The sequence below is a fragment of the Leptodactylus fuscus genome, chromosome 4 (assembly GCF_031893055.1).
Source record: "Leptodactylus fuscus isolate aLepFus1 chromosome 4, aLepFus1.hap2, whole genome shotgun sequence".
Lineage (NCBI taxonomy): Eukaryota > Metazoa > Chordata > Amphibia > Anura > Leptodactylidae > Leptodactylus > Leptodactylus fuscus.
The window spans coordinates 19,214,122-19,328,345 of record NC_134268.1 but is presented as its reverse complement, the minus strand read 5'-3'; the positions used below and the strand labels follow the sequence as shown (position 1 = coordinate 19,328,345).

The following is a 114,224-nucleotide window of genomic DNA, read 5'->3' as shown; positions in this document are numbered from 1 at the left end:
TAGATAGATAGATAGATAGATAGATAGATAGGAGATAGATAGGAGATAGATAGATAGATAGATAGATAGATAGATAGATAGGAGATAGATAGATAGGAGATAGATAGATAGATAGATAGATAGATAGATAGATAGATAGATAGATAGATAGATAGATAGATAGATAGATAGGAGATAGATAGATAGATAGATAGATAGATAGATAGGAGATAGATAGATAGATAGATAGATAGATAGATAGATAGATAGATAGATAGATAGATAGATAGGAGATAGATAGATAGATAGATAGATAGATAGGAGATAGATAGATAGATAGATAGATAGATAGATAGGAGATAGATAGATAGATAGGAGATAGATAGATAGATAGATAGATAGATAGATAGGAGATAGATAGATAGATAGATAGATAGATAGATAGGAGATAGATAGATAGATAGATAGATAGATAGGAGATAGATAGATAGATAGATAGATAGAAAGATAGATAATAGATAGATAGGAGATAGATAGATAGATAGATAGATAGATAGATAGGAGATAGATAGATAGATAGATAGATAGATAGATAGATAGGAGATAGATAGATAGATAGATAGATAGATAGATAGATAGATAGGAGATAGATAGATAGATAGATAGATAGATAGGAGATAGATAGATAGATAGATAGATAGATAGATAGATAGATAGATAGAGATAGATAGATAGATAGATAGGAGATAGATAGATAGATAGATAGATAGGAGATAGATAGATAGATAGATAGATAGATAGATAGATAGATAGGAGATAGATAGATAGATAGATAGATAGATAGATAGATAGATAGGAGATAGATAGATAGATAGATAGATAGATAGATAGATAGATAGATAGAGATAGATAGATATATAGATAGATAGATAGATAGATAGATAGATAGATAGATAGGAGATAGATAGATAGATAGATAGATAGATAGATAGATAGATAGGAGATAGATAGATAGATAGATAGGAGATAGATAGATAGATAGATAGATAGGAGATAGATAGATAGATAGATAGATAGATAGATAGATAGGAGATAGATAGATAGATAGATAGATAGATAGATAGATAGGAGATAGATAGATAGATAGATAGATAGATAGAAAGATAGATAATAGATAGATAGGAGATAGATAGATAGATAGATAGATAGATAGAAGATAGATAGATAGATAGATAGATAGATAGATAGATAGATAGATAGGAGATAGATAGATAGATAGATAGATAGATAGATAGGAGATAGATAGATAGATAGATAGATAGGAGATAGATAGATAGATAGATAGATAGATAGATAGATAGAAAGATAGATAATAGATAGATAGGAGATAGATAGATAGATAGATAGATAGATAGGAGATAGATAGATAGATAGATAGATAGATAGATAGATAGATAGGAGATAGATAGATAGATAGATAGATAGATAGATAGATAGATAGGAGATAGATAGATAGATAGATGATAGATAGATAGATAGATAGATAGATAGATAGATAGGAGATAGATAGATAGATAGATAGATAGATAGGAGATAGATAGATAGATAGATAGATGATAGATAGATAGATAGATAGATAGGAGATAGATAGATAGATAGGAGATAGATAGATAGATAGATAGATAGATAGATAGATAGATAGGAGATAGATAGATAGATAGATAGATAGATAGGAGATAGATAGATAGATAGATAGATAGATAGATAGAAGATAGATAATAGATAGATAGGAGATAGATAGATAGATAGATAGATAGGAGATAGATAGATAGATGATAGATAGGAGATAGATAGATAGATAGATAGATAGATAGGAGATAGATAGATAGATAGATAGATAGATAGGAGATAGATAGATAGAAAGATAGATAATAGATAGATAGGAGATAGATAGATAGATAGATAGATAGATAGATAGATAGATAGGAGATAGATAGATAGATAGATAGATAGATAGATAGATAGATAGGAGATAGATAGATGATAGATAGATAGATAGATAGATAGATAGATAGATAGGAGATAGATAGATAGATAGATGATAGATAGATAGATAGATAGATAGATAGATAGATAGGAGATAGATAGATAGATAGATAGATAGATAGATAGAAAGATAGATAATAGATAGATAGGAGATAGATAGATAGATAGATAGATAGATAGATAGATAGATAGATAGATAGGAGATAGATAGATAGATAGATAGATAGATAGATGATAGATAGATAGATAGATAGATAGATGATAGATAGATAGATAGATAGATAGATAGATAGATAGATAGAAGATAGATAGATAGATGATAGATAGATAGATAGATAGATAGATAGATAGATAGATAGATAGGAGATAGATAGATAGATAGATAGATAGATAGATAGGAGATAGATGATAGATAGATAGATAGATAGATAGATAGATAGGAGATAGATAGATAGATAGATAGATAGATAGATAGATAGATAGAAAGATAGATAATAGATAGATAGGAGATAGATAGATAGATAGGAGATAGATAGATAGATAGATAGATAGATAGATAGATGATAGATAGATAGATAGATAGATGATAGATAGATAGATAGATAGATAGATAGAAGATAGATAGATAGATGATAGATAGATAGATAGATAGATAGATAGATAGGAGATAGATAGATAGATAGATAGATAGATAGGAGATAGATGATAGATAGATAGATAGATAGATAGATAGATAGGAGATAGATAGATAGATAGATAGAAGATAGATGATAGATAGATAGATAGATAGATAGATAGATAGATAGGAGATAGATGATAGATAGATAGATAGATAGATAGATAGATAGATAGATAGGAGATAGATAGATAGATAGATAGATAGATAGATAGGAGATAGATAGATAGATAGATAGATAGATAGATAGATAGAAAGATAGATAATAGATAGATAGGAGATAGATAGATAGATAGATAGATAGATAGATAGGAGATAGATAGATAGATAGATAGATAGATAGATAGATAGGAGATAGATAGATAGATAGATAGATAGGAGATAGATAGATAGATAGATAGATAGATAGGATAGATAGATAGAAGATAGATAATAGATAGATAGGAGATAGATAGATAGATAGATAGATAGATAGATAGATAGATAGGAGATAGATAGATAGATAGATAGATAGATAGATAGGAGATAGATAGATGATAGATAGATAGATAAATAGATAGATAGATAGATAGGAGATAGATAGATAGATAGATAGATAGATAGATAGATAGATAGATAGGAGATAGATAGATAGATAGATAGATAGATAGATAGATAGATAGAAAGATAGATAATAGATAGATAGGAGATAGATAGATAGATAGATAGATAGGAGATAGATAGATAGATAGATAGATGATAGATAGATAGATAGATAGATAGATAGATAGATAGATAGATAGATAGATAGAGATAGATAGATAGATGATAGATAGATAGATAGATAGATAGATAGGAGATAGATAGATAGATAGATAGATAGATAGATAGATAGATAGGAGATAGATGATAGATAGATAGATAGATAGATAGATAGATAGATAGATAGGAGATAGATAGATAGATGATAGATAGATAGATAGATAGATAGATAGATAGATAGATAGGAGATAGATAGATAGATAGATAGATAGGAGATAGATAGATAGATAGATAGATAGATGATAGATAGATAGATAGATAGATAGGAGATAGATAGATAGATAGATAGGAGATAGATAGATAGATAGATAGATAGATAGATAGATAGGAGATAGATAGATAGATAGATAGATAGGAGATAGATAGATAGATAGATAGATAGATAGATAGATAGATAGATAGATAGGAGATAGATAGATAGATAGATAGATAGATAGATAGATAGGAGATAGATAGATAGATAGATAGATAGATAGGAGATAGATAGATAGATAGATAGATAGATAGATAGATAGGAGATAGATAGATAGATAGATAGATAGATAGGAGATAGATAGATAGATAGATAGATAGATAGATAGATAGGAGATAGATAGATAGATAGATAGATAGATAGGAGATAGATAGATAGATAGATAGATAGATAGATAGATAGGAGATAGATAGATGATAGATAGATAGATAGATAGATAGATAGATAGATAGGAGATAGATAGATAGATAGATAGATAGATAGATAGATAGATAGATAGATAGATAGATAGGAGATAGATAGATAGATAGATAGATAGATAGAAAGATAGATAGATAGATAGATAGGAGATAGATAGATAGATAGATAGATAGATAGGAGATAGATAGATAGATAGATAGATAGATAGATAGATAGATAGATAGATAGATAGATAGATAGATAGATAGATAGATAGATAGATAGATAGATAGATAGATAGATAGATAGATAGATAGATAGATAGATAGATAGATAGATAGATAGATAGATAGGAGATAGATAGATAGATAGATAGATAGATAGATAGATAGATAGATAGGAGATAGATAGATAGATAGATAGATAGATAGATAGATAGGAGATAGATAGATAGATAGATAGATAGATAGATAGATAGATAGATAGATAGATAGAAGATAGATAGATAGATAGATAGATAGATAGATAGATAGATAGATAGGAGATAGATGATAGATAGATAGATAGATAGATAGATAGATAGATAGATAGATAGGAGATAGATAGATAGATAGATAGATAGATAGATAGATAGATAGATAGATAGGAGATAGATGATAGATAGATAGATAGATAGATAGATAGGAGATAGATAGATAGATAGATAGATAGATAGATAGGAGATAGATAGATAGATAGATAGATAGATAGGAGATAGATAGATAGATAGATAGATAGATAGATAGATAGGAGATAGATAGATAGATAGATAGATAGATAGATAGATAGATAGATAGATAGGAGATAGATGATAGATAGATAGATAGATAGATAGATAGATAGGAGATAGATAATAGATAGATAGATAGATAGATAGATAGATAGATAGGAGATAGATAGATAGATAGATAGATAGATAGATAGATAGGAGATAGATAGATAGATAGATAGAGATAGATAGGAGATAGATAGATAGATAGATAGATAGATAGATAGGAGATAGATAGATAGATAGATAGATAGATAGATAGATAGGAGATAGATAGGAGATAGATAGATAGATAGATAGATAGATAGATAGATAGATAGATAGGAGATAGATAGATAGAGTAGATAGATAGATAGATAGATAGATAGATAGATAGATAGGAGATAGATAGATAGATAGATAGATAGATAGGAGATAGATAGATAGATAGATAGATAGGAGATAGATAGATAGATAGATAGATAGATAGGAGATAGATAGATAGATAGATAGATAGATAGGAGATAGATAGATAGATAGATAGATAGATAGATAGGAGATAGATAGATAGATAGATAGATAGATAGGAGATAGATAGATAGATAGGAGATAGATAGATAGATAGATAGATAGATAGATAGATAGATAGATAGATAGATAGATAGGAGATAGATAGATAGATAGATAGATAGATAGATAGGAGATAGATAGATAGATAGATAGATAGATAGGAGATAGATAGATAGATAGATAGATAGATAGAAAGATAGATAATAGATAGATAGGAGATAGATAGATAGATAGATAGATAGGAGATAGATAGATAGATAGATAGATAGATAGATAGATAGGAGATAGATAGATAGATAGATAGATAGATAGATAGGAGATAGATAGATAGATAGATAGATAGATAGATAGGAGATAGATAGATAGATAGATAGATAGATAGATAGATAGAAAGATAGATAATAGATAGATAGGAGATAGATAGATAGATAGATAGATAGATAGGAGATAGATAGATAGATAGATAGATAGATAGATAGATAGATAGATAGGAGATAGATAGATGATAGATAGATAGATAGATAGATAGATAGATAGGAGATAGATAGATAGATGATAGATAGATAGATAGATAGATAGATAGGAGATAGATAGATAGATATATAGATAGATAGATAGATAGATAGATAGGAGATAGATAGATAGATAGATAGATAGATGATAGATAGATAGATAGGAGATAGATAGATAGATAGATAGATAGATAGATAGATAGATAGATAGGAGATAGATAGATAGATAGATAGATAGATAGATAGATAGATAGGAGATAGATAGATAGATAGATAGATAGATAGATAGATAGATAGGAGATAGATAGATAGATAGATAGATAGATAGATAGATAGGAGATAGATAGATAGATAGATAGATAGATAGATAGAAAGATAGATAATAGATAGATAGGAGATAGATAGATAGATAGATAGATAGATAGGAGATAGATAGATAGATAGATAGATAGATAGATAGATAGATAGGAGATAGATAGATAGATAGATAGATAGATAGGAGATAGATAGATAGATAGATAGATAGGAGATAGATAGATAGATAGATAGATAGATAGATAGATAGATAGAAGATAGATAATAGATAGATAGGAGATAGATAGATAGATAGATAGATAGATAGATAGATAGGAGATAGATAGATAGATAGATAGATAGATAGATAGATAGATAGGAGATAGATAGATGATAGATAGATAGATAGATAGATAGATAGATAGGAGATAGATAGATAGATAGATGATAGATAGATAGATAGATAGATAGATAGATAGATAGGAGATAGATAGATAGATAGATAGATAGATAGATAGGAGATAGATAGATAGATAGATAGATAGATGATAGATAGATAGATAGATAGATAGATAGATAGGAGATAGATAGATAGATAGGAGATAGATAGATAGATAGATAGGAGATAGATAGATAGATAGATAGATAGATAGATAGATAGATAGATAGGAGATAGATAGATAGATAGATAGATAGATAGATAGATAGAAAGATAGATAATAGATAGATAGGAGATAGATAGATAGATAGATAGATAGATAGATAGATAGGAGATAGATAGATAGATAGATAGATAGATAGGAGATAGATAGATAGATAGATAGATAGATAGGAGATAGATAGATAGATAGATAGATAGGAGATAGATAGATAGAAAGATAGATAATAGATAGATAGGAGATAGATAGATAGATAGATAGATAGATAGATAGATAGGAGATAGATAGATAGATAGATAGATAGATAGATAGGAGATAGATAGATGATAGATAGATAGATAGATAGATAGATAGATAGATAGATAGGAGATAGATAGATAGATAGATGATAGATAGATAGATAGATAGATAGATAGATAGGAGATAGATAGATAGATAGATAGATAGATAGATAGATAGATAGAAAGATAGATAATAGATAGATAGGAGATAGATAGATAGATAGATAGATAGATAGGAGATAGATAGATAGATAGATAGATAGATAGATGATAGATAGATAGATAGATAGATGATAGATAGATAGATAGATAGATAGATAGATAGATAGAAGATAGATAGATAGATGATAGATAGATAGATAGATAGATAGATAGGAGATAGATAGATAGATAGATAGATAGATAGATAGATAGGAGATAGATGATAGATAGATAGATAGATAGATAGATAGATAGATAGGAGATAGATAGATAGATAGATAGATAGATAGAAAGATAGATAATAGATAGATAGGAGATAGATAGATAGATAGATAGATAGATAGGAGATAGATAGATAGATAGATAGATAGATGATAGATAGATAGATAGATAGATAGATAGATGATAGATAGATAGATAGATAGATAGATAGATAGAAGATAGATAGATAGATGATAGATAGATAGATAGATAGATAGATAGATAGATAGATAGATAGGAGATAGATAGATAGATAGATAGATAGATAGATAGGAGATAGATGATAGATAGATAGATAGATAGATAGATAGGAGATAGATAGATAGATAGATAGATAGATAGATAGAAGATAGATGATAGATAGATAGATAGATAGATAGATAGATAGATAGATAGATAGATAGATAGGAGATAGATGATAGATAGATAGATAGATAGATAGATAGATAGATAGGAGATAGATGATAGATAGATAGATAGATAGATAGATAGATAGGAGATAGATAGATAGATAGATAGATAGATAGATAGAAAGATAGATAATAGATAGATAGGAGATAGATAGATAGATAGATAGATAGATAGATAGATAGATAGGAGATAGATAGATAGATAGATAGATAGATAGGAGATAGATAGATAGATAGATAGATAGATAGATAGGAGATAGATAGATAGATAGATAGATAGATAGATAGATAGGAGATAGATAGATAGAAAGATAGATAATAGATAGATAGGAGATAGATAGATAGATAGATAGATAGATAGGAGATAGATAGATAGATAGATAGATAGATAGATAGATAGATAGATAGGAGATAGATAGATGATAGATAGATAGATAAATAGATAGATAGATAGATAGGAGATAGATAGATAGATAGATGATAGATAGATAGATAGATAGATAGATAGATAGATAGATAGGAGATAGATAGATAGATAGATAGATAGATAGAAAGATAGATAATAGATAGATAGGAGATAGATAGATAGATAGATAGATAGATAGGAGATAGATAGATAGATAGATAGATAGATAGATAGATGATAGATAGATAGATAGATAGATGATAGATAGATAGATAGATAGAAGATAGATAGATAGATGATAGATAGATAGATAGATAGATAGATAGATAGATAGATAGATAGGAGATAGATAGATAGATAGATAGATAGATAGGAGATAGATGATAGATAGATAGATAGATAGATAGATAGATAGATAGGAGATAGATAGATAGATAGATAGATAGATAGATAGATAGAAAGATAGATAATAGATAGATAGGAGATAGTAGATAGATAGATAGATAGATAGATAGATAGATAGGAGATAGATAGATAGATAGATAGATAGATAGATAGATGATAGATAGATAGATAGATAGATAGATAGATAGATAGATAGATGATAGATAGATAGATAGATAGATAGATAGATAGATAGGAGATAGATAGATAGATAGATAGATAGATAGATAGATAGGAGATAGATGATAGATAGATAGATAGATAGATAGATAGATAGGAGATAGATAGATAGATAGATAGATAGATAGATAGATAGATAGATAGATAGAAGATAGATGATAGATAGATAGATAGATAGATAGATAGATAGGAGATAGATGATAGATAGATAGATAGATAGATAGATAGATAGATAGGAGATAGATGATAGATAGATAGATAGATAGATAGATAGATAGATAGATAGATAGGAGATAGATGATAGATAGATAGATAGATAGATAGATAGATAGATAGATAGGAGATAGATAGATAGATAGATAGATAGATAGATAGATAGATAGGAGATAGATGATAGATAGATAGATAGATAGATAGATAGATAGGAGATAGATAGATAGATAGATAGATAGATAGATAGATAGATAGATAGATAGGAGATAGATGATAGATAGATAGATAGATAGATAGATAGATAGATAGGAGATAGATGATAGATAGATAGATAGATAGATAGATAGATAGATAGATAGATAGATAGATAGGAGATAGATAATAGAAAGATAGATAGATAGATAGATAGATAGGAGATAGATAGATAGATAGATAGATAGATAGATAGATAGATAGGAGATAGATAGATAGATAGATAGATAGGAGATAGATAGATTTCATATGTAATAGTAAATCCTTTTCCTTTATGTCCTATATACAATTCGCTGTCAATCACACATTTGTTTTGTCACTTATCAGATATTTCAGAATCTTTTTTTAGCGTCTCCATACTTTCGGTGCAGTCTCAGCTCCCGGTTTCTGTCATTCAATGATACAGAGAACAACCTCAAAGTTTCTGGTTTCTAAATATAGCTGTAGATATAGACATTGTGCAGGTTGCTGGAGCGCTCTGCATTGTCTGCTCTTACAAAGAAGTCTCCGGTGTACAGGCATTGTGCAGAAGATAGAACGGATAAATCCAAAACCAGGCAATTCTATGTTAAAGATGGAATTATTTTGGACAGATAGATAAACAGAGATCATAGGAGTCAGGGGCATGTTCTGTCTGTATACACAACAGCAGTGCATTCTGGGGGGGTTATATACAGTCTGACTGGCAGTCACTCTTTCAGTGCCAAATAAATTTTTTATATATTCCCTGTCCTTCTTGTGCCAGTACTTTCTAACCCTCATTCATAATTACCGTATATTTACCATCCCGTTCAGTAATGTCTTTGCTGTGTATTACATATATTCTGACCGACAGTCACATTACCCTTTCAGTGCCAAATCACTTTTTGTTGAGCATTATTCTGCATTATTTTCTGCGGTTCCAGACCTATTATTTGTAGCTGCAGTTACCGCAAAATGTTTCATCCCATCCACTGTATTACAGCAAATAATCTCTTGCAGTTAACGCTGGGTTCACACCAGCGCCTGAACTCTGCATGCAGAAGACGGAACCCTGTCATGCCGAGTCTGGCCGTGAGCGCCGGTGAGCGTTTTGAGCTCACTGCCTGTCCGCTTAACTCGATCCACACGCATCTTAGCCCCAATCTTACCATTGTGTTTATCCCAGCCCTATATCACTTCTTCAATCTGTTGGTAACAAGTGATATTTTTCCTTTTTTCAAACTTAAACTCTCTAGGGAACCCATTTATTCTGTCCGGCTATTGCCCCATCTCAATACTACCATTTGTTTATAAACGCCTGAAACAACATGTCCACCTTGGGCTATCCTCCCATCTCTCATCCATCTCATTCTTTGACTGGATACGAACCCAATCACTTCACTAAAATCCACACTAACCAAAGCCACCAATGACTGACTAACTGCCAAAACCAAACACCAAGACTTTGTCCTCCTCATTCTAGATCTTTCGTCGGCCAACTGACCATTCCCTCCTGTTACAATTTTTCCAGTCGCTTGGCATCACAGACTTTGTCCTTTTCTGGATCTCTTCCTACCTCACCAACTGCGCATTTCGAGTCTCCCACTTACACTCTATCTCCAAAGAAGACCAAAGAACTGTCTGAGGACTTGAGAAGCAAAATTGTGAGGAAGCATGAGCAATCTCAAGGCTACAAGTCCATCTCCAAAGACCTGAATGTTCCTGTGTCTACCGTGCGCAGTGTCATCAAGAAGTGTAAAGCCCATGGCACTGTGGCTAACCTCCCTAGATGTGGACGCAAAAGAAAAATTGACTAAAGATTTTGACGCAAGATTGTGCGGATGGTGGATAAAGAACCTCGACTAACATCCAAACAAGTTCAAGCTATCTCCATACTGGGCCATCTCTTTATAAGTGTCCATTAAGGCTCCATCCTGGGATCCCTATTAATCTTCACCTTCAGCCTACGCCAATTTATAGAGTCCCATGGATTTCAATACCATTATTTGCTGATGATATCTCTCTTTGGCCCAGACATTGTCTCTTGGCTACCAACAGTTCCATAATGGCTAGTGGCTATAACTTCTTTTCCTTTCCTTCTTTTCCTCTCACCTTTTCATACTCAATATGGAAAAAAACAGCGGTTATAATCTTTCTCCATCACACTCAGCCCTCTACCTGACCTATCTGTTAAAACCAATGGTGCCACACTTACTCCAGTCCCAAAAAGTAACCTTAGATTCTGTCCTGTCCTTCGAACTTCCCATCCAAGTCCTCAACACCTCCTTCTATAGTCAGCTCACAAACATTCATCGAATCGGCCCTTTCCTCAAACCAAGTCTCCATAATTCTAGTCCATGCCCTCATCCTCTCCTGCTTAGACTACTGCAACCCCTTTCTCTGAGGCCTCCCACCTAACACTCTCCCTCACCTCCTATCCACCCCCGAGAGCCTTTATCTCAATACCATCTAGTCTATCTGGGAGGCCATGAGGAGAGACGAATTGGAGCAAGCAACATCCACAGAAGATCGGCGCTTAGTTCTCCAATATGGTGGCAGGAACCTCCCTGCCCAAATCTGCCAAAAGCTGACTGCAAGTACCGAGAAGAACTGATGAAAGGCAAAGTGTTTTCTTGTGTTTTTCTTTTCTACCTTGCAGATTCTGAAGACACCATATAAGATGGACCACACATGGAAGCGAGTAGTGAACAATGGTTAAACAACCCAGAATCTGTTTTAGTCTTTAGTCGCCCCCTGTATGTTGCACACTTGGCCTTCTCTCACTCATGTACTTGAAGGGACAATGGCAGGAATACATCAAATCCCCACAAAGCGCCCGTCACAAGTAGTTCCAGTCACCGCTCCGTCCACGCTGCGTATGACAAGTCTGTAGCGCTGTCCTGACACATCCATACATCAGGCTGACAACTCTATGTGCGCGTCACCCGGCTGCTGTCTATTAAAATAAATGAAGTGAAGACATTGTGAGAAACAAGGAACGTTCTTTCTTATCATTGTCTTGAGAAAGTTATTTTAGTATCTCGCCTAAAGGCAGTTCCGACTTCTTATAATGAGTCTGTCTACTGGGTTTTAGGAGAAGCCAAGATCCAATCCACAACATATAGTGACACTGATCCTAAAGGAAGATATGTATAAAAAACAACAACAAAAAAAAAACTAGTACAAGGTTTGAGGACTCAGAAGCAGATAAAACGTCCTCGCCCTAGATAGATATTGGTCCCTGCATCGGGGCCTTCATTATAAGGGGTAGAAGTCGCACCTGCTACTATGGCGTCTACCATGGGCCAATGTCACTTAAGCAAATGGTAGTATTATAAGTGACATGAGGAAGACGGGTACCCTGTTAGGCCGTTACCGATTTGGGATTGGGGTCTGAGAGTTACATCTCCAGCCTAAATTCCACCTGGGTTGTGTCTGGCACCCATTTACTGCCTCCCACTGTTGGGCTATAGTTGGACCAATAGGAGTCAAACTACTAGCAATCCTCACCATTCACATGAACGGAGGCCCCGCGTGCCATATATATCCAGAGGGCAGGATGTGCACCCGCACTACCACCCCATTCATCTCATTCATTCACGTCCTGGTCCCCTATTCATGGAGAGGGTCACGAGACTGCTGAGAACAATCACTGGAGAGGATTTGGTGATGTCACCTACATATGTCCCCGATACGTTACCAGCGACCATTGAGGATTCTGATAGGTCTCAGTGGTCACATAAACCCGACAAGTCCAGGCATCGGAAAGACTGTATAATGGAGCATTGGGGATAGGGGAGTGACTTTTGTTGTTGGCTGCCCCTTTGGACAAATTCTATGTAATCCCCTTTAATAGCCTCTTGTCTGAAGTAACATGCTATCCTATTGCATTAGGTGATGTGACTCGGCCATGTTATTAATCCTACTGTATATTTTTGATGCTTCTGTTTTTGAAGAAAAGTCTCTCCTGATGTTTTCAAATCTCAAAGTATCCATCACATGTTCCCTGCCAGGCTGATGACCTGTTCTTATATACCGCCATATTCTCAGCACTGTATACAATACATTACAGGGGTGTAACAATATGGAGTGCAAAGTAATGGGGTTAAGATATGTATCGCTTAAGGGGCAACATGGTGGCTCAGTGGTTAGCACTACAGAGCTGGAGTCCTGGGTTCGAATCCCGCCAGGAACAACATCTGCAAGGAGTTTGTATGTTCTCCCCGTGTTTGCATGGATTTCCTCCCATTCTACAAAGACATACTGATAGGGGGAAAAAAATGTACATTGTGGTCTCTATATATATCGCTATATGGGGCTCACAATCTACACTAACAAAAGACATGTATCACTGAGACTTTACCTTCTACAAGTCTCCTCTTCAGACTGTACGAGATTTGACGACTTCTTTCTTTCTATTTCTGTATTACAAAAATATCGGAGCAGAACGGTTTTTCGCTTTCCCCCCATGTCCCCAGCTCGGAGCGCAGGGCGGTAAGTAACTGCTGTCTTGTAACTCTCTGCACATTTACAGGGTAATTTCCTCTTCTAATGACTCTCCGTTCTCCAGAGAGAAAGTCTTCCCATTAACCGTGATCGTCTTCGGAGATTCTCAGATTGGTTTCTGGCACCCCTTGGACATGGCTAAGTGTGAGACTGACTGCAGAACGTGATATCTGGAGATGCCGAGCTCACGCCGAGACTCATCCAAAGAGGCGTTTAATGAACAAATAGCAATTATTATCTTTCAGCAGGTTCCCCCTCGGGCCGTGGCAAATCCTATTATAATGTCGTCTTGTAGTGAGTTGGGTTATTACCTGACTATTCACCCACAGATCAGCGGAGTCGGGGGTTTAACCATTGACACTGTTATATAACCGCCTTAGCCCCTGATCATTGCTCACCCAGACTACTGTAACCCCCCGAACCAGACTTTATAGGGGTCTATATATGGGAAGTTATCCTGACATACTCAGTTTAAATGGGATTTATGTGTATTGTATTGTTGCATTTGTTATGTGCACAGTATGACAGCACAATGTCTATTATATGGTGGCACTGGATGGTAACATTTATGTCCATTGTATGGCGGCATTTATGGACATTGTATGGCAACATCATTTATGTCTATGGTATGGTGGAATTTAATGACATTGTATGGCAATATTATTCATGCCTATTGTAAGGTGGCATTTGTTTTGTGCACTGTATGGCAACATTATTTATGTCTATGGTATGGTAGGATTTATAGGCACTGTATTGCCAACATTATTTATCTATGGTATGGTGGAACGTATGGGCACTGTATAGCAACATTTTTATGTCTATTGTATGGTGGCATTTGTTTTATGCACTGTATGGCAACATTATTTATGTCTATGGTATGGTGGAACTTATGGACACTGTATAGCAATATTATTTATGCCTATTGTAAGGTGGCATTTGTTTTGTGCACTGTATGGCAACATTATTTATGTCTATGGTATGGTGGGATTGATGGGCAGTGTATGGCAACATTATTTATCTATGGTATGGTGGAAGGTATGGGCACTGTATAGCAACATTTTTATATGGTGGCATTTGTTATGTGCATTGTATGGTGACATTATTTACGTGTAATGTATGATGGAATGAGTTACGCACCATGTGTGGCAGAATTATTTATGTGTATTGTATGGCGGCATGTATTATGTCTAAGCTTCTGCCAATGATACTGATCTCAATCTGTTTATTCCATTTTATTCACAAGATCAGGATATTTTTGAGTTTTTTGTCTGTATATACGGTACTAGTATCATTTATCAAAGTAAAAGCTTACTGAGCCGACATACACAGGGTGCCAAACTACAGTATTCATGGCGGAAACAAGCGCATATGTCTTTATCCTGAGAACAATATGCCTTCCTCGATAACTTCTCCATAAGCTGTGACTAATATTCTGCATCTCGGCTGCAAACAGTCAGCAACAGATTTCACAAGAGCAAAAACAAAGTTAAATTGGAAATTGTACCGCCTACTCGTATAACTAAAAATGATAAGTCTACGTGTGTAAATAAGACAGCTTTACGGGAGGCATTTATAAACAGGAGATTGCTGAAATGAAGGCTCCTTGTCTGCTCCTTGGTGCCATTGGGGTACCGGGGCCAAGATAATGATACTATAGATACCATACGTGTCTACCATGGCCTCATGTATTCCCTGTACTAGTTACTTACAAGTCCCCTGCAAAATAAAGAAAAAATAAATAAAGTTCAGTATAAAAAAATGTAAATGTTAAAAAAAATTGGGTAAAAATTCACAATAAAACCCCCCAAATATAATAAGTTAATAAACACAGACGACAGGAGGTTGCTTGCCCTCGGTTAAACCTAATAATGAAATCTAATACTAAAATTACTGTAATATTTATTAGGAGATGAGCGCGCCACGTACCCCTGACCCCCTGGTGTCCGCAACGGTCAGAAGCAATAACTGTAAGAGGGAAAAAACTATCTCTCAAGATGTCTTACCAAATAATAAGTATTATAATAAGGTCAACTGAATACCGATGTCCAAACCACATATTAAAGGGATCCTTTCATTTAAACACATTGTATTCTGGTTGACACGTAGGACAAAGTCAACTGCCCATGCCCGCCGTCCATAATAAAATGGCTGCTTACACAGTATTGTAAGCGGCCATTTTCTTGTAGTCGATGGGCATGCGCAATCGGCTTTACCCCAGGCCCGAGGCCTAGAAGCTGCATCAAGACCTCGTTCCTGAAGAAGATGGAGGCGGAGCTGGAGCGTTCTCTCGCAGCATTGGGAATGTCCTCAGTGCTATTTGAGCGCTGGGGACCGCCGCCCAGTGCTGTGAGAGAACTCATTTACATACCGGCGAAAATCGAGATTACAAGCGAACGGTGGCCTGGAGAAGACATCTAAAGGTAGGAGAAGAATAGCCTTTCTTAAGGTTATTCCTACGTGTCAACCAGAAAAAATGTGTTTAAATGATAGGATCCCTTTAAGACAGTGGTTCTCAACCTTTCTAATGCAGTGACCCCGCAATACAGTTCCTCATGTTGCGGTGACCCCATTCAGTTTGGAATGTGCGTCCATAACAGCGTGCGTTCCAGTTGAATAGCGTTGTTGCAGACAGTAGCGCGACTTCTCAGCAGCTAAAGCCATCGTAAATATGTATTTTCTGATGGCTTTAGGCATACCTCCCAACTTTTGAAGATCAGAGAGAGGGACAAAATGTGCAGCGCGTGCAGTGCACCGTGGTGAATTTAGCTCTGCCCACTTTTATGTTGACTCCGCCCATTCCCATTCATTTTTCATGTGCTCCCACACAGTATAATCCTCCTACAGTCACCCGTACATTATATGTCCCCCCCGCCATCTCTCCCCCAGTTTCATGTCCCTCCATCTCTGCCCCCAGTGTCATTCTACCCCCGCCCTTCATCTGCCCCCATTTTCATGAGCCCCTTCATTATGTTCCACCTTACAGGGGCTCTATCAGCAAAATTATACTGATAGAGCCCCACATATGCGTGAATAGCCTTTAAAAAGGCTATTCAGGCACCGCTAATCTAATTTTAACCCCCCCGCCAGTTTAAAAATAAAACTATAAAAACATATATGTAAATGATACCTGAACGTGCACGCTGGGCGGTTGTCCCTCCTTCCTCTGGGCGCCGATGAGTTGAAACCAGGACATACCTCCCACCGACCGGGACGGTTGGAAGGTATGCTTTGGGCGACCCCTGTGTTTTGGTCATTCGACCCCCGCCGGGGTCACGACCCACAGGTTAAGAACCGCTGCTTTAAGAGGCGAATTAACAAAACCGCAAAATCTTCAATGTCCTGAATTTACAACTGACTTCTCTCTGGCTAAGGGGACGGCTATTTATTACTTTAGCTCCACCCAATTAGGCCACACCCATTTACAGATATTAAATCAGTCTGATTGGTACGATCCTCTCTTAAAGGCACAGTGTACATTACATTACTGTATACCTGTCCCGGGCCTGTCAGTCTTGTTTGCAATGACGTTGCGGTGGATGTTGTTGTTTTTTTTACATCCGTCCACCATTTATTTTTTTTAAGAAATGTCAATTCATTGTATGTACAACTACAAGCCCCCCAAAAACAAGGCCTCACAGACCTCCACCTGCCCATAAGGATCATTGGCTGTCAGAAAATGATGAAATCCGCCATAGAAATCTTTGTACGGTTAGATTCAGGTTAAGACTTTATTATGCAAATCTATCCTAAGTATTTCCTGGAAGTAATTAGCGATCCGCTGTAACCATGGTAGCCCACACTAATGTCTATTAAGTGCGAATGTAACGCTTTGCTGTATGGAACGTATAGGTGATAATGAGTTAAAAGGTTTTGTCTCCTTCGCCGCGGTCTTCATATTAACTGGCGGAGCCGGCAGATGCCTCGAAACGATTTCACAAAACTTGCCAGCTCAGAAGAGCCTCGCAGTATGAGACGCCGCGATGATAGCCCGTTACCACAGCAACGCCCGATTAAGGCGCCGTGGAAAGTACTGAAGGCTTCTGCAGCCAATTGCCATTTGCTTAATGCACATTCCTTAATGCAAAGCCAGCAACGCAGCAGCGGGTACCGTAATATCAAAAATGGGGCAATGAAGATAAAAATATATAAAAGTTGAAACTCTAACATAGAAATAAAGGGGTGTAGTTAGTGTCCCCGAAAATAAACTGATCACGGGTTGTGATCTTCAACGATCAGCTGCGGAACAAGTGCTTGATTCCCCAGCGTCGCCCCCACAGGAGAAACAAAGTATTACATGATACCCTTTCAAATGAATGGTCTGCCCATATAATGCACGGACATGCTTAGTCCTCCGGAGACAGCAGGAGACGTTTTATAGCTCGACAGAGAACTTGCTTCTATTAACTTGGAATTTTCCAAAAATGTATTTAAAATTGACTTTTTAACCCATAAAAACCCATATATAATGTAGACTCCACTTTTGGTATTCAGAAAAAGGGAGATATAGGGTCAAAATAAGATATTTCCCCTGGTTGAAACCTATGTCAGTAAGCATGTCAACTGTCTTCAATAAGAACCAGCAGAATTGTGAATGCTGCTCTGGAGCACAAAACAGAACGTAGCTTAACTTAACTGCAAATTTACAACTTCCACCCCTTGAATGGTCCAGTTCACAAGGCAGTTCCACAAGAATCGTGTTATGTTATGGAATTGCTACGTAAGGTAATGGGATTGTTAGTCAAGCAATTTCCTAATAAGCAGCAGGATCAACAGTCAGCGTGCAAAATAAGTACCCATAATCCAACAACACTCTGTTTTGTAGATTCTTAGACTACCTTGAGGCAGGGGTGTACTGGGGCCCAGGATCCTTAGGGGGCCCATAAGCACTGGCATCAGTATTAAGATTGCAACTTCCGCAGATTACCCTGACCACACTAAAGTGGATTAAACTCCTTAGCACCCGTAACCATCACTAAAAAGAATATACTGTAGGGATGAGGGGAAATGGACAAAAGATTGCACCGGAGCCCACAAGACTTTAGTTAGGACACTGCCTTGAGCCCACTGTAAGGCATGATGGACTTGGCTGCTCGGGACTGAGGTTGCAGCACAGAACAATGGGGGAATTTATCAATCCCTCTAGCCCAGTTTTCTGACTGAGTGGTTCCCTATATATTGGGACCATGGGAAGAATATGGAAATCTGTCTTCCATGATGTAATTAGGAAGTCAGCTGCTGCCTCAGTGTTGCAAACCAATAGAGGGCGCTAACTGGAATGTGCAAGCCTGTCTTCCCTGATGTAGTTAGGAAGACAGAACTCCAGTGAAGTAACCCAATAAAGGTTTGCTCCCTTTCGCATCATGCACGACCTTCCAAGAGGCCTTTGTTTTGCAATGATGCTGAGATTATTACCAGGTATAGTCTCTCAATTGAGAACGGCCGTTTCAATGTACTTGCATCTCGTCAGCTTGATGTAGAGAGGACTATAACCTGGTAGAGGTGAGAGGCTTAGACATGGTTAAGGGGATATTGTCACTCCTTGGGGAGAGACCACCATATAGGTGTGTGGAGACTTATTAAGCCTTTAGCACTCCACTTCGCAAGGAACCATGGGAAGAATATGCAAATCTGTCTTCCATGATGTAATTAGGAAGGTCGAGCATGATGCGAAAGGGAGCAAACCTTTATTGGGTTATTTCACTGAAATTCTGTCTTCCTAACTACATCAGGGAAGACAGGCTTGCACATTTCAGTGAGCGCCCTCTATTGGTTTGCAACACTGAGGCAGCAGCTGACTTCCTAATTACATCATGGAAGACAGATTTGCATATTCTTCCCATGGTCCCTTGCGAAGTGGAGTGCAAAAGGCTTAATAAGTCTCCACACACCTATATGGTGGACTCTCCCCAAGGAGTCCCTATATATTGTAATACTGTCATATAACACAATAAGATGACGTTCACTTTAAATATTGGATTGTACAAGGTCTAAGAAATCTCAGACGGATGAAACCAGATGATTTACTTTCCTCAACCCAAGTCAGCTGTTACCCAATAAAACCTCAAATCATCCGAATCACTGACTCTATCCGGAATCTGACAACAAAGCGGAGAAGACTCAATTTAAGTTGCTTTATAGCAGAATTCCTGACGTCCTCAATCTGTAATAAACCAACATAGTCACTGCCTGAACATCTGCTCAGTGAATCCTGAAACACCGAGAAACTTCTCAAACTTACAAAGTACAATAATATACTGGAAGTGGCGAAAACAAGAAAAAATGGTAACTAAGTCTGTGCCTGGTACCGCTGTCCAGCCAAAGTCAATCCCAGTATTGCTCCAACGTATAAGAGAATGGTCAGTGACTAGTCAAGGGAAGCAAAAAAAAAAACCCATATAATTTCTTTCTGCAGCGTTTTTCATTGTGATTTTGCAGGTTCTCCTCTGTAGAATTTCTACACCTATTGTACCTATATGGGTAACCTCAGCTTTTCTGCTGTGGATGTTTTCTGCAATGTGTGGATGGGATTAACCAGAATTTCATTCACTTTGCAGGAATTGTAAAATGCAGCGTTTTCACAATGTGGGGTCTTGGTCTGACTGTTAAATAAAAAAAGAGGGGCCCATGTATGATTAAGAGCATCACTACTATAATACTACTCCTATGTACAAGAATATAACTACTATAATACTACTCCTATGTACAAGAATATAACTACTATAATACTGCACCTATGTACAAGTATATAACAACTATAATACTGCTCCTATGTACAAGAATATAACTACTATAATATTGCTCCTATGTACAAGAATATAACTACTATAATATTGCTCCTATGTGCAAGAATATAACTACTATAATACTGCTCCTATGTACAAGAATTAATATAACTACTATAATACCACTCCTATGTACAAGAATATAACTAATCTAATACTGCTCCTATGTACAAGAATATAACTACTATAATACTACCTCCTATGTACAAGAATAGAACTACTATAATACTGCTCCTATGTACAAGAATATAACTACTATAATACTACTCCTATGTACAAGAATATAACTACTATAATACTGCTCCTATGTACAAGAATATAATTACTATAATACTGCTCCTATGTACAAGAATATAACTACTATAATACTGCTCCTATGTACAAGAATATAACTACTATAATACTACCTCCTATGTAAAAGAATAGAACTACTATAATACTACTCCTATGTACAAGAATATAACTACTATAATACTGCTCCTACATACAAGAATATAACTACTATAATATTACTCCTATGTACAAGAATATAACTACTATAATACTACCTCCTATGTACAAGAATATAACTACTATAATACTACCCCTATGTACAAGAATATAACTACTATAATACTACTCCTATGTACAAGAATAGATTACTATAATACTACTCCTATGTACAAGAATAGAACTACTATAATACTGCTCCTATGTACAAGAATATAACTACTATAATACTACCTCCTATGTACAAGAATATAACTACTATAATACTGCTCCTATGTACAAGAATAGAACTACTATAATACTGCTCCTATGTACAAGAATATAACTACTATAATACTGCTCCTATGTAGAAGAATATAACTACTATAATACTGCACCTATGTACAAGTATATAACTACTATAATACTACTCCTATGTACAAGAATAGAACTACTATAATACTGCTCCTATGTACAAGAATATAACTACTATAATACTACCTCCTATGTAAAAGAATAGAACTACTATAATACTACCTCCTATGTAAAAGAATAGAACTACTATAATACTACTCCTATGTACAAGAATATAACTACTATAATACTGCTCCTACATACAAGAATATAACTACTATAATATTACTCCTATGTACAAGAATATAACTACTATAATACTACCTCCTATGTACAAGAATATAACTACTATAATACTACTCCTATGTACAAGAATATAACTACTATAATACTACTCCTATGTACAAGAATATAACTACTATAATACTACTCCTATGTACAAGAATATAACTACTATAATACTATCTCCTATGTATAAGAATATAACTACTATAATACTACTCCTATGTACAAGAATATAACTACTATAATACTATCTCCTATGTACAAGAATATAACTACTATAATACTGCTCCTATGTACAAGAATATAACTACTATAATACTGCTCCTATGTACAAGAATATAACTACTATAATACTGCTCCTGTGTACAAGAATATAACTACTATAATATTGCTCCTATGTGCAAGAATATAACTACTATAATACTACCTCCTATGTACAAGAATATAACTACTATAATACTGCTCCTATGTACAAGAATTAATATAACTACATATAATACTGCTCCTATGTACAAGAATATAACTACTATAATACTACCTCCAATGTACAAGAATATAACTAATCTAATACTGCTCCTATGTACAAGAATATAACTACTATAATACTACTCCTATGTACAAGAATATAACTACTATAATACTACTCCTATGTACAAGAATATAACTACTATAATACTACTCCTATGTACAAGAATATAACTACTATAATACTACTCCTATGTACAAGAATATAACTACTATAATACTACTCCTATGTACAAGAATATAACTAGTATAATACTGCTCCTATGTACAAGAATATAACTACTATAATACTGCTCCTATATACAAGAATATAACTACTATAATACTGCTCCTATGTACAAGAATATAACTACTATAATACTACTCCTATGCACAAGAATATAACTACTATAATACTACTCCTATGTACAAGAATATAACTACTATAATACTGCTCCTATGTACAAGAATATAACTACTATAATACTACTCCTATGTACAAGAATATAACTACTATAATACTGCTCCTATGTACAAGAATATAACTACTATAATACTACCTCCTATGTACAAGAATATAACTACTATAATACTACTCCTATGTACAAGAATAAAACTACATATAATACTGCTCCTATGTACAAGAATATAACTACTATAATACTACCTCCAATGTACAAGAATATAACTAATCTAATACTGCTCCTATGTACAAGAATATAACTACTATAATACTACTCCTATGTACAAGAATATAACTACTATAATACTACTCCTATGTACAAGAATATAACTACTATAATACTACTCCTATGTACAAGAATATAACTACTATAATACTACTCCTATGTACAAGAATATAACTACTATAATACTACTCCTATATACAAGAATATAACTAGTATAATACTGCTCCTATGTACAAGAATATAACTACTATAATACTGCTCCTATATACAAGAATATAACTACTATAATACTGCTCCTATGTACAAGAATATAACTACTATAATACTACTCCTATGTACAAGAATATAACTACTATAATACTACTCCTATGTACAAGAATATAACTACTATAATACTGCTCCTATGTACAAGAATATAACTACTATAATACTACTCCTATGTACAAGAATATAACTACTATAATACTGCTCCTATGTACAAGAATATAACTACTATAATACTACCTCCTATGTACAAGAATATAACTACTATAATACTACTCCTATGTACAAGAATAAAACTACATATAATACTGCTCCTATGTACAAGAATATAACTACTCTAATACTACTCCTATGTACAAGAATAAAACTACATATAATACTGCTCCTATGTACAAGAATATAACTACTATAATACTGCTCCTATGTACAAGAATATAACTACTATAATACTACCTCCTATGTACAAGAATATAACTACTATAATACTGCTCCTATGTACAAGAATATAACTACTATAATACTACTCCTATGTACAAGAATATAACTACTATAATACTGCTCCTATGTATAAGAATATAACTACTATAATACTGCTCCTATGTACAAGAATATAACTACTATAATACTGCTCCTATGTACAAGAATATAACTACTATAATACTGCTCCTATGTATAAGAATATAACTACTATAATACTGCTCCTATGTACAAGAATATAACTACTATAATACTACTCCTATGTACAAGAATATAACTACTATAATACTACTCCTATGTACAAGAATAAAACTACATATAATACTGCTCCTATGTACAAGAATATAACTACTATAATACTACTCCTATGTACAAGAATAAAACTACATATAATACTGCTCCTATGTACAAGAATATAACTACTATAATACTGCTCCTATGTATAAGAATATAACTACTATAATACTGCTCCTATGTACAAGAATATAACTACTATAATACTACCTCCTATGTATAAGAATATAACTACTATAATACTGCTCCTATGTACAAGAATATAACTACTATAATACTGCTCCTATGTACAAGAATATAACTACTATAATACTACCTCCTATGTATAAGAATATAACTACTATAATACTGCTCCTATGTACAAGAATATAACTACTATAATACTACTCCTATGTACAAGAATATAACTACTATAATACTGCTCCCTATTATGTAGACCAGTTTGTGTGCTTTGTTATTTTCGGCTTTTTTTTGGTGTAGAATTTTTATAGCCATAAAACAATAATTAATCATCTGAAGGATTATAAAACAATATTCTTATCTAATAGAAAACATAAATAAGACCTGGATTCATTAAACTATGATCATAAATTTTAAAAATTAAAAAGTAATTTTACGGTAAAAGTTTATTTTCATATTTCAAACAGGCAATAAATTAATGAAAACCTTTTATAATAAATTACAGCAAAGACTTAATTATGAATAAATTTGCCCCCAGACGCCGCCATCCGTACTGTCTATAAAGCACCGCCATATGGGGGGAGATGGGACTATGTATCTTAATTTGCAATTTCTACATTAGTAAAACTAAAAAGTTCTTCCCAGAAAGTCATTCTGGCCTCGCGGTTGGCGCAGGTGGATTGGGTCACGTATTGCAATTGCATTCCATTATAGTGAATGGGGGTTGAGGTGCAATACCACTTACAACCTGTAGACAGTTGTGGCGCTGTTTTTGGAAGAAAGCAGCCAAGTTTTTGAATCTTTCACAACTCCTTTAATTTGACACATCAGTAATCCCCACATGTACTTGCAGCCCCAATTTTCATATCCGGAGCCGCGCTTGAGAATTGTCAGGACGTTGTTCTCGCTCATTACTTTAATTGTTTGAGACATTACGGAATCATTAGTAGAATTTCTACGTTTTTTCTTATTTTCAGCATCTTTGGAGTTATTTTTCCAAACAAAAGAAGACACATGCTGTGTTGTTTCCCGCGGAGCCTTAAAACCCGCGAAAAACGTTATTACCCCCCGGCCGTACACAGCAAATGAGCACCAAGATTTATTGGACGGCTTGTGCAGCCAGTACTATGACTGCGCCTGCCGACGGCTGTGACCTACTTTAATAGAGAAATAGTGGATGTGGCAGGTGGTGGCGTCGCCAGATCTGTGCCCCCTGCCGTCTATGTACAATATACCCATCAGGTAAGTCCACCAGGGGGCAGCGCGGCCCCAGCTGCAGATTTACAGATCACGTCTCACAAACTTCAAATGGAGTTTACGGGAGATTAAAAATCAAGACAACATCTGTCGCGTCTCCGAGACCTCGCCAGTCGCTTCTAATTCATTTTGTGCTTCATAAATAAACAAATTATCATCTTCAGGATGATTTAAGCTCCGGAATGTAAAATTAAAGAAGTGGCGCAATAAGAATTAATGAAGGCGGAAAAATATTTAACGGTTTAAGGGCCTGTGAAGATTTCTAACTCATGGAAATGTGAATGAGAAGGTTCAGAATTAGAAAAACAGCACCGAATATGTCCAGAGGTTATGTGTGGTACAATTCAGTCTAAGCTGCAATACCAGATTCATCCTGAGAACATGGGGGGCGCTATTTTTGTTAGACAGGAGCCATGTTTCTCCTGTTCTGTTTAACAGTTATAAGTTTTGTCTAGAGGCTTCAATAACATGGATGATATCTAGATTGTAGCGGGATAGTAGGACGTCTGGAGTAGGAAACTCACCAAGAAAGCCAAAAAACAAAAGGATCTGTATGAAGCAAGAGTGAGTATCGGGTAAGCTATGGATTCTGTGGCACTTCTTTTCCAACAGAAAAATATTCTTTCTAAACATGGACTAATGCAGAGATCCAGATTTTGTATACATTATATAGATGTGTGAACTGTATTCAAGTATAAAGTACTTGGGCTGAAGAAGAAGCTTCCTAGTAATTAATCTCCTGCAGCTTCTCTCTCTCCCCTCTCCATAGACTTCTACTCTGAGCTACAATCCCTTCTTGCTACAATGAAATGAAAGGGTTTTCCAGGACTAAAAATATTGATGATCTATCTTTGCACTTCACTCTTCGTTGGTCACATCGCCCTTTGCAGCTCAGTCCCATTGAATTAAAAGGGACTGAGCTGCAACATGAAATACAGCTATTATACAATGTACAATGTCGTGCTTGATAAGTAATGAAGAGGCCACAGCGTTCAAACAGGCTGATTGTGGGACTTACCCTAAGGATTACAGATGAGTGAGTAGTATCCGATCGAATACCTCGCTTCCATAGGAATGCGTGTAAGTGGCCGAACACCGCATCAAATATTCACTGCGCTTCACCCCTCGGTGTTCGCCGCTTACACGTATTCCTATGGGAGCGAGGGATTTGATCGGATACTACTCACTCATCTATACTAAGGATACATCATCCAATATTTTGTTCTCAGTTTACGCAGAGATTTCAGAGTGAGTGTCAGTGTAGGAGGGAAAGGAGAACATGAGTCTATTAAGTGGTGAGAAAAACATTTTTTCTCTGATAAGATATATTAGAAAGTTTCTTCTGTTTGCCGATACTATTGATTTTTGCAAAGTTTGTCGAAAAAAGGAGTAACCATTTAAGGTTCTGTGATAGAGAACGCTAACCACAATAAAGATATAATAAGAAATTAATCATCACATAAAGCTATAATATATAGCAACATATTGATAAATGAACCCCTGAGCCTCATAGCGCCTACTATGGCCGATACTACTCTTGTACTTATAAAGGCCCCCTGCACGACCCTGAGATAAATCCTCTTTACACAGAGATTTCAGAGTGAGTATCAGTTTGGTAGGGGGAGGAGATTAAGAGTCTATTAAGTGGAGAAAGAAGCATTTTTCTCTGAAATGATATATTAAAAAGTCTCTTATATTGGCTTGTACTATTGACTTGTGCAGAGTTTGTCAAAAGATTATTAACCATTTAATGCTCTGTGATTGAATAAAGGGTATATTAAGAATGTAATCATCACATAGTGCTATAATATATAGGATGGTTCACTTTAAGAGTGAAGTTGAACCCCTGCGCCTCATAGCGCCTACTACGCCCGATACTACTCTTGTGCTTATAATGGCCTCATGCACGGCCCTGAGACAAATCCTCTTTAAGCAGAGATTTCAGAGTGAGTGTCAGTTTGGGAGGGGGCAGAGATTAAGAATCTATTAAGTGGAGAAAGAAGCATTTTTCTATGATAAGATGTATTAAAAAGTCTGTTATATTGGCTTGTACTATTGACTCGCCAAAAAATTATTAACCATTTAATGCTCTGTGATTGAATTACGAATGTAATGATCACATAGTGCTATAATATATAGGATGGTTCACTTTACGGGTGGAGATGCACCCTTGCGCCTCATGGCGCCTACTATGCCCGCTACTACTCTTGTGCTGGTAATGGCCCCATTCACTGCCCCGAGATGCCATATTGCCAATGACTGAGACACTTCATTAATATAGATAGAGAGCAGAGAAGAATCATAGTCAGGAAAGGGCATCTGTGTAATGAACGCCAATCCCTTCTGCCCGGGGAGCGGAGCCTTGTAATTTAGTGCCGGACAGGATGCCACTCTGATTTTAATGGGTCAATTACTCACCGGGATAAGAAACTGGAACATGTCCATAATTTATTCAGGTACATTAGAGAGTCCTCGGCTTTGTCAACCTTAGTTAATAAATACAAGCTCGTAGGCCGTATCTGCCTGCGCTAGGATCTAGTCACGGCCTTCAAGATACATGTCCTTTTCTTCCTGGCCCCTCGGTAATATCATTATTTATTTACTGGGGGATGGTAATGGGTTGTGTGAAGGAAAGATGACATACAGTATATAGTATATATGTGTAGAGAAGTATCATGTGGTTTATCTGAAGATCTACAGGATCAAGTCTTGACCCAGAAGGGTAGATGAAAGCCATAGGGGCAAAGTGGAATCGGCCAACAATGCCTTGGCCAGGGTATATAGACCCAGGGGTAAGTGATATTATGTGATGTGGGATCCATACACAGTTGTAGGATCAAGTATATACTTGTATAGTCAGCTCTTGATAGCATGTAGACATGCTAATTTTTTGAGATGCCAACCTACGTAGATTCCATAAGACCTCTTTTCATGATGTAATTGGCCAGGCCATTGCTTTATGGTCCAGGTCTGATGCTCATGTGCCCATTGTAGGCACTTTTGGTAGTGGACCGCGTCAGGATGGGCACACCCTCAATTAGTAGTCTATACAAACCTATGGCCATACAGTGTAATGGTGCAGGACCTACCATGGAGGGAGGCCTTTCCACAACTATGGGCCCTTGGTGAGATAGGGCCAGCACTGAACTGCTCCCATTGCTTCCCTTCACACTGTTAGGGGTTAATAACGTCCACCAGAAATTAACTATATAACCTTCATGTGCAGGGCCCAAACCTGAAACTAAACAATGAATCAGACAGAAAATCTAGGGAAGTAAATTACGGTCACCATGAAGTTTGAATTGTTAGCCTTTAACCACCTTGCAGCCCTGGTCTTAAAGGAATTGTCCATGAAGGGAAATCCATTTTAATTACAATGAGCACCAGTGATCTTTGGTGAAACCAGCAAGTATTTTATTTCCCTGCACTGCCCCCCCTGGTGAAACTGAGTATTGCATTTGGCCCATTCAAATCAATGCACTGTCTATGTACTTATGGGACGTGACGGGTCCTCCAGCTCTTTGTACTTAGATTACTTATTTTATGAAGAAACACTTTATTAACGGAGAACTCCCAAATCTGAAAAGAGGTATCCATAAGGGTAACATAGGAAAGGTTTGTTTTTTTGTGGTTCTGCTCTGTGGTCAGAGCAGAGAGATGCTAACAGGTATTGCATTGGTGTTATCCATGTATTCCATGGACAACTAGTCATCTAAATGGCCGCCCTATGTTACTACCTTCGTTGCAAGGGAAATATTCAGATGACAGCATCAGCTTCTCAGGGAACAATTGTACACCAGGGCAGCTCCCATAGAAGTTGTATGTGATGAGATAATCACTTTAATAATAAATATCCCTTTAACCATCCATGTAGATAGGTCTGGGAATACTGGAGGAGAGATCCCCTGAGGTTAGAAGGGACACAGAATAATAGAATAGAATTCTTACAGTAGATAGATCAGACAGACGCCTTCATTGTAGCCTGGGAAAATACTGCAAAAATTATAATGAGGACTAGGCCGTTGTATAGAGCAGGGCAGAGGGAAGAGACGCCGCGCTACTGCGATGGGAACGTTCTACGAATTTAGATTAAAGTGTGAATGGTACATGTGTAACTATCAGACTATCCGAATAGTAAAAAATATACAAACACTTGTCCTATGATACAATATTCTAATGACATATACATTGTATCATAGACACGTACATGTGCTTGTATATTTATTACTATTCTTATTTTATTTGATGTTTTCTTGGGCCGTGTAACTATATAGCAGAAGAAGGGTGAGCACATTATACACGACGGCCCTGCTCAGTGTTGGTTTAGAGTTCCCATGACTTGGACTTGTTTTTGTTTTGTTTTTTAGATTATATATACACAATTTTATTACGTACAGGGAAGATACTTGTATTTTTTTTTTTATTATATACTTGGTAAATATTTTATGAAAAAGTTTCCATACGATTCTCCAAGAGAGTTGGTTTCATTGATTTAGACCTGGGGTGCTCACACTTTTTCAGCGTGTGAGCTACTTTGTTAGCTGACCAAGGCAAAAGATCTACTAGGGCTGGGCCGGGGCGGGCCTGTAGGCGGGGCCGGGACAGGCATATGGGCAGGACTGGGCGGGCTTATGGGCGTGACTGGCGTGTCTGTGGGCAGGGCCGGACATGTGGGCGGGGACGAATGGATCGTGAGAGCAGGAGACAGCGGGGTTCTGTGGCCGCCCAGGGATCCCCGGTGTCTGTTTGTTCACAGAGCAGGCTGAGAGTTATCTCTGGACACTGGCAGGCTGGGGCCCCGCCTGCCAGTGTCTGGAGATGACTCTCAGCCTGCACTGTGAAAAAGCAGATACTGGGGATCCCTGGGCGGCCACAGAACCCCGCTGTCTCCTGCTCTCACGATCCATTCGTATATACTCGAGTATAAGCCGAATTTTAAAGCACAGTTTTTGTGCTGAAAAGCCCCCCTCGGCTTATACTCGAGTCAAGCAAAAAAATAATTTAAATTTTTTTTTTTTTTTTTTTTTTTGGGGGGGGGGTCTATGACCAGCCGCAATAGTAATGTATATAATCTCTCATAAAATAGTGAAAAAAAAGAAGCTTTAAAAAATATATATAATAAAAAAATAAAATAAATGAAAGTTGTAATTCCCTCCTTTCCCTAGAATACATATAAAAGTAGATAGAAAATGACTGTGACACACAAACACATTAGGTATCCCTGTGTCTGACAGTGCCCGGGCTACTGAATATAGGGGATCTGCAGTGCTCCTGTCCTGTCAGGAAGGGGTTAATAGGAGCACCGCAGATCCCCTATAGTCAGCCAGACTGAATTCCAAGTGAGGGGAAAAAAAAAACCCCAGTCCTCAGGCTCTGGGAAGGGGCAGACAGACAACCAAAACACCCCCTCCCCTTCCCCAGCACCTACTGCACCCAAAAACCATTTTCATTTTTGAAATGTTCCAGTAGCTGCTGCATTTCCCCCCTCGGCTTATACTCGAGTCAATATGTTTTCCCAGTTTTTTGTGGTAAAATTAGGGGGTCGGCTTATATTCGGGTCGGCTTATACTCAATTATATACGGTATTACTTTTGTCCAATGAATGAGCAGCGTATGGGCCCCACCCACCAGTGGTGTAACTAACGTCTTGTGGGCCGCGGTGCAATCTACTGTCCGGGTCCCCTACCTGATCCCTAGAACAAATTCTTTATAGTGCTGGTTACAGGTGCTAAGGAGTGTAATCCATCTTAGTGTGGTTCGGGGTCATTTGTGGGTCTTGGTTTATGGGCCAGATGAAAGCTGCAATCTCAGTACTGATGCCAGTGCTAATGGGCCCCCTAAGGCTCCTTGATGCGACTGCACCTTCTGCACCCCTCAAGTTACACCCCTGCCACCCACCATAAACTTTCAATTTGGACCCCATCACAAACATGTTGAAAGTAACTTTCAGAATTAAAATATAACATCAAACATGAACAATTTCATAAAATCTCGGGACATCATGGCTCCGTAATTTTTTGCATTATTTATGTTAATTTCCCCCATGACAGGCATTGTCCTTTAAGAACCCATAAATAGTGGTGACCGAGGCCATGGCAGCGTTAGATAACCCACAAGGTTTCTCCGACATCCTCATTTGCCCAGATAATGGCTCCACTTCTCATTAGTAAATCTGGGATGTTGTCTTGTACCCGGGACGCAGGACTAATGTCCGCCGCCCGTTGTCCACGTTACTAGATTCCCTGACAACTGGAAGATAAGAAGTTGTTTTCCTGGTAATGGGCGAATCTAAATTTGTCAAATGTTCTGTAAAATGTGTTGTGGAACCGACTGCTGATTTCTTGTATAGATCACAGGGGCAGAACAGATGGGAACATGGCGGGGTCAGGGGCTTTACTGTGTGCTTGTTAGAGATAAGTCACATCAAAGAGGACTAGAGATGAAAGTGATGGAGCTTATCTGCTGTGTAATGTCCACCTCACGGCCCCAGGTGTCCTCTATGATAGACAAAGCAGTGCATGTCCTGAAATGGTGGCACACCCCCCCCCCGCTGTATTGGCCGCCCCAATAAAAGAACAGCGGGAAGGCTGTGTGGCCGGCTTGAGTCTGCACAGCTCCGTTCCCTCCATCGCTTGCTCCAATTAGATCACGTCATCCCAGGTCCTTCAGCCTCCGCTAACCGTGATTTCGGTGCTCGTGGTTGGGCAAACCGGCAACCTAAGGGGGATGGTAAGGTGCCTATGTTTCCTTCTGGGCGCCATTCTAGGTATGTGCCAAATCTGACTGTAATCCGTTCTGCCGTGTCAGCTTGATTGAGAAACAAACATCCAAACTCACAAACACAGTAGGATACCCCCAACCATTGTCAGTCAAATCACAAGTAGTGGACATGACCCTCCAAAATAAACACAGAACCCCACCCCCACCCAGTATAATTAAAACAAATACAGACCCCCAAACCCGCCCCTGAAATAATGACCCCTGTCCAGACCCTCTAAATCAATATAGACCCCAAACTAGTCCCACTAAATAATATAGGCCCGAGATCTGACCCCCAACCCTAGAAATGGATAGCAAAAGTAATACAGACCCAAGATCAGGCCCACTAAACATACAGGCACCCTAAAATACAGGTTCTAAAGATAGAGACCCCAGACCAGTCCCGCGCCATAATATAGGCCTCAGATATGACCCCCAACCCTAGAAATGGATAGCAAAAGTAATATACACTGGAGATCAGGTCCAATAAACATATAGACACCCTAACATATATCCAGGGATTATGACGTCAGATACAGATAGCAATTCAGGCCCCCTAAACTAATATAGACCCCCAAAACCAGTCCCACTATATAAATATGGGCCCCAGATCTTATCTTAGAATTGATCCACTAAAGTACCGTAATACAGACTCTAGATCAGGCCAGCAAATCATCCCTAAAATATATCCAGGATTTCTGAAAACAGAGACCCCAGACCAGGCCCCCTAAATAAGTAGAGGCCCCAGATCTGTCCCTGACCCTAGAAATGAACCACTACAGACTCCAGAACAGGCATGTTAAACATATAGCTGTCCTAAAATATATCCAGACTCTCTAAATACAGACCGAGATGCCACACCAGACAAATACAGACCCCAGACGTCAGAAAAGAACAGCTTAACACTGACCCCCTACTCAGCATATACCAACCACAGACCAGACCTAAACGTAGACCCTAAATATATCCAAAGTAAAAAAGAGCCAAGAGCAGACCCACTACAACAATACAAACCCCGGACCAGTACTCCTAAACCTATCCAGACCTCCTAAATAAATGGACTCCAGGCCAGACTCTACATAGTCACTTCACCTTAGAGGTTCTGGGATCTTGCAGGCACTTTTGGGTTCTTCTACCAACAAGTTTTGAAAGAGGTTGGTGGGGTCTGGATGACGTGTGACACCATCCAGAAAAGGAAAGAACAATGAGGATGTCGTCAGGACATGGCACCCTATATACTTACCATTTATGTAGCTTGTAGTGCTGTTTGCCTCCAAATATTGGAGGTTTAGTATGGCCCCATTGTAGCTGATGGACGCCATATTATAGGTCTGTACTTCCTGGATTTCTAGTACGGCTATGGGAATGATAACTTGACAATTTTCTTTTTATAGCGATTCTTTTTTAGGTGGTTCTGACAAATCTCTGTTCTTCAGTATAAGAAGATTCTTCTTAACAGATGGCAGTAAGAAAGTTTTCTTAGCATGTTGTATCATTGGTTGGTAAAGAGAGAATCCACAAAGGGGACTTGAAGTCTCACTCGCAGATGCTCGGAGTATTTCGCATCTTCCGGGAGGAATTTCCCATCACACGTGTCTATAATGTTCGAGGTTTTGCTAAACACACAGCAATTTATCCATAATTAATAGGATTGTGTATAATATAACAAGAAAGGAAAATTAGCTTCAGGGATACCCATAAAAGAGACGCCGAGAACTTCCTAACATGAAAGAGCTCCCAGGAGATGAAGCGCTACTGGTGGATGATCATAATATAAATGTAGATAAAGTAACTCTGCTCTACCCGCAATTCTTTGCTCCGAAGCTAAGGCATGTAATCTAAACTACTGTATCCAGATGTGTCCACCACATCCAAGACAAAGAGGTGCAAAAAATTGAGCTCTCAGGTATGCAAGCTACGTAGACAAACACTGGTAGCTGTATGGGTCAAAGCCAGTTTGGGAAATCTCTGATCTGTTAGATCCGACCTAGTGATATGTTGTTATTGTGAAATGGAGTGTCTGGGCGAATGGACTGGAGGGTCTGGGCAAATCGACTGGAGGGTCCGGGCGAATGGACTGGAGGGTCCGGGCGAATGGACTGGAGGGTCCGGGCGAATGGACTGGAGGGTCCGGGCGAATGGACTGGAGGGTCCGGGCGAATCGACTGGGGTGTCCGGGCGAATCGACTGGGGTGTCCGGGCGAATCGACTGGGGTGTCCGGGCGAATCGACTGGGGTGTCCGGGCGAATCGACTGGGGTGTCCGGGCGAATCGACTGGGGTGTCCGGGCGAATCGACTGGGGTGTCCGGGCGAATCGACTGGGGTGTCCGGGCGAATCGACTGGGGTGTCCGGGCGAATCGACTGGGGTGTCCGGGCGAATGGACTGGAGGGTCCGGGCGAATGGACTGGAGGGTCCGGGCGAATGGACTGGAGGGTCCGGGCGAATGGACTGGAGGGTCCGGGCGAATGGACTGGAGGGTCCGGGCGAATGGACTGGAGGGTCCGGGCGAATCGACTGGGGTGTCCGGGCGAATCGACTGGGGTGTCCGGGCGAATCGACTGGGGTGTCCGGGCGAATCGACTGGGGTGTCCGGGCGAATCGACTGGGGTGTCCGGGCGAATCGACTGGGGTGTCCGGGCGAATCGACTGGGGTGTCCGGGCGAATCGACTGGGGTGTCCGGGCGAATCGACTGGGGTGTCCGGGCGAATCGACTGGGGTGTCCGGGCGAATCGACTGGGGTGTCCGGGCGAATCGACTGGGGTGTCCGGGCGAATCGACTGGGGTGTCCGGGCGAATCGACTGGGGTGTCCGGGCGAATCGACTGGGGTGTCCGGGCGAATCGACTGGGGTGTCCGGGCGAATCGACTGGGGTGTCCGGGCGAATCGACTGGGGTGTCCGGGCGAATCGACTGGGGTGTCCGGGCGAATCGACTGGGGTGTCCGGGCGAATCGACTGGAGGGTCCGGGCGAATCAACTGGAGGGTCCGGGCGAATCAACTGGAGGGTCCGGGCGAATCGACTGGAGGGTCCGGGCGAATGGACTGGAGGGTCTGGGTGAATGGACTGGAGGGTCTGGGCGAATGGACTGGAGGGTCTGGGCGAATGGATTGGAGGGTCTGGGTAAATCGACTGGGGTGTCTGGGCGAATCGACTGGGGTGTCTGGGCGAATCGACTGGGGTGTCTGGGCGAATCGACTGGAGTGTCTAGGAGTATCGACTGGACTGTCTGGGCGAATCGACAGCCCAACCATGAAGTGGAAAACCAGGCAGACTCCACATGCCAACTGCTGAATGTACAGCAACAGGGGCATACGCAGGATTTTACAAGGAGGGCAGGTGACAGGACAGGGACCACGGTAGGCAAGCTTCCCACACATCTTTTTAGAGTCCCCATGCACAATATAATAGCCCCTTGTACCCTCCAGGGCATGAGTGTTGAGAATACTTAAAGGGATTTTCTGACAAAGCAAGTTATTCCATTCCCTAACCATAGGCTAGGCAAAAACTTAATCAGTGGAGGTCCGACAGTCCAGACCCCCACTGATCAGGAGAATGGGGGACTTTAATCCTGATTGGTGTGACAGTCAGGCGGTGCATGCACCACACCATTCATTTCAATTGGAGTGCCGGTCACACTGGTGCCTATTTGTTACCATCAGGACTTGTTAACCTTTGAGCCAGTGCTCTTCTGAGGATGACGACTATTCATGAACGCGGTGGCTGGCCAGGGTCAGCAATTTCTCGTGATCTGGTTCAATGAACGAATATGGGCTTGGCCAATACCCGGAGAACATTACCCACCAGAATTTCGAGTAAATGCAGACCACCTATAGATCCCAGACCAAACCCTCAGAAGCATACAGGCCTCAGACCAGAGAACCTTAAGAAAGAGCACAAAACAATCCCTTTCTTTAGACCCTGGAACGGCCAGATCCCTCCTGCACACAGAACTCCGACTCGATGACTCCACTTCAAATAAAAATACAGAAAAAACGGGTTTCAAGTTGAAGTTCTAATATATATTTTATCAGACAACTGTTAATATATATTTACAATTTTAATAAAAATGAACAAACTAATAAAGCAGTTGGTTTAACAAACAAAAAAAGTAAAACATTCCCCGCCTATAACAGTACAGCAAAAATGCTTAAAAACACAAAAACTTTGTTCGTTTGAGGCTTTAACAAGTCCCGTCAGTTTGATGTATTAGTTATACACAGTTACGCAGATGTGTGTTCTGCAAAGCCTGGGAAGACCAATAGACTTACTTTAAGGAAGTGTCCATCAAGAAAAAAAAAAAAATCTGACTACTTTCTAGGCCACCATAATTCATTCTGCTGTTGTCAGCCCCGCCCCTTTCTTGACTGTCTTGTGATTGGTTCTTTTTTTTCCCCCCCCACATATGGGGCGAGCTGCATTCAAGGCAAAGGCAAGACAGATTATTACCCAAAAGCACCTAACTTAAAAAAAAAAAAATCAAAAACTTTCTTCTCACTTACGTTGGCTGACCACCTACTAAAACCCTATCACTACACCCGTGTCTTCAAAACTTTGCTACATTTGCCCCGTCTGTGCTTCAATAAAACAAGCTGGTAAACATGAAGGCTTTTTTTTTTTTTTTTTTTTCGAAAAAAAGAGGAAAAAAAAAATATAAAATTTTCCACCAAAAAATTGTAACCTTTTACAAAAAGCAAAACATAATGCATATCAGTCTCATGTAAGGCATGCCAATGTGAGGGAAAAAAATAGAAAAACATGCAAAAAAAATATATAGTGGAAGCCATAGATAGTTTGATATAGTTTTAAGGAAGTAGAAGCTCCCAGTTATGGTTGGCCCGGTGGTGGTATTTTATGGGGACCACCATGGGCCTCCAACATCAAAATTGCCATTTTGATAAATTCTGTCGAATGGCAGACAGAGTTGGTGCCATGGAGGAACAATGGCGGAGCTAACGGGTGCTATGGGGCAATGATGCCAAAGAAGGCCCATGGTGGTGGGGTGGAGTGTCAGAGTAGAACATGGATAGGACTCTCCAGTTTTTCAGCAAAAGTCAACAAAGACCACCACGTTTCTTAAAGGAAACGTTCCAATTTATTCCAAATCAGAAGTTCTTCAGAAGGAAAGAAAAGAATGAGTCTGTCATTGTGCGTTGTAGACAAGTCCGATGGTTCCTTCATGCGTTCCGAGTACACGAAAGCCAGGAAAATCGATGGGGGGGTCGGGTCATGCTGAATATTGTATATTGTTCCCGGATATAAGTGTCCTCTAAGTATCTCACTCTGACGGCTGTAAAGATGGAGACTGCATACTTGGCTGAGGTATCAGTTTTCAGGGGGTATAAAATCTCACTTTTTCTTTTTTTCGGATTTTTCCTCGTCATCCCAATTGAAAAATAGGAGGGGGAACATTCCCAAAAGGCAGCCGATGGCGACCCCTATTGCTTTTCCCTAAAGATGAATAAAAAGATTGGTTATAATATTGACTTTAACCTATGTATAGACACTAGAGATGAGCGAACAGTAAAATGTCTGAGGTTCGATATTCGTTTTGAGTAGCACCTCAATATTCGACTACTCGAATCGAATATCGAACCCTATTATAGTCTGTGGGGGGAAAACGCTTGTTTCAGGGGTAGGCAACGTTCGATCAAATTATACTTACCAAGTCCATGAGTGAGGGTCGGGCTGGATCCTCCGAGAAGTCTTCTTCGTGCAGCGTCCCCGCGGCGTCTTCCGCCTCTGAATTCACTCTGCCAGGCATCGGGCCTGGGCAGTGCCAACTGCGCATGCCCACACTACAAGCGGACATACGCATTCGGCTCTGCCCAGGCCCAATGCCTGGCAGAGTGAATGAAGACCCGGAAGACGCCGCGGGGAAGCTGCACGGAGAAGACTGCCAAAGGTAGGAGAAGAACCAGCATTGATTGGCCGACTGTATAGCATTCGGCCAATCAATGCTTGTTCTGCATCGAACTTTTACATTCAAACGGCGAGTGGTACTCGATCGAGTGCGAGTATTTCGAATACCGTAGTATTATATCAAATACTACTCGCTCATCTCTAATAGACACTAAACGTATGATTGCTAAGTCCTTAGCGTGTATGGGGCCCTACTTTTCGTACCTGACCACCCCCCTATTCTTATTAATGAGACTGTGGTAGCGGGGTAACAACTTGCCATTAGAAGAGAATAGAGTGGGTGTCACACGTGTACTACTGCCCTATTTACACCAACTTAGGCAACGCCTTTCTTTTGACCGTCGGGGGTTCTATCAGTTGGACCTCCCCAATGATCATACAATAAGTTGGATCCTTTGGTCTGTAATTTTAGAGCGACTCTGTGCTCTTTTCGGATGTGAAGTTAAGCTTTTGACCACCAACATGCAAAGAGTAAAAAATCTAAAATTTTTGCCCCCAGGTTCAAAATTGTCCTGGTTCGGTCTATTTCGAAAAATTTAAAAACTTTAATAGAAACAAAAAATTGGTCTGCTACAAAATCACAAAAGAGACTGAAAAATATAGAGAACTACAACCCGACAGCCATCAGGGAATCAGCAGAATTAGGAATACAGCTCTTGGGTACAAGACATGAAGATGAAAACGAGATTGGACACACGTGACTACCTTTAGGGCCGTGTACAGTCTTGCCCTACTTTCAGAACCCTACTGACATAGACACTCGATTTTCTGTCACAAGCGTGAAGAGAAAAGGTTTATTTTGCTTTTGTTTTCAGATTTTTTTTATTTATTTTTTGACGAAAAGATAAAGTGATCAAGAAGAATATTCTAGTGACTATTTCAAAGGTCAAAGAATGAAGCCGCAGACGAGCCGTCAGAAGGTTTTCTCGCACGAACCTTTTAAGTCAACAAGTGCTGAATAATACAACCGAAAATCTACAATTCTCTAAAATTTACATCAACCATTTATTTTTTACTCTTCTTCCAGCTTACACTTTGGCCTGTATAAAAGCTTCAGACATAAAACGAAGATATTTCACCAAGACTACTGGCAAAGCGGTTTCTTTTTTTACTAAATTTTTTTGCACTTAGGCAAAGGCAGTGATAAAATAAGAAAATTGTGTAAAATAATAAAAAAATATCTGAATAGATGTAGTATTCAGCTCTGCTTACATCGCACTTGATGAGAAGAATAAACCTACATTCACCCTGTGCAGGTGGTATTTTTCCACATCCTATTTTATTTATTTTTTTTAATAGGAGTTCTTTGGTGGAATTCTCCGGAAGCATAAGCCTTTTAGTTTTTTTTCTGATAGCAGAATAGAAAAAAAATCTGAAGAGGGAAAAAAAAAAAAAAAAGAGAGGAATAAAATGAGCTAGCCAAAAATTACTCGAGTATAAGCCAAATTTTTCAGCACAGTTTTTGTGCTGAAAAAGCCCCCTTCGGCTTATCGGCTCATACTCGAGTCAGCAAAAAAAAAAAAAAAATTATTACTATTTTATTTTTTTTTAAGGGGGGGGGGGGGGGTGTCTATGACCAGCCACAATATCAATGCATAGAATCTCCCATAAAGTAATGGCAAAAAAAAAAAGCTCCCGTGTGGCATTCGACCGATACGAGTATTCGATCGAATAGTAGTATTCGATCAAATACTACTCGCTCATCTCTACAAATCAGCTATAGAAAAAAAAAAAAAAAATCAATTATATGCAAAGAAAATAGATCGGCTATAAGAAAATAAATCGGCTATAGAAATAAAAAAAAAAATCAGCTATAGAAATAAAAAAAATCAGATATAGAAATAAAAAAAAAAAAATCAGCTACAGCAAAGGATCAGCTAAAGGAAAAGAAAAAAAAAAAAATCACCTATTGGAAAAACAAATCAGCCGTAGAAAAAAAAAAATAAATAAAAAAAAAATATCATCTTCCACTTGCTATCATTAGGGAGTGTGACCTGTATATGGTTCCAACCCTATGAACGTCACAGACAGAGCGACCCAAGTGGCAGCAAAAAAACCCCTCAAGCAACAGTGAGGAAACACATTGTAACAGTAGCCGGGTTGGTTCCGCCCACAATAGCAGTCAGTAAGTAGCCAGCGCCCGTCCTCACATCGGCACATATGCTGAAACTGCTTTGCAGCAAATTATAAACATGTTAACATCTTATCAGTTTGTCCTCAAGTCCCAAAGCTGAGCCTCAGAGATTTGGCAGGAACAGATCCCAGGACCATCAATAATTTATACTCCAGAGAAGGAAGAGAATGACAACAAGAAAACGGCTTCATCTTCCGAGCGTCACAACCGAGGCGCGGGACTGTATATTAATATCATACTGGTTTAATGGAACAGACTAGATTATGGGACACGATAAGAGACGCTAGTAGAGGATAGGCAAGGACACCATAGCCTCTCTTCTGAAATGGATGTAGCGTTATGACTAGAGATAAGCGAGTAGTATTCGATCGAATACCTCGCCGCCATAGGTATGTGTGTAAGCAGCCGAATACCAAGGGGTTAAGCACATTGAATATTCAATGTGTTTAACCGCTTGGCAGTTGCCTATTAGGCCTACAGTATAGCCTCATTTATCATCGACACGCCCCTCGCGTGAGCGCTGCCTCCCAGCACCAGTGTCTGCTGCGCATGCGCCAATCTCTGCTATCAGCATACAGGGTGAGCAGAAACCCAGCGCATGTACAGTCAAGGAGGAGGACAATAGTCCAAGAAGTGGAGAAGGAAACAGATTTCCTTAAGATATATTACAAAGTTTCTTATATTCACCTGTACTATTCACTTATGGAAAGTGGTTTTATGAGCGGAGGTCCACTTTAACCATGGTTTCATCTTGTGCAAATCTTTATAAACATGGGGGTAAGCCTTCCTTGCGGCTTACTTTTATCTAAAATGATTGACACTATGTAGGCAGATGAGAGAGGTGCGACACAGGGAGTTACGTACCATATGTGCGCTAACACGTGTCTGCCACATATCCGCTTGCTTGGGGGTTAAATCAGGAATCGGCAAGCCCAGCCGTGAAGATATTGCTTCAACGTAACCCGCCAGCCTGTAGGAAAAAATATATGGAATAAATATCGTAATAATACTTGTATCAGGAGCCTAATAGGAACAATAGACGTAATAATCCGCACAACCATAAACATCACAGTAACAATAGGAGCTCAGGTCACATGTCTGACAATGCTGGAGCTAAACCGCAGTCTGTTACCAATGACAACCAACAGAATTTTAAACGCAGCTACACAAAATATAAAAACAAATGGTCCAAAGATAACAAAACAAAGTCATAAAAGCTTTAAGGAGATTCGAACCCATGGACTTGTGTTAAAAGCTGAATTTCCCTTCAACTGGGGCAGGGGCGAGCGAATTCCCTTTACTGCAATGTTCCCTGACTATATTAGGTAGAGGTCTCCTGAGGGAGCCTTATACTCCAAATGGATAGACGGATGGATAAATGGATAGAATGACAGGCATCCGGGTACGGGGGAGCTCGACGAGGCTAAGCAAGAGGGGGCAAGTAAGCAAGAGGGGGGCAAGTAAGCAAGAGGGGGCAAGTAAGCAAGAGGGGGGCAAGTAGCCACTTTGTGAGAATATGATTGTATCTCCCTGTGCTGGTCTTTGGGCTGCACAAATCAGGGGTCTGGTCTGGCACCTATATAACGAGGATCTGGTCTGGGGTCTGCAAAAATGAGGGATCTGGTCTCTAAGAATGGAGGGTCTATTTTGAGGTCTGTATAAATGAGCTGGCTTGGCAGAGGTCTGCATACATTAGGGCTCTGGTCTTGTGGTCTGTATAAGTGGTCAAGTTTGGGGTCGGTATAAATGGGAGAACTGGTCTGGGGTCTGTATATATAAGGTGACTAGTTTAGGGTCTATAAAAATGAGGGCTCTGGTCTGGGGTCTGTATAAAAGAGAGAACTATCAGTGATCTAAATAAAGGAGAGGTCTTGGGTTTGCATCTATGAGGGATCTGGCCTGGGATACTTATATGTGGGGTAAGGGGCATCTGTATAAAATAGGAGTCTGGTCTGGGGGCTGCCTAAAGGAAGGAGGGGGATCTAGTGTGGGGTCTTTTTAAATTGGAGGTCTGGTCTAGGGTCTGCTGAAAAGGAGGCCTACTCTTCTATAGACGATATGGTGTAAGGACCAGATTTATTTGTGTGTTGGTTTTGGACATATTGTGAGAGTCTGGGGTGTGACGTAATAGTCATCTATATTATTACACTCTATTAGTGGGGGGCGTTTCTAATATAAATGGGAGGGGGCTATGACCAGAAGGCTTGTGCTAATTGCCGCTTTGCACAATACGATTCTGCCTGTTGTCACATATAGGGTACGGCGAGGGGGTCCTGATCGAGGACTCTGTTGGGGCCTAGGAAAAGGAGTGGTTGAAATCTGTCTACATAAAAACGGAATAATGACCCCGGAGAGTTTACGGCCTACAAGGTAACAGTAATGGCCGCCGCTTCCTACTAATTATTCATCCCTTATAGATGTATATTAAGATCCAATTACGACAACAAGCACGCAGTCAGCTCTGCTAATCCTAGATATGGAGGAGCCGTCCGCGGTGCGCTGCTGCAGATCACTGGATACAGGACAACCTATTTCCATCTGGATTCTCTCCATTGATTCTCCCATCTCTCGGTACAGTTTTGAGATGGTATCTGGATTTTATGTGAGCGGGGAAATAATTGTTTTGGAGACTTTTCCTTCCATGTAAAGAGGAACTCCGCATACAACTGAAAACTAAGAGATGCAGGAAGGCTGAAAATCATGGGGTAGTTATAAGGGGAGCAGAGGTAGCGATCACACCGAAACTGTAAGAACAGGAAGACAGAGACAGGAAGACAGAGACAGAGACAGGAAGACAGAGACAGGAAGACAGAGACAGGAAGACAGAGACAGGAAGACAGAGACAGAGACAGGAAGACAGAGACAGGAAGACAGAGACAGGAAGACAGAGACAGGAAGACAGAGACAGGAAGACAGAGACAGGAAGACAGAGACAGGAAGACAGAGACAGGAAGACAGAGACAGGAAGACAGGTCGGGGCCCTGGTATAGACCTTGGGATGGGGCCCAGGAGATTCAAGTCAAGACTCTGGTACAGGGGCCTAAAGGTAACCATGGGGCCCTATAGCACAACTAATGGGGGACCCCACTCACCATGACCAAGGAAGATCAGAACTTGAAAAATGCACAATTATTGTGACCTCCTTTACACACAAGGATAACACATACTACTTTACATTACACACAGTGATGTCACAGTACAGGGATAATACACACAGTGATGTCACAGTACAGGATAATACACACAGTGATGTCACAGTACAGAGATAATACACACAGTGATGTCACAGTACAGGGATAATACACACAGTGATGTCACAGTACAGAGATAATACACACAGTGATGTCACAGTACAGGGATAATATACACAGTGATGTCACAGTACAGGATAATACACACAGTGATGTCACAGTACAGGGATAATACACACAGTGATGTCACAGTACAGAGATAATACACACAGTGATGTCACAGTACAGGGATAATATACACAGTGATGTCACAGTACAGGATAATACACACAGTGATGTCACAGTACAGGGATAATACACACAGTGATGTCACAGTACAGAGATAATACACACAGTGATGTCACAGTACAGGGATAATACACACAGTGATGTCACAGTACAGAGATAATACACACAGTGACATCACAGTACAGGATAATACACACAGTGACGTCACAGTACAGGGATAATACACACAGTGATGTCACAGTACAGGGATAATACACACAGTGATGTCACAGTACAGAGATAATACACACAGTGATGTCACAGTACAGAGATAATACACACAATGATGTCACAGTACAGGATAATACACACAGTGATGTCACAGTACAGGGATAATACACACAGTGATGTCACAGTACAGGATAATACACACAGTGATGTCACAGTACAGGATAATACACACAGTGATGTCACAGTACAGAGATAATACACACAGTGATGTCACAGTACAGGGATAATACACACAGTGATGTCACAGTACAGAGATAATACACACAGTGACATCACAGTACAGGATAATACACACAGTGACGTCACAGTACAGGGATAATACACACAGTGATGTCACAGTACAGGGATAATACACACAGTGATGTCACAGTACAGAGATAATACACACAGTGATGTCACAGTACAGAGATAATACACACAGTGATGTCACAGTACAGGGATAATACACACAGTGATGTCACAGTACAGGGATAATACACACAGTGATGTCACAGTACAGGATAATACACACAGTGATGTCACAGTACAGGATAATACACACAGTGATGTCACAGTACAGAGATAATACACACAGTGATGTCACAGTACAGGATAATACACACAGTGATGTCACAGTACAGGATAATACACACAGTGATGTCACAGTACAGAGATAATACACACAGTGATGTCACAGTACAGGGATAATACACACAGTGATGTCACAGTACAGGATAATACACACAGTGATGTCACAGTACAGAGATAATACACACAGTGATGTCACAGTACAGGGATAATACACACAATGATGTCACAGTACAGGATAATACACACAGTGATGTCACAGTACAGAGATAATACACACAGTGATGTCACAGTACAGTGATAATACACACAGTGATGTCACAGTACAGGGATAATACACACAGTGATGTCACAGTACAGGATAATACACACAGTGATGTCACAGTACAGGGATAATACACACAGTGATGTCACAGTACAGGGATAATACACACAGTGATGTCACAGTACAGGATAATACACACAGTGATGTCACAGTACAGGGATAATACACACAGTGATGTCACAGTACAGGGATAATACACACAGTGATGTCACAGTACAGGGATAATACACACAGTGATGTCACAGAACAGAGATAATACACACAGTGATGTCACAGTACAGAGATAATACACACAGTGATGTCACAGTACAGGGATAATACACACAGTGATGTCACAGTACAGGGATAATACACACAGTGATGTCACAGTACAGGGATAATACACACAGTGATGTCACAGTACAGGATAATACACACAGTGATGTCACAGTACAGGGATAATACACACAGTGATGTCACAGTACAGGATAATACACACAGTGATGTCACAGTACAGGGATAATACACACAGTGATGTCACAGTACAGGGATAATACACACAGTGATGTCACAGTACAGGGATAATACACACAGTGATGTCACAGTACAGGGATAATACACACAGTGATGTCACAGTACAGGATAATACACACAGTGATGTCACAGTACAGGATAATACACACAGTGATGTCACAGTACAGAGATAATACACACAGTGATGTCACAGTACAGGATAATACACACAGTGATGTCACAGTACAGGATAATACACACAGTGATGTCACAGTACAGAGATAATACACACAGTGATGTCACAGTACAGGGATAATACACACAGTGATGTCACAGTACAGGATAATACACACAGTGATGTCACAGTACAGAGATAATACACACAGTGATGTCACAGTACAGGGATAATACACACAATGATGTCACAGTACAGGATAATACACACAGTGATGTCACAGTACAGAGATAATACACACAGTGATGTCACAGTACAGTGATAATACACACAGTGATGTCATAGTACAGGGATAATACACACAGTGATGTCACAGTACAGGATAATACACACAGTGATGTCACAGTACAGGGATAATACACACAGTGATGTCATAGTACAGGGATAATACACACAGTGATGTCACAGTACAGGATAATACACACAGTGATGTCACAGTACAGGGATAATACACACAGTGATGTCACAGTACAGGGATAATACACACAGTGATGTCACAGTACAGGGATAATACACACAGTGATGTCACAGAACAGAGATAATACACACAGTGATGTCACAGTACAGAGATAATACACACAGTGATGTCACAGTACAGGGATAATACACACAGTGATGTCACAGTACAGGGATAATACACACAGTGATGTCACAGTACAGGGATAATACACACAGTGATGTCACAGTACAGGATAATACACACAGTGATGTCACAGTACAGGGATAATACACACAGTGATGTCACAGTACAGGATAATACACACAGTGATGTCACAGTACAGGGATAATACACACAGTGATGTCACAGTACAGGGATAATACACACAGTGATGTCACAGTACAGGGATAATACACACAGTGATGTCACAGTACAGGGATAATACACACAGTGATGTCACAGTACAGGATAATACACACAGTGATGTCACAGTACAGGGATAATACACACAGTGATGTCACAGTACAGGGATAATACACACAGTGATGTCACAGTACAGGGATAATACACACAGTGATGTCACAGTACAGAGATAATACACACAGTGATGTCACAGTACAGGATAATACACACAGTGATGTCACAGTACAGGGATAATACACACAGTGATGTCACAGTACAGAGATAATACACACAGTGATGTCACAGTACAGGGATAATACACACAGTGATGTCACAGTACAGAGATAATACACACAGTGATGTCACAGTACAGGGATAATACACACAGTGATGTCACAGAACATAGATTATACACACAGTGATGTCACAGTACAGGGATAATACACACAGTGATGTCACAGAACATAGATTATACACACAGTGATGTCACAGTACAGGGATAATACACACAGTGATGTCACAGTACAGGATAATACACACAGTGATGTCACAGAACATAGATTATACCAGTGTATCCTAGGTCTCCGTGGAGATGGCCCCTTAGTTGTTGGATCCCATAGAATATCAGCCATCCCTGGCACAAATATTCGCACCTCCATCCTCTATAGGTGTTGCACAGTAGTCAGTTGGACCCTCTCAGTTTGGTAGTATGAGATGACTAACATGTACAGTATGGGGGAGTCACAACTTTGGGTTCTGTAAGTGACTTGTATCTTATAAATGTACATACAGGTTGGTCAAGGGTTTAAGACTACAATACATATATGGAGATACAAGACAGAAAATTTAAGTAAAGGTTCATTCAAGGGTCTTAAGGAACTTACCCAAGTCCTGCAAGATCTGACACCAGGTTTCCTAGAGCAGCAGCTGCAAACAACCAAGTGAGGATGGTTAGTTGGGCTACAGAGTCATATAAGACATCAATCTTAGCAGAAGGCAGAGAAGATCAGACATGTCTGCTGAGACGAGTTTGGGCCAGGAAATCCGGCCGATACACAGACCAAGTTGCCTGGACCAAACTTGTCAATATGAAACTAGTCCCTGCCACTGTAAACAGTTAATCTGTGGGGCGGGAGGTCCCTGGTGTGGTATGAATTATAGATAATACGTCTGGAATAAACTCTCTAAAGGGAACCTGTCAGGGCACTAAACTACCCACAGGTTCTTATGGCCCGGGGGTTTAGTGTCCGAAATCACTCTACTGTAAAGCCATCGGTGCCTGCATTTAAAAAAAACAACCTTCTGTGCGCATGCGCCGGACCTCAAGCACATACGCAGTGAAGCTGGGGCCTACGTCCTCCAATTCACTGAAGAACTGCGCCTGCACCGTTAGAGGAGTCCAATGACCGTAATCTCTAGATATGTACAAAGATTTGTTTTATTTAAACAGGGGCACGGATGGCGTTACAAGAGGACAATTGGGGACACTAAAGCCCGGTCTATAAGGACCTGTAGATGGTTTAGTGTCCCAAATCGACACCAGGTTCTCTTTCAAGGTCATGTGTGCTATCTTGGAAATTTTTGGGAAAAAGTTTGCATATTCGTTCTCTTACCTCTAGCGCCACCTATTGGCAGGTAAGAACCCTAGAGTCCAATTTTTAAAGCAGTCAAACCAGAAAAAGGAAAAATATCTCATAAGCATATTGCTATTTGGGGTCCTTGCCCCTCCTACCTTGCCAACCAGTATACCACCCTACACTACGATACGTAATAGTGAGTTAATGGCGCTCCCTCCTCCCTTTTATCTCTTGCTTGACCGCTCCCCCACTTGTATATTATTGGCGTTGTATCGGCACCGTTCCTGCACCGTCTCTTATGACCCTTCCTCACAGCATCTCATCGACCCAGAAACTGTAGTCACCTGAGAGTCAGAGACAAGATCACATCATGACTCATTCATAACCATGTCCAGCGCTCTCGCTGCGCTGTATCCCCCGAGTGCCAGTGCAGGAAGTTATTATCAACCCAAAAAGATGCCCCCTGACCTCTCCAGAAATAGCTGCTCCTTATTACAAGTGCCCCGAGCTTCGCACTGAATCCGTAATGTTACTGAGCCAGATTCCACAATGTCGTCTGTATCAGGATCTAACTGGTTGTAAGGATGATCTACCGTAATACAGTCACCTACAGATACGATTGTACTCCTACACACACAGGACAATTCTGGGAGAAGATCACAAGTTCTACACTGCAAGTTTTATGTTAAAAAGTCTAATCCTATAATCCTAGAATTTTGTGTTTCAATATCTCGCTGTTTTGCAGATCTCTGCTTGCTGTCAATGAATGGGAGTGTGCGCCTTTACATGCAGCAGTGGAAATCAGCTCAGGCCTAATACAGCTGAGGGCTTGTTACAATTCTCTTGAGCTGAACACATCAGCAGCACAAATCTCATCGTTTGCCTCAATGTAAAACTCATCAGCCTGGGATCAATGTAGCCGTCCATCATCTGATCGGCGCTGTCACCCTGAGCATTTTGGTGTTTTGTTTATCCAAATCCATTCAGCCATTCCAAAGATATAAGCCCTGTTAGTAGTGATATCAATTAGGGTCTGCTAGCCAAGTGGGCGGTAACACTGGGGTTTCCCTGGGGGTGGGGTCCATGTGCCCACTTGGCTAATAAACCCTAATTTGCAACAACATTACAAGGGCTTATATCTTTGGAATAGCTGAACAGATTTGGATAAACAAAACACCAAAATGCTCAGTGTAACAGCACCGATCACAGGATGGATGTCATTGGGATTTTCAGGTGTAGTGATGGGTCCTCTAGAAGTGTCTGATCACCGGAATTCCAACCGGTAGAACCTTTAATGATCAGGAGAACAGGGACCATAGGTGTCCCCAATGAATGGAGTGGTGGAACTTGGCCACTGGATAGTCAGGGAACGACTACCCCTGTTTTGAGAAGATGTTCGGATGAGTAGATCGAGGGAACCCGTACAAGCACAGCAAGACCTTTCGCACCCACATATGATATAGTTATCATCCCGTATCCCCTTGGTCCCTTTAGCCGGTACATTTTGATGTTACATAGTGTCTTACCTGCCATTGTGGAAATTCCTAAAAGGGCTCCAATATGGAATTCTATCTGTGTTCCCTGAAAGTACAATATGAAACGGATTACTAAGAATGATAAAGCAAACATATCAGCGTATACAGTAAAGCTGTCCATATACTGCGATCCGCGACCCAGTCACATAGTAAGGAACGGGAACACTGATACCTACAAGGTAGGGCAGGTTTTAGATTTCCATTTCTGTCTCTATCTGGCCCAGACCACCACAAAGACATCTCTACACGTCTGTGCACACAAGCTTACCATCTCCCGTCAGTACCCCGCACATAGTAATGGTGTGCCCTTTTGCCCATAGCCTCCCCCACATAAACCCTCCCTGATGTTAAGCTGTTATTTTTGCCATGGAAGGGTTAATATTCTCCTTTCTGACAGTGGAAGGCTGTGTATCGTGAATTTTCACCAGAGGGCAGGGGAAATAAATTTACAATGTACAGACTGACAGACATCAAAGAAGTTTAACCATTTAGTGGAGTGAGGGTCACCTGTGGGTCCTCCTGCCTTCTGGGCCCCTATAGTTAAGCTCAGATGCCGACTGCTTGACAGACAAGGATTTCTATATTTGGGGAAGTGGAGGGAATATCTTTAACCATTTACTAGCTTGGGATATACAGTTCACAGATTAATATCTTGTGCCAGGAGGCTGCTGAAAGATTCAGCATCCTATTACAGAGAGAGATGCGGGCACTACAGATATAATTAATGGGTATATCAGTATAATAACCGCCCTCTGGCGCTGCCTCCAGCACCGTCACACCGAGGCTCGTAAACACCTCAACAATGCCCAAATCCACCTTGTTGCTAGGGATACTAAGACGATGCTGGCAAACCTCTGCAGACATAACACAGCAAGCAGGCACTGACAAGCTGCACGGATCAGAGTGCAAGTCTGCAAAGGTTTGATTAAATGTAACCATACCGAAAAATGAACCCAAGTTCATCTCCTGACATGTCGTATAGAGGAGGACGTCGGTGAGGAGAGGAGGGCGTCGGTGAGGAGAGGAGGGCGTCGGTGAGGAGAGGGGGGGCGTCGGTGAGCAGAAGGGGGCGTCAGTGAGCAGAAGGGGGCGTCAGTGAGCAGAAGGGGGCGTCAGTGAGCAGAAGGGGGCGTCAGTGAGCAGAAGGGGGCGTCAGTGAGCAGAAGGGGGCGTCAGTGAGCAGAAGGGGGCGTCAGTGAGCAGAAGGGGGCGTCAGTGAGCAGAAGGGGGCGTCAGTGAGCAGAAGGGGGCGTCAGTGAGCAGAAGGGGGCGTCAGTGAGCAGAAGGGGGCGTCAGTGAGCAGAAGGGGGCGTCAGTGAGCAGAAGGGGGCGTCAGTGAGCAGAAGGGGGCGTCAGTGAGCAGAAGGGGGCGTCAGTGAGCAGAAGGGGGCGTCAGTGAGCAGAAGGGGGCGTCAGTGAGCAGAAGGGGGCGTCAGTGAGCAGAAGGGGGCGTCAGTGAGCAGAAGGGGGCGTCAGTGAGCAGAAGGGGGCGTCAGTGAGCAGAAGGGGGCGTCAGTGAGCAGAAGGGGGCGTCAGTGAGCAGAAGGGGGCGTCAGTGAGCAGAAGGGGGCGTCAGTGAGCAGAAGGGGGCGTCAGTGAGCAGAAGGGGGCGTCAGTGAGCAGAAGGGGGCGTCAGTGAGCAGAAGGGGGCGTCAGTGAGCAGAAGGGGGCGTCAGTGAGCAGAAGGGGGCGTCAGTGAGCAGAAGGGGGCGTCAGTGAGCAGAAGGGGGCGTCAGTGAGCAGAAGGGGGCGTCAGTGAGCAGAAGGGGGCGTCAGTGAGCAGAAGGGGGCGTCAGTGAGCAGAAGGGGGCGTCAGTGAGCAGAAGGGGGCGGCAGTGAGCAGAAGGGGGCGGCAGTGAGCAGAAGGGGGCGGCAGAAGGGGGCGTCAGTGAGCAGAAGGGGGCGTCAGTGAGCAGAAGGGGGCGTCAGTGAGCAGAAGGGGGCGTCAGTGAGCAGAAGGGGGCGTCAGTGAGCAGAAGGGGGCGTCAGTGAGCAGAAGGGGGCGTCAGTGAGCAGAAGGGGGCGTCAGTGAGCAGAGGGCGGCGTCAGTGAGCGGAGGGGGGCGTCAGTGAGTAGAGGGGGGCGTCGGCGAGTAGAGGAGGGCGTCGGCGAGTAGAGGAGGGCGTTGGCGAGTAGAGGGGGGCGTCGGTGAGTAGAGGGGGGCGTCGGCGAGGAGAGGGGGGCGTCGGTGAGTAGAGGGGGACGTCAGCGAGTAGAGGGGGGAGTCAGTAAGCAACACATGATGGGGTTTAGCAAATCAAGCGTTACAGATGTCTCTAATACAGTTATTACCATATTACGTCATTCGACAAGTCAGAGGAGGACTTTAGATAGTTTCCTCCTTTAACCCCTTCCCGCCACAGACATTTTTCCATTTTGACTCCCTGCCTTCTAAGAGCCATATTTTTTTTATTTTTCTGTTCATAGAGCTGTACGAGGGCTTCAAGTCTGAGAAATAAATTGTACTTTGTAACGGTATCATTGAATATTCTGTAAGATATAGCGGAAAGCTGGAAAACAAAAATCAGAACGGGGTGGAGAAGGAGAAAAACTGCATTTGTGCAACTTTCCTCCAGGCTTCATTTCTATGGTGTTCACTGTGCAGTCAAGATGACAGGTTACCTGTATTCTAAGAGTCGGTACGATTCCAGAGATACCAAATTTATTTTGTTTTCTTTACGTTTCAACCCCTTTAAAAAAAAAAAATACTTGATATGATGACTGGAACTATTTTTTATATTTCTGTGTATGGGGATGCATAAGGCATATGTTTGCTGGGTCAGTGGTGGCGTCAATAGAGGTGCTATTGTCTATTGTAATCCTGTCTGTGATGTAAATGAAGAGACTGCAAAGAAAACCCCTACAGGACTGCCAAGTTATTATTAGGCTAAGTGGTCAAAGTGAAAATTGCAGGATGTAGATTTTTTTTTTGTTCTAAACATTGACGTTGATGTGGAAAATTAAAAATAAAATATTCTTACAAAAATACGACGTAAAACTTTGATTAAAAAAAATAGGCCCTTTTCAGTTCTCCACGCTGGACAATCCCTATTTGTGTATCTTTTAACCATAAGCTCATCCAAAAGTACGGTAATCGGATGTAATCTGTGGGAAACCTGACAGCAAGAGCTTGATTTCCTTGCAGCGCCACCCTAGTGTCCGAAGAGTGAGGCGGGCCCTCCGCAGAAAGAGGCAGGCCCTCCTAAACCATACTCCTCTATTAAGCAGGATTCCCCAATTGGGTGGTATAAGAATGTTTTACTTTTTTGTTTTTTAAACTGGAAGACTTCTTTCACCACTGAAAAAACCTAAGCGACAAGTATGACCAGCCGAACGTCGCTTCAAGCAGGCGCAGAATAATACGTGGACTTGGGCTACCTACTATCTGTGGCTTTGCCGCCTGCAATTGACATATTATATGTAGCAGTTATCAGAAGCTGCAGGCGGAGGCCCGGACTAATCACGCGTGACATGTTTTAGCGAGTCCTCCTTGGAGTCTGACCTTCCAGGAGAGAAAGTCAATTGTGTTACTAAAAAAAGGGATGGAAGAAATAGCGGCGTGACCGACACACTCCCCGCGCACAGCTGTTAAGGAGCCGATCGGAGATTCGCAAACATGTCCAGCGCTGGCAGCTTGTAAATCATCCCTCAAAACTCACAGGGGAGCGAATCAACACGGCAAGAAGTCGCGTTATTGTCACATGAGAATAAAGTTATACTTAGCCAAAAATTTTTTAAAATCTACTTCAATTTTCCCTTGTACTTTAATCTACTTTTTACAATATGAAACCAAAACTGAATTTCATGATCATGGTTTTACCTGGGAAAATATTACCCTAAAATGGTACTGGCTTTTTTTTTAATGTTTAATCACCTCCCCTGGCCCCCCACTTGTTATACTCTGCCCCCCACCTCCCCAGAGTATAACAATAGCAGTTTAGCTTTGGACATGTCTGGGCCAAACGAAATTGAAAACATTGCAATAACCAAGGCAAAATAAGTGACATGACAAAAATCATTTTTAGATGATTCGCCCAGCCACATGCAAAACACACCAAACTTACCAAGAAGCTCCGGCCTATTTTAGCGGCCTGAACATTTTTATCAAGTATTTTTAGGGCTGGGTGATAATGACCTAAATTAATGAAATAATTATACGTTTTATCTAGATTATGCTTAACGTCAAATATTTAGGTCATGCCCCTTATAAAACCACACCCTTTTTAAAGTACGTGTTGGGTGAACCTCGCAATATTCGTCTGGACTGAACATGTCCGAAACAAAACTTCTCTTATACTCTGGGATCCCTTCAGGCCTTAGAATATAATAGGCGGCGTCCCCAGAGAGGTGATCAAACATGCAAACCAGTGTTACTCACCTCTCCTTGGCTTCAGTATGGCCCCCTGTTCTCTTCGGGTGCATCTACATCACATCAGGGGTTGCTTAGACCTGTGATTGGGTCTCAGCGGTACCTGACGTCAGACAGAAGAGTGGAAGAGAAGAGGGAATCTCGAGGGAGCCCAGGAGAGGTAAGTAACACTGGTTTTCATGTTTGTCACCTTCCCTGTTCCTCCAAGAATTACACTATGGGGTCTTTTTATAATACGAGCAATTTCAGTTAGGATGTGTTTGGTCCAAACAAAACTGAAGATAGAACCTCACGAAAACCTCATGAATATTGTAATATTGGGGCAACATGGTGGCTCAGTGGTTAGCACTGCAGCCTTGCAGCGCTGGAGTCCGGGGTTTGAATCCTGCCAGGAACAACATCTGCAAGGAGTTTGTATGTTCTCCCCATAGAGACGGATGGTTGATGCAAGTACTTTTTGGCTTGGCTATATCTGTAAATCTAAGGCAAATATAATAGGAGTGTTATTATGGGCGCTCCCCTTTAATAGGCATTTTCTATTTCTTTAAAACCGGTATGCCGACGTAACCCATAATAAACCTCATGCAAAATATGACAGTCATTGGTTGATATGGGCGACTTCACCAGTCATAAATACCATTGTACCCAATTCCACAGTCTCCTAGGTCGCTCATAATTCACCTCCTCCTACTGAATCTGCATAATGTATTCTGGGCTCCTGGCCAGTGGCTTGTGGGTCCTGTACGATACGTCGCGGCTCTATAAATAAGCTGTAATTATTATACAATGAGGCAAACACAGATCTGTCCTGGCAAAGCACAACACATGAGCTGTCATCAGACTGGAGGAGCTGGGTGCGATGAACGCTATGGGGGTGGAGGATGAGGCCTATGATATTACCACTGACTATCTGACCGGAGAACTCAGGGTCTAAAGAGAAGGGTATACCCAGCTATCATAGGACATGGCTACCAATGTCTGACGATAACCTTCTTACATGTCTCCGTATAGGACAGGGTTGGCAAAGAGATTGAAATACCCTATCAGGCAACTATGGGTTAATAGGTAGAGGCCTCCCATTCAAGCAACCCGACCAAAGACTTGTTACCACGAGTATTACTTTTCTTCTGTGTAGATGTCTCATCGATTTCAACAAGAAGTATGTAATTCCGCATTTCCCCTGCGGAGGAGCTGCAGGAAAACTAAACATGTTAATTCAGGATCTCCTATAGCTTTGTGCTAATCAATGGCCTCCCCAATGGTGGGACACTCCCTAATAAGCTTATGTTTCAGGAAACCTTCTGACAAAGTAGTGTTGTCCAAAGGGATTACACCTTTGATACGGAATCGGTCACCAGAACCCTTCCCGCAAATAGGTTACCAGAATCAAACAGTGTTTTGCCTTAGGTATTGGTGCCTCCGTTGCCAAAATATGGCGTGTTTTTTTTGTCAATATGCAAATGAGCAGCTTTGGAGCAATGAAGGCACTGTCATTGCTCCAAAGACATAAGTGGCCATGCCCTCATTGCTCTGAAGAACTCATTTCCATATCGAAAAAAGACCATTTTCTATCAAGAGATCAATCTAGAATATTGATACAAGTCCTTAAATAGAATTTTTTTTTAATATGTTTCCATAGAGCCTGCTGGAAACCATCATCTAGTATGTCATATTATTTTCATGGATCTGATCATCCAGAATTATCCGAGTTATAAAGTTTTGCCAAGAAGCAAAAATTCTAATTTAAAGCCCTAAAGTTATTAAAAGAGAGAGAGAGGTGTATATATAAGAAAACTTGTTTCTTACCGCAGCAATCATAATAGCGTTATCCAAGAAGCCGAAGCCAATAAACGGTAGTGCATTGTGGAGTAAGACTGGAATAGAAAAACATCAACATCAGAAAAAGATCACAAGAACCCATCACAGGATCAAAGAAGGGAAGGTAATAATGAGACGGTATAATGTATGTGTATAGCGGGGGCTGCACAAAGCCAGGTGTCGGGGTGACTAGAAAATAATCCCTTGGCCCGCTCCTGCTACTGTACATCCAATGCTGAATGAACAAGGAATCCTTGTATCCAGGTCTATTGTCCGTATTATGCCTCAGGCATACCTCTCAACGATCCCAGACTCAGCGGTACAGTCCTGTGGTCCTGGTCAGCGGCAGGTACAACTCGGATTCAACTCATCTGTGTCTGGAAAGGATGTAGATGAGTTGAATACAGTGGTGAAGCAGGAGCGCACAGCCCCGGCCTCACCACTGTGCCCCCTACATGTTCTGACTCCGGGAGCTGTAGGCACGATGTGAAGACGTTGAAGGGAGCGAGGAGAGGTGAGTATAAGGGGTTTTTTGTTAAGTTTTGGCAGATAAAGAGGGAAAAAAGGGGGGGCATATGAGGGGGACATTAAACTGGGGGCATATAGAGGGAGCAATAAACTGGGGGGAACCAGACAAGGACATTTAGCTGTCCCCACGATTTAATGTACCCCTCCAGTTGCCCCAGTTTAATGTCCCCCTCTAGTTTCCCCCCAGTTTAATTTCTCCCACCAGCTGACCCAGTTTAATGCCCCCCTCTAGTTGCCCCCAGTTTAAACTGGGGCAGGTGGAGGAGAACATTAAACTATGGAACAGCTGGAGAGGGACATTAGACAGTGGGGTTAGCTGGAGGGGGACATTAAACTGGGGGGAAACTAGAGGGATACAATAAACTGTGGGTACACCAGGAGAGAGACTTTATACTGTGGGGTTAATTTGAGGAGACCATTATAATGTGGGGGCGTATAATATCAGGGTGACTAGGAGAATTATACTGTGTGGGGAGCACAAAGAGAAATGGATAAGAATGACCGGAGTCAATTTAGAAGTGGGCGGAGATAAACTTGCCACGGCATGTTAAGCGTGCCAAAATTTTGTCCCTGTTTCTGCCCTTTGAAAGTTGGGAGGTATGCCTCAAGCAGGTGCCCCACTCATAGAGAAATCCTGCTTTCTTTCAGCAGTGTTGTCTCTCTATAGTGCTCTCCTTCCTATAGTACTCTCTTCCCTCCCCTCTCCATAGACTTCTATTGTACACATTTGATCAGTGGCAGGAGACAAATAAGAGAAGAAGCAGGCGCGTTCCTTAAGTATCTATATTACATTTGTTATTTTCACCTGCTTTATAGATTTATGGAAAAAAAAGTTTAGTTACACTTTAAGGAAGAAAAGCTTTATATGAGAATAAAATTAGCTTTATTTGTCCCTTGTTGGCGACTAAATGACAAATGTCCCCAAATAAGAATCTGAATACCGTGACATTTCTGTCTGTGTGACCTTTACAAAGTAAAAGCCATTACTGAATAACAACATGCTGGTGCCGGATCACATCTATGGAAATGATATTTACCATGAGGCTTCAGTCCGCGGAACGCCCCAAGTGTAATGGTGATGTATTATTATATGGGGTCGGTCTTGCCTCAGCCTTGCAGGTACACAATACATTTGGAATATGATGTATACCACTGACAGAAGACAAGGGGCGCCGATGAATAAAGGGGGTGTCTGGGATTAATAAACACAGGCAGTCGGGGGGGGGGGGGAGGCTATAAAATAACAATGCACTTTTTTGCATCTTTCCCACCGTCCCTGCATTGTGATCGCTGTGTTTGTATACAGATCAGCGGCAGTGGTGACATCACGTGGACAGATCAGTATATAGCTGGCAGCTGCAGACATGTCAAGGTGTATGCAGACATGCTGTATACCGGGGCAGGCGACCTTCGGCACTCCAGCTGTTGTAAAACCACAACTCCCAGCATGCATACTTGCTCTGCTGTGTTTGGAACGCCCAAAGCTACAAGGAACTGCCCGCCTTATGAACTTAAAATTTGATTGTAATGGTAGAATCTCTTTTTGTCCATCACACGTAGGCTATTCTTCTTCTACCTTTATATGTCTTCTCTGCGCAGCCGTTCGATAGAAAACCCAGTGTTCGTCGGTATGCAAATGAGTTCTCTCACAGCACTGGGGGCGGTCCTCAGCGCTCAAATAGCATTGGGGGCGTCCCCAATGCTGCGAGAGAAATCTCCAGCGCCGCCTCTATCTTCTTAAGCAACGGCCTCTCCCTGCGTCTTCTTCTGGCGCTGGCAGTCAAACTTCTAGGCCTCAGGCAGAGCCGACTGCGCACAACAAAAACGGCGGCTTAGTTACGGTGTATGCGGACATTTTTCTTGTGGCTGGCGGGCATGCGCAGTCGGCTCTGTCTGAGGCCTAGAAGTTTGAACCCAGCTCTGGAAGAAGACGTGTAGAAAGGCCGTTCCTGAAGAAGATGAAGGCGGCGCTGGAGAGTTCTCTCGCAGCATTGGGGACGCCCCCAGTGCTGCGAGAGAACTCATTTGTATACCGACGAAAACCGGGATTTCTACGAAACAGCAATGCAGAGAAAACATCGAAAGGTAGGAGAATAGCCTTTACATATGATCGACAAAAAAAATTGATTTTAATGGTATAATCCCTTTAAAATAATCAGAATATCCCTTTAAGTGCAGTTAGGTCACATGTCAGTGAGTGTAGTCGTAGTCTGTTTCCAAGGGCCAGGTTTGATAGTAACAGTCAGAGGGCAAGAAACTATAATGTGTGAATACAGACAAGGAGGTGGTAGAAGTATCCAGGCCATTATTCCGCCCAATCTAAATCTTACCGTGTTTCAGCTGTTTGGAGGAAGGTGGGGCGGCTTCGAGTTGCTCTGAAACACAATAGACAGGATTTATTAGTAACCAGTGCAGCAAATCATATAATACAGTACAGAGCGGCGGTGGCGTGCTGGAATGGGCTGGCACATTAATTATACCTGCTGTCTGCCAACGTGTCTACGCCCTGCCCAAGGGAAGCCGTCCCCTGACTCTGCACGCTGTTATTACGCACATCTCTGCCTGCGCCTGCTTTATCATCATGTCTATGGCAGATCATGTACAGAGATCTAAACCTGTACAGAGTGATACACCTTACAATGAGAGGCTCCCTTAAAGGGGAACGCCCATAAACAGAACTCTATGTATATCTGTAGACTATTAAAAGTTTTACATTTTTTAAAATATACAGTAAAACAATTTAAAAAGTTGCAGTTTTAGTGGTGACATCTGTTGTCTTGATTGGTTGCCAATAGATATGACCGTGAATGCAGGAACTTTCTATGATCTGGGACTTATCAGAAACCCGGCCATGATGTCCTTATTGTGGACAAGTTATCGGGAGGACACTACATGTATGAGAAGATAACCTGACCACAATAAGGACATCATGGCTGGTTATCAGGAGGACACTACATGTATGAGAAGATAATCCGACCACAATAAGGACATCATGGCTGGTTATCAGGAGGACACTACATGTATGAGAAGATAAGCCGACCACAATAAGGACATCATGGCTGGTTATCAGGAGGACACTACATGTATGAGAAGATAACCCGACCACAATAAGGACATCATGGCTGGTTATCAGGAGGACACTACATGTATGAGAAGATAACCCGACCACAATAAGGACATCATGGCTGGTTATCAGGAGGACACTACATGTATGAGAAGATAATCCGACCACAATAAGGACATCATGGCTGGTTATCAGGAGGACACTACATGTATGAGAAGATAACCCGACCACAATAAGGACATCATGGCTGGTTATCAGGAGGACACTACATGTATGAGAAGATAACCGGACACAATAAGGACATCATGGCTGGTTATCAGGAGAACACTACATATGTGAGAAGATAACCAGACCACAATAAGGACATCATGGCTGGTTATCAGGAGGACACTACATGTATGAGAAGATAACCCGACCACAATAAGGACATCATGGCTGGTTATCAGGAGGACACTACATGTATGAGAAGATAACCTGACCACAATAAGGACAGACATCATGGCTGGTTATCAGGAGGACACTACATGTATGAGAAGATATCCTGACCACAATAAGGACATCATGGCTGGTTATCAGGAGGACACAATTTATGAGACGACAGCCCAGACACAATAATAACTTAATATGCTAATTAGGTTATCTACTGTCAGGTGGGCGATCCCCCCCCCCCATCCCCCTCAATCTGAGGACCACCCACCTGACCGTTAAGAACCAATTAAGCATATTGGATGCTGCATCTATCTGCACTGATTGCTCGGGAATGGTGGGGGCTACAAAAAACATCCCAACTGCGCCAGAATCAGTGGAGGGGCAACTTTAAGCAAAAGGGTCTACTATAATGTAGAGTCTGCTCCTAAGCTCTATCACCCGATATAATTTTTCCAAAAAGTTCACCAAATCTTGCCCCAAAAGCCAAGCGAATGCCACAAATTCATTGTCAGTTATCACACATCTGAATATGCGTTGCAGAAGAGTGGATGTATTAGTAAAACACTGCTAAGCTGTTAGGGGCGCGTCTGACAGCAGACTGTTGACAGATTTTTGAGTGCTGCTCTGGATGTGACTAGAGTAGAACACATGACGCACTGTAAAGAAAAGTATTTTGTGTTCCAGTAACTTCTGTTCTATTCAGCTGATGGATGGTATTCCCGGCACAGAGTCAGAATGTAAATGGCTCTGTATTATTAGCATTTGATGCAGATTATCCAGGTCACGCAGTGCCATGTCCTGCCGTGATGTCCACGTCCATCTGTTGGCTAACAGCATTGAGTAGGAGGAAAAAATGATGATTTTTGGACCAAGATGTCCGAGATATCAGGAGGAAGCAGAGTCCGTGTCATGCCGCGGTTGCGACTCATGACAAATGTCACTAGAATATGACATATAAGTACGGCTGGTATCATATAATGATATAGCCACCGGCAACCTCAAGGAAAAGCTTAACCCGATGTCTCTAAAATGTGCTGAACTTACAGAGCGCTCTATTATGGTGAAATAATGTGGAGCGAACTGAAACAAATTTATCATTTGGGTGCGCCATTTTGGTAAATACAGAGAAAAACCACATGATGCCCCAATCCTTAGACTGGCGGTGACCTACAGTTATCGGTGGGTTTTTAAAGAGAATTGGTCACCAGAAAATTAAACCATATTTTTAAAGAATTTTAAAAATTTTTTCCTGGTCACTATATACATTAAAAATAAAAAATCTGCAATTTTCACTCTGACCAGCAAGCCTAGTAATACACCGACAATTTCAAATTCTCTAGGGGTTTTCTTTACATCACAGCATTACAACAGAAGATAACACCTCTCTATATAACATCACAGAGCCATCATTACATCCGCTACTGACAATAGATGATGTCACAGCTTATCCACCCCGATTCCCTGGCTAGAGCACGCTTAGATGAGTCGGCTACAGTCTCTGCTGCCTGTGTTCATGAGACTGCGGTAAAGCATATCACTAAATGTTGTTAAGGCCAAGGTCACATCTGCTCCAGAGTCTCTATCGCAGTGTCCATCTGATATCGGCACACAAGTCCTGAACATACAACTTTTTCATCCCCCAATTTCATTTTAAAAATCAATGGAAACCTAAAGAACCCCGGCTTGTCTAATTCCGTATGTATCTGGTATTGCACTGGTCCTTACGTCCGTTCTGTTCCTTCCACGGACCAATAAACAGCCTACCACAGATGTGAACTTGGCTTAACAGTGCGGAGACGAAGCTTAGGCAAGATAGCCTAAATCTACTTAGACAAGAGGATTTTAAATCTACTGCAGCGCCTCTGCAGGGGAAACAAAGTATTACACATTGCCCATTGAAAGCAATGAGGGATCCGGTCCTCCAGAGCAAAAAACATTAAAAAAGGGGGGTCTGGCATAAAATCTAAGTTGCCAACAAACCCCTATGCCCTCGCCAACCCCTATGCCCTCGCCTGGGTATTTATATATGAGGCTCAGTCAGCAACTTGTCCGATGATATATAAGGGGATCACATCCAACCCAGGAACAGTCAGGAATACTCGGCTCAGTCCTGACTATCGGGCGCCATGTAATAGGATTATACTCCTCGGCAGAGCGCTGACAGACATTCTCAGGAGTAAACTGGTAAAAAAATTCCCTCAATTCTGGGTTTATCGTTTGGCTTAGTTACGCGGTATCCGCTACGCCGGCATCAGCACATTACTGGGACACATCTTGTTAAAAAGCTGAAATATAGGAGATTATACAGACCCTGCACTACAGGTTTTCTGCTGAGCCGAACACTCATAACTTTTTACGACCGAGATAAAAAATTTAAAGGAAGTCTAACACCGCCACAAAATCTCCTGTAAACCCCTTATATACTGTTATAGGGGCAGATAGTGACAGGGTGAGCATACCAAAGTGCAATCTTAGAGAACTTAAAGGGGATGTCCAAGATATAGGTTTTTATGCCCTTTCTAGGGTTGAGCGATCGGGATCGGAAAAGATCGGATTCCAGTTGGAGATCGAGTAAATTTCACAATCCTGACCTTTTCCGGCGGGATCGAGGTTGGAGGTCATCTCAAGATCGGCTCAACCCTATTCATGTATATATCATAAATAGGGTTGAGCAATCGAGATCAGGAAAGATTGGATCCCGATCGGTAATTGAGCAAATTTCACGATCGCGATCGGCTGGAAAACGATCGGAAATCGGATTTTAAAATCGATCCTGAAATCTCAAGATCGGCTCAACCCTAGTCATTTCACCATTTGTTTTATACACAACATGGGGCTGGAAGTAGTAGGTTACGTGCCCTGTACTGAAGCTCCCATTGACTTCAATAGGAGCTGTGTTGCAGTACTAGCACCCCGCCACGATTAGATATTTATGGCCTACCCTAAGGATAGCCCATTACAAAAATATATATTTGGGACAATCCCTTTAAGCTCATCACAGAGTCATCACAGTGACCAGCTGTAATCAGTGGAGAAACCTCGCTGTTCAAATTCCCAGCAGCGCCACCGCAGGAATAATGAAGAATTACATGGTGTCCATTCAAACCAATGGCTTGTCTATGTAATACTGGACAGGCTAGGTCCTCCAATGTGAGAGACGCTCTTTGTAACCACTCCTCGCTCTGTCCGGGTGGATCCTAAGATTCCTACCCAAGAAATAAGAATGTTTCCCTCTATTATCACCATATAGGACGACACAGGGCCCTATGATATCAGCGATTGGTTTCAAGAGATGATGGCACGCCGAAAAAACAAGAGAGGCTTCAGTGCCGCAGCTTTTTCCTCCCATATAGCATAATATAAGGGGCTACATTAAAGCAGACAACCCCCATTAATGGTCTCTTTGGAGCAATGGCACCACCCTCATTGCTCGAAAGAGCTCAAGTACTTATCGACAAAACCAGAAATATTTCAGTGATTCAGAAGGGGGAAACATTGATTCAGGTGACCCTAACCCATCTATCTGCAGGGCTGGGGGTTCTTATGCTGGGTCTGGTGACCCTAACCCATCTATCTGCGGGGCTGGTTTGACCCTTTAAATTAGAATAACCCCATTACTGGTTCCTATGACCGTCTCCCCATCAGTCACAATTACGTCAGAACTGTTGCTAAATTGGAGCTTCGATGTTTCGCAGCCGCATTGTCGCCGACTAATCGCCTGTAGATAAAAAGGACAATTAATTGCCTACATTAGCGGTGACATCAGAGAGCAGACGCTGTCCATGCTCCTCTGTCCTGGCACCAGATCCACAGACACATTTATCCCAGAGCCGAGCGAAACGCCAGAAAGACGACAAAATGCTGTGTCAGAACAAGAGCATAAAGGACAGCGGACGGAACTGCTGACACGCGTTTTCCATGCGGGCGGCTGACACTGTCAATGGAAGCGCTCACAGCTTATAAATTAACCAGATACAAGACAATTACACGTTACACAGAAGCTAATACGCTATATACTCCGTGTTTGTAACACGTCGCAACTGAACAGTTATAGATCTATAAAATATATATGTCCAGGGGGTAAACAGGCGCCATGACTGCAAAATCTCGCAGGTCTTATCGGGTGAAGAATGTAAAAGCTGTACACAACTTACATGTGATAAAATACATACATACATATATGTAGAACTGTACGGAACAGCAAATTACCTGCAAGTTTTTCTAGCTATAACTACTATAGCTGGAATTCATCCCCCTAAAGTAAGATGCAACCCTATTCAGCTTTGCTGTGTAGACTGGGATAGCATCTGCAGAGTCACCTTGGTATCATTAGAAATCAACGTCAGCACAGTCATCTCTTTATTGAATCAAGGGTAATCTTCTCATCATGGCTAAGGAACAGGGTTAGCAAAATAATCTCAATATTAGAGGGCGGAGGTATTTCATTATTAGAGGAGCAGGGCCTGCAGAGCCATCTCATTATCATTACAGGGCAGTGTCATCTCATTATTGTTAGGGAGAAGGGTTAAAGTCAATCCATTTTCATTACCAGGCAGGGTCATCTCAATATCAACAGGGTTCAGCAGAGTCATCTCAATATCATTAGAGGATGCGGTCTGCAAAGTAATCTTATTGTCATTAGAAGGCAGGGTTCACAATGTTATCTCATTTATCATTAGAAGACAGGGACAGCAGAGTCATCTCAACAGTCTGCAGGATACAGTCTGCAAAGTAATCTTATTGTCATTAGAAGACAAGGTCAGAAGAGTCATCCCATTATCATTAGGAGACAGGGTCAGAAGAGTCATCCCATTATCATTAGAATAGCAGGGTCAGAAGAGTCATCCCATTATCATTAGAATAGCAGGGTCAGAAGAGTCATCCCATTATCATTAGGAGACAGAGTCAGGAGAATCATCCAATTTAAGAGGGCAGGGTCAACAAAGTCATCTCATCATTAGAAGGCAGGGACAGCATTATTATTTAGCTTACTCATCTCTTAGCAATATTAGAAGCTAATGGGGTTGTTCATGTGTCATATAGATTTCTCAGTGCATACTACTTCACAGATCATTTTAGCCCGATGTATGTAATTGTATAGCCTACAGATACAGGTATGCACCCAGATTTTTCTCATGCACGTACTCAACTTACATTTTATACATGTGTGAATAGACCCTAAGTATTTTTTGCAGCTGCCATAAAGCACACAGCCCCTCTGGGACAAATTGGGAAAGAATAGTGGCTCCCCCATAAGGCCGCTCCCTTAGAATAAATAGTTACAACAGTAGAATACAGAAAAAAAAACACATTTTTGGCTTTTACAGACTGACACATGGGCCATTCCCTTTAACTGCAGTCTATAAATCCCCTCTTACCTGACATGGGATAATGGCGGGTGTCTAGAGAACACAGGAGTGCGAATAGATCTGAGCGGTTACACAAATCCTACAAGTGCTGACTCTATTTTAGTACTTGTCGCTGAATTGATCCCTAAATTGCATTTTCACAAGAGTTTGCCAAATGTTGTGATGAAAATCATAAATCCAGCGCAGATCGGCCGCCAGGACTACGGAGAATTTACCAGTCTAATTACAAAAGGCAATCGATTCACTCGAGCGGGCACAGCTGGCGCATCGGATAAATATGTCTGCTAGGAAGATAGAACGGCACCTGGGGAACATGACACCATAATCCATGTATGGCAGCAACAGCAGAAAACAGGGCGCCTTAAAGGGGATCTCCAGGGAGGGTTTCAATACTTACCCCAGATGAATCAGAGTTCCAGACTGGTTCCAACCATAGGTCATGTGATCAGAGTCAGCACCCGAGTCCTGAGTCCCTGTATGCCCTCATTGCGTAACTCATGAGTTACCTGTACTATAGGGCCGAATTCTGTAAGCCCAGAAATTTCAGGTAACTAGGAGTGAACACAGGGGAGACCAGGGGTCGGGTGCCGGTTCTGATCATGTGGCCCAGGGTCGAAACCAGCCCAGAACTCAATGATAAATCTGCAACAGAACCTGACGGAAGTATAGGAACCCTCTCTCGAGAACTATTCAGGACATAGGATACTCACTAAGATGCCTGTCCAGCCAACCAGTGGATAGGTTGGGTCATCGCTTCGCACAATGACTGAATGAGTGTTGGGAGACACCAAGAAACGAACGGAGCTCAGCGGGGATCTAGGCACCTTCTGGATAAAAACTGCAAGGGATCAGTAACTATTTCTGGTTTTAACAAGCCCCTATTAGGCACCTACACAATCCTCTCTGGGGCTAGGAAGCTAAAGTTTCGAACAACAGCTCATTTTCTGCCTAAAATTTCAAATAACTTCAGTTCCTGGCATTTGTGACATCAATAAATGTTTGGATTTTGGATCCTTTTTGGGAAATCCTGCACTGAAATCAACATTCAGTCCCTTCTGTATTCTCTCTCGTTAGTCTCGCTATAGTACGGGGGTGTATGGCCACTTGTATAATGTGGGAAAGCTGAGGCTGCTGATGGTGGTGGAGTCAATTTAAAAATGTAGAACAGTGGTTTTGGTGTCATACGAAAGGTGCGACTCTCCTCTTTCATATGACACCAAGATTTTTACCTGTATTATATCCTGAGATATCATCACTTGTAAACACAAGATTGGGAGTAGCTGATAATTCTGTTTTCAACTGCTGATATCTCTGGAAATAATACAGGTAGAACGTGATGGTGTCATACAAAAGAAGAGACTCTTATAAGACACCAAAACCCCGGTTCTAGGTTCTAACCTGTTTGAAGTGACCCCCACAGCCTCAGCTTCCCTGCAATAGATAATACAAGAGCCCGCACACCCGTAACTCTAGTGAGAAGCAGTCACAAGAACAAAGGAAGAAATACAATAGGGATAGAAAGTGGATTTCAGCACAGGAGCCAAAATCTGTCAAAGTATCTTATTGTGCCAAAAAAAAAAATCTAAAGTTGCCCAAAAGTTTGGGTGCCGTTTAAGTCCAGAAAATCTGAAAGAAAAAAAAAAAAACTGCACACAGCGGCTGCCATGCACAAGTCATGCATAAAACCATGTCACACCTTGAGGCAGAAAGCTACAAAGCCACACACCGGTGACGTGCACCGGAATCACACCGCCATACCGCTCTCGTCTTCTGCTGCTGCCACCTGAACACCAGGCGCCTGCACTGAATACGGAGGGGTTTTAGGGTATCGGGAAGCTAGAAGGAAATTTAAGAACAGACCTGTCAATCCTAGGAGAAGAACCACATGACAATATCTACTGAAAAGATAGAACTGAGCTTCGGTCTATAGCTCATAATGTGTAGGACAAAGTTGCAGAACGTTACATTGTACGTTACATTATACAGTGATACGTTGCGAGCGCGGCTTTACTATTCATTGTACGTTTGTGCTTTACATACGGCTAAACAAACATGATAGTCAGGAGGTATTTACCTGGTAAAGACAAGATGTTGTGATATTTGCTTTCCAAATCCTCAGCTGACATGTTAAATCCATCATGAGAGGTTCTCCCTATATATGTGCGCAGGGATTTTTGGCCTCTATTAGGGCTATAATGTATCCATATTATCTCGCCCAAACCCCTAATAACCCCAACAAGCAGCTTCATAGGGATCTACTGTACAGTGGTGGAAGTATGGTGCCTTAAACCCACCGCTGTAATATGGACATACCGCGACCCTCCAAAATTTGGACTTATATCTATACATTGTCCTATACAGCTAACGCAGACGGTGGTGGGGGGAGGGGGTTACTCAGTCTAAGGTTAAGTTCATATCCACGCTGGAGTCTACAAAACATAATGTATATCTCAGTATAAAACGGACCCTATAATAGTCTATGGGGTCAGCAGGTAGCCGCTATTCTAGCAGACAGGCTTTCCATTGTGACCAACTTGCCTTAGATCTTCATCTCTTGGCCAGAACGGAGAGTTGTTACAAACAAAGAGAGTCTCTCACCCTGGAGGACCCGTCCTGTCCTGCATTATTAAGACCACCCATTGATGTGAATGGACAGGGTGTAATGTTTAATTTCCCCTGTGGTGGCGCTGTAGAGAAAGCAAACACTTACGACAAGATTTTCCAATAGATTACAGAGGATCAATGGGGATCCAATCAGAGCAATATGTTGTAATTAGCTTATTGGAACAGGGATTGTTCAGAGCAGAGAACCCCTTTAAGATCTATAAGTGTCCTCTTAAACACATACACGGTTGTACTTGTCATAATAAGAAGTAGTATGAAGAGCAAAGAAAGAAAAAAGCCACTTTAAAGGCGAAAAATAAAGACATCTGGCCTGGACTTCCCTGATGTGTGCAAATGGATCCTGTAAAATCAAGGGGAAGTGAAGGCGCTGTCGGCACTGCTGGGGTGTTTACTGTGGGAAACCCTATATGGAGCCCAGACCCTGCAGGACGCCAGACATCTCAAACATGTCAGCCGTCACATGCCGACTTATAAGACAATGTAAAAGGCCCATCCTGCGAGAAACAAAACTCACTCTAACTTAATGCAAATCCTGTATAATCTACTGTAAGAGGCCCAAAGCTTGAGGCTGCACTACTGAATAATAGTGATCAGGTGCAGAGAACTCCTCTATATGAATATTGGCACGTGCACGATTATTCAGGTCCGGTATAGATACTACACAGTATGACGCCTCAAAATCGTGGGATTTAAAGGGGTTGTCCATCTCCAAATCAAATTTTCAGTATGTTACCCGTCAGGGATCAGACACCCAGACCCCGCACAGATCATCCGTTCTAACAGGTTCTAGGTGCTGGAATCTGCTAATGGACATTCTCCTACGATGCCCATTGGACAATGTATTCATACATTCCAGGAGGAATAACAGAGGAACAGCACGATGGCTCCTAAAAATAGATTTCCCAACATTATAATTTCTTGGAAAATGTAATCTAGATAAAATAAAAATAGGATAAATAAGTCATCTGCTGAGCGAGATCAATATGATGATGTTAGATTAGTGCCGTGATAATGCCATAAGCAGCGCATTAATGGAAGACGTCACATCGCGTATACTATAAGGCAGACAACATTAACATGGCCGTCATATATCATGAGCGTCTGGATGGAATACACAAGAAACATTCCCGCAACGCACAGATTTATCTGTCCTGCCACCAGCGCCAGCCTCACTGTGCCGTGACAGAGCCAAGCATCACATTATAAATGAGTGGAGGACCAGACCAACGGGCTGCACAATCAGTCTTCTCCCTAGTTATACAGAAATAGATTAGACAACAGAGCTTTCAATACAAGGTTCAGAATTTAAAGGGAACGTACGACTTGGCCAATTCCAATTGGTAAGGCTCCATTAAGAACGTTTTTTTTTTTTTCTTTTAAGTTCACACAGTTTTTTGCAGGTGTGTGAAAACAAAATAAAAATCCACCATTCATTTCTATGGGAGTCAGTAGAAGATTTATTTTCTCTCTAGATTATTTCAGTTAGAGGAAAAAAAAACCTACAGCATGACATTTCTTCAGATGGATTCTTCCTTTCCAAACCCATTGAAATCATTAGAAGGCGGAAAAAACATGCCTTTTTTTGACATATTTTGCAAAAAAAAATAAATAAAAAATTCGGGGGCAATACGGTGGCTCAGTGGTTAGCACTGCAGTCTTGCAGTGCTGGAGTCCAGGGTTTGAATCCTGCCAGGAACACCACATGCAAGGGGTTTGTATGTTCTCCCTGTGTTTGCATGGATTTCCTCCCATTCTACAAAGACATACTGATAGGGAAAAAAATGTACATTGTGATCCTTATATGGGGCTCACAATCTACCGTATATACTCGAGTATAAGCCGAGGCCCCTAATTTTACCTCCAAAAACTGGGAAAACTTATTGACTGGAGTATAAGCCGAGGGGGGGAAATGCAGCAGCTACTGGAAAATTTCAAAAATTAAAATGGTCAGAGTTTTTGGGTGCAGTAGATGCTGGGGAAGGGGAGGGGGTGTTTTGGTTGTCTGTCTGCCCCTTCCCTGAGCTTGAGGACTGGGTTCCACCCCCTCCCCCACTTGGAATTCAGTCTGGCTGACTATAGGGGATCTGCAGTGCTCCTATTAACCCCTTCCCAACGGAACAGGAGCACTGCAGATCCCCTATATTCAGCCTGGCTGTAGCCAGGCTGAATTCCAAGTGGGGGGTAAAAAAAACCAGTCTCAGGGAAGGGGCAGTTAGACAACTTTTTTTCCTGCTACGACGTTTACCATACAGGAAAAATATTTTTATAGATTTGTAGAGCGGGCTCTGTGTTCCGGGCCTGATAGCAGAAGTACCGTATGTACTTCTGCAGTTTGAAATGAACAGCATCGCCATGCTACTACCAGGAGAGTGGCGATGCTGCAGCCCGACACCCGCCCTGGTGTCTGTATGCCAGGTCTAGAACTATGATATTGCTGAATTACTGTAATGACCCGAGTATAAGCCAAGGCAGACTTTTTCAGCACAAAAACTGTGCTGAAAAACTCGGCTTATACTAGAGTATATAAGGTACATAAAAAAAAAACGAAAAAAAAAACCCCACTAGTGGCAGAGCAGACTGCGCATGTGCGGGATTTCGAGTCCCAAAGTTGCGCTCGTCAGCTTCTGGCGCAGTGAAGAGGCAGAGATGGATGACGGCGCTGTGCTCTGAACATAATTTGTATAAAGAGAAAAAGATGAAAGATTAGAAAACGCCAGCAAGAACCAGTAAAGGTAAGAGAAGAGAACCATAACTATAGATATAACCATAGGAGGGCTTGTTTTTTTTACAGGACAAGCTGTATTTTTGGCACTATTCAATGTTATATACAATGTCATCCTATTAATATTATAAATGTGAAAGTTTGTGGGTTTGTGAGTTTGGATGTTCGGATGTTTGTTCCTCAATCACGCAAAACCCGCTCAACCGATTTGGCTGAAACTTTCCACCAACATAGTTAATACACCCGATTGCGCAATAGGCTACTTTTCGTCACAACAGCGCACATACGTTTGTGCCAGGACCCCCACAAAACCCAAACTCACACCACCATCTCTGCAATCTCACACACTTTGGACCATAGCAAGCCACAAAATTCATATTGCCCTCTACAGCCTCGCCCCTAACCCCACACAATCACATATACATATACTTTACCACTTTGCCCCTCACCTTAACGATACTCCAGGAGGCTCTCTTTAACGCCCCGGAGCAGCCATATTAGCCGACCCCCACCGCTCTGACAATCCGCGACACCGCCCACCCATGTCAATACCCCTAGGAGGTCTAATAAATGCAAAAAATTTTTTTTTAAAAAAAGTAAAAAAAATAAATAAAAAAATAAAAAGGATTAAAAATTCAAATCACCCCCTTTCCCTAGAACACATATAAAAATAGTTAAAACTGTGAAACACATACATGTTAGGTATCCCTGCGTCCGAAATCGCCCGCTCTACAAAGCTATACAAATATTTTTCCTGTTCGGTAAAATGGTCAATAGTGCCAAACCGCCGTTTTTTCACTGTTTTGATTCTGATAAAAATTTGAATAAAAAATGATCAAAGCAATAACATTTCCCGAAAATGGTAGAACTACAACGTACACCCGGTCCCGCAAAAAAAAGACGCCCTATACATCCCCGTACACGCACGTATAAAAAAGTTACGGCTGTCGGAATATGGCGACTTTTCAAAAAATAATTTTTTAACACAGTTTTGGATTTTTTTTTAAGGGGTCAAAATGTAAATAAAACCATATAAATTTGGTATCCCCGGAATCATAACAAAACACAGAATACAGGGGACATGTCATTTTGGTTGCACAGTGAACGCCGTAAAACCAAAGCCCGTAAGAAAGTCGCAGAAATGCATTTTTTCTTCAAATCCACCCCATTCTGAATTTTTTCCCTGCTTCCTAGTACAATATATAGAATAAATAATGGTGGCATCATGAAGAAAAATTTGTCCCGCAAAAACTAAGACCTCATATGGCTCTGGGAGCGGAGAAATAAAAAAGTTATGGGGTTTAGAAGGAGGGGAGTCAAAAACAAAAAACGAAAATCCAAAAATGCCATCGGCGGGAAAGGGTTAACTTCAAATACTTCTGTCCCAAAGTCACTATGTAAAGTTTCTCACAACACCGTATAGCAGCTCAAATACAAATTAACTTCAACACAAAAGTCTCACGTATTCTCTGAATTACAGCAAAAACAAGATACAAAGTTACATTTCATATCCCATACCTTATACACAGTACGAAAACCTTACCCGCGCCTGTATATACCCACTGCTACAATCACTGCAGACGAAGTCGCGGGTACCAGCTAGTGTAATATATTTATTTATTCATTGATTCATGGGGTTATTTTACGGCATTCACTTGCAGAAAAAATGTAAAGGCTCATTTTTTGCAAGATGAGCTGTAGGTTTTTTTTTTTTTGTTTTAACCTTTTCAGATGTTTGTTTTTTAACCTTTTTCTTCAATTTTTGGGGAGAAAACTGGAATCCAAGGCCTAATAAATCTTCTCTACTGTGTTTATTTCTTAATACTCTAAAATTTGGAAAGGGGGAGGAGTTAAACTTTGAATATTTATGAAGTTTTTTAAAAATATTTTATATTTTACTTTTTTTGTCTCTAGAGGACTTAAATACGCAACTGTTAAAACTTGTAAAATATACTGAACTATTCTAGTACTGCAGTGTCTTGTCCATTGATCAGTGATCTCATATACCCAGCCTGAGACAAGGTTTAATATGTGCACCAAAATGGCGGACCTGGAGGCGTTCCCTGCGGTGTAGTTTCAGGATGGGCGCGGCAGAGGACCAGTTAGGTGAATATTGCTTCTTTTATGTTTTAAACCCCATCTAAGCCCTTTATAAAAATAAAAAATTTACCCACTAAAAAACCCTTTAATTTTTCAATATTTCCAAGATCTTTGCTTGCGGTCTATGGATGGAAACACACTTGTAAGAAGGATTAGGAAGGTCCCCGATCACTGACAACACTCTTGGACGGAAACAAACCCCCCCCTCTGCGAAGACGGTGACCTCCTCGAGAACACATTTTAATAAATATGTGCACCCTTGTGGTATGGATGGCATGTATCTCCAGTCTGGAAAGAACGAGCAGACCCTCTCAGGTTTCACATTAACCAGAACACACTTCTACTTCCCTACAGAGCCATAAAGAGGCGCTGAGGTTTCCTGGCATCGCAACGACCGGGTTTTCAGAGCCAGGGATGACAAATCAGTTTTCGGTTCTCCGTCCTCTCTCAGAGCTCCGTTGCACTCTAATGGATCTCCGAGCAATCCTTTTATCTTCCTGTTCTATGTGTTGCAACTAATAAAATGCAATAACCATTAAAAAAGAAACTTCCCTAATGGTCTCGATTAATAATATCCTGTGCTTTATGGCTACAGCTCTTAGCCAGGCCTATCTATCAAAATGGTTACAGACTACAAATACACTCTGTGTGGTCTGATCCTGCGATCACGTGTCACCGGTCTCCTATGGTCTGTAAGCTATCAAGAGGTCGGGGTAAGACATGACGGCAGGATCAGACTACACACTAGGCCTGATGTTGTCTATAACCATGGAGACAAACTCAGGGGATAGGAAGACTGCCATTATAAATCTCCCCCATAGATCTGCATGGGAGCTGCGTACTTAACACAGTAGATTTTATAGATCTCCTCTTCCTAACACAAAGATACCCCTCCTCCTGTAGTCCCGAAAAGCTAATGGCGGCCATATTGGATCCCTACCCAGCTTTGCTATGCACAGATATAGAAGGATCGCACACCTTACAGTTGATTTTTTTTACATTTAAGATTCTTCCATTTCATTACAAAAATGCCCCCGAAATATTTGCACATCAGGTTGGTTTTCATAGCAGAGATGTCTCCGAAAGTCGCGCACGCGGACTCTGCTATGTTAAATTTGGCAAGAACATCTCGAAGAATTCCATGTAAATGAGCACATTGATAGTCATAAGCGGACAGATGAGGAATGCTAAGCGTGCGATAAAGGAGGGCCGCTATTCACACAAGACATCGCAATACAGCTATTTACCTTGAATAAAAAAAACAAAAAAACACATGAATATTAACACTTACAAGGAAGGACATCTTAAAGTGAACCCGCCATGTTACGCCCATACCGCACCATTGAATCCGGCTAAGAAACAAGTTCTCACCATGTTTGCATGACTCCTACACTCCGATAACCTACATTTCAAACCATAACTGGATGACAGGCAGTCGTCATGAATGGCCTTAGCGGTGTGTGACACTTGGGTGCCTTGACTGTCGCTACTGAATTGTGTGCCATCGTCCCGGATGACCTGGAAATTCTGAGTTTGCATTAATTGATTCTATACCTGGAATTCAAAGCTATGGAAAGGAGGATAGTTATACTGGTCGTGTCGGATGGTAGTATTTGTGTACCGTACAGCCATTTTATCTGGGCACCCTCTGGCGATTTTGTCTTGGCACCGCACAACCGTATAATTTGGGCACCGTACGACCATATGATTTGGATACCGTATGACATTTATTTGGGTATTACACAACCATATTATTTGGGGACTATATGATTATATTATTTGTGCATTATTGGGCCATATTATTTGGGCACTGTATAACCATATTATTTGCATATTATTGTACCATATTATTTGGGCACTGTATAACCATATTATTTGGGCACTATAAGACCATATTATTTGCATATTATTGTACCATATTATTTGGGCACTGTATAACCATATTATTTGGGCACTATAAGACCATATTATTTGCACATTATTGAACCATATTGTTTGGGCACTAAAAGACTATATTATTTGCACAATATTGAACCATATTATTTGGGCACTGTATAACCATACTGTTTGGGCACTACATGACCATATTATTTGCACGTTATTGAACCATATTGTTTGGGCACTAAAAGACCATATTATTTGCACATTATTGAACCATATTATTTAGGCACTGTATAACCGTATTGTTTGGGCACTATAAGATCATATTATTTGCACATTATTGAACCATATTCTTTGGGCACTATATGACCATATTATTTGCACATTATTGGATCATATTGTTTGGGCACTACACTGTACTCCATCATGGCATCAGCAGCTACAGCACATGGGCGACATGTTGTGATACACTGCCCATAAATGCTGATATGTAAATCACTACCCAACTTCTACTACATGCGAGTTACACATCCAGATCTCCTGATGCGCGGGGAGAGTTCAGCTCGTTGTATAAACCAGGAATTTCAATGAGACAAATTCCAGACGTCTTTTGCACGCTAAAGAATGTTTGGATGATTATAAGCCTATAAATGTCACGCGCTCACTACTGCCACCATCAGGTAGTTATTATATCTGGAAATAACTCCATGACAGACCCATGGCTCGGCCTCCAATGGCTCGGACCCCATCAGCCGGCACATTTTCTGACTAGGTCACACATAAATCAGCAGAGGCCGACATGCTGGATCATGGATTAGTAAATCTTCCTCCTTATAAGAAGCTCCATTATTAGAACTGCTCATCTACTAATAAGGGAGGATTGAACGGATTCATCTCAGTCATAGAATACAATGAGAGGCCAATGTATCCGAACGATGACAGGGTTGGGCAATTCATCGAAAGATAAATTAAACTGAACGTCAAATCGTCATTTTGCTCACAACGGTTATTTCAGTTTGGTTATTACAATATTCGTGAGGTTCCACCTGCAGATTCGTGAGGACCTGACCCAGTGCGGGTGATCAAATAGAGTGTCACTCACCTTTCCTGGGCTCCGGCACGACTCCCTCGTCTCTTACAGTCTTCTGCCTGATGTCCGGGACCACTGAGGCCTGTGACTGGGCTTCAGCATTTACTCGGGTCGTGCGGCGTCACAATACATGCATCATGACACCCACATGGCCGCCGAGGACTATCACAGGCTTCAGCGGTCCCTGATGTCAGGCAGAAGCCCTAGAGAGAACAGGGAGCAGTGCCGGAGCCCGGGGGAGATGAGTATCGTGAGTGGGTTTTTTTTTAATGTTTCTGCACTTTCCCTGAGGCTTCGCTTATTATACTCTGGGATCTGAAGAGACCCCACGGTATCTGGTCTATGGCGGGTCTAGGTGTCGGACCCCCGCAGATCATATACTAACGACCTATCCTGTGAGCAGATTGTCAGTACGAAAAATCCATTTGGGGCAAGAAAATTCCTTTATGGGAATCTTGTAACAAATCCACATGCAGACATCTAATGAACTAGAAATCTTTAGTACTAAGAAGTTATTTTCAATCACATTGAGAAAACCCGGGTCGTGTCCAGAGTCAAAGAGTTTTGTTGCTAATTTTGATGGTGGAATCGCTGGTAAGAACGATCAGATAATCAATCAGAAGGTCACATGATGGCCGCCCACGATCTAATGTGTATGGCCGGCTTTACTTACACAGGTCCCATATTCAGGAATACCACCAACAAGGCTGGGCAAGATTTAAAGGGGTTTTACAGAATTTGGGAAACAAATGATGTGTAATGTGCCTAGTGATGTAAGGTCTCTTTCTTTGGCGGACAAGTCTTGCTAAGAGATGGAAGTTGTGGGACGCGACTGAGAAAGAATTCAATGTCTAGACACAGAGAGAGCTATAATAAGTTTATGAGGCTGCAAAATGGAAAGAGCTAAAATGTAATATAAGGATAAAACCGCAATCCAGAAGGAGAAATCCCGGGCTCTCCTGTCCATCAATACTACTACTTACCTCCCGAGATCAGAGGTATCTGCTGGAAGCGAGGGTAAGGAGTGGTAATGGAGACAGGACTGGAGGGAATCCGACCTACATCACCTCCTCAGACCTATCCACTTATCTGCGGCCATCTCCGACAGTCCTGTAGACAGTGGATGGAGCGACAGTGCACTTGCTAGGTTTGGGGTTCCATGTGGATGAAGGAACGTGACCCCCATTGTGGGACTGATGGTCATTGGTTAGACTCCTACAAATCAGCATGTCCATAGAGGATAACAAAACTTGGACTAAACCCTTTAAACCAGTAATGAATACAACGTCCCAGAGCTCTGATAGTCTGACACACTGCTCCAAATCTCCTGCATAGTCGCCCCTTGAAGCGCTGCAGTTTACAGCTGATTATGTATAAACTGCTTATCATGGCGGCCACAGTTTTATCTTACTTTTGCGCACTTTTATCTGTTTATTCTATGCAGGGGATTTGGAGCTTTGTATCAGACAAACAGAGTTCTGACTGATTGATCGACATAATAGGGAATTCAGAACAGAATTAGACATGGCTGCCATTTGTTTCCATGAGATAAAATCGGACTATTACTCTTACCATGGCCGTGAATGGCGCAACTACTATAATAAATGCAAATAGTGCAACTTTTATTGCCCAGTGGAAACTCTGAGAACTCTGACTGTACCTATAGTAAAGCTAAAAATAACATTTCCAAAGCTTATTAGTGAAGGTCAAGGTGAGGTTCCCTGTAAAATCAATGTAATACGTGCTGGCAACCTGACCAGGAGCAAGACAGGCCAGCAGAGTAACACATCTCATGGAGGAGTGCCCATATAGAAAGGGGTTCAACCCCGCTGCACACTGGGGCAGATTTATCAAGACTGGCATTTCACATGCCAGTCTTAACAAAGGCCCGACTGGTGCAGGGTACGACTGATTTATAAAGAGGCTCTGGCCCGGGCGCCTGATGGGGATCTACACTAGTTAGGCATACATATCCTTTATAACCCAGAGCAGAAAACATATGAATGATAATAAATATGATGGGCCGAGGCGTCGCCACCATGTAATGTCCTGAGACTAGAGAATGGCGAGAGACCACATCTGACTACGTGACCTGCAAGGCTGCTGCAACGTCCAACCCAACTGGTACGTGGAGACTAGAGAAAGGACTGCGCAGAGCAGTGTGAATATTCAGGAGTAGGTTTTCCGGGTAATGTATTCAATTTTCACAAAATTTCTTTAGGTGTGGAATCCACAGCTTTGTGTTTGGAAGGCAGCAACAATAGCAATATAGGAATTGTGTAGGTACCCCAACATGTACGTCCTGCTCAGACGCACATGCATGAATAAAACTGTAGGAAGATTGTATGTAGACCGAAATTTTAGCACATGAAGTCCACATGATGGTTGCACGCAGAGGATGGGTTCACTGCAACCTTGAAAGTCGCCAGATCATTGGACTTAATATAAAACGGACTGAATAAAACATCTGACTGCATCCATAGATCAGACTGCAGGCGGCATCCATCATCCACTGAAGGAATAGATCTGTAACTTTCGTCACGGGTAATTAACCTATCACTTCCCATGAGACAAATCATGGCTGTTTTTGGCCTTGGAAGAAAGATATTCTGTACAAAAACAAGTCATCTCTGATGAACAAAAAAACAGGAACAGCAGCAAGTAGACAGGATCCTAAAATGCAGGAGTCAATACTAAACAGAGCAATGAGACGTAACACTAATTCACATCAGTCCCTGACTGTAGGAAGTATTATAGTAGTTATATTCTTGTACATAGGAGTAGTATTATAGTAGTTATATTCTTGTACATAGGAGTAGTATTATAGTAGTTATATTCTTGTACATAGGAGGTAGTATTATAGTAGTTATATTCTTGTACATAGGAGTAGTATTACGGTAGTTATATTCTTGTACATAGGAGTAGTATTATAGTAGTTATATTCTTGTACATAGGAGCAGTAGTATAGTAGTTATATTCTTGTACATAGGAGGCAGTATTATAGTAGTTATATTCTTGTACATAGGAGGCAGTATTATAGTAGTTATATTCTTGTACATAGGAGCAGTAGTATAGTAGTTATATTCTTGTACATAGGAGGCAGTATTATAGTAGTTATATTCTTGTACATAGGAGCAGTATTATAGTAGTTATATTCTTGTACATACGTGGTAGTATTATAGTAGTTATATTCTTGTACATAGGAGTAGTATTATGGTAGTTATATTCTTGTACATACGTGGTAGTATTATAGTAGTTATATTCTTGTACATAGGAGTAGTATTATAGTAGTTATATTCTTGTACATAGGAGGTAGTATTATAGTAGTTATATTCTTGTACATAGGAGCAGTATTATAGTAGTTATATTCTTGTACATAGGAGCAGTATTATAGTAGTTATATTCTTGTACATAGGAGCAGTATTATAGTAGTTATATTCTTGTACATAGGAGTAGTATTATAGTAGTTATATTCTTGTACATAGGAGTAGTATTATAGTAGTTGTATTCTTGTATATAGGAGCAGTATTATAGTAGTTATATTCTTGTACATAGGAGTAGTATTATAGTAGTTATATTCTTGTACATAGGAGTAGTATTATAGTAGTTATATCCTTCTACATAGGAGTAGTATTACAGTAGTTGTATTCTTGTATATAGAAGCAGTATTATAGTAGTTATATTCTTGTACATAGGAGTAGTATTATAGTAGTTATATTCTTGTACATAGGAGCAGTATTATAGTAGTTATATCCTTCTACATAGGAGTAGTATTACAGTAGTTGTATTCTTGTATATAGAAGCAGTATTACAGTAGTTGTATTCTTGTATATAGAAGCAGTATTATAGTAGTTATATTCTTGTACATAGGAGTAGTATTATAGTAGTTATATTCTTGTACATAGGAGGTAGTATTATAGTAGTTATATTCTTGTACATAGGAGCAGTATTATAGTAGTTATATTCTTGTACATAGGAGTAGTATTATAGTAGTTATATTCTTGTACATAGGAGCAGTATTATAGTAGTTATATTCTTGTACATAGGAGTAGTATTATAGTAGTTATATTCTTGTACATAGGAGCAGTATTATAGTAGTTATATTCTTGTACATAGGAGCAGTATTATAGTAGTTATATTCTTGTACATAGGAGTAGTATTATAGTAGTTATATTCTTGTACATAGGAGTAGTATTATAGTAGTTGTATTCTTGTATATAGGAGCAGTATTATAGTAGTTATATTCTTGTACATAGGAGTAGTATTATAGTAGTTATATTCTTGTACATAGGAGTAGTATTATAGTAGTTGTATTCTTGTATATAGGAGCAGTATTATAGTAGTTATATTCTTGTACATAGGAGGTAGTATTATAGTAGTTATATTCTTGTACATAGGAGTAGTATTATAGTAGTTATATTCTTGTACATAGGAGTAGTATTATAGTAGTTGTATTCTTGTATATAGGAGCAGTATTATAGTAGTTATATTCTTGTACATAGGAGGTAGTATTATAGTAGTTATATTCTTGTACATAGGAGTAGTATTATAGTAGTTATATTCTTGTACATAGGAGTAGTATTATAGTAGTTGTATTCTTGTATATAGGAGCAGTATTATAGTAGTTATATTCTTGTACATAGGGGCAGTATTATAGTAGTTATATTCTTGTACATGGGGCAGTATTATAGTAGTTATATTCTTGTACATAGGAGGTAGTATTATAGTAGTTATATTCTTGTACATAGGAGTAGTATTATAGTAGTTATATTCTTGTACATAGGAGGTAGTATTATAGTAGTTATATTCTTGTACATAGGAGTAGTATTATAGTAGTTATATTCTTGTACATAGGAGTAGTATTATAGTAGTTATATTCTTGTACATAGGAACAGTATTATAGTAGTTATATTCTTGTACATAGGAGGTAGTATTATAGTAGTTATATTCTTGTACATAGGAGGTAGTATTATAGTAGGTATATTCTTGTACATAGGAGGTAGCATTATAGTAGTTATATTCTTGTACATAGGAGTAGTATTATAGTAGTTATATTCTTGTACATAGGAGCAGTATTATAGTAGTTATATTCTTTTTTTTGGGGCTCAGTCCCACTGGTGGTATTTTTTTTTTTTAGATGTGGCTTTGGTAATTTTTTTTAGTACAAACAGCAGCCACACACCCCAGCAGTTATACAGTCGCTGCAGGTTTCCTTATTATCTAAACACGAGCAGATAAAGCCGATATCATACACAACATCATTATAATCTGCCAGCTGCGGACCACCGGAGAGGTAACTATGGTCCTGCGGCGGCTGTAGCTTCTCATTGACTCTCTCGGTGTAATCTTCCTGCTGTCGCTGACTAAGAACTGCAGGATTAATGAGATACCAACGGGAACACTAGAGCCACGGCGCAACCGACGATGTGGACGAACCGCGGCTTAAGGCCAAGATTAAATGAATCCAAAATAAGATCGGTAGAGATATAGTATATTTATTAGGTCAACTGATATCTAGTCCTGAAGTACTCTGTACTGCTGAGAGATCTCGCTCACCGCACCAATCTAAACAGATTGCACCCCATCGGTACTTTATGCATCATGACACTGTGTAGTCACCATCATTGTCATCACAGACAGTTCTCTCCTGAAATACTCTGTGCTGCTGGACGACCAAGCTCCGACACTCTGTGACCCGGCACTATTTTACTCCCTACATAATGATTTTACTTTGGTCACATGATCAACACATGGCTCTCCTGAAATACTCTGTGCTGTACGCCACTACATAACCCTAATACAACCTATATAAGCTGTACAACTAAATGACGATCTGCTCCACCACATTCTCATACCTTCCGACCATCCTGACCATTCCCGTATTCTGGTTTGTGTCCCACAGTCCCGGAAGGCGGGAGGTATGTTCTGGTTTCAACTCATCTGTGTCCGGAGGATGTAGAGGAGTTGAATACACTGGTGAATGAAGCAGGAACTGTCCTGCTTCACCACTGTGCTCCGGCCCAGGGAGCTGTAGGCGCAATGTGATGACGTCACTCATATCATGCCTACAGCTCCAAAAACACTCCATGACTGAGACTGTAGACAAAGCGGCAGAGGAGCGAGGAATGGTGTTTTTTATGTTAAACCCTGAGGGGGGAACATGATGAAGGGGGGACATGAAGCTAGGTGCAGATGGGGGGGGGGGGGGGGGCAATGGAGAAGGACATTAAACTGGGGGCAGATAAGGGTGGGTATGAAACTGGGGCAGAGATGGAGGGGGGGGGGGACATGAAACTGGGGGCAGATGGAGTGGAGCATTAAACTGAGACAGATGAAGGAGGGACATGAAACTGGGGACAACTGGAGGGGGACAATAAACAAAGGGGGTCACTGGAGAAGGACCTTAAACTGTGGGAGTAGCTAGTGGGGGACCCGTCTGCCAGTTTAATGTCTCCCTTCAGCTACCCCTACAGTTCAATGTCCCCCTCTAGTTGCCCTCAGTTTAATCTCCTGCTCCAGCTGCCATTAATTTATTGCCCCCCTCCAACTACCCCCATTGTTAATGTCCACCTCCAGCTGCCCCAGTTTCATGTCCCCCTCTAGTTTCCCGCATTTTTAACTGGGACACCAGGAGAGGGACTTAATACTGTGGGGCAGTTGGAAGGGAACATTATAATGTGGGGGCATATAATGTACGGGTGACTGTAGGAGGATTATACTGTGTGGCGACACATGGAAAAAATGGACGAGAATGGGCGGAGTCATTGTAGAAGTGGGTGAGCTAAATTTGCCACAACAAGCACTTTTTTCCCCCTTTCTTCTCTTTGATAGTTGTGAGGTATGCATTCTATATGGTAGAGGTTTTTTTCCCATTACAATATTGGGGGGGGGGGGGGGTGTACTTAGTCACATCTGCACCTAAGTTTTGGTGCAGATGGTTGCAAATGTTGCATATCTTCAGAACACGGTCCTTTCTTGCAGCAAAGACCCACCACATTGTTCCTTTTGCGCCCTGTTCATCACTTTTTGCGAAGTTGGAGAAAAGGTGTGCAGACCAAGGTAGGGAGGGCAAGGCCGGTAATGAGTTATACCTGAAATCCTGACTGGCAGAACCTCCTAATAATTTAGGCGTACCCTACACCAGCCTTAATAAATTCCTCCCACTGGCTGTAGAGAAGAATTAAGGAGCCGCATGAAGTTTCAGCATGGCGACACAAAAAATTTCCATAATACAGACACACTATGCCATGTGTACAAGGTCTGAGCAACCCAGCCTTATAGTGAGATATGCACACGAAGTTATAGGCCAAGAGCCTGCGTCTGCACTACTGCAATGGACTCAATGTGTGAAATTCATCATTCCCAGTGATATTGAGGGGAACATTTGATGCAAGGCTGTTTCTTGTGACAAACTGGACCACAAGTCCCAATCCGTGCCTCATCCGCCAAATGTAAATGTGTGCAAAACGAAGCAGGATCAGGTCAGGCGAATAAGTATAACTCGGAACAGTTTTCGGGTGTGAGTTAGAATGGAAATCGCCCCAGTTTTCATTCGGGCGCAGGGATCCAATTGTTTTATGAAGATGTCGCAGTCTCTTCATAAATCTCCCGTTTCCCGTACCAATCTGGGCCTTTACTAAAATTGGCGAACGATACGACAATACAGTGTCCGGATATAGATCAATCATTCATGAAATTCTGGGTTAACCCTGCACAGGTAAAACTGCAAGAATATCCCATGGCAGAATAGAAAAATCGTAATGATCGCAGGTGACAGAAGCGAAGTGTCATAAATAACAGCGGATATCTCAGCTCTGCGAGGTCAAAGTCACCAGCAGCGTTGCCGAGGCATCTGGAGAGCATGAAATCAATGGCGCCTCCTAAACAGCCTATTTTCAGAGCAATTTCCAACAATTAAATCAATCAACATTCATCAGATTAGACAGCCGAGCGCAACGCGCCAAACTCCGGAGTCCTGCAATACTGTGACGAAACGAGACACCAAGACTATCTGTAATGTATGGAGGGGGGACAGGATTGGATTCGGGAACATAAAGGGATACTATACAGGAAAAGAGTGACAAAACTATATAACAATGCGATAGATTTCCACCATATACTATGTACAGTCTAGACGACCATCTTTTAATAAAATCTCAGCTGCTCAGATTTTTCATAGGGGCGACACTTTTAAGGATCAAGGATTCAGCCAATTTTAAGCCCTCTATTTTTAGATGGCGATCAGAAGTGTCCCTTTAAGCTCCGAAATCTGCAATGAACTGTTCAGAACTGTTTTATGGCAGCCTGTACATGCAGTTGTATAGCAGACCTCCCTCATCTGTTACCCTCCAATATACTGATGAGTCCCATTTTGCCATCAGCCTGCAAAAGTGTACCCGCTGTAACCAGTCACTTATTACAAGGGGAACAGGAGCCCTTTTATTCATGCATTATTTAAAGGGCCGGATGACCTTAAGCTGGAGCTAATATTGTAATATGTAATATTGTACGTAAAGGACAGAAATAAAGCGGACCTATCCCACAGTTAGCAATACTCCAACTGCAAGAAGGGCTGGGATTTGGGTGGGGACCAAATTTCCCAAAATGTTGTTGGCAACAGGACCTATCCTTAGAATAGTCCATCGTATTGGTGAGGGTCAGTCGTACCAGAAAGTCTATGGCTCTAGGGATTTGGGTGTCGGTTGGTCCTAGGAAACTCCTTTAACACTGTTCATTATTATATCACTGTATGGTCAGAAATGTAGAGAAAGGTTTCTACTTCAGTAAGCTGCCTTCCAAAAACAGCGCACTACCTGTCCTGTGGCTGTGTGTGGTACTGCAGCTCAGTCTCATTCACTTTAATAAAACTGAGCTTCAGTACCAGAGAAAACACATGGACAAATACGACGCTATCTGCGGAGAGATGCAGTGCGGTGGCATCCCATCATCCCGCTCTTGATTAGGCCTAATCAGGAGCGAGTCTCCAGCTGCGGACGCCGCTGCTGACTCAGCCGCGGAATCTGCGAGAAGATGTCGCTTCTTTTTCCTGCTATCTGACAAAAATCGCTAGCAGTAAAAAAGAAAAAGCAAGCGGCTCCCATTGAAATGAATGGGAAATGTTTTTGCAGGCGGATTCCATGTGAACATACTCATATAGTGACAAAGCAGAAAAGATGCCCATAGCAACAGATCACATTTTTTTAATCTGTTCCACACGCTATCAACAGCAATTCCTCCTGACGTTCCACTATACATGTACACTCGGTTAGAGTAAGGCCCTGCTTACAACCATGGCGACTACCTGCAGATGTAGCAAAGGTAAACATGACTGACAACACATGTGAGTGTTAACTTGACTCTTGAGTTTCACGGCTTTTGTTGAATTCTGAGATAGGATATCCCGCTGCAGAAACAGCGTTACATCTGTCCCTAGCAGAGCAGGAATGACTTGTCTCCGTACTGCCTATGTAGGCACACACTCTCCCTAATGTGTATGATTATCCCCTGACCTTGGTCTATAGTCTCTCACTCTGCCAAATCAGTATCCCTGCGCTATGCTGAGGAGGTCCAAAAGACCGAAACAGCGCTGTCCATAGCTGGGAATCTGTTCCTTTTCGAATAGAAATACTAATTTAGCAATTAAATCCGCATCATGATAGTAGGCTTATTAACTGAGTCATGCATGATGTTAAGGAGGCTGCCCTCTAGAGGGCAGCATACAGAGGCACTGTTCTCCTAATTACATCCTGGAGAATAGATTTGCATATTTTTTTACCCAGAATCCCTAGCGGAGTAGGAATGACTTGTAAGTCTCCATACTGCCTATGTAGGCACACACTCTCCCTAATGTGTATGATTATCCCCTGACCCTGGTCTATAGTGTCTCACTCTGCCAAACCAGTATCCCTGCGCTATGCTGAGGAGGTCCAAAAGACCGAAACAGCGCTGTCCATAGCTGGGAATCTCTTCCTTTTGGAATAGAGATACTAATTTGGCAATTAAATCCGCATCATGATAGTAGGCTTATAAACTGAGTCATGCATGACTGTTCTCCTAATTACATCCTGGAGAATAGATTTGCATATTTTTTACCCAGAATCCCTAGCGGAGCAGGAATGACTTGTAAGTCTCCGTACGCCTATGTGGGCACACACTCTCCCTAATGTGTATGATTATCCCCTGACCCTACAGGATCAGGCAATGACGTGTGACATGTCCGATCCTATTCTCACCACCCTGTTATTTGTTGAAGGAGAGTTTGTAAGCCGCCATACACATTACAGAGTCGGCCGCCATACACATCACAGAGTCGGCCGGTCTTCTTATGACGCTTGTGTATGGAGGCCTTAACAAAGAACATCTGTTTTCTGCCCAGTCCCTATGGTGATTACTCCACTTCTTCTTTGCACTAATGTTGGTCCATGAGGCCTAGATAGGAAGTTCAGTAAATTCCCTTCCTCGGTCATCACTGACGTCTGTCACACATCCCCGGCACGGACAATCTCCATACACAGCCATGACAGATTTCCAGCACTCACTGCTGCACTGCAGCCGACAACTTTAGGTTCATTGTGGTTTTAAGAAATAGGAGCTGCACCCTGACACACTTCCAGGACACGCAGGCTCGGCTCCAGCCCTATGAATCACTGCTCTGGATACCAGCTGACTCTCCTATTCATTGCAGATCACATGAGGCGACTCCCTCGCCATCGCACAGGCCGCCACCTCAGATTTTCCATAAAACGTATGGAGCTAATTGAAAACTGAAAAGAAGAAGCAGCCAATTACCAAGATGGCGTTATTTCTGTAGTGGAGAACAGATGGAGCGCACTGTAGTGCAGCAGCTGACGGAAACCGCTCCTATAATAAAAGATGGGCCTTGTAGTTCTCCTTGAGTCCCGACTCTTCACGTAATAGGATCTGAATGGTTGCACATGTGGATTCGCTATGTTCCCATGGCAGAGAGCTATGATATTTAATTACGGGTTGCAGATTGTTATAGGATATTCTTAATATTAGACGCTGTACCTTTAAGGGCACATGCACACAATTGCACGCAGAGTTCAATGCCGTTAAGTGCTGTAATGCAGTATAAGATGTTTTTTATAAAAAAAAAATTAACAGGACTCCTGAAGGGTCATGAACATATAAACCCTTTACCCACCACCCCCTCCCCAGGCCTTTGTTTCAATCGGCACCAGGTCCAATCTTCCATTTACAGGTCTCAGGTTGTTGCGAGGAGACCACTGCGACCAATCAAAGGCCTCAGCGGTGACCTCTTCACAAATGCCACGTGACTTCTGCAACATGAAGAGGTCTCCGCTTAGGCCTGGGATTGGCTACAGCGGTCCCCTCGCACAAACAGAACATCACAACCGGGGGAGTTGTATACAGAAGCCCAGACCTTGTGCCACTGGAAACAGAGGCCAGGAAGAGGCGATTAAAATTTTTTATATTTATGGCCGCCTTATCATCATATTAAAATAAACCCCTTTACAAGGGTTTGGTCAAGAATTTTCTTTTTATGGCCTTTTCTTAGGATAGGCCATAAATATCTGATCGGTGGGGGGCCGACAGCTGGCCCACACATAGATCAGCAGTACAGGGTCGCTTCCAACACCCGTACTATACAGAGCATGGAGCTGGAAGCAGGTGGCTCCTGTATAGTGGCCGGGCTCTGTTGTTCTAGCCCAGGTCCCACGGGGTGCTGAAAATAGGCCGATCCTGAAAATTCTGGCCAACCCCTTTAAAGTCAATGAGTAATTTTGCACATGATGTGGATATTTCTCCCGTACAGAAATTGACCTATGGGGTGGATTTTATAATCTGCACCATATCCATTCCTCCCTCCGCAACACATCAATGGTTTCCAAATCTGCACCAAATGTCCATATCTAAAAACCTGGACCGGTTGGTGAGAATTTTTCCTAAGAGCAAGCTTAACCCTAGGAATCAGCAAACTTATACTCCAGCAGTTGGGAAACTACAATTCCCAGCATGCCCTGACAGTCGTATTTGCACAACAGCTGGAGTACCGCAGGTTCCCTGTGTAATAGGAAAACCAAATTCCAGGTGGTTTCCGAGGAGAACTGTTTTATGGCAGCCTGTACATGAAGTTGTATAAGGAGGCCTCCCTCATCTGTTACCCTCCAATATACTGAGGAGTCCCATTTTGCTATCAGCCTGCAAAAGTGTACCCGCTGTAACCAGTCACTTATTACAAGGGGAACAGGAGCCCTTTTATTCATGCATTATTTAAAGGGACGGATGACTGTGAGATAGAGCTACACAATGAGATCTATCACTTATCAAATAAATCAGGCAATATTGATGGGTTCTTGATGTGTATAGGATATGAGTCACATAATGGGCTTCCAGCATAGGAATTAGCATATATATATACACACACACACAACAATGTAGCAGAGCTGAGTTTGTCACATGTAGTCGAGCTTTTCATGTTGCACAGGGTGTAGTACCGTCACAACGTAACCTATTACATTAATCCATTATTCTGCACAAACAATGCAGCTGCAGTTCAGTCTATTCACCTCTGCTACATCGGTATAGATATGTAGTAGAGCTGTATGTGTGTTGATATATTTATGTTCTTTAGCTGAGAGTTACAAACTCAGCTCTGCTACATATATATACTCAATCTCTAGACTCTCTCCAATACCCACAAAATCCCTACAAAGCTTTTATAATGTTCTTAGTTATGGTGATGGAAGGATTTTTTTTCTCTCACTTTCCCTGCCCGGTGTCTCTGGCTGCTGCGCGATAACAGCTGATCGCAACTAGTCAGGTCACACTTCAAGGGTTGTCAGAGCTTTGTACAAGACGTCTTGGCTTGTTCTGACACCTAAAGGTATGGAATTCACCGGCTCAGAGGCATCAACTTGATATAGCCCAATTTATGGGCAACACTTGTGTCTACTCCTGACCTTGACACTTGTTAGGCTGAATAAATTGTGTGTGTGTGAGTGTGAGTGATACCGCCAGATGTAGCAGAGCTGAGTGTCACTTTTTCCAACTACCTTATATAGTTTCAAACTATTTAGCTCTTTAACACTTGTGCATAAAATTATATTTAGATACTTTTCTATGACTATTGATCTCCCAGAGCACCCCATCAGATCCTACGAGATGACTGCAACACCTGGTACGTGGGTAATATCACAATGCTGCACTACAGTCCTATGAAAAAGTTTGGGCACCCCTATTAATCTTAATCATTTTTAGTTCTAAATATTTTGGTATTTGCAACAGCCATTTCAGTTTGATATATCTAATAACTGATGGACACAGTAATATTTCAGGATTGAAATGAGGTTTATTGTACTAACAGAAAATGTGCAATATGCATTAAACCAAAATTTGAGCGGTGCAAAAGTATGGGCACCTCAACAGAAAAGTGACATTAATATTTAGTAGATCCTCCTTTTGCAAAGATAACAGCCTCTAGTCGCTTCCTGTAGCTTTTAATCAGTTCCTGGATCCTGGATAAAGGTATTTTGGACAAACAATTCAAGTTCAGTTAAGTTAGATGGTCGCCGAGCATGGACAGCCAGCTTCAAATCATCCCACAGATGTTCAATGATATTCAGGTCTGGGGACTGGGATGGCCATTCCAGAACATTGTAATTGTTCCTCTGCATGAATGCCTGAGGATTTGGAGCGGTGTTTTGGATCATTGTCTTGCTGAAATATCCATCCCCGGCGTAACTTCAACTTCGTCACTGATTCTTGAACATTATTCTCAAGAATCTGCTGATACTGAGTGGAATCCATGCGACCCTCAACTTTAACAAGATTCCCGATGCCGGCATTGGCCACACAGCCCCAAAGCATGATGGAACCTCCACCAAATTTTACAGTGGGTAGCATGTGTTTTTCTTGGAATGCTGTTTCTTTTTGGACGCCATGCATAACGCCTTTTTTTATAACCAAACAACTCAATCTTTGTTTCCAAAATGAAGCTGCCTTGTCCAAATGTGCTTTTTCATACCTCAGACAACTCTATTTGTGGCGTACGTGCAGAAACGGCTTCTTTCTCATCACTCTCCCATACAGCTTCTATTTGTGCAAAGTGCGCTGTATAGTTACCGATGCACAGTGACACCATCTGCAGCAAGATGATGCTGCAGCTCTTTGGAGGTGGTCTGTGGATTGTCCTTGACTGTTCTCACCATTCTTCTTCTCTGCCTTTCTGATATTTTTCTTGGCCTGCCACTTCTGGGCTTAACAAGAACTGTCCCTGTGGTCTTCCATCTCCTTACTATGTTCCTCACAGTGGAAACTGACAGGTTAAATCTCTGAGACAACATTTTGTATCCTTCCCCTGAACAACTATGTTGAACAATCTTTGTTTTCAGATCATTTGAGAGTGGGCTGTCCATGCTCGCCGACCATCAAACTTAACTGAACTTGAATTGTTTTGTAGAAAGAAATGGTCCAAAATACCTTCATCCAGGATCCAGGAACTGATTAAAAGCTACAGGAAGCGACTAGAGGCTGTTATCTTTGCAAAAGGAGGATGTACTAAATATTAATGTCACTTTTCTGTTGAGGTGCCCATATTTTTGCACCGGTCAAATTTTGGTTTAATGCATATTGCGCATTTTCTGTTAGTACAATAAACCTCATTTCAATCCTGAAATATTACTGTGTCCATCAGTTATTAGATATATCAAACTGAAATGGCTGCTGCAAACACCAAAATATTTAGAACTAAAAATGATTAAGATTAATAGGGGTGCCCAAACTTTTTCATAGGACTGTATCTGCACCCCAGCTAATAAAAGTGAGTGTAGTTGTTTTGCGACCATGACACAACAGGTGCCAGAAATCCAGCATGCTTGGATTTCGGCAGACTATGTTGCAGCAATTTGTAGGTTGCAACGTGAACACTATTGGCTGTTATGGGGGCACAAGCAGCGCAACACAGTGTGCGTCGCAACCAAAGTTGTTATGTACCCCTAGCCTAAAGGGAACAGCATGTATACAATATGAAGATAGAATCACAGCAGTGAGGCTGCAATCATAGATATAACCAGGGCTATAACCCAACTTTCCACAGCCCTGAATGGAAAACAAGACTTACTGTGTAGCGATAGGCAGGAATGGAGATGTGAGGACTATATATCTACAAGATGTCTCTTTTGTACCCTAGGAAAACTGGGTGACAATGCCTGTGGTAGTTGTAACTGCTGTCACATTGGATGTCACCCAGCTTTCCTAAACCCCGCAACAAAAAAAACAATATATCAATATACATGAATGGAAGTATGAGAGGGATAGTTAAGCAAATTTACCTATTGTACCCTGGGGAAACTGGGTGACAACCCCTGTGGCAGTTGCAATTGCAGTCACACTAATTGTCACCCAGCTTTCCTACAGTCCTGAATAGAAGACTAGAGTTTATTGTTTGTTGATATACAGGAATGCAGGTGTGAAGGGTTTATATAAGCAGATTTTGCTTTTGCAAACTAGGAATATAGGGTGACTACCCATGTAATAGTTATAATGGAAGTCACACTGCTTGTCACCCAGCTTTACAACAGCCCTGAATGGAAAAATAGCTGTATTAGGATTTGATATGTAGGAATGAAGGTATAAAATATATATATAAGCAGATTTCCCTTTTGCACCCTAGGAAAGATGGGTGACCACCCCCTGTGCCGTGGTGGTTGTAATTTCAGTCACATTGGTCGTCACCCACCTTTCCCACTAACAGATTACACGGAATATATAACTATTGTGTAATATAATGTGTTACACCCCAGATTAGATCAGAGGAATGGAAACAAATATTGATCAGACTTTCAACTGATACTGCAAACTAAAGTAAAAAGTTCCTTTCAATAACATTATAACCTTATTAGAATTGTAATGCACCCCGGGGGGGTCACGGGTTCAAATCCGTCCATCTATATGGAGATTTCATTTACTCCCCTGATCACATGGGATTTCTTAGCGCACGTATATTTGCCCTTATAGTAGATCCCATTTGGCACAATATCTATGACTAAAACGCTAAAGAATAGGATGGCGCTGCAATTGACTTGCATCTTACCTTGTGCAATAGCTATAGACTCAAATCTGTGCAGTTCCCTCAGCAGGCAGCTCCGCTCGGTGGCATGCAGGCTATAGATGAAGTCCCTGGCTCCTTGCGCCGTGTTCAGCGACTCAATAGGCTCCTTCCTTGGGTGTGTGCCCAACAGTCGGCTGCATTGCAAGACAGAGCTCCCAGGATGCCTCCTGCTGCTCATCCCCAGCCAGTTCCAAGGCTTAGGGGAGACAGTGGGACGTAGAACAGTCCGGCTCAAGAACGTCAGCATAGACATTGTCCTTGTAGTGCTAACTAGATCCCGACTAGTCAAAATAGAGGTGACAGCCTGGATGGAGACAGGCAAGATTCCTGGGAGGAATGAAGCTGCGTGTGCCTGTCAGCATATAGCAATGTGCATAGATAGTGTATATAGGGATGGGATGTAAACAGAGGCAGAAACTAGGTGTGATACGTTACAGATACGGATGGTAAGTGCATATATGTCTATAGACTAGTGTATAATACTAGATTGCTGCAATGGATATATAGGGCTGTGGTCTCTGGTACGTATATAGAGGTAGATTCAATGTAGATGGGATGTATCAGCCTATAGATACAACGTATCACTGATGTATCAGCCTATAGATACAATGTATCACTGATGTATCAGCCTATAGACACAATGTATCAGCCTGGAGAGCTGTGGAGCTTGCACTAGTGTATTATAAGCTGTATATTATATGCACATGTCAGGGGTAGGTGCGCATGACAGGTGCCTGTGCCTATAAATAGCTCTGTATACATAGGGGCACACATGCATAGGCTGCCTTACTCTATAGAGTCTGCCAATAGTCCAGGTCCGCGCTTGCATCCAGTTGCAGGGTCTACACTGGTTGTGGAGCGGCTCACCCTGCCCTGGGCACCATGCAGGCACCACGTCCAGGTCAGCTTCTCCCCAGGGTCGGGAGCCGCCAGCAGCAGTCGCAGCAGTACAGGCACAGAGGTTGCACAGTCCCCGGGAAAGAGGCGTGGAGTCCGCACCTCTCAGTGCCCCAGCAGTGTCATGCAGCGCGCATGCGCGGTACGGAGCAGCTGCCAGTCCTGCACGGGCACGGTTGAGCGCGGGCTCGTGGGTGACGCATGCGCAGTGGGTGTTGAGGGTTTAGAGGGGCATTTGGGGGTCAGGGTACACAGAAAAGGGCAATAATGGGGATTATCAGCCTAATGGAGACCCTGTGGGTAGAGACAATACAGAGGAGAAACATAGCATTGTTCAAAAAACTAAATATACAACTCTTTAGTGGAAAAAGCCAGTCAAAAATAATATCCTGTATACACATATCATAGGGGAGCGTAGTAAAATGTAAAGGGTGTCCCACAGACGAATAAAAGCTGCGCCAAACGCCAAGGTTACATGGTGACATGTCACGCCACAAGACGTCTCACAGAAGTCACATGACCAAGACTAGACGCACGCGAAAAGGCGAAAAACGCCGTAAAAACCATCCATTCTTCAGGGCCGGCTTGCACCTGAGGGACACCCGTTGTCACAGATACAGTGTATGGAGGGATCCATGAAAATGGCCAAAAATAGGACATGACAACGGACCGTCACAATAACAGTCATATGAATAGCCCATATTCAATGACATTGAAATCTTTTGCTGCCGTGTGACATCCATTAAAAAAAACAACGTCGCACAGCCATCTACTCTTAGGCGATCTTCACATCCACGTTGGAGTCTCCAGGACCTGCACGGAGGACTTTTCTCTCCGCCGATTTCAGTATAAAAACAGTGGAAACCTGACAGACACATGGCCGCCGCTATTATTGTTTGTCTATGAGATCTGTGGGTGTGCATTGTTTTAGTGGAAAGGCTCTCTGTCGTTCGGGTCCCTCCGCATGACAAATGGAACTAAGGATATCAAGTTTGGGGCTCTAAACCCCTGCGGCCTAAGCACAAGCTGGTGGTTTAGGGGCCTCAACCCTGCTAACAGGTTTACTGGGTCAGCAGCTAGGGTCAGGGCCGCCATCAGGAATTTTGGGGCCCCATACAGCCTAAGTGTCTGCCCCCCCCCCCCCCCCGCCGCCATTTTAAAACTACTTTATTCTGCGACATACCAATTCTGTATTACATTTCCCTTTATTTAGCAGCATTACAAGGCTTAATCAGATTCTCTTTGCAGGTAAAATCTGCTCCGTGTGACAGCGCCTATAGAGAGCCAACACCATCTATAAGAGCCCTCCTAATAAATCCTCAGGGCTTATTAACATTGCGTTTTTGGCCTCCCTTGCCGGGATACGTTGGTAACCAGTCAGAATCAGCTGTCAACTTATCCACACGGTGGCGGGCCAAAACCGGGCCCCCCCATTTTTCAATTTGGCCGGGCCCCTGACGCCAGTAGCAGTAGTACTGGCCTATCGGCGGCCCTGGCTAGGGTCAGCAGGTTTGGCGCTACAATCTTACCAGTGGCTAACCCACTATGATTTTTTAAACACTGAAGTCAGGGGTATAGTCAACTATACCATGAACATAATACCATAATACACACAGTGACATCACAGTACAGGAATAATACACACAGTGATGTCACAGTACAGGGATAATACACACAGTGATGTCACAGTACAGAGATAATACACACAGTGATGTCACAGTACAGGATAATACACACAGTGATGTCACAGTACAGGGATAATACACACAGTGATGTCACAGTACAGGGATAATACACACAGTGATGTCACAGTACAGGGATAATACACACAGTGATGTCACAGTACAGGATAATACACACAGTGATGTCACAGTACAGGGATAATACACACAGTGATGTCACAGTACAGGGATAATACACACAGTGATGTCACAGTACAGGGATAATACACACAGTGATGTCACAGTACAGGATAATACACACAGTGATGTCACAGTACAGGGATAATACACACAGTGATGTCACAGTACAGGGATAATACACACAGTGATGTCACAGTACAGGGATAATACACACAGTGATGTCACAGTACAGGATAATACACACAGTGATGTCACAGTACAGGGATAATACACACAGTGACGTCACAGTACAGGGATAATACACACAGTGATGTCACAGTACAGGGATAATACACACAGTGATGTCACAGTACAGGATAATACACACAGTGATGTCACAGTACAGGATAATACACACAGTGATGTCACAGTACAGGGATAATACACACAGTGATGTCACAGTACAGGATAATACACACAGTGATGTCACAGTACAGGGATAATACACACAGTGATGTCACAGTACAGGATAATACACACAGTGATGTCACAGTACAGAGATAATACACACAGTGATGTCACAGTACAGGATAATACACACAGTGATGTCACAGTACAGGGATAATACACACAGTGATGTCACAGTACAGGGATAATACACACAGTGATGTCACAGTACAGGATAATACACACAGTGATGTCACAGTACAGGATAATACACACAGTGATGTCACAGTACAGGATAATATACACAGTGATGTCACAGTACAGAGATAATACACACAGTGATGTCACAGTACAGAGATAATACACAGTGATGTCACAGTACAGGATAATACACAGAGTGATGTCACAGTACAGAGATAATACACACAGTGATGTCACAGTACAGAGATAATATACACAGTGATGTCACAGTACAGAGATAATACACACAGTGATGTCACAGTACAGATATAATACACACAGTGATGTCACAGTACAGGGATAATACACACAGTGATGTCACAGTACAGGGATAATACACACAGTGATGTCACAGTACAGAGGTAATACACACAGTGATGTCACAGTACAGGATAATACACACAGTGATGTCACAGTACAGGGATAATACATACAGTGATGTCACAGTACAGGATAATACACACAGTGATGTCACAGTACAGGGATAATACACACAGTGATGTCACAGTACAGGATAATACACACAGTGATGTCACAGTACAGGATAATACACACAGTGATGTCACAGTACAGAGATAATACACACAGTGACATCACAGTACAGGGATAATACACACAGTGATGTCACAGTACAGGGATAATACACACAGTGATGTCACAGTACAGAGATAATACACACAGTGATGTCACAGTACAGATATAATACACACAGTGATGTCACAGTACAGGGATAATACACACAGTGATGTCACAGTACAGGGATAATACACACAGTGATGTCACAGTACAGGGATAATACACACAGTGATGTCACAGTACAGGGATAATACACACAGTGACATCACAGTACAGGGATAATACACACAGTGATGTCACAGTACAGGGATAATACACACAGTGATGTCACAGTACAGGATAATACACACAGTGATGTCACAGTACAGGGATAATACACACAGTGACGTCACAGTACAGGGATAATACACACAGTGACGTCACAGTACAGGGATAATACACACAGTGACGTCACAGTACAGGGATAATACACACAGTGATGTCACAGTACAGGGATAATACACACAGTGATGTCACAGTACAGGATAATACACACAGTGATGTCACAGTACAGGGATAATACACACAGTGATGTCACAGTAAAGGGATAATACACACAGTGATGTCACAGTACAGGATAATACACACAGTGATGTCACAGTACAGAGATAATACACACAGTGATGTCACAGTACAGGATAATACACACAGTGATGTCACAGTACAGGGATAATACACACAGTGATGTCACAGTACAGGGATAATACACACAGTGATGTCACAGTACAGGATAATACACACAGTGATGTCACAGTACAGGATAATACACACAGTGATGTCACAGTACAGGATAATACACACAGTGATGTCACAGTACAGAGATAATACACACAGTGATGTCACAGTACAGAGATAATACACAGTGATGTCACAGTACAGGATAATACACAGAGTGATGTCACAGTACAGAGATAATACACACAGTGATGTCACAGTACAGAGATAATATACACAGTGATGTCACAGTACAGAGATAATACACACAGTGATGTCACAGTACTGGGATAATACACACAGTGATGTCACAGTACAGGGATAATACACACAGTGATGTCACAGTACAGGGATAATACACACAGTGATGTCACAGTACACAGATAATACACACAGTGATGTCACAGTACTGTGATAATACACACAGTGATGTCACAGTACAGGATAATACACAGAGTGATGTCACAGTACAGGGATAATACAAGAAGGGATAATGCAGTGATGTCACAGAAAATGGGCAATAAACACAATGATGTCACAGTATAGGGATAATGTCCACTATGACACCGCAGGGCAGAGAAATGCACACAGAAAAGATCACTGTGTACACTATGACATCACAGGATATGGATAAAATAATTATAATGATGTCACATGCAGTTTATTGTCCCAGTAAAGTAATGGGGCTCAGTCAGTTTTCCAAGTAATCAACACTCCGAATGCTAAACCCTCAGCATATCACCCACACCTTCCAAATTTTGCGATGCAAAGTTGAAGATTGAGAGGCCTATGTTGCAATTGCACCGAAGGACCTGCAATCACTGAAGTAGAATCCACCACCCTATCATCAGCCTGTTGTACCTGCGCTGTCACTGAGGAGGTTCTTCCACTTGTGGGACTATTCAGAGTGTTTTCCATTGTGGAATGTGCAATACTCTGCCAACTCCCTCCACACCTCAGCATACCTCCCAACTTTTGAAGAACCGAAAGAGGGAGAAAATGTGCGGCAAATTTAGCCCCACCCACTTTTGTGTGGACTCCGCCCACTCGTTAATTTTTCATGTGCCCGCACACAGTATAATCCTCCTGCAGTCACCCGTAAATTATATGTCCCCCCTCTATCTCTCCTCCAGTTTCATATACACCCTTCATCTGCCCCCAGTTTCATGTCCCTCTTCCATCTCTGCCCCCAGATTCATGTCCTCTCCATCTCTGCCCCCAGATTCATGTCCCCACATCTCTGCCCCCAGATTCCTGTCCCTCCATCTCTGCCCCCAGATTCATGTCCACTCCATCTCTGCCCCCAGATTCATGTCCTCTCCATCTCTGCCCCCAGATTCATGTCCCCTCCATCTCTGCCCCCAGATTCCTGTCCCTCCATCTCTGCCCCCAGATTCATGTCCCCCATCTCTGCCCCCAGATTCATGTCCCTCCATCTCTGCCCCCAGATTCATGTCCTCCTCATCTCTGCCCCCAGATTCATGTCCCTCCATCTCTGCCCCCAGATTCATGTCCCTCCATCTCTGCCCCCAAATTCATGTCCTCTCCATCTCTGCCCCCAGATTCATGTCCCCCATCTCTGCCCCCAGATTCATGTCCCCCATCTCTGCCCCAATGTCATGCCGTCCTCTCCTTCATCTGCCCCCAGATTCATGTCCCCCATCTCTGCCCCCAGATTCATGTCCTCTCCATCTCTGCCCCAATGTCATGCCGTCCTCTCCTTCATCTGCCCCCAGATTCACGTTCCACCTCCACATTAAACTTACCTTCTCCTCCGCTCCCTCGCCGCCTCTCTCGCTGACACATGTGGCTGAAGGAAGGAGCTGACACAGGTCAGCTCCTCGCTTCCCCGCTGCCCGCCTCTCTCCCTGACACACGCGGCTGAAGCTGCTCGCGTGCTCGCTTCGCCGCTGCATCTCTCTCTCTCGCTGACACATGCGGCTGAAGCGAGGAGCTGACCTGTGTCAGCTCCTCGCTTCGCTGCTGCCGCCGGCTCCTGGCTTGTACATCGCGTCTACAAGCCAGGAGCCGGCAGCAGCAGCGAAGCGAGGAGCTGACACAGGTCAGCTCCTCGCTTCAGCCGCATGTGTCAGGGAGAGAGAGAGACGCAGCGGCGAAGCGAGCACGCGAGCAGCTTCAGCCGCGTGTTTCAGGGAGAGAGGCGGGCAGCGGGGAAGCGAGGAGCTGACCTGTGTCAGCTCCTTCCTTCAGCCGCATGTGTGTTCAACTCAGATCTGCGTCCTTTGGACGCAGATCTGAGTTGAAATCGGGACATACCTCCCTCCAACCGGGACCGCGGGACATGTCACCCAAATCGGGACTGTCCCGCGGAAATCGGGACGGTTGGGAGGTATGCCTCAGTGTGACATCATTGACAAAACACTCTGTGCTGCGGATTCCCTGAATGTGGACATAGGGGCTTTTACATATGTTATACAATTTTTATGTTATTTACTCATTTAGCAGAATTATTTATTGAAAAGCAGCTATAGTGTCCTATTGTTTACCTGTGATGTGACATTTGCTGTTCGAGTAGTCTCACTGAAATGAATGGGATTAAGCTGCATTATATAGCACAGCCAATTCAATAAGGAAACCACAATGCTATCCAATTGCCTCAGCCCCTTAAATCAGCTAATCTGTGGGTGTGCTGGGATAATAATACTAATAATAATAGGTCTTCAATATTATAGTAGACTAGCCTCTGCCCGCGACTTCGTCTGCATGTTGTTGGAGTGAATATGCAGCAAATTGCTGCCGTCGATGGTTTGCCTGCTCCGGCGTTTTGGGAGCTCTTAAACTGTCCTGCTGCTTAACTTGTTCCTCACGCTGTTCCTGTGATTTTTCGGGCATCTCAGCAGCTCATTGGGATGCCATATAATGAGTGTGTTGTTGGTGTTGATGATCCGCCTGCTCCGGCGTTTCAACAGCTGTCAAGATGGCCTGTCGTTGAACGCGTTCCTGGCGCTGTGCCCGTGATTGTTGCGGCATCTCAGCTGCTCGCTGCGACGACATATAATGAGCGTGTTGTTGACGTTGATGATCGGCATGCTCTGGCGTTTCGGCAACTGTCAAGCTGGCCTGGCACTGAAGTTGTTCTTCGCACCGTGCCTGTAATTGTTCCGGCATTTCAGCAGCTCGGTGCGACACCATATAATGCATGTGTTGTTGGCGTCGATGATCCCCGTCAGGTGCGCTTGAGGAGAACTCCGTGACCTCTGGCTTCCTTCATAGTGCTCGTTGTTTGCAACAAATTAGATTTTCTTTTTGCAGGTATGTTTAAAATTGACAAACTGCCAATTTGGATTAAAAGTGTTTTCCAATGTAGTTTGTCTGGACTGCCTGGACCAGATCAGATAATATGTAAATGTGTGTACACACTGAGGGTTGGTGTGTGTTTACACAGAGATATAACAGCCCTGGCTTTCTCAGAAGCTGAGATAAGAACAGTATAATATAGTAGGTGAACATAAATTCATAACCGTCAAAAAGCCATGTCATTTACTGGGATAAAAAGTGGTCTATATTTTAATCGAGGTTACAATCTATCTATGTGCCGAATTTCATTCAAATCAATTCAGCCGTTTTTGCGTGATTGAGGAACAAACATACAAACTTTCACATCCTACTATTATCCTATCCTACAAATATTATGAAGGTGAAAATATGAGGGTTTGGATGTTCGGATGTTTGTTCCTCAATCACAGCCAAACGGCTGATTGGATTTTGTTGAAATTTCACACACACACACACACACATATTGACCAGGAAGGAAGGATACACTACTTTAAATGTGGGTCACTCACCCCAAATCGCCACATCACCCTCCAAAGACCCCTCCGGCTCGGCTGTAGCAGCTGGCATTCCGCCAGCGCTGGTCTGTGCACGCACCTCCTATTGGTGCATGGCTGGGTGTGGGTGGGCTCTGGAGCCAGGGAAACAGCACCATACGTTGGGGGCTGCATGTGGGCGTGCCAATTGAGCAGGGAAACAGTGAGGAAGATGGCGGCAGCCCACATGGTCCCGGCGCCGCAGCTATCCCACACCGCCTACACACTTCGCGGATGGCTAAAGAGGAGGCTGCTGCACCCGACACACCACATAACAGGTCAGTGCAGCGGGTTGGGGGGGTGTCCCGGGGGGGGGGAGTTGTGTCCCCAGGGATCAACCACATTTCCCATGAACACGTCATCTGTCGGCGCAGCCATGTCCTCTCTCCACGCCGGCACCCGGACGAGTCTCAGGCGGACGAGGCGTCAGGTTGCTATTCACATCCTACTATTATCCTATCCTATTAATATTATAATTATATATATTATATATTATAGGGCAATCTACTGTACATACTAGAGCTTTGTTCTTGCACTTGAAGAAGGACCCTTGAAGGTCCGAAATGCGTCGTGCTTTTGTTTCTTAATAAATCCATACGTGAACAATTGGTCTTTGTGTCACTACCTATCAACAACCAGGGAGCGCAGTTTTTCCACTTCATCTTGAACCTCTGGTTCTTGCCTTCCACTGCCTACTAATATTATAAAGGTGAAAGTATGTGGGTTTGGATGTTCGGATGTTTGTTCCTCAATCACAGCCAAACGGCTGAATGGATTTTGTTGAGATTTCACACACGCACACATATTGACCAGGAAGGAAGAATAGGGTGTAATATTAGAAAAAGAGTGGTTACAACTCACCATATAACGTGGAAGTCTTCGAAGTGTGAGATCTCCGCTTTGGGACTTGCAAAGCCGCTGTATATCAAAGTGAAAAGAGGAATGGATTTCTCCAACACCCGGCTTCCATAAAATGTAAGACTTTATTCCATTTCAAAGGTTAAAAGGTTATATAAACCACAGTGAGAAAAAGAAAAAAAGAAACATCGTACAACAAGATTAAAAAACGCAACAAACTAACGCGTTTCGGGATACATAGATCCCTTAATCATAGCATTGCTGATGGAAAGGTATGCTCTGGAGAGACTTAGTTTAACATGTTTTAAATACCCACATATGTACAGCTGCAATTAATTAACCAATTGGTGACGTCCATATTGTGTGTAACCGTATATAACTGCTATCCGTACTGTTATTAAATAAAGTTCAATCATATAACTTTCCTGTCTATGTAACTTATTGTCCCAACCATTTGCTTTCACAAGTTTAACTCCAATATTACATTGTTTCTAAAGATTAAATAGGTTAAATAGGTAAAAAGACCCATTCATGCGGGTTTTGAGGTCACGTGACGAGGTTTAACCAATTAGCATTTGTTACTGTTTAGTACCCTAGTGTTACGTTATCCTGAAAGCCTAAATAGAAAGAAATCCCATTCATAAAAGAATAGACTACTTAAAATGTGGGTCACTCACCCCAAATCGCCACCGTGATCCTCCAAAGACCCCTCCGGGGTCGGCTGTAGGAGCTGGCATTCCGCCAGCGCTGGTCTGTCTACGCACCTCCTATTGGTGCATGGAAGGCTGTGGGTAGGCTATAGAGCCAGGGCTACGGCACCATAGGTTGGGGGCTGAATGTGGGCGTGCTGATTGAGCAGGGACACAGTGAACAAGATGGCGGCAGCCCATATCGTCCCAGAGCCGCAGCTATACTAGGCCACTTGCACACATCGCGGACGGAGGAGGCTGCTGCACCCGACACTCCACATACAGGTCAGTGCAGTGGGGTGAGGGGGTGTCCCGGGGGGTGTCCCCAGGGATCAACCACATTCCCCAGCTTCATGTCCCCCTCCTACATCGGCCCCAGTGTAGTAGCACTCACCTTGGCCATGCTCCCCCGTTGCTCTCTCCGTCGCTCAGTGCACATAGTTTTCAGGCTGCTGCCTGTGTGTGGCGTATATGAAGGAAAGCGCGGCCTGGCGTCATAGCAACCTGACGCCGGGGCCTCGCTCAGCCTCATATACTACACACACAGGCAGCAGCCCGAGAACTATGTGCACTGAGCCAGCAGAGAGAGCAGCGGGGGAGCATGGCCAAGGTGAGTGCTACTACACTGGGGCCGATGTAGGAGGGGGACATGAAGCTGGGGGAAGAGATGGGGGGACATAAAGCTGGGGGCAGAGATGGGGGTCATGAAGCTGGGGGCAGAGATGGGGGTCATGAAGCTGGGGGCAGAGATGGGGGGACATGAAGCAGGGGGGCAGAGATGGGGGGACAAGAAACTGGAGGCAGAGATGGAGGGACAAGAAACTGGGGGCCGATATGGGGGGACATGAAGCTGGGGTCAGAGATGGGGGGACAAGAAACTGGGGGCAGATGAAGGGGGGACAAGAAACTGGGGGCAGAGATGGGGGGACATGAACATGGGGGCAGAGATGGGGGCACAAGAAACTGGGGGCAGCGATGGGGGGACAAGAAACTGAGGGCAGAGATGGGGGACAAGAAACTGGGGGCAGAGATGGAGGACAAAAAACTGGGGACACAGATGGGGGGCAAGAAACTGGGGGTAGCGATGGGGGGGACAAGAAACTGGGGCCAGAGATGCAGGGACAAGAAACTGGGGGGACAAGAAACTGGGGGCAGAGATGGGGGGACACGAAACTAGGGGGAAGAGATGGGGGAACAAGGAACTGGGGGCAGAGATGGGGGGACAACACATATAAGCGGTTCAACGCCACCGCCAACCCGCAGACGAAGTCGTGGGTAACTGCTAGTAGATGATAGTATTTACTGCATTGGAGTTTAAAATAAACATAACAAACTTTCACTTTACGATTATTATTATCATTATTTGGGGAGATATGTTTCTGGGGAGGATATAGTTTTAGGGAGGATATGTTTCCAGGTCTTGCAGTTCTCCTTCCTGTACGCAGTGAGTGATCATTGGGTGTGTATAACATAGAACGTCTGTCTTGTCAGATCGCCAGTATCTCTCTACTCCAGTTTGTCAGCTGAAAATGGCTGATGTTACAGTCCTGGAACTGGTTTTGATGCAATGCTTTAATGATGTGCCAAATAAACTCGGGTCATGTCATTCTGGCTTGGGCAGCGCCGCTTCTCATTGACTTTTGCTACAGGGACTTGACCTGAGATATAGGTAATTATATCCTGACATCACAGTCCCTAAATGTAATCCATCATGTTCTTAGTATTTCATACATGGCATGATCTGACTCTCGTGTAATGCTATTATACCGTACAGTATCATTGCAATCATTCCTTTAGTGGTGCATTTGAAAACCTCTTAGGAAATGAACTGACATGGAATTATAATCAATAACAAAAAATGAGATTTATTGCTCCGGTTGAATTTTCCTTTGGCTGAAAAACCCTTTTAATTTTCATTATTTATTTGCAGACTATAGGAGGAGACAAACCATTGCTTCCCTTTACTTTCTCCCTGCCGAAGACAAGTGCAGTAGCTCATAGACACACAGGAGGGGTGTGAAAGTATTCCCTATTCTGTTATAACCAATATGGCCATTGCAGGGTTTTTACCTAGGATACAGGAGTGGCACAGAGAAAAACCTGAGCAACTTATTCCTGTAGGATATGGTGGAGTTCAGTATAGAAGCTGGAAAGACGTTTAGATCCAGTGTTTGAAGGATCTTTAGATATACTTAGCAGTGAGTTGTCACAGGACTATAGGGATAATGGGGATCAGACTATCAGGGATATTGCAAGGGTCCTTAAAGACACGCTCCCTAGATATTACTTTTTAAGTTAATGGGAGTGTGTCATTACACCGGCCACCGTACCTTATCCTGCTGAGAGCCCTGAACATAATGCTAGGCCTCAGAAGCCTGCTTGTGGCAATAGAGCTGCTTCATTCACTGACATCAATGTCTACTAATGAAAGGGCAAGGCCGGACTCCACCCAAATATACCTAAAATATCAGGCTCCCCCACAAAAAACTGTTGTATGCTTGAGTCTGCTCAGACCCCTGAGTACAACAAGTGGAGGTCCAGGGGTGGTCAGTAAGAATATCTATAACATATGCTCACCTCTCCTGGGTGTCTGGCACAGTCACTGCGTACTCTTCCGGCCTCTTGCTGATGTAATGTGCTCAGGGATCGATTAAGGGTACCATGGGACCCGGGCTGTTCAGAAAGCTCAGCCCCTATGCCAATGATCCCTGTGACAGAATAATGTCCCATAGCAGTCCTCAGGCAGGAAAATGTCCCATAGAAGTTCTCATACAGTATAATATCGTGTAGTGACCCCTCCACACAGTATAATGTCACATAGTGGCCCCTGCACACAGTATAATGTCCCGTAGTGGCCCCTCCACATAGTATAATGTCCCATAGTGGTCCCTACACCCAATATAATGTCACATAGTGGCCCCTGCACACAGTATTATCCCCCACAGTGGCCCCTGCACACAGTATTATCCCCCATAGTGGCCCCTGCACACAGTATTATCCCCCATAGTGGCCCCTGCACACAGTATAATGTCCTCATAGTTGCCCCTGCACACAGTATTATCCCCCATAGTGGCCCCTGCACACAGTATTATCCCCCATAGTGGCCCCTGTACACAGTATAATGTCCTCATAGTTGCCCCTGCACACAGCATTATGCCCCATAGTGGCCCCTGCACACAGTATAATGTCCTCATAGTTGCCCCTGCACACAGTATTATGTCCCATAGTGGCCCCTGCACACAGTATTATGCCCCATAGTGGCCCCTGCACACAGTATTATCCCCCATAGTGGCCCCTGCACACAGTATTATGCCCCATAGTGGCCCCTGCACACAGTATAATGTCCCATAGTGGCCCCTCCACACAGTATAATGTCCCATAGCAGCCCCTGCACACAATATAATCTCACATAGTGGTCCCTGCACACAGTATAGTGTCCCATAGTGGCCCCTACACATACTGTAATGCCACATAATGTCCCCTACACATAGTATAATGTGCCATTATAGATAGATAGATAGATAGATAGATAGATAGATAATACATAAAATAACATATACAGTAACTGCTTTGATGTAGTGCGATAACAGAATTTCTCTTCCAGTCATCAGTCAGATGCTTCTATAAATATATCACAGGATCCGCAGCCTCCAACGCTTTGTATGTGATTTACAATAGGATGAAGAATAAGCCTCTCAGCTGGAGGAAACAGAAGCAGCTCAGCTTATAAATGGAAATCTCCAGGTATTTATTCTCATGGTGAAGGACTGACGGCCGCCACTATTATTTATTGAGGTCTATCATTCAGCAATTGGATTATGTTGTATATAACAAAAGAGTTTTCCAGTTCTGCTAAAATTGATGGACTTCCCTTAGGACAGGCCATCAATATCAGGTCGGTGGAGTTCTGGCTCTCGGCACTTGTGCCTATTCGCTGTTTGATGGGATAGTCTTGCTTGGGTGAGTGCTGAGATCTCTTCATTGTATACTTTCTATATACATTGACTAGCAGTTGTGCAGGTTTTGTAGCTCGGTCTATACGGACTGTATCATTAGCAAACAAGTTCATGAGTAAGTACCAAGCGCAAGCTCCTTTGGCTTTGGGGGTTGCGGAGGGGTTAATTCTGGCTATAACCAACACCAGAAGGGGACCATATTTTGCAATTTGACATGGGGCTCCCCTCTTCTGTGTTTACATTGAGTTCTAGGGGAATGTGACTTCTATGCAACTTTGCCGAAACGACTTCTGCACGGCCTGCAGTCCCCGCTGCAGTGACTCTTAATGCATTCCTATGGGAGCGACTGTCTTTTAACAATCACACCATAGAGAAAGCTGGGGGCAATTTACAGACAGTAATTGACTTATTACAGAAGATATCTCCCATAACACCTAGTAATGGCGGTATTGATGTGAAGCAGATGCCGCAGGAACCAGTCGATCATCGGGGAAAACTCCCATTATGTGATAAGATAAAAGGCTCCCTGTCTTCCTTGCCCTTTAAGGAGGATCTCTGGTTTTCTTGTGACTTAGTCGTAGTCCCTGGTGACTAATTTGTGCACGGTTCTTGTCTTCCAGCCCGAAAATATTGGTTTCAATGAGATCAATGTTAGTTCCCCATTGTACTATGATGGAGGCCTTTTATTATACTTGACCGTCATCCATCAGTGCACTATTTGTGCAATTGTAGAGCATTAAGGAAGGCTTAGATACATCAGTGCCCGGCACGTAATGTGCTTCAAAGAGATGAAAAGATGGGAAAATTCACATAATGTGCTTCACTGATATCAAAAGATGGGAAATTCATATACATTACCAAGTACATAATGTCACATTCATAGAAACCATTGTTGAATTCTAGAGTTGATTCAAATACTAGATTTGAATACCTCGCTCCATAGGAATGCATGTAAGCAGCCGGCGCCGCCAGCCGGCTCTTAACCTCTTGGTGTGCGGCCGCTTCCATGCATTCCTATGGGAGCAGGGTATTCGAAACTCTAGTTTACAATACTATTCGCTCATCTCTATTGAATTCTATTGATTTACTCAATATATCACAATATAGACTGTACACAAAGATGTAACTTAAAGTTCCTGGTCTCTGATGCAAAATCTGGAATGGATCTATAATATGGATTGACCTTTGGGGCCCTCACAGGCTTGAGGGCCAGTAATGACTGCTACATTTGACCCCCTAAAGCTAGGCCCTTGTACACAATACAGTGCTGTATTTGCAGTATTTGTATACAGGAGTGTTACTCACCTCACCAGGTGCCTGTGATGTATCTGCAGTATCTGTATACAGGAGTGTAACTCACCTCACCAGGTTCCAGTGCAGTATCTGTATACAGGAGTGTTACTCACCTCACCAGGTTCCAGTGCAGTATCTGTATACAGGAGTGTTACTCACCTCACCAGGTTCCAGTGCAGTATCTGTATACAGGAGTGTTACTCACCTCACCAGTTTCCAGTACAGTATCTGTATACAGGAGTGTTACTCACCTCACCAGTTCCAGTGCAGTATCTGTATACAGGAGTGTTACTCACCTCACCAGGTTACAGTGCAGTATCTGTATACAGGAGTGTTACTCACCTCACCAGGTTCCAGTGCAGTATCTGTATACAGGAGTGTTACTCACCTTACCAGGTTCCAGTACAGTATCTGTATACAGCAGTGTTACTCACCTCACCAGGTTCCAGTACAGTATCTGTATACAGGAGTGTTACTCACCTCACCAGTTCCAGTGCAGTATCTGTATAGAGCAGTGTTACTCACCTCACCAGGTTCCAGTACAGTATCTGTATACAGGAGTGTTACTCACCTCACCAGGTTCCAGTACAGTATCTGTATACAGGAGTGTTACTCACCTCACCAGGTTCCTGTAATGTATCTGCAGTATCTGTATACAGGAGTGTTACTCACCTCACCAGGTTCCAGTAGTGTATCTGTATACAGGAGTGTTACTCACCTCACCAGGTTCCAGGGATGTATCTGCAGTATCTGTACACATGACCGTTACTCACCTCACCTGGTTCCAGTGCTGTTTCTACACTATCCCAGTGGACACTGATTGTGGTAAAGGGGGCGACTATGATTCTTCAGTTGTGTAAATGGATTATCCAGCTTCCAAAAATGACCTGCAGATACATCCAAAGCAATGCTAAGTACTCACTGCTCTCTTGTGCACCTTTTACTTGGCTTTATTTCACTTGCTGTTCCTTATATCACTGCAGTGAATCTATGAACAGACTATATTTCTCGTGATTCATCTGCCTGCTCTCCCTCTCTGTGTACAACCTCTTTTCTCCCCTTCAACAAAATTACAGGTAATAATTCACTCCCACATCCGAGGTCACATGCTTCAGTGATGTTTTGATTGCTGGCTGAACTGCTCACAGGGAGGAGTAGTGAGCTTGCAAATGAAACGTCACAGCTAGGGTCAATGACCAGACAGATAAACAGTGTTGACACATGATGTATATTAGGAAGTGTTTTGTATTGATGTATCCAGTTATTTGGTCTGTATACCACTAAGAGAGTCCGTTACAGCCTCAGATAAGGGAGGTGATGTTGGAAAGTTAATGCTAGAGCCCAGCGTCACTATTGCTGCAGCCCTGAGGCAGGGAAGAACCTGCTGTCAGCCTACAAAGAGGAGAACAAGGGCCTGTTTGGAGGAGAAGTTGAGGTTTGTTGGAGATTCACAGCCTGGACCCTGCAAACACCTTCAGCAGACAGGGAGCCCTGGAATTTTCTCATATCAAACCTCACATCCTATATTGTGTTACCAGGGCTCAGTACCATCTTCTACACTGGAACGCCCCTTGTAGAACATCTGTTGCCATTATTTCAGTAAAGTTACGTCATTTGATTCAATTGCAACTACTGTCTCTTGAGTAATTCCTGCATTCACCATCCAGGGCTCTCCGGGCCATCATCACCTAGCTCAGTGACAACTTCTACAACTGGAAGAACCCTGGGGAATCTACTACAACCATCAGATACATTGCAGGCCCCCTCAACGATGCCCCAACTCGGGAGAGGGGCCGGAGGAGTCAGTTGAATTCTCCTGGACACTATTGGCAACTATTACAACTCGCATCCTATGGTTCTCTCCTGTGGGTTGTGGCATATCCCGGTGAGAGGCCCCAGCTCCTGCATTTTACCTCCTGTCCTACCTTCCATCTCCCTCCATGGTCCCCTGCCTTCTGCTCTGGCTATACAGTGGTACTGGGTTGTCAGGGCATCCAATTATTGTAAAACCTGCCCCAAGAGAGGGAAGACAAACTGTCAAGAGGGGAATCTAGCCTTGCACAAAAGCAAAACTCTCCACATTATCAGTGATGAGTACTTTGCACTACACTTAGTACTTCCTTGTACGTTGCACTCTATGGCTACAGACTACAGTGTAATTTGCAGAGGAATCTGCCTCAAATTCCTCTTGAAATTATGGATTCTGCAGCGGATAGTCGAAGCAGATTTTGCCCTCCTGTCTAAGGGTTGGTTCACATCTGCGTTTGTATTCCGTCCGAGGGAGCGCGCATGGGGATCCCCTGAATGGAATACCAAATGCATTTGCAAGCAGTGTGCAATAAAAGCACACGGACCCCATAGACTACAATGGGGTCCGTGTGCTTGCCACCAGATCTCAGCACAGAACATGCAGACAGGAAAGTAGTTTACCATCTACTTTCATGTCCTCATGATTCGTACAGGCAGCGCGCAGCAATCCCACGGACCCCATTATAGTCTATGGGGTCCGTGTGCTTTTACTGCACACCGCTTGCAAATGTGTTTGGTATTCCGTTGAGGGAGTCCCCATGCGCACTCCCCCGGACGGATTACCAATGTAAATGTGAACGAGGGGTCAGAGATAATGGGACTAATTGGACTGATCCTTGCTCCGTGTATTGTGCTACTGAATCAGCCGTGAAGTACGCAGGACAATTGAGCGGAATTTTACTTTTTTCAGCTCCTTTTAAAATAGAAGTGTCCATTGCTTCTTCCCATTGAAAACTACAAGGGGCAGATTCCGGGACTGATGGAATCGGCCTCAAAATCAGCTCCAAATGATGTCGTGTGAACCTAGCCTTAGACCCTTCCAAGCACCCCCTCTTCTAACCAATCTATGGAGCAGTGAAATAGTGATGGATGAATCCTTGTGCCCTCGATTATTTGTGGCCTGATCTCACTTACGCCTCTTAGTGTATGTGTCATGTTTTGTGGAAATAGAAAAAAAAACACATTTGTGCAACTTTCATACAGGTTTCTTTTTTTAAGGTATTCAATGTGCAGCCAAAACAGCCAGAGCAGCCAGGTGCCTGTATTCTGTGGGTCGGTGTGATTACAGTGATAACAAATGTATATAGTTTTTGTTATGTGTTAACACCTTGAAAAAATTCTTAAAACTATGAAAACAAAAATTTCTTGGGGTTTCCATGTTCTGACACCTTAACTTCTTTTATATGGGACTGCAGATAATGTCTGTTTTGCACCAATTTGGGAATGTCTAATACTTTGATTTCTTTTTATGAAAATTTTTATGTGGAGGTGAAACCCTGCCCTCCCCCGAAAAAAACAAAAACAAAAAACAACCCCCCCCCCCCCAATTCATCTAGTTTGATTTTTTTTTTCCAGCTATGGCGTTGACTGTATGAGAAAAATATTTTTATTGGTTTGTAGATCAGGCACTTGTGGAGGCAGGGCTACCTAAGATGTATATATCAGTGGCGTAACTAGGAATGGCGGGGCCCCGTGGCGAACTTCTGACATGGCCTCCCCCCCCCTCCCCGACCGATGCCGAAGACCTCGACCAACCCCCTCCTACGCATTCCCGCACGCTCTATTATGCCCCATAGTGGCCCCTGCACACAGTATTATCCCCCATATTGGCCCCTGCACACAGTATTATCCCCCATAGTGGCCCCTGCACACAGTATTAGCTCCTATAGTGGCCCCTGCACACAGTATTATCCCCCCATAGTGGCTCCTGCACACAGTATTATCCCCCATAGTGGCCCCTGCACACAGTATTATCCCCCATAGTGGCCCCTGCACACAGTATTATGTCCCACTGGACACCCATACACAATTATTATACTCTGGAGTCTTTTCAGACTCCAGAGTATAATAATCGGAAACCCAGGGGGAGAAAAACATTAAAAAACTCTGTTACTCACCTATCTCCCGGCTCTTACGCTGTTGGCCTCCGAAGTATACAAAAACAGGTAAGTGTATTCAGCTCACCCCATTCATTGTCTGTAATCCAGTCTCGGTGTGCTCGGATACCAGCGGACCCAACCGGTTACACGATTCCAAGAAGCAAAAAAAATTTTTTTCCAGCACTATCCGAAGTCTAAAAATATCCAAATCTTTATTCTTAATCCATTAAAAATATACTGGAAACCACATTAGGGTATGAACATAAACGGCTACGCGTTTCGGGACACGTCTTGTCCCTTCCTCATGGCATGCCATGAGGAAGGGACAAGACGTGTCCCGAAACGCGTAGCCATTTATGTTCATACCCTAATGTGGTTTCCAGTATATTTTTAATGGATTAAGAATAAAGATTTGGATATTTTTAGACTTCGGATAGTGCTGGAAAATTTTTTTTGCTTTTTGGCCTCCGAAGTAGTCCATCTTCAATGACGTCAGACGTCACATGATCCGGGACGCCGAAGCCTGCCCGGATCATGGAGAGGTAAGTAACAGTGTTTTTTATGTTTCTTACCTCTCCCGGGCCGCCAATCATTATACTCGGGGCCCCAAGTATAATGATAGCAGCGGTAATGGCTGTCACCCCTAATGTCCCGGGCCCTGTGGCAGCTGCCTCTGCTGCTATGGCGGTAGTTACGCCACTGGTATATATGTTTATCATATGTGATTATTAAAGGTAATGGGGTGTTATTTGAACTTTTTTTGTTTGTTTTATTTTTTGATCCCCCCCAGTGGTTCTGATCACCAATACAATACACTGCAAAGCTAATGCATTGCAATGTATTGTAAAATTCCTTTGGTTCTATTACAAAAGCCTAGCGCAGCCTGTGATAGAAGTAACTGTAACGACAAGCCTTGGAGCCTTCAATATGTATAAGGGTAAGTTCACACGGGTTTTTTTTATCAGGATTTTGAGGCCGTATCCGTTTCTTCCAGCTCCCGGAAAAAAGCAGCGACATGCTCATTCTTCAGGCGGATTCACGTCGCAACATTTGCCTGAAGACACTCCCTCTTAGGCACATTCATTTGGGCCTAATCCGGAGCGGAGTGCACGACTGGATGCCGATGCACTGCACCGGCCTACAGTCACAGCTACTCGTATTTTGGTCCGGAACTTGAGGCGGCCTCTGTCTCATGTTCTGGACCAAAAACACCATTTGAACTTACCCTAATGCAGCAGAGACGCAGCGCCTAGGAGTTGAGCAGCCGCCATATTTAAAGTATCAGAAGCCCATAAAGAGTTTCCTTTTTCTTATACTGGCCACAGACAGGCATAAAGGGGTTGTCCCATATCATCTGACAGACTCCCTGTAATATAGGGATATTTGGGACACTAAACCACCAATCCAAACGCTCAGTCTGCTGCCCTATAATCCAGCCAGGAGTACGGTCACTATTGTAAGATGTCTTGACATTGCCATTCCTGACTTAACTCTCATTCTCTTGCCCTTTAGTGTCACCTATGAAGAATTCTTCTTCCTTCCCAGTTACCAGGGGCCCGCTGTATATTAATAGTTATGGAAAGGTCAACCGTCTCGCAGTATATCGATAGTACAAGACGTGCCTGTGTCTGTGACGTCCCATTCTCCAACAATTCCTGTCTCCTCTTCCTGTCTGTCTCATGGCTTACTACTAAGATTACATTACCACTATTCTGAGCTCCGACAATACAAGTGTGTACTAGGACCTAGGTCAATGCAGAGTCTGGGGAATTGTGTCACCGTGCTGGCTACGAGCGGGGTCATGTCAGGATATGACTTCCAATACTACACGAGAGTGATGTCTCCTCTATGTCTCCGCTATACATGTCACCCCTTAGGCACGCTTCATTTTTTTAAAACACTTTTTATCTGGTTTATTTAATACAAAACTCTTATTTATTCACCGTCATTGAAGGACCCCATTAGACTGTACGAATACAATAGAGGTATAGGGGGTGCAGAGGTAGCCATTGCTACTGGGCCCAGGAGCCTCAGGGGGGCCCAAAGGTATTTTTGCAACATAAGAAGACTCCAGTTTTACGATAAGGCTTGATAATTGGGGGACCTATTACAGATTTTGCATGGGGGTGCAGGAGCTTCTACTTATGCCTCTGCCATAAGGACACCTTTAACATGGAGAAAAGCTAACAATCGTGACCATTGCTCTCAATGTCAATGGATGCCACGTAATACTGCATTTCACCTGTAGTGGCCGCTCAAGGAAAAATGTCCTACTGACCATGTCTTCCTTAGGATAGGTCATCAATATGTGATCGGCGGGGCTCCATTACCCAGGACCCTACAGATCAGCTGTTTGAGGTGGCTTCAGTGCGATGGCGTCAAATTCATCTGTTATATAGTAGCGCAATCAAGGAAATGGAGCTGAGCAATACCAAGCACAGTCCCTATTCTATGTATGACGCAAAAATTGGAGAGCTAGTTTGTAAGAGACCCCCGTCCTTGTATTACACCATATATATTACATTTTCCCAGTATCCAGTGAGCTTTGCCAGGGGTGTTTGGAGCGGGAGCAATAATGGTGGCCACATACTGAAAGGGACGGTCTCTGACTTTTCATTGATCCCACTATTGTAATTTAGTGTGGAAAGAACAATGTGGGTTTAGAATCCGACGCGGACCTGGTGTGACTGTGCACATGGACAATAATAAGATCAGACGCATTTTAATTGTAGTAGGTGTAACCGTGTCCTGATAATAACTGGGTGCGCACCGCACCATAATAACACCATATGCTTCCCTTATCTGAAAATAGAAGTGCACAGATATTACAGCGGTGACAACAACAGCTCGGTCCAGTCTGTACAGGCGCTGCGGCGGCTGGTAACCCTTTCATTTCATTGCTGCAGCTCATACCTGGCTTATCCTGGGTGCAGACTGATGACGTAATAACAAGTGAGAGTCAGGAGCAATGAAAGGGTTAAATATTCCATAGCAAACAAGAGAAGCGTGTAAGAGGGTCTGTTCAGTGTGGGGTCCTTGACTTGGACTGAGGACCCTACTTGAGAT

General features: G+C 42.1%; 1 protein-coding gene across 2 annotated transcripts; it reads right to left on the bottom strand.

The window, feature by feature from the left end:
• Positions 1-36,496: 36,496 nt before the first annotated feature.
• TMEM65 (transmembrane protein 65) lies at positions 36,497-92,874 on the bottom strand. Of its 2 annotated transcripts, XM_075270114.1 has the most exons (8): positions 91,853-92,874; positions 67,118-67,195; positions 58,828-58,872; positions 55,958-56,025; positions 49,774-49,828; positions 47,555-47,597; positions 41,326-41,431; positions 36,497-37,856 (listed from the first exon to the last, which is right to left on the bottom strand). In XM_075270114.1, exons 1-8 carry the CDS (start codon positions 92,121-92,123, stop codon positions 37,755-37,757), a joined length of 768 nt encoding a protein of 255 aa, XP_075126215.1. In that variant the 5' UTR covers positions 92,124-92,874; the 3' UTR covers positions 36,497-37,754. The 2 variants fall into 2 exon arrangements, with proteins under 2 accessions (XP_075126215.1, XP_075126216.1); XM_075270115.1 differs by lacking the exon at positions 67,118-67,195.
• Between the last annotated feature and the right edge of the window lie 21,350 nt (positions 92,875-114,224).

Excerpts from the sequence above, each read along its gene's own strand:
- TMEM65 (XM_075270114.1), bottom strand. The coding sequence starts at position 92,123 with ATGTCTATGCTGACGTTCTTGAGCCGGACTGTTCTACGTCCCACTGTC. Across the intron at positions 56,026-58,827 it reads CTCCAAACAGCTGAAACACG|TCTTACTCCACAATGCACTA; the intron begins GTAAGATTTAGA and ends TTTCTATTCCAG. Across the intron at positions 47,598-49,773 it reads AGGAATTTCCACAATGGCAG|CTGCTGCTCTAGGAAACCTG; the intron begins GTAAGACACTAT and ends GGTTGTTTGCAG.